Raw genomic sequence first — 144,179 nt, 5'->3', positions numbered from 1 at the left:
ACCGGGCTGAGAGATCATCACACTGGGCTGAGAGATCACCACACCGAACTGAGAGATCATCACACTGGACTGAGAGATCACCACACCGGGCTGAGAGATCATCACACTGGGCTGAGAGATCACCACACCGAGCTGAGAGATCACCACACCGGGCCGAGAGATCACCACACCGGGCCGTGCGTTCACCACACCGTGCTGAGAGATTATCACACTGGGCTGAGAGATCACCACACCGAGCTGAGAGATCATCACACCGGGCCAAGAGATTACCACACTGGGCTGAGAGATCACCACACTGGGCTGAGAGATCACCACACGAGGCTGAGAGATCACCACACCAGGCTGAGAGAGCAGTACACCAGGCTGAGAGATCACCACACCGGGCAGAGAGATTACCACACCGGACTGAGAGATCACCACACCAGACCGAGAGATCACCACACCAGGCCGAGAGATCACCACACAGCACCGAGAGATCACCACACCGGACTGACAGATCACTCACCGGGCTGAGAGATCTCCACACCATGCCGAGATATCACCATACCGGGCCGAGAGATCACCACACCGGGCTGAGAGATCATCACACTGGGCTGAGAGATCACTACACTGAACTGAGAGATCACCACACCGGGCCAAGATATTACCACACTGGGCTGCGAGATCACCACACTGGGCTGAGAGATCACCACACAGGACTGAGAGATCACAGCAACGGGCTGAGATATCACCACACCGGGCTGAGAGATCACAGCACCAGGCTGAGAGATCACCACACCATACCAAGAGATCACCACACCAGGCCGAGTGATCACCACACCGCATTGAGAGATCACCGCACCGGGCTGAGATATCACCACACCAGACCGAGAGATCACCACGCCGGGATGAGTGATTCCCGCACCGGGCTGAGATATCACCACACCGGGCTGAGAGATCACCACACCAGACCGAGAGATCACCACACCGGGCCGAGAGATCACCACACAGCACCGAGAGATCAGCACACCGGACTGAGAGATCACTCACCGGGCTGAGAGATCTCCACACCATGCCGACAGATCACCACACCGGGCTGAGAGATCACAACACCGGGCTGAGAGATCATCACACTGGGCTGAGAGATCACCACACCGAACTGAGAGATCATCACACTGGACTGAGAGATCACCACACTGAACTGAGAGATCACCACACCAGGCCAAGAGATTACCACACTGGGCTGAGAGATCACCACACTGGGCTGAAAGATCATCACACCAGGCTGAGGGATCACCACACCGGACCAAGAGATTACCACACCGGACTGAGAGATCACCGCACTGGGCTGAGATGTCACCACACCGGGCTGAGAGATCACCACACCGGACTGAGAGATCACAAGACCGGGCCGGGAGATCATTACACAGGACAGAGAGATCACCACACCGGGCTGAGAGATCACAACACCGGGCTGAGAGATTACCACACCGGACTGAGAGATCACCGCACTGGGCTGAGATATCACCACACCGGGCTGAGAGATCACCACACAGGACAGAGAGAACACCACACCGGACTGAGAGATCTCCGCACTGAGCTGAGATATCACCACACCAGGCTGAGAGATACCACACTGGGCTGAGAGATCACCACAACCGGCTGAGAGATTACCACATCGGACTGAGAGATCACCACACCGGGCTGAGAGATCCCCACACCGGGCTGCGAGATCACCACACCAGGCTGGGAGATCACCATACCGGGCCGAGAGATCACCACACCGGGCCGAGAGATCACCACACCGGATTGTGAGATCACAGCACCGGGCTGAGAGATCACCACACAGGACAGAGAGATCACCACACCGGACTGAGAGATCTCCGCACCGGGCTGAGAGATCACCACACCAGGCTGGGAGATACCACACTGGGCTGAGAGATCACCACAACGGGCTGAGAGATTACCACACCGGACTGAGAGATCACCACACTGGGCCGAGAGATCACCACACCGGATTGTGAGATCACAGCACCGGGCTGAGAGATCACAACACAGGACAGAGAGATCACCACACCGGACTGAGAGATCTCTGCACTGGGCTGAGATATCACCACACCAGGCTGAGAGATACCACACTGGGCTGAGAGATCACCACAACGGGCTGAGAGATTACCACACCGGACTGAGAGATCACCACACCGGGCTGAGAGATCACCGCACCCGGGCAGAGGGATCACCACACCAGACCGAGAGATCACCACACCAGGCCGACAGATCACCACACCGGACTGAGAGATCACTCACCGGGCTGAGAGATCTCCACACCATGCCGAGAGATCACCATACCGGGCCGAGAGATCACCACACCGGGCTGAGAGATCATCACACTGGGCTGAGAGATCACCACACCGAACTGAGAGATCATCACACTGGACTGAGAGATCACCACACCGGGCTGAGAGATCATCACACTGGGCTGAGAGATCACCACACCGAGCTGAGAGATCACCACACCGGGCCGAGAGATCACCACACCGGGCCGTGCGTTCACCACACCGTGCTGAGAGATTATCACACTGGGCTGAGAGATCACCACACCGAGCTGAGAGATCATCACACCGGGCCAAGAGATTACCACACTGGGCTGAGAGATCACCACACTGGGCTGAGAGATCACCACACGAGGCTGAGAGATCACCACACCAGGCTGAGAGAGCAGTACACCAGGCTGAGAGATCACCACACCGGGCAGAGAGATTACCACACCGGACTGAGAGATCACCACACCAGACCGAGAGATCACCACACCAGGCCGAGAGATCACCACACAGCACCGAGAGATCACCACACCGGACTGACAGATCACTCACCGGGCTGAGAGATCTCCACACCATGCCGAGATATCACCATACCGGGCCGAGAGATCACCACACCGGGCTGAGAGATCATCACACTGGGCTGAGAGATCACTACACTGAACTGAGAGATCACCACACCGGGCCAAGATATTACCACACTGGGCTGCGAGATCACCACACTGGGCTGAGAGATCACCACACAGGACTGAGAGATCACAGCAACGGGCTGAGATATCACCACACCGGGCTGAGAGATCACAGCACCAGGCTGAGAGATCACCACACCATACCAAGAGATCACCACACCAGGCCGAGTGATCACCACACCGCATTGAGAGATCACCGCACCGGGCTGAGATATCACCACACCAGACCGAGAGATCACCACGCCGGGATGAGTGATTCCCGCACCGGGCTGAGATATCACCACACCGGGCTGAGAGATCACCACACCAGACCGAGAGATCACCACACCGGGCCGAGAGATCACCACACAGCACCGAGAGATCAGCACACCGGACTGAGAGATCACTCACCGGGCTGAGAGATCTCCACACCATGCCGACAGATCACCACACCGGGCTGAGAGATCACAACACCGGGCTGAGAGATCATCACACTGGGCTGAGAGATCACCACACCGAACTGAGAGATCATCACACTGGACTGAGAGATCACCACACTGAACTGAGAGATCACCACACCAGGCCAAGAGATTACCACACTGGGCTGAGAGATCACCACACTGGGCTGAAAGATCATCACACCAGGCTGAGGGATCACCACACCGGACCAAGAGATTACCACACCGGACTGAGAGATCACCGCACTGGGCTGAGATGTCACCACACCGGGCTGAGAGATCACCACACCGGACTGAGAGATCACAAGACCGGGCCGGGAGATCATTACACAGGACAGAGAGATCACCACACCGGGCTGAGAGATCACAACACCGGGCTGAGAGATTACCACACCGGACTGAGAGATCACCGCACTGGGCTGAGATATCACCACACCGGGCTGAGAGATCACCACACAGGACAGAGAGAACACCACACCGGACTGAGAGATCTCCGCACTGAGCTGAGATATCACCACACCAGGCTGAGAGATACCACACTGGGCTGAGAGATCACCACAACCGGCTGAGAGATTACCACATCGGACTGAGAGATCACCACACCGGGCTGAGAGATCCCCACACCGGGCTGCGAGATCACCACACCAGGCTGGGAGATCACCATACCGGGCCGAGAGATCACCACACCGGGCCGAGAGATCACCACACCGGATTGTGAGATCACAGCACCGGGCTGAGAGATCACCACACAGGACAGAGAGATCACCACACCGGACTGAGAGATCTCCGCACCGGGCTGAGAGATCACCACACCAGGCTGGGAGATACCACACTGGGCTGAGAGATCACCACAACGGGCTGAGAGATTACCACACCGGACTGAGAGATCACCACACTGGGCCGAGAGATCACCACACCGGATTGTGAGATCACAGCACCGGGCTGAGAGATCACAACACAGGACAGAGAGATCACCACACCGGACTGAGAGATCTCTGCACTGGGCTGAGATATCACCACACCAGGCTGAGAGATACCACACTGGGCTGAGAGATCACCACAACGGGCTGAGAGATTACCACACCGGACTGAGAGATCACCACACCGGGCTGAGAGATCACCGCACCCGGGCTGAGGGATCACCACACCAGACCGAGAGATCACCACACCAGGCCGACAGATCACCACACCGGACTGAGAGATCACTCACCGGGCTGAGAGATCTCCACACCATGCCGAGAGATCACCATACCGGGCCGAGAGATCACCACACCGGGCTGAGAGATCATCACACTGGGCTGAGAGATCACCACACCGAACTGAGAGATCATCACACTGGACTGAGAGATCACCACACCGGGCTGAGAGATCATCACACTGGGCTGAGAGATCACCACACCGAGCTGAGAGATCACCACACCGGGCCGAGAGATCACCACACCGGGCCGTGCGTTCACCACACCGTGCTGAGAGATTATCACACTGGGCTGAGAGATCACCACACCGAGCTGAGAGATCATCACACCGGGCCAAGAGATTACCACACTGGGCTGAGAGATCACCACACTGGGCTGAGAGATCACCACACGAGGCTGAGAGATCACCACACCAGGCTGAGAGAGCAGTACACCAGGCTGAGAGATCACCACACCGGGCAGAGAGATTACCACACCGGACTGAGAGATCTCCACACTGGGCTGAGATATCACCACACCGGGCTGTGAGATCACCACACCGGGCCGAGAGATCACCACACTGGGCTGGGAGATCACCACACCGGGCCGAGAGATCACCACACCGGGCTGAGAGATCATCACACTGGGCTGAGAGATCACCGCACTGAACTGAGAGATCACCACACCGGGCCAAGAGATTACCACACTGGGCTAAAAGATGACCACACTGGGCTGAGAGATCACCACACAGGACTGAGAGATCACCGCAACGGGCTGAGATATCACCACACCGGGCTGAGAGATCACCGCACCAGGCTGAGAGATCACCACACCAGACCGAGAGATCACCACACCAGGCCGAGAGATCACCACACCGGATTGAGAGATCACCGCACCGGGCTGAGATATCACCACACCAGACCGAGAGATCACCACACCGGGATGAGTGATCCCCGCACCGGGCTGAGATATCACCACACCGGGCTGAGAGATCACCGCACTGAACTGAGAGATCACCGCACCGGGCTGAGAGATCACCAAACCAGACCGAGAGATCACCACACCAGGCCGAGAGATCACCACACAGCACCGAGAGATCAGCACACCGGACTGAGAGATCACTCACCGGGCTGAGAGATCTCCACACCATGCCGAGAGATCACCACACCGGGCTGAGAGATCACCACACCGGGCCGAGAGATCACCACACCGGGTTGAGAGATCACCACACCGGGCCGAGAGATCACCACACCGGGCTGAGAGATCATCACACTGGGCTAGGAGATCACCACACTGAACTTAGAGACCAACACACCGGGCCAAGAGATTACCACACTGGGCTGAGAGATCACCTTACCGGGCCGAGAGATCACCACACCGGGCTGAGAGATCATCACACTGGGCTGTGAGATCACCACACCGGGCCGAGAGATCACCACACTGGGCTGGGAGATCACCACACCGGGCCGAGAGATCACCACACCGGGCTGAGAGATCATCACACTGGGCTGAGAGATCACCGCACTGAACTGAGAGATCACCACACCGGGCCAAGAGATTACCACACTGGGCTAAAAGATGACCACACTGGGCTGAGAGATCACCACACAGGACTGAGAGATCACCGCAACGGGCTGAGATAACACCACACCGGGCTGAGAGATCACCGCACCAGGCTGAGAGATCACCACACCAGACTGAGAGATCACCACACCAGGCCGAGAGATCACCACACCGGATTGAGAGATCACCGCACCGGGCTGAGATATCACCACACCATGCCGAGAGATCACCATAACGGGCCGAGAGATCACCACACTGGGCTGGGAGATCACCATACCGGGCCGAGAGATCACCACACCGGGCTGAGAGATCATCACACTGGGCTGAGAGATCACCGCACTGAACTGAGAGATCACCACACCGGGCCAAGAGATTACCACACTGGGCTAAAAGATGACCACACTGGGCTGAGAGATCACCACACAGGACTGAGAGATCACCGCAACGGGCTGTGATATCACCACACCGGGCTGAGAGATCACCGCACCAGGCTGAGAGATCACCACACCAGACCGAGAGATCACCACACCAGGCCGAGAGACCACCACACCGGATTGAGAGATCACCGCACCGGGCTGAGATATCACCACACCAGACCGAGAAATCACCACACCGGGATGAGTGATCCCCGCACCGGGCTGAGATATCACCACACCGGGCTGAGAGATCACCGCACCGGGCTGAGAGATCACCGCACCGGGCTAAGTGATCACCAAACCAGACCGAGAGATCACCACACCAGGCCGAGAGATCACCACACAGCACCGAGAGATCAGCACACCGGACTGAGAGATCACTCACCGGGCTGAGAGATCTCCACACCATGCCGTGAGATCACCACACCGGGCTGAGAGATCACCACACCGGGCCGAGAGATCACCACACCGGGTTGAGAGATCACCACACCGGGCCGAGAGATCACCACACCGGGCTGAGAGATCATCACACTGGGCTGAGAGATCACCACACTGAACTGAGAGACCACCACACTGGGCCAAGAGATTACCACACTGGGCTGAGAGATCACCATACCGGGCCGAGAGATCACCACACCGGGCTGAGAGATCATCACACTGGGCTGAGAGATCACCACACCGAACTGAGAGATCATCACACTGGGCTGAGAGAACACCACACCGGGCCGAGAGATCACCACACCGGGCTCAGAGATCATCACACTGGACTGAGAGATCACCACACCGGACTGAGTGATCCTCACACCGGGCCGAGAGACATCACCTCACCGGGCTGAGAGATCACCACACTGGGCTGAAAGATCATCACACCAGGCTGAGAGATCACCACACCGGGCCAAGAGATTACCACACCGGACTGAGAGATCACCGCACTGGGCTGAGATGTCACCACACCGGGCTGAGAGATCACCACACCGGACTGAGAGATCACAAGACCGGGCCGGGAGATCATCACACAGGACAGAGATATCACCACACCGGGCTGAGAGATCACAACACCGGGCTGAGAGATTACCACACCGGACTGAGAGATCACCGCACTGGGCTGTGATATCACTACACCGGGCTGAGAGATCACCACACAGGACAGAGAGATCACCACACCGGACTGAGAGATCTCCGCACTGGGCTGAGATATCACCACACCAGGCTGAGAGATACCACACTGGGCTGAGAGATCACCACAACGGGCTGAGAGATTACCACACCGGACTGAGAGATCACCACACCGGGCTGAGAGATCACAAGACCGGGCCGGGAGATCATCACACAGGACAGAGATATCACCACACCGGGCTGAGAGATCACAACACCGGGCTGAGAGATTACCACACCGGACTGAGAGATCACCGCACTGGGCTGTGATATCACTACACCGGGCTGAGAGATCACCACACAGGACAGAGAGATCACCACACCGGACTGAGAGATCTCCGCACTGGGCTGAGATATCACCACACCAGGCTGAGAGATACCACACTGGGCTGAGAGATCACCACAACGGGCTGAGAGATTACCACACCGGACTGAGAGATCACCACACCGGGCTGAGAGATCCCCACACCGGGCTGAGAGATCACCACACCAGGCTGAGAGATACAACACTGGGCTGAGAGATCACCACAACGGGCTGAGAGATTACCACACCGGACTGAGAGATCACCACACCAGGCTGAGTGATCACCATACCGGGCCAAGAGATCACCACACCGGGCCGAGAGTTCACCACACTGGATTGTGAGATCACAGCACCGGGATGAGAGATCACCACACCGGACAGAGAGATCACCACACCGGACTGAGAGATCTCCGCACCGGGCGGAGAGATCATCACACCAGGCTGGGGGATCACCACACCGGGCCGAGAGATCACCACACTGGGCCGAGAGATCACCACACCGGATTGTGAGATCACAGCACCGGGCTGAGAGATCACCACACAGGACAGAGAGATCACCACACCGGACTGAGTGATCTCCACACTGGGCTGAAATATCACCACACCAGGCTGAGAGATACCACACTGGGCTGAGAGATCACCACACAGCACCGAGAGATCACCACACCGGACTGAGAGATCTCCACACTGGGCTGAGATATCACCACACCAGGCTGAGAGATACAACACTGGGCTGAGAGATCACCACAACGGACTGAGAGATTACCACACCGGACTGAGAGATCACCACACCGGGCTGAGAGATCACCACACCGGGCTGAGGGATCACCACACCAGACCGAGAGATCACCACACCAGGCCGAGAGAGCACCACACAGCACCGAGAGATCACCACACCAGACCGAGAGATCACCACACCAGGCCGAGAGATCACCACACCGGACTGAGAGATCACTCACCGGGCTGAGAGATCTCCACACCATGCCGAGAGATCACCATACCGGGCCGAGAGATCACCACACCGGGCTGAGAGATCATCACACTGGGCTGAGAGATCACCACACCGAACTGAGAGATCATCACACTGGGCTGAGAGAACACCACACCGGGCCGAGAGATCACCACACCGGGCTCAGAGATCATCACACTGGACTGAGAGATCACCACACCGGGCTGAGAGATCATCACACTGGGCTGAGAGATCACAACACCGAGCTGAGAGATCACCACACCGGGCCGAGAGATCACCACACCGGGCCAAGCGTTCACCACACCGTGCTGAGAGATTATCACACTGGGCTGAGAGATCACCACACCGAGCTGAGAGGTCATCACACCGGGCCAAGAGATCACCACACCGAGCTGAGAGATCATCACACCGGGCCAAGAGATTACCACACTGTGCTGAGAGATCACCACACCAGGCTGAGAGATCACCACACCGGACTGAGAGATCATCACACTGGGCTGAGAGATCACCACACCAGGCTGAGAGATTACCACACCGGACTGAGAGATCTCCACACTGGGCTGAGATATCACCACACCGGGCTGTGGGATCACCACAATGGACTGAGAGATCACCACACTGGACTGAGAGATCACCACACCAGACCGAGAGATCACCACCCCGGAATGAGAGATCACCACACTGGGCCAAGAGATCACCTCACCGGGCTGAGAGATCACCACACTGGACCGAGAGATCACTACACTGGACTGAGATATCACCACACCGGGCTGAGAGATCACCGCACCGAGCTGAGAGATCACCACACTGGGCCGAAGATCACCACACCAGGACAGAGAGATCACCACACCGGACTGAGAGATCTCTGCACTGGGCTGAGATATCACCACACCAGGCTGAGAGATACCACACTGGGCTGAGAGATCACCACAACGGGCTGAGAGATTACCACACCGGACTGAGAGATCACCACACCGGGCTGAGAGATCACCGCACCCGGGCTGAGGGATCACCACACCAGACCGAGAGATCACCACACCAGGCCGACAGATCACCACACCGGACTGAGAGATCACTCACCGGGCTGAGAGATCTCCACACCATGCCGAGAGATCACCATACCGGGCCGAGAGATCACCACACCGGGCTGAGAGATCATCACACTGGGCTGAGAGATCACCACACCGAACTGAGAGATCATCACACTGGACTGAGAGATCACCACACCGGGCTGAGAGATCATCACACTGGGCTGAGAGATCACCACACCGAGCTGAGAGATCACCACACCGGGCCGAGAGATCACCACACCGGGCCGTGCGTTCACCACACCGTGCTGAGAGATTATCACACTGGGCTGAGAGATCACCACACCGAGCTGAGAGATCATCACACCGGGCCAAGAGATTACCACACTGGGCTGAGAGATCACCACACTGGGCTGAGAGATCACCACACGAGGCTGAGAGATCACCACACCAGGCTGAGAGAGCAGTACACCAGGCTGAGAGATCACCACACCGGGCAGAGAGATTACCACACCGGACTGAGAGATCTCCACACTGGGCTGAGATATCACCACACCGGGCTGTGAGATCACCACACCGGGCCGAGAGATCACCACACTGGGCTGGGAGATCACCACACCGGGCCGAGAGATCACCACACCGGGCTGAGAGATCATCACACTGGGCTGAGAGATCACCGCACTGAACTGAGAGATCACCACACCGGGCCAAGAGATTACCACACTGGGCTAAAAGATGACCACACTGGGCTGAGAGATCACCACACAGGACTGAGAGATCACCGCAACGGGCTGAGATATCACCACACCGGGCTGAGAGATCACCGCACCAGGCTGAGAGATCACCACACCAGACCGAGAGATCACCACACCAGGCCGAGAGATCACCACACCGGATTGAGAGATCACCGCACCGGGCTGAGATATCACCACACCAGACCGAGAGATCACCACACCGGGATGAGTGATCCCCGCACCGGGCTGAGATATCACCACACCGGGCTGAGAGATCACCGCACTGAACTGAGAGATCACCGCACCGGGCTGAGAGATCACCAAACCAGACCGAGAGATCACCACACCAGGCCGAGAGATCACCACACAGCACCGAGAGATCAGCACACCGGACTGAGAGATCACTCACCGGGCTGAGAGATCTCCACACCATGCCGAGAGATCACCACACCGGGCTGAGAGATCACCACACCGGGCCGAGAGATCACCACACCGGGTTGAGAGATCACCACACCGGGCCGAGAGATCACCACACCGGGCTGAGAGATCATCACACTGGGCTAGGAGATCACCACACTGAACTTAGAGACCAACACACCGGGCCAAGAGATTACCACACTGGGCTGAGAGATCACCTTACCGGGCCGAGAGATCACCACACCGGGCTGAGAGATCATCACACTGGGCTGTGAGATCACCACACCGGGCCGAGAGATCACCACACTGGGCTGGGAGATCACCACACCGGGCCGAGAGATCACCACACCGGGCTGAGAGATCATCACACTGGGCTGAGAGATCACCGCACTGAACTGAGAGATCACCACACCGGGCCAAGAGATTACCACACTGGGCTAAAAGATGACCACACTGGGCTGAGAGATCACCACACAGGACTGAGAGATCACCGCAACGGGCTGAGATAACACCACACCGGGCTGAGAGATCACCGCACCAGGCTGAGAGATCACCACACCAGACTGAGAGATCACCACACCAGGCCGAGAGATCACCACACCGGATTGAGAGATCACCGCACCGGGCTGAGATATCACCACACCATGCCGAGAGATCACCATAACGGGCCGAGAGATCACCACACTGGGCTGGGAGATCACCATACCGGGCCGAGAGATCACCACACCGGGCTGAGAGATCATCACACTGGGCTGAGAGATCACCGCACTGAACTGAGAGATCACCACACCGGGCCAAGAGATTACCACACTGGGCTAAAAGATGACCACACTGGGCTGAGAGATCACCACACAGGACTGAGAGATCACCGCAACGGGCTGTGATATCACCACACCGGGCTGAGAGATCACCGCACCAGGCTGAGAGATCACCACACCAGACCGAGAGATCACCACACCAGGCCGAGAGACCACCACACCGGATTGAGAGATCACCGCACCGGGCTGAGATATCACCACACCAGACCGAGAAATCACCACACCGGGATGAGTGATCCCCGCACCGGGCTGAGATATCACCACACCGGGCTGAGAGATCACCGCACCGGGCTGAGAGATCACCGCACCGGGCTAAGTGATCACCAAACCAGACCGAGAGATCACCACACCAGGCCGAGAGATCACCACACAGCACCGAGAGATCAGCACACCGGACTGAGAGATCACTCACCGGGCTGAGAGATCTCCACACCATGCCGTGAGATCACCACACCGGGCTGAGAGATCACCACACCGGGCCGAGAGATCACCACACCGGGTTGAGAGATCACCACACCGGGCCGAGAGATCACCACACCGGGCTGAGAGATCATCACACTGGGCTGAGAGATCACCACACTGAACTGAGAGACCACCACACTGGGCCAAGAGATTACCACACTGGGCTGAGAGATCACCATACCGGGCCGAGAGATCACCACACCGGGCTGAGAGATCATCACACTGGGCTGAGAGATCACCACACCGAACTGAGAGATCATCACACTGGGCTGAGAGAACACCACACCGGGCCGAGAGATCACCACACCGGGCTCAGAGATCATCACACTGGACTGAGAGATCACCACACCGGACTGAGTGATCCTCACACCGGGCCGAGAGACATCACCTCACCGGGCTGAGAGATCACCACACTGGGCTGAAAGATCATCACACCAGGCTGAGAGATCACCACACCGGGCCAAGAGATTACCACACCGGACTGAGAGATCACCGCACTGGGCTGAGATGTCACCACACCGGGCTGAGAGATCACCACACCGGACTGAGAGATCACAAGACCGGGCCGGGAGATCATCACACAGGACAGAGATATCACCACACCGGGCTGAGAGATCACAACACCGGGCTGAGAGATTACCACACCGGACTGAGAGATCACCGCACTGGGCTGTGATATCACTACACCGGGCTGAGAGATCACCACACAGGACAGAGAGATCACCACACCGGACTGAGAGATCTCCGCACTGGGCTGAGATATCACCACACCAGGCTGAGAGATACCACACTGGGCTGAGAGATCACCACAACGGGCTGAGAGATTACCACACCGGACTGAGAGATCACCACACCGGGCTGAGAGATCACAAGACCGGGCCGGGAGATCATCACACAGGACAGAGATATCACCACACCGGGCTGAGAGATCACAACACCGGGCTGAGAGATTACCACACCGGACTGAGAGATCACCGCACTGGGCTGTGATATCACTACACCGGGCTGAGAGATCACCACACAGGACAGAGAGATCACCACACCGGACTGAGAGATCTCCGCACTGGGCTGAGATATCACCACACCAGGCTGAGAGATACCACACTGGGCTGAGAGATCACCACAACGGGCTGAGAGATTACCACACCGGACTGAGAGATCACCACACCGGGCTGAGAGATCCCCACACCGGGCTGAGAGATCACCACACCAGGCTGAGAGATACAACACTGGGCTGAGAGATCACCACAACGGGCTGAGAGATTACCACACCGGACTGAGAGATCACCACACCAGGCTGAGTGATCACCATACCGGGCCAAGAGATCACCACACCGGGCCGAGAGTTCACCACACTGGATTGTGAGATCACAGCACCGGGATGAGAGATCACCACACCGGACAGAGAGATCACCACACCGGACTGAGAGATCTCCGCACCGGGCGGAGAGATCATCACACCAGGCTGGGGGATCACCACACCGGGCCGAGAGATCACCACACTGGGCCGAGAGATCACCACACCGGATTGTGAGATCACAGCACCGGGCTGAGAGATCACCACACAGGACAGAGAGATCACCACACCGGACTGAGTGATCTCCACACTGGGCTGAAATATCACCACACCAGGCTGAGAGATACCACACTGGGCTGAGAGATCACCACACAGCACCGAGAGATCACCACACCGGACTGAGAGATCTCCACACTGGGCTGAGATATCACCACACCAGGCTGAGAGATACAACACTGGGCTGAGAGATCACCACAACGGACTGAGAGATTACCACACCGGACTGAGAGATCACCACACCGGGCTGAGAGATCACCACACCGGGCTGAGGGATCACCACACCAGACCGAGAGATCACCACACCAGGCCGAGAGAGCACCACACAGCACCGAGAGATCACCACACCAGACCGAGAGATCACCACACCAGGCCGAGAGATCACCACACCGGACTGAGAGATCACTCACCGGGCTGAGAGATCTCCACACCATGCCGAGAGATCACCATACCGGGCCGAGAGATCACCACACCGGGCTGAGAGATCATCACACTGGGCTGAGAGATCACCACACCGAACTGAGAGATCATCACACTGGGCTGAGAGAACACCACACCGGGCCGAGAGATCACCACACCGGGCTCAGAGATCATCACACTGGACTGAGAGATCACCACACCGGGCTGAGAGATCATCACACTGGGCTGAGAGATCACAACACCGAGCTGAGAGATCACCACACCGGGCCGAGAGATCACCACACCGGGCCAAGCGTTCACCACACCGTGCTGAGAGATTATCACACTGGGCTGAGAGATCACCACACCGAGCTGAGAGGTCATCACACCGGGCCAAGAGATCACCACACCGAGCTGAGAGATCATCACACCGGGCCAAGAGATTACCACACTGTGCTGAGAGATCACCACACCAGGCTGAGAGATCACCACACCGGACTGAGAGATCATCACACTGGGCTGAGAGATCACCACACCAGGCTGAGAGATTACCACACCGGACTGAGAGATCTCCACACTGGGCTGAGATATCACCACACCGGGCTGTGGGATCACCACAATGGACTGAGAGATCACCACACTGGACTGAGAGATCACCACACCAGACCGAGAGATCACCACCCCGGAATGAGAGATCACCACACTGGGCCAAGAGATCACCTCACCGGGCTGAGAGATCACCACACTGGACCGAGAGATCACTACACTGGACTGAGATATCACCACACCGGGCTGAGAGATCACCGCACCGAGCTGAGAGATCACCACACTGGGCCGAAGATCACCACACCAGGACGAGAGATCACCACACCGGAATGAGAGATCACCACAAAGCACCGACAGATCACCACACCGGACTGAGAGATCACTCACCGGGCTGAGAGATCTCCACACCATGCCGAGAGATCACCACACTGGGCTGAGAGAGCATCACACCGGGCCAAGAGATTACCACACTGGGCTGAGAGATCATCACACTGGGCCGAGAGATCACCACACTGGCCTGAGAGATCACCACACCGGACAGAGAGATCACCACACCGGCCCAAGAGATCACCACACTGGGCTGAGAGATCATCACACTGAGCCGAGAGATCACCACACCGGGCTGAGAGATCACCACACCGTGCCAAGAGATCACCACACCGTGCCAAGAGATCACCACACTGGGCCAAGAGATCACCTCACCGGGCTGAGAGATCACCACACTGGACCGAGAGATCACTACACTGGACTGAGATATCACCACACCGGGCTGAGAGATCACCGCACCGAGCTGAGAGATCACCACACTGGGCCGAAGATCACCACACCAGGACGAGAGATCACCACACCGGAATGAGAGATCACCACAAAGCACCGACAGATCACCACACCGGACTGAGAGATCACTCACCGGGCTGAGAGATCTCCACACCATGCCGAGAGATCACCACACTGGGCTGAGAGAGCATCACACCGGGCCAAGAGATTACCACACTGGGCTGAGAGATCATCACACTGAGCCGAGAGATCACCACACTGGCCTGAGAGATCACCACACCGGACAGAGAGATCACCACACCGGCCCAAGAGATCACCACACTGGGCTGAGAGATCATCACACTGAGCCGAGAGATCACCACACCGAGCTGAGAGATCACCACACCGTGCCAAGAGATCACCACACTGGGCTGAGAGATCATCACACTGGGCCGAGATATCACCACACCGGGCTGAGAGATCACCACACCGGGCCAAGAGATCACCACATTGGGCTGAGAGATCACCACACTGGGCCGAGAGATCACTACACTGGACTGAGAGATCACTACACCGGGCTGAGAGAGCATCACACTGGGCCAAGAGATCACCACACCAGGCTGAGAGATCACCACACCGGGCAGAGAGATTACCACACCGGACTGAGAGATCTCCACACTGGGCTGAGATATCACCACACCGGGCTGTGGGATCACCACAATGGACTGAGAGATCACCACACTGGACTGAGAGATCACCACACCAGACCGAGAGATCACCACCCCGGAATGAGAGATCACCACACTGGGCCAAGAGATCACCTCACCGGGCTTGGAGATCACCACACCGGGCCAAGAGATCACCACATTGGGCTGAGAGATCACCACACTGGGCCGAGAGATCACTACACTGGACTGAGGGATCACTACACCGGGCCAAGAGATCACCACACCGGACCAAGAGATCACCACACTGGGCCGAGAGATCATCACACTGGGCCGAGAGATCACTACACTGGACTGAGGGATCACTACACCGGGCTGAGAGAGCATCACACTGGGCCAAGAGATTACCACACAGGGCTGAGAGATCACCACACCGGGCCGGGAGATCACCACACTCGGCTGAGATATCAACACACCGAGCTGAGAGATCACTACACCGGGCCAAGAGATCACCACACCAGGCTGAGAGATCACCACACCGGGCCAAGAGATCACCACATCAGGCTGAGAGATCACTACACCGGGCTGAGAGATCACCACACCGGGCCGAGAGATCATCACACCGGGCTGAGAGATCATCACACCAGACCAAGAGATGACCACACCGGGCCGAGAGATCACCACACCGGGCTGAGAGATCACCGCACCGGGCTGAGATATCACCACACCAGGCCAAGAGATCACCACACCGGGCTGAGAGATCATCACACTTGTCCGAGTTATCACCACACCGAGCTGAGAGATCACCACACCGGGCCGAGAGATCATCACACTGGGCCGAGAGATCACCACACCGGGCTGAGAGATCACCACACTGGGCTGAGAGATCATCACACTGGGCCGAGCGATCATCACACCGGGCCAAGAGATCACCACACCAGGCCAAGAGATCACCACACCGAGCTGAGAGATCACCACACCGGGCCAAGAGATCACCACACTCGGCTGAGAGATCATCACACTGGACCGAGAAATCACCACACCGGGCTAAGAGATTACCACACTGGGCTGAGAGATCATCACACTGGGCTTAGAGATCACAACACCGGGCTGAGAGAGCATCACACTGGGCCAAGAGATTATCACACTGGGCTGAGAGATCACCACACCGGGCCGAGAGATCACCACACCGGGCTGAGATATCACCACACCAGGCTGAGAGATCACCATACCGGGCCAAGAGATCACCACACTGGGCCGAGCGATCATCACACTCGGCTGAGAGATCATCACACTGGGCCGAGAGATCACCACACTGGGCCGAGAGATCATCACACTGGGCCGAGAGATCCCTACACTGGACTGAGAGATCACCACACTGGGCCAAGAGATTATCACACTGGGCTGAGAGATCACCACACCGGGCCGAGAGATCACCACACTCGGCTGAGATATCACCACACCAGGCTGAGAGATCACCACACCGGGCCAAGCGAACACTACACCAGGCCAAGAGATCACCACACCAGGCTGAGAGATCACTACACCGGGCTGAGAGATCACCACACCGGGCCGAGAGATCATCACACCGGGCTGAGAGATCATCACACCGGACCAAGAGATCACCACACCGGGCCGAGAGATCACCACACAGAGCTGAGAGATCACCTCACCGGACCAAGAGATCACCACACCGGGCCGAGAGATCATCACACCGGGCTGAGAGATCATCACACCGGACCAAGAGATCACCACACCGGGCCGAGAGATCACCACACCGAGCTGAGAGATCACCACACCGGGTCGAGAGATCATCACACCGGGCTGTGAGATCATCACACTGGGCCGAGAGATCACCACACCGAGCTGAGAGATCACCACACCGGGCCGAGAGATCATCACACTGGGCCGAGAGATCATAACACCGGGCTTAGAGATCACCACACTGGGCTGAGAGATCATCACAGTGGGCCGATAGATCATCACACTGGGCCAAGAGATCTTAACACCGGGCTGAGAGGTCATCACACCGGGCCAAGAAATCACCACACCAGGCCAAGAGATCACCACACCGGACCGAGAGATCACCACACCGAGCTTGTATTAGATTAGATTAGATTACCTACAGTGTGGAAACAGGCCCTTCGGCCCAACAAGTCCACACCGGCCCGCCGAAGCGTAACCCACCCATACCCCTACATCTACATCGAGATCTACATCTACCCCTTACCTAACACTACGGGCAATTTAGCATTGCCAATTCACCTGACCTGCACATCTTTGGACTGTGGGAGGAAACCGGAGCACCCGGAGGAAACCCACGCAGACACAGGGAGAACGTGCAAACTCCACACAGTCAGTCGCCTGAGGCGGGAATTGAACCCAGGTCTCTGGCGCTGTGAGGCAGCAGTGCTAACCACTGTGCCACCGTGCCAAGAGATCACCACGCCAGGCTGAGAGATCACCACACTGGGCCAAGAGATCACCACACCAGGCTGAGAGATCACCACACCGGACCGATAGATCACTACACCAGACCGAGAGATCACCGGGCTGAGAGATCATCTCACCAGACCGAGAAATCATCACACCGGGCCGAGAGATCACCATACCGGGCCGAGAGATCACCACACTGGGCTGAGAGATCATCACACTGGTCCAGAGAGATCATCGTGTTAGGCTGAGGGTCCATCATGCCAGACTGAGAGATCACCACTCTGGGCTGAGATATCGTCCCGCCAGGCCGAGAGATCCGTAGGTCGGGTTGAGAGATCACCACACCACAGAGAGATAGGTGTGCCAGGCTGTGATAACAGCATGCTGGGCTAAGAGATCCTCAGGCTGGATTGAGAGATCAGTTCACTGTGCCGACAGATCAGGACACTGGGATGAGAGATCACTGCAGTGCTGAGAGATCACCACGCCAGGCTGAGAGATCACCACACCAGGCTGAGAGTTGGCTATGCCAGACTGAGAGATCACTGTGCCGATCTAAGTGATCCCCAGGCTGGGCTAACACATCACCACACCAGGCTGAGAGATCACTGCACTGGACTAAGAGATTTCCACGCCAGCCTGTCTGAGCACCTTGCAGAGAGATCGCGATGCCAGGCCAAGTGATGCCACGCCAGGAAGAGAGATCACCATGTCAGGCTGAGAGGTCACCACACCAGGATGAGAGATCCCCATGTCAGCCCGAGAGATTGGCGCACCAGGACAAGAGATCGCCGTGCCAGACTGAGAGATCCCTATGCTGGGCTGACAGATTACCACACCAGGCTGAGAGATCACCGTTCTGTGCTGAGAGATCAACATGCCAGTCTGAGAGATGTCCATGCTGGGTTGAGAGATTACCACGCCGGGTTGTGAGATCACTGTGCTGGTTTGAGAGATAGGTGGGCGACCCGGTGGCACAGTGGTTAGCCCTGCTGCCTCACAGTGCCAGAGACCCGGGTTCAAATCCCATCTCAGGTGATTGTCTGTGTGGAGTTTGCACATTCTCCCCGTGTCTGCTTGGGTTTCCTCTGGGTGCTCCAGTTTCCTCCCATAGTCCAAAAATGTGCAGGTTCGGTGACTTGGCCAAGCTAAATTGCCCGTAGTGTTAGGTTGCACTTCGACAAGTCGGTGTGGACTTGTTGGGCCGAACGGCCTGTTTCAACACTGTAAGTCATCTAAAAAAAATGCTGGGTTGAGAGGTCGCCACACTTGAATACTTAAAAAAATGCAGCATGTCGCTGTGCATAGGGACCTGGGTGTCCTTGTGCATGAATCACAGAAGATTGGTCTGCAGGTGGAACATGTTATTAATAAGGCAAATGGAATTTTGTCCTTCATTGCGAAAGGGATTGAGTTTAAAAGCAGTGAGAATCTGTTGCAGCTGTATAGGATTCTGGTGAGGGCACAGTTGGAGTACTGTCTGTAGTTTGGTCTCCTTGTGAAAGGATGGACTGGCACTGGAGGGGGTGCAGAGGAGGTTCACTCGGTTGATTTCAGAGTTGAGGGGTTTGGCTTCTGAGGAGAGACTGAGTAGACTGGAATTATATTCACTGGCCCTATAACGTCTTCTCTTGCAGTGCTCTTGGGTATATTGGTCAGGACCAGATTTATCCACCTTCAGACATTCTAACAACAAACACCCCCTCTACTGTGAAACAGACTATCCCCAAGATATCACACTAACGTCCCCAAGTTCCCAATCTTCATGTCTTTCTCCACGGTAAACACAGATGAGAAATATTCATTGACAACCTCACCCATCTCCTGTCGTTCTGCACATACATGTCTCCAGTTATTGAGCATCGTATCCCGTTCTTATGAGGGCATCCTTGAGTTCAGGTTTGAACAAGACTTCTCTACACAGGACCTCCAACCAACACTATACAGCAGGTATATTGCCGACATTTCCTTCCACTGCCCCCATGGTGAGGAGTTACTGAAACAACTACACAGTGATATCAATGATTTCGTCCCATCATCAAACTCAAAACAGACTACTCTTTAGTATCTGTCTCATTCTTGGACACAAGAATCTCCATCAAGGATGGACATCTCAGCACCTCACTGTACTGCAAACCTATGGATAACCTCCAAATGCTACATTTCTCTAGCTTCCACCCGAAACACATTAAAACAGCCATCCCCTCTGGACAAGCCCTACATGCACACACAGGATCTGTTCAGATGAGGAGGAAGGTGACAGACACTTGGGAGTACTCCAGGATGCCCTAATAAAAGGGTATACTGCTCAACCCATCGCCTGCCAGTTCCGACCTGCCATAATGAGAAACCGTAATGATCTCCTCAGGAGAAAGACACAGGCTACAACTGACAGGGTACACTTCACTGTCCAGTACTTCCCGGGAACTGAAAGACTACACCAAGTTCTTCGCAGCCTGCAACACATCATCACTGAGGGTGAGCACCTCATCAAGATATTCCCTTCACCTCTACTTCTCGCCTTTAAACAACCATCAAACCTCAAACATATTAATGTTCGCAGCAAACTGCCCGACTTTCAGGTCAACACCATACAATCTTGTCACAGTGAACACTGCAAGATGTATCAGAGTGTTGAAACGGATACCACGATTACCTGTGGGACACCACCCACCAGGTACATGGCAGGTAATCATGTGACTCGGCCAATGTGGTCTATCTCCTCCGCTGCAGGCAAAGATGCCCCGAGGCATGGTACATTGGCAAGACTGAGCAGAGGCTATGGCAATGGATGAATAGACACCACACAACAATCAACAGACAGGAGTGTTCCTTCCCAGTCGGAGAACACTTCAGTGGTCCAGGACATTCGACCCTCAGCCCTTTGGGTGACCATCCTCCAAGTTGGACTTCGGGACAGGCTACTACACAAAGTGGGCGAGCTGAGGATGGTAGCCAAGTTTAGTATTCATGGGAGTGGCCTCAACTGAGACTTTGGGGTCATGTCACACTCGAGGTGACCCCAATGCACTACACACACGCTCTCTCACACACACACACTCATATAGACCCATTCACTCATGCAGAGCTTCTTTCACACACAAGCTCTCTCTCATACGTTCATACATACACACCCATGCTCACACATACACACACCCTATCATGGACTTATACAGCTTTAACACACACACTCACACACATGCACACACCCTCTCACAGACACTCAAACATCCCCTCCCTCCCACCACACACACACACACACACACACACACACACACACACACACACACACACACACACGCACAAGTTTGTGGGGGCAATTTGTACTTGCAGGATTATATTTTATTTTGCTCAAACCAATGTGAGATTCTGAAAATCTTTTTTTTCATAAATAGAATCGGTCTGAACATCTGGGCACAGACAGCCTCCCACAGGGTACCTCACACTTTCAATGCATGACCTGAGCTGACATGGCATCTACTGGTAAAGTTCACCTGAGAATGTAACTTTAAAAAAAAGTTCTGGGATTTTCATATGAAACAACTGAAAACAACATGGTCATTCTAAAAGATGAGAGACATAACAAACAATCCAGGTCTTTTCAATATATAACTTCAGTTGTATCACACTGTAAACTTTTGCAATAAATTCTGTGTCTTATGATCTTATATTCCACAACCACCTGATGAAGGAGCAGCGCTCCCAAAAGCTAGTTCTTCCAAATAAACCTGTTGGACTATCACCTGGTGCTGTGTGACTATTAGCTTTGTTCACCCCAGTCAAACACCGGCACCTCCAAATCAGGATTGATGAAGGCAGTGTGGTGAAAGTGATCGATATGTACTTCAGTAAGGCATTCAACAAAGTTCTACATGATAGATTGGTGAGCAAGATGAGGTCACATGAAACACAAGGAGAACGAGCCATTTGAAGTTAGAAGGAAGGAGGCAGAGGTTGGTGATGGAGGTTGCTTTCCAGACTGGAGACCTGTAACCAACGGTGGGACACAGTGATCGATGCTGGGTCATCGTTTATTGTCATTTATATAAATGATTTGAATGTGAACATTGGAGGTAGAGTCAGTAATTTTGCAGATGACACCAAAACTGGATATCTCGTGGACAGCAATAATTCCCACAGTGTACCATGGGACCTTGATCAGATGGGTTACTGGGCTGAGGAGTGGCCAATGGAGTATAATTTAGATAAACGTGAGGTGCTGCATTTTGGAAAGGCTACTCAGGGTGGGACATATGCAACAAATGGTAAGGTCCTGGGGAGTGTTACTAAACAAAGAGACCTTGGAGTACTGGTTCATAGATGTTTGAAAGTGGAGTTGCAGGTAGACAAGGGAGTGAAGAAGGTGTTTGGTATTTAGATTCAGATGTAAACTTTATTGTTACGTGCTCTCAAGTACAATGGTACAGTGATATGTGTACAATGTCATCAAACACTGTACACGTAGTAGCTCAAAATCTAAGTTAGAGGGAAAGCATGACTGTGTTTCTTATTATAAAGAGAGAAATCAAGAAATAAAGTTCAATGTTAATATTACAGTTCTTCGTCATGTTAAGTGGAACAATAAAGTAATAACGGTAAAAGTTTCACAGTGTTTCTGAAGTGCTCTCCTTGTGAAGGCTCGATGCCCTTTACTTGGGCCCGCTGTTTGGGAAACCTCCATCCCCCTGCTCGCGATGCTGCAGATGCTGGGGGTAGGGGTGGGGAGTATCTCCCTCATTGACACTTCCCGCTTGCTCTGACCATGTTAGGCTCGGACCCACAGCCACAGCCCAGATGGTCATCCGACAGCACTCAGGATGCACGGCCGCTGGCATACTTCCCACAGTGCATCGCCACTGCTGCCTCTCGACAGAACTCCAGAAGGGAAGGAAAATATATATGAGAAGGAGAGAGAGGGACAGGAATATGGCCAGCCTGGAGCAGATGGGCCGAATGTGCCTGTTCCACAATCTTGGAAAACCTGCTCACTCTCTCCCTTACACTGCCGGCCCCCACTCTCTCTCTCCCTCACACTTCCCGCTGCAATTCTCTCTCTCCCTCACACTGCCCGCTCCTACTCTCTCTCTCTTCCTCACTCTGCCGAACCACTCTCTCTCTCTCACATTGCCCGCTCCCACTCTCTATCTCCCTCTTACTGCTCGCTCCCACTCTCTCTCTCCCTTATACTGCCCGCTCCCACTCTCTCTCTCTCCCTCACTCTGCCAGTCCCACTCACTCCCTCACACTGCCTGCTCCTACTCTCTCTCCCTCACACTGCCCGCTCACACTCTGTCTCCCTCACATTGCCGGTCCCACTCTCTCTCCCTCACACTGCTGGCTCCCACTCTCTCCCTCACATTACTGGGTCCCACTCTCTCTGTCCCTGACGCTCCCACTTCCTTTCTCTCTCTTCTCTGCACAACTGGATCTAACTCTCTTGCTTTTCTTTGTCAGTGCATTGAGTATAGGAGTTGGGAAGCCATGTTGTTTCTGAGAAGGACATTGGTTAGCCCACTATTGGAAGAGTGCATTCACTTCTTGTCTCCCCCCTATCGGAAGGATGTTGTGAAACTTGAAAGGGTTCAGAAAAGGTTTTCAAGAATGTTGCCAGGATTGAAGGAATTGAGCTATCGAGAGAGGTTGAATAGGCTGGGCCTATTTTCCCTGGAGTGGCGGAGGTTGAGGGGTGACCGGATAGAGATTTATAATATTATGAGGGGCAGGGATAAGGTAAGTAGCCAATGTGTATTCGCCGGCGAGAGGAGTCCAAAAGTAGAGGTCAGAGGTAAAATTTGGATAGGAAAGATTTAAAAATGACCGAAAGGGCAGTTTTCTTCTTGCAGAGGGTGATATGTGTATGGGATGAGCTGCAAGAGGAAGTTGTAAAAGAGGGCACAATTATAACATGGAAAAGGCATCTGGATGGGCATATTAATAGGAAGGGTTGAGAGGGATGTGGGCGAAGTGCTGGCGAATGGGACTAGATTAATTGCGGATATCTGGTCGTATGGATGGGTTGATCCGAAGGGTCTGTTTCCATGCTGTACGTCTCCATGACACTGTGGAAAGCTAGGACGTGCATGGAGCAGGTGAACTAAGCATTGGCCCAGGACTGATCGAAACACTGTTCAACATTTAGACCAATGATCTGCCAAAACCATGTCTCCCGGTTTTCTCTGTGCTGATGACATAGGGTTAAATTGTCATAGACTTGTACAGCACAGACACTGACCCTTCCATTCAACCCATTCACTGTGAACAGATTTAGTCCTATTTGCCAGCATTTGGCCCATATCCCTCTAAACCCTTCCTATTCCTATAACCATCCAGTTACCTTTGCAAATGCTGTCATTGTACCAGCCTCCACCACTTCCTCTGGCAGCTCATTCCATGCATGCACCAACTTCTGTACAAGAAAAGTTGCCACTTACATTCTCTTAATTTTCCCATCTCAACTGAAACCTGTGCGCTCTCGGTTTGAATTCCTCTTCCCTGGAGAAAAGACCTTGCTAATCACCCTCTCCATGCCCTTGATTATTTTACAAACCTGTATGAGGTCACCCCTCAGCCTCCGATACCTCAAACCCTTGAGCCCCAGTAACATCCTTATAAATCTTTTCTGCAACATTTCAACTTTAACAACATCTTTCGTATAGCAGGGAGACCAGAACTGAATGTAATATTTCAGAAGTGGCCTAACCAATGCCATGAAGAAGGGCTGAAGCCAATTCCTGAAGGAGGCTGATGCCCAAAACATCGATTCTCCTGTTCCTTGGATGCTGCCTGACCTGCTGCGCTTTTCCACTAACACATTTTCAGCTCTGATCTCCAGCATCTGCAGTCTTCACTTTCTCCCCTAACCAATGCCATGTACAACCACATTCCTATACTCAATGCACTGGCCAAGAAATGCTCTGTAATTCTGATCCCTGGACCAGATCTTTCATTTGAGTGTTCGTACGTTAGGTTTACCTTACATGAGGATCAATGGTCGGCACAACATCGTGGGCTGAAGGACCTGTTCTGTCCTGTAATGTTCTATGTTCTATGTTCTATGAAGGTGTTACAAAGGTGATGGAATACTGCAGCACATGGGTCTCACACTGTATCCCTCATCAACCATATCGAGCACATGTCAGCAGATGTTTAAAATCAGAAACAAAAGCAAACCTTGCTGGAAAAGCTCAGCAGCATCTGTGAAGAGAAATCAGAGATAACCTTTCGTGTCCAGTGATTATTCTTCAATACTAACCATGTCCACTTAATTGTCCAATACAGATAGGTCCACCCATTTGTTTGGTTTAATTTTCAGACTGAAATCTGTTGAAGACAAAGTGCACAAATGTGCCTGGTTATCAGACCCAGATCAAATTATTATAAAGTGCAAGCACTTTGAAAATATCTCATTCAGATACTAACTTGTTGACCAAATTATTTTCATGACAATATTTTTAATTGTTTCCAAACATTCTTCAGTCCGGCTACTAATACATTTTAAATTGATTCCACCTCTCTCCCGTGTGAGTAATCAGGTATATGAAGGTCAGTGTCTGTGTGATGCTATGTATGTAGGCCATGCCTCTGAAAGACTGACAGATTGTTCCAGACAGCATTTCTCTTCAGGTCTTCACAACAAAAAGTTACTGCCTGGACCCAACCAGGCAGTAGCACTCACAAAACCTAAAACCCATTGGTTGTGATTGGGTGACATTTTAAATGAATTCTAATCCATTCCTGGGCATCACTGGTTGGGCCGGCAATTATTGCTCATCCCTAGTGGTTGTTGAGAATGTGCTGTGGGTTTGGAAAGTGCTGTTTAAGGAGCTTCTGTGAATTTCTGCAGGGCACCTTGTCACTGGTGCACATTGCTGCTCCTGAGGGTCAGTGGGGAAAATAACATGGATGTTTGTGGATGTCGTGGTAATCAAGTGGACTCTTTCATTCCGGCTGGTGCCAAGCTTCTAAAATACTGTTGGAGCTGCACTCATCCAGGCCTGTGGGGAGTATTCCATCACAATCCTGACTGGTGTATTGTAGATGGTGGACGATCTGTGAGGGATCATTAGGTGAGTTATTCACTGCAGTATTCCGAGCCTCTGACCTGCTCCGTTGTCACTGTATTTATATCACTAGTACAATTCAGTTTCTGATCAATGGTAACCCCAAGATGTTGACAGGAGAGGATTCAGCAACGGTAACCCCATTGAATATCAAAGGATGATGGATTGATTCTCTGTTGTTGGAGATGATCTGGGATAAGGTGGAGGAGGTGAAATGAGGAAACTGGTGAAATCTACATTGATCCGATGTGTTGGAGGGTCCTAAGGTGGAAGATGAGGTGTTCTTCCTCCAGCTATCAGGTGGCTTGAGTTTCACAGTGGAGGAGGCCCAGGACTTGCATATCCTTGGCAGAGTGGGAGGGGGAGTTAAAGTGTTCAGCCACAGAGTGGGGGGGGGGGGGCTGTTTAGTGCATGTATTCCACAGATATTCTCTGCAATATTCCACAACTAGGCACCCTGTCTCCCTAATATAGAGGAAACCACACCGAGAGCAATGGACAGAATGGATGATGTATGTGGAAGTACAGGTCAATCTCGGCTCGATTTAGAAGGATCCTTTGGGGCCGAGGACAGAGGTGAGGGGGGAGGTGTGAGTGCAGGTTTTGCACTTCTTGCAGTGGCCAGGGAAAGTGCCAGGAGGGGAAGGTGTGTTAGTGGGGGGTGTGGATCTGACAAGAGAGGCACAGAGGTAATGGTCCCTGCGGAGCGAAGATAGTGGTGGGAGGGAAGTATATCCCTGGTAGTGGGGTCTGTTTGTAGGTGGCAGGAATGGCAGAGGATGATGAGTTGTATCTGGAGGATGGTGGAGTAGAAGGTGAGGACTTGGGGGTTCTGTCCTTGGGGTAATTAGAGAGATGGGGTTCAAGGGCAGAGGTGCGGGAAGTGGAGGAGTTGCATTGGAGGGCATTGTCAACCACGTGGGAGGGGAAACTGTGGTCATTAAAGAAGGAGGCTGTCTGGGATGTTCAATGGTAGAATTGGTCCACCTGGGACCAAAAGCAGCAGAGGCGGAGGAATTGGGGAGCAGGGAAGTGGGGGTGGGAGGAGGTGTAATCCAGGTAGCTGTGGGAGACTGTGGGTTTGAGGTAGATGTCCGTGTTGAGTCTGTTGTCGGAAATGGAGATAGAGAGGCCCAGGAATGAGAAAGGGGAAAGATCTCTTCCGAACATTGCGCCATTATTTAAGAAGGTGGAAAGAACATCCAGGGAACTATAGACTGATGAGCCTGCTGTTAGTGATAGGTGAGTTTTGAGAAAAAAAATAATCGAGTTAAAAAAGTAGATGAAGAAGGACAGATTGTTTATACACAGAGCTTGTGGAGAGGCCTGTAAAGGGACGACTCGGGAGAGGGTTTTGTATCCAGGCAGTGAAAGCTGAATGTTGGATTAGTTGAGGAGGAGCTTGTTTTCTCATTTTTTTCAATTAAGTGTTTGATTTCTTTTTAATATTTATATTGTTAATTTTTCTGTTCATGCTTCATATTAAATCTGTGAGTAAGGAAAGATAGTTTAACTTAACATTTAATGTGCTATTGAGAGTTCTTTTTTGTTGGATTAATGTTACTGATAGCCTGTAAGAAATATTGAGTGTGATGACAAATAGACTTAGCGAAGTGATTACACAGCAAGATCATTCAGATAGATAACTGTGCGTCAGGAAGGGATTGAAGGTGGTTTCGAAGTCTCCTGTGGCTATTCCTCTCTCAGACAGATATTCCATTTTCAATATTGTTGAATGAGAAAAATAGAAATGGTCATCAGATCTTGGGCACCATATTCAACTTTTTTGTCAAGATTTAAAAGAATACATGTTTTCGGGAGCTCTCCTGCGAGAGGCACAGTCAGGAGATTCTGTGGGAATGAGTGTGAATCGAGGATAGTACACTGCTTTCCCAGTGCCAGGGTGAAGGATGTCTCAAAATATTTGAAGCAGATTGTCAAGTGGATGAGTGAGAAACTCGAAGTTGTTGTACGCATTGATAGGAATGACATAGTTAGAGAAAGGGTTAAGGGGTTACAGAGTGGCATGGGGGCAGCACGGTGGGTCAGTGGTTCGCACTGCTGCCTCACAGCACCAGGGTACCAGGTTTGATTACAGCCTCGGCTGACTGTCTGTGTGGAGAATGCACGTTGTTCTTGTGTCTGCGTGGGTTTCATCCGGGTGCTCCGGTTTCCTCCCACAGTCCAAAGATATGCGGGTCAGGTGGATTGGCCATACTAAATTGCCCACAGTGTTAGGTGCATTAGTCAGAGGGAAATGGGTCTGGGTTGTTTAGTCTTTGGAGGGTTGGTATGGACTTGTTGGGCTGAAGAGCCTGTATCCACTCTGGAGTGAATCTTATCGAAACAGTGAGTACAACTGGTTAAGTAGAAGGTTAAAATGCAGAATATAAAAAGTAGTAATCTCTGGTTTACTTCTGGTGCCAAGCTCTAATGAGGGCAGGAATAAAAGGACAGGGCAGATAAATCAATGGTTGACGAGGTGCTGCAATGTGCAGGGTGTCACTTTCTTGGAACATTGGGATCTCTTCTGGGACAGAAAAGACCTGTTTAAAAGGATGGGTTACACCTGAACTAGACCAATATCCTCGTGGGGAGATTTGCTCGCTCTATTTCAGGAGATTGTAAGTTTTGAGAGGGGTGGGGCGGGGCTTTCTGAACAACAGTGAAAATAGAAAGAAAGATGACAATGGTTCTGAATCAGAAAACAGCACGTTCTTTAGAAAAGACAGTCAAGAACAAGTCAGAGAACAAAGGGACACTGAACCACTTAAACTGCATTTATTTCAATACACGAGGTCTTATGGAAAAGGCCGATGAACGCGAGCATGGAAGGGAACATGGGTCTGGGATTTCATTGCTATGACAGATAATATATTCTCTTGGGAAATAAGGCAGGGCTAGTGACTGAAGTGTGAGTGAGGGAACACTTTTGGACCAATGATCGTAATGCCAGTAACTTTAAAATAGTTGTGTAAAAGGATAAAAGTTAAAGTTCTGAATTGGAGTGAGGCAAATGGATATGAAACCAAAGCTTCCAAAAGTTGATTGGAGCAGAATGATCGCAGGTAAAAGGATGACTGACAAGTGGAAGGCCTTCCAAAGTGTGACAACAAGAGTTCAGAAGCATTCTGTTCCTGTTAGAGTGAAAGGCAAGGCTGGTAAGGTTAGGGAACAATGGATGAATAAAGATGTTGAAGTTCAAGTCAAGAATAAAATAATAACCATCTATTAGAGAGACAATTGGAATCAACTGAATGTCTTGAAGAGTGTAAAGAGTGTAGGGACATTCTTCAGAGGGAAATAAGGAAGGGAAAGATGGGACAGTAGAAAGCCTTGGCAGATAGGGTAAAAATTATCCAAAGAGGTTCCATAAATACATTGAGTGAGGGAGCAACTGGAGAGAGAGTAGGACCCCTTAAAGACCAATTAGGTTGTCTTTGGGTTGAACCTCAAGAGATGGGAGGGATATAAAAAATATTTTGCATCCATTTTTATTGTTGGGAAAGAAATGAAGGCTGGAGAAATCAGGGATACAAATATTGATGTTTTGGAAACAGTTCACAGTACAGAAGAGGAAGTGCTGGAGATCTTAAAAAAATAAAGATAGATATATCTGGTCAAGTGTGTCCCAGGACATTTTGGGAAGTTAGAGAGAAAAGTATACGGCCCTAAACCGAATATTTGTATCATCTATAAACCATGGGGAAAGAACTGGAGGACTGGGCTGTGGCTAATATGTCATTGTTTAAAAAGGGATGCGAGGAGAAGCCTGGGAACTATTGACCTGTGAGTAGGTTTTTAGAGATCATCTTGAAAGATAGGATTTACAGAGGTTGGAGAGGAAAGGATTGATTAGAGATGGTCAGTCTGATTTAGTGTGAGCAAAATCATATCTCACCTTTGACTGGGTTTGTTTTTGGAAGTAACCAAAATGATTGATGAGGACAGAGAGTTAGATATTGTTTGGTTGGCCTTTAGTAAAGCCTTTGATGAGGCTTTGCATGATCGACTAATTGGTAAAGTTAGATCACATAGGATTCAGGGTGGACTTGCCAACTGAATACATAATTGGCTTTATGGCAGAAGATGGTGGATCATTGTTTTTCAGACTGGAGGCCTGTGACCAGAGTTGTCCAACCGGGATAGGTACTGGCTCCACTTCTGTTTGTCATTTATACAAAGGATTTGGATGACAATGTAGGAGTAATGGTTAGGAAGTTTGTGGATGTCACCAAAATGGTAAATAGACAGTGAAGAATGTGACCCAAAATTACAAAGAGATCTTGGGCTGAATTGGGCTGAGGAGTAGCAGATGGAGTTTAATTTGGATAAATGTGAGGTATTGTGTTGTGGTAATACAAACAAGGACTTAATGGTAGTGCTCTGGGTAGTGTGGGAGATCAGAGAGAGAACTCAGGGTTCAGGGACATGCTTCCTTGAAATTTGCATCCCAGTTAGACAGGGTAGTTAAGAAGTTGGTTAGCACACACACCTTCATTGCCCAGACCTTTGAGTATAGGAGTTCTGACATTATATTGAACTTGTACAGGACAGTGATGAGGCCTCTTCTGGATTATAGAACATAGAACTTAGAACATAGAACAATACAGCACAGAACAGGCCCTTCGGCCCACGATGTTGTGCCAACCTTCTATCCTAGATTAAGCACCCATCCATGTACCTATCCAAATGCCGCTTAAAGGTCGCCAATGAATCTGACTCTACCACTCCCTCGGGCAGCGCATTCCATGCCCCCACCACTCTCTGGGTAAAGAACGCACCCCTGACATCTCCCCTATACCTTTCACCCTTCACCTTAAATTTATGTCCCCTTGTAACACTCTGTTGTACCCGGGGAAAAAGTTTCTGACTGTCTACTCTATCTATTCCTCTGATCATCTTATAAACCTCGATCAAGTCACCCCTCATCCTTCGCCGTTCCAACGAGAAAAGGCCGAGAACTCTCAACCTATCCTTGTACGACCTACTCTCCATTCCAGGCGACATCCTGGTAAATCTTCTCTGCACCCTCTCCAAAGCTTCCACATCTTTCCTAAAGTGAGGCGAACACAACTGCACACAGTACTCCAAATGTGGCCTAACCAAAGTCCAGTACAGCTGCAACATCACCTCACGACTCTTGAATTCAATCCCTCTGCTAATGAACGATAATACTCCATCGGCCTTCTTACAAACTCTATCCACCTGAGTGGCAACCTTCAAAGATCTATGTACATAGACCCCAAGATCCCTCTGTTCCTCCACCTGACCAAGAACCCTACCATTAACCCTGTATTCCGCATTCTTATTTGTTCTTCCAAAATGGACAACCTCACACTTGGCAGGGTTGAACTCCATCTGCCACTCCTCAGCCCAGCTCTGCATCATATCTAAGTCCCTCTGCAGCCGACAACAGCCCTCCTCACTGTCCACAACTCCACCTATCTTTGTATCATCTGCAAATTTACTGACCCACCCTTCGACTCCCTCCTCTAAGTCATTAATAAAAATTACAAACAGCAGAGGACCCAGAACTGATCCCTGCGGAACTCCACTTGTAACTGGACTCCATGCTGAATATTTACCATCTACCACCACTCTCTGACTTCGACCGGTTAGCCAGTTTTCTATCCAATTGGCCAAATTTCCTTCTATCCCATGCCTCCTGACTTTCTGCATAAGCCTACCATGGAGAACCTTATCAAATGCCTTACTAAAATCCATGTACACTACATCCACTGCTCTACCCTCATCCACATGCTTGGTCACCTCCTCGAAAAATTCAATAAGACTTATAAGGCAAGACCTACCCTTCACAAATCCGTGCTGGCTGTCCCTAATCAAGCAGTGTCTTTCCAGATACTCGTAAATCCTATCCCTCAGTACCCTTTCCATTACTCTGCCGACCACAGAAGTAAGACTAACTGGCCTGTAATTCCCGGGGTTATCCCTATTCCCTTTTTTGAACAGGGGCACAACATTCGCTACTCTCCAGTCCCCTGGTACCACCCCAGTTGCCAGTGAAGACGAGAAGATCATTGCCAACGGTACTGCAATTTCCTATCTTGCTTCCCACATAATCCTAGGATATATCCCGTCAGGCCCGGGGGACTTGTCTATCCTCAAGTTGTTCAAAATGTCCAACACATCTTCCTTCCTAACAGGTATCTCTTCTAGCTTATCAGTCCGTTTCACATTCTCCTCTTCAACAATACGGTCCCTCTCGTTCGTAAATACTGAAGAGAAGTACTTGTTCAAGACCTCTCCTATCTCTTCCGACTCAATACACAGTCTCCCACCACTGTCCTTGATCGGACCTACCCTCGTTCTCGTCATTCTCAGGTTTCTCACATATGCATAGAATGCCTTGGGGTTATCCTTGATCCTTTCCGCCAGGGATTTTTCATGCCCTCTCTTAGCTCTCCTAATCCCTTTCTTCAGGTCCCTTCTGGCTATCCTGTATCCCTCCACTGCTCTGTCTGAACCTTGTTTCTCAACCTTATGTAAGCCTCCTTCTTCCTCTTTACTAGACATTCAACCTCCCTCGTCAACCAAGGCTCCCTCACACGACCATTTCTTTCCTGCCTGATCGGATCATACATATCAAGGACACGTCGTATCTGCTCCTTGAAAAAGTCCCACATTTCCACCACATCCTTCCCTGACAGCCTATACTCCCAACGTATGCTCCTCAAATCCTGTCTTACAGCATCGTAATTTCCCTTCCCCCAATTGTAAAAACTTCCTTGTTGTGCGCACCTATCTCTCTCCATAACCAAGGTGAAAGTCACAGAATTGTGGTCGCCATCACCAAAATGTTCACCCACTAACAAGCCCACCACTTGTCCCGGTTCGTTACCGAGTACCAAATCCAATATGGCCTCCCCTCTGGTTGGACAATCTACATACTGCGTTCGAAAAGCTTCCTGGACACACTGCACAAACACCACCCCATCCAATCTACTTGATCTAAAGAGCTTCCAATCAATATTTGGGAAGTTGAAGTCGCCCATGACTACGACCCTGTGGCTTCTGCACCTTTCCAAAATCTGTTTCCCAAATGTTTCTCCACATCTCTGCTGCTATTGGGGGGCCTATAATAAACACCCAACAAGGTGACTGCACCTTTCCTATTTCTGACTTCAACCCATACTACCTCCAGAGGCAGATCCCCCTCAAACTTCCTTTCTGTAGCCGTTATACCATTTCTAATTAGCAATGCCACCCCCCCTCCTTTTTTACCACCCTCCCTAATCTTAGTGAAACATATGTAACCAGGAACCTCCAACAGCCATTCCTGTCCCTCATCTATCCATGTTTCCGTGATGGCCACATCATCGTAGTCCCAGGTACCGATCCACGCCTTAAGTTCACCCACCTGATTTCTGATATTCCTTGCATTGTAGTATACGCACTTGAGCCCATCTCTGTGTCCGCAAGTAGTCCCTGTCAGTGCTACCTTCTCCACAGCCTCCCTACAGTCTTGGACATCCTGACACACAGCTAGCTTACTTGCTGGACTACAAGTCCGGATCCCATCCCCCTGCCAAATTAGTTTAAACCCCCCCGAAGAGTGCTAGCAAACCTACCCCCCAGGATATTGGTGCCCTTCTGGTTCAGGTGCAACCCGTCCTGTTTATACAGGTCCCACCTTCCCCAGAATGCAGTCCAATTGTCCAAATATCTGAAGCCCTCCCTCCTACACCATCCTTGCAGCCACGTGTTCAACTGCACTCTCTCCCTATTCTTTGCCTCTCTGTCACGTGGCACCGGCAACAACCCAGAGATGACGACTCTGTCTGTCCTAGCTTTTAGCTTCCAGCCTAACTCCTTGAGCTCTTGAATGACCTCCCCACCCCTCTTCCTACCTATGTCGTTGGTGCCAATGTGTACCACGACTTCTGGCTGCACACCCTCCCCCTTAAGGAATCTGAAGACACGGTCCGAGACGTCTCGGACCCTAGCACCTGGGAGGCAACAAACCATCCGAGAGTCTCGCCCATGTCCACAGAACCGCCTGTCCGTCCCTCTAACCAGAGAGTCCCCTATAACTAGTGCTCTCCTCTTCTCCCCCTTTCCCTTCTGAATCTCAGAGCCACAGACCCCTTCACTGCAGCTTACACCTGCAAGGCTGTCCCCGCCAACAGTTTCCAAAGCTGCATACTTATTTTTTAGGGGAACGACCACAGGGGAACCCTGCACTGCCTGTTTCTTCCCCTTCCCACCTCTAACTGTTACCCAGCTACCTCTGTTCTCTGGCGTAACTATGTCCCTGTAGCTTCTATCGATCACCCTCTCAGCCTCTCGAATAATCCTCAGCTCATCCAGCTCCAGTTCCAGTTCCATAACTCGTTCGGTGAGGATCAGGATCTGACTGCATTTCCTGCACATGAAGTCGGCAGGAGTATCGGTGGTCACCCCTACCTCAAACATCCTGTGTACAATTCTCATCGCCCTGTTATCGGAAGGATACTATTAAACTGGAGAGGGTTCAGTAAAAATTTACCAAGATGTTGTCAAGAATGGAGGGTTTGAGATATAGACATGGGCTGTTGCATTGGAGTGTGAGGGGTGACCTTATTGATGTTTAAACTAGCATGTGGGTCACAGATAAGATGACCGATGAGGGAGTTCAAACCTGGGGGGTATATTTTTAAGGTGAGAGGAGAAAGATTGAAAAAGGACATGAGGGGCAATGTTTTGCGAATTTTGGATGTTGAATGAACTATCAGAGGAAATGGTGGCTGTAGGTACAGTAACAATGTTTAAAATACATTTGGACAAGTTCATGAATAGGAAGGTTTGGAGGGATAGGGGCCCAGTGCAGGCAGGTGGGAGAAGTTTAGTTTTGGAACATGGTCGGTGTGCCCTGGTTGGTCCAAAGGGTCTGTCCCCGTGCTGTATGACTCGTTGACTCCATGACATTACAGTACGCAGGCAAAACACACTTTTGTCTCTGCACACGCTCACTTTGCCCTCCAGCTCATGGTCTGGCATACAGTACGGGGAAGGGTAATGTTGATGGATGGAGATACTGAGGCGCTTTTATATACAGTGGGCATATAATGGAGGAACTGCAGAGGGACAGATCAGGATTGATGAAGCTGCACAAGGGAGGGAAATTAGACAGGGGTCATGGAGGGGGACAGGGGCTAAATGTGCGGTGGTGGGGGGGGGGCGGGATTGTCCAATATTGAATGGGGTGGTGCAGATTCCATCTCAGGATTAAACAACAGAACCAGGGAAGGAAACAAGGAAAGAGAGAGAAAAATGAGAGAAGAAGAAAGAACAAGAGAATGGTAACAAACACAGATAAAGGTGGGAAGAAGAGACAGGAGAGAAAATACAAAAGAAGAGGCTGTCAGTAAGCGAGAGAGAGAGAGAGAAATGTTGAGAGGGAGAGAGAGATGTAGTGTGATACAGACAGAGGGTGAGAGACAGAGGCAACGAGATGGACAGAGAGAGAAAAGAGTAAAAAGCAGACAGATATAAGCACGTGCTAAGGAAAGATATGGTGAGATTTAACAATTGATATTCACCATTCCTGTTGGTCTAAGCTCTCGCGATTGTCTCTCACACTCTTTCTCCCATTCAGGACAGACTCTGCTCCAGTGGCTTGCTTTTGAGATTCAACCATTTGCCACACTCTCACACAGAGAGACAGACAGAAACCCTGCTCACTGAAACTCACCCCCTGCTCAGTGCACACAGTGAAAGCTGAGTAGGTTGGGATAGTTTTCATTAGAAAAAAGGAGATTGAGAGGAGATCAATGACATCTACAAAATTATGAAGGGTATAGACAGGGTAGACAAAGATAAGTTTTTTTTTTCCCAGAGTCAAGGATTCAATAATGAGAAGTTACACTTTCAAGGTGAGAGGTGAAAAGTTAAACGGGGATACATGCGGCAACGACTTCACACAGAGAATGTTGGGTGTCTGGAACACGTTGCCAGCAGAGGTTGTTTAGGCAGGCACGGTAGTTTCATTGAAGATGCGCCTGGACAGATGCATGAGTAGGTGGGGAGCAGAGGGAGACAGATGCTTAGGAAATGTGCGACAGGTTTAGACAGAGGCTTTGGATTGGCTCAGGCTTGGAGGGCCGAAGGGCCTGTTCCTGGGCTGTAAATGTTTTTGTTCTTTGTTCTTTGAAGGGGAAATGGCTGCCAGAACCTGTTTGAAATATCCCCAAGTCTCTCACTGAAAGCACCCTCTCTGCCCAAGTCCTAGCTCATCCACTCAGCTCCCAGCTCCCTCGACCCAGGGCGCACCTCCCTCAGGGATGGAGCATAGCCAGAGTCATCTCAGTGGGATTAGAGGTGGGAGGGAGTGAGGGAACAAGGAGATGTGAGAGAATGCAGCAGGTAAACAGCTTCATCCAGTCTGCCTTTGTCTACTCCTGCTTTGCATTTTATTGTCTTGGAATAAAAAACAAATGTATTTTCAAACTGATCAAATTCCTTTTGTCTTTGTGGTTTCCTATTTATCAATGTGACAAATCTCAACTTGCAATTGTCAGGAATCTAACCCAGGTCACCTGTTTGGAAGACAGCCACACTAACCACGATAGCACCATCACCGTGAACTTTACCACAATACAATCGCCAAACATAGTTAAAAAGACCGTTGTCATGACAAATCAAACCGAGTTCATGTTGGTTCACTGAAGGTGATATTGGATCAGGTGACAATAACTATATGGAGAGGTAGATTTGACGGAGCATCTGAAATCGGAGAGGGAGCTGGGTCATTGGGTGGGTGCAGAGTGACGGAGTCCAGAAATCCGTCTGGTTGGGCTTGGATTCCCCCGGCAACGCATCAGCTGGTTCATGGAAAGGAGCAAACAAAGAAACGGGATGACGTCAGAGAACTGTTTTAGTCCAGACTGCCTTCGCCTTCTCCTGCTTTGTATTTTATTGTCTTAGAATTTAAGCAACATGTATTCACAAACTGATCAAATTCCTTTGCCCTTTGGGTTTACTGTTGATCAATGAGAAAATGTAAAAGTGCAATTGCCAGGAACCAACACGAGGAATTCAATGGAAACCAAGTAAATTATTGTTCATAATAAAGATGCATATAAAGACACAGAATCGTAACAACATTTTATTTCCTTTTTCAACAGGAAACTTCTCGTTTTTTAAAAAAAATGGTCCAGATGTGTAACTCAGAGAATTCAGTGAGGAAGAGAGGACAGGAGCCTGACGTTGCATTTCTCTCTCTGGCCTGCAGTGAACAATTACACCTTCCTCCACATCATTTATTTTTCTACCCACTTCACTCACTGTGAACGGATTACTTGGGATAAATGTAGCTTTTGTGCATATTTGGGTTTGCTTTTGTTGTCCCACTTCCTACTAATTGTTGCTGATTACTGACAGCACTTTACACTGGCTTTAGACCTCCAGTCTCTGTCATTTTGCTCCTCAGATGGAGTCATTCCTTGCCCATGAGGAAAGGAGTATTATCATGTTGCTACTCCTCCTTCTCCTTTCGATCCATTCCTCACGTGGACTCCTCGTTCCATTCTCTGTTGCACCTAATGTTGGCTCCTAGTTACTTGGATTGATTCACCAATTGAATTATTGTTCTAACTGGATATGTCATGGCATACTTTAACTGGTCTCTGAAATGTTTCTGTGTCACCACATAAATAAGGGCATTTGTGCAGCAACTTAAGTTCCTCAGCATATATCCAATCTGAACAAAGAGACGATAAGAAACAGAATCCAAGGAATAACCAGCCTTAAAGAAATCTAAAATATACAACAACCAGAGAAGTATGAAGCTGGCAGACATGGCAAAGAGTAAAATCACAGAATGCTTCCTGCTCTGTACCTCTGGATCATTCTCTGTTTTTCTCTGACCTCTCAGTTCTTTCCGCACCTTAATGGCCTCAAAGATATGTCTGGCAGTCAGAATGTTGATAAAGAGAATAAAGGTGAATGGGAACATTGGTGTTAAAAAAGTCTGAAAATATTTAAAACCTATCCACCCAGGGCTATAATGATAACCAGACCTGATATAACAGTACCATGCAACATTGTTGATAATCTTTCCAGGGTAATACACAAAGGAGTTGGGAATGTTCTTTAAACAAAAGAAGATGCAAATTGTTGCTAGAACCCTGGTTGCAGTTTTCCCTGTGCAATACTTAGTTTTCATCTCATGTAAACAAATGGCAACAAATCGATCAAAGGAAAAAGCAACCGTGAACCACACAGAACAATCAATGTTCAAGCGGTTGAGGACAAAGATAGCACCACAAACAGGAGTGATTTGCAGGAAACACTGTGGATAATAATAACGTTGAAATCGGCGAAGAATGATATAAAAAACAATAAACAGTAGATCTGACACTGTCATGGCCACCAGATAGCGAGTGCTGCATGTAGAAAGGCCACATTTTCCCCGAGCTAAGATTACAATTACCACAAGACTAACTGTAAGAGAACGGAAAAAGAGACTTGAGGTCATTGATCAAACATTCTCTGTGGCTGAGCCCAGACTGTAAGTAATGACACAAAGATAATTGTTGTTCCATGTTATATAAAGTTAAAGAATCTGAACCACAGCAGCAAACTCTCTCTAAAAGGAACATTTGCATTTTTAACATGAGCAGCAGATTACTCACAGTAACATGTTCATATACTCAAGGGGTTTTTTGGTTCAGCAGCAGTCGATTTCACCTGCTTTCCAGGTTACTCTGACTGGCTGGAATTTCGTTTAAGCCCACAGCATTCACACAAAGACACCTGGGATCAGTGAAACAAAGAATAGGAGACACCGAACATGGACATTGATCACAAAATTACTGTATTCGGTTTTGGAGTCTCCACAGTTCAGTTTGCATCCAGAATTCTATATCCTCACTGTATGATCTACAGTACAGGGCATTGTATCACCCCACAGTGTCCCAGAATGGATGGCCTTCACAATGATAGGATGAACAAATGATAGGGCATTGAGTCCCTCCCTCATGCACAGGATTCAACATCCTGATGATCTGAACCATGCAGGTATTCAGCAGTGAATCCAATCACATTGTGGTGAGTATCCAACTTGGTACAATCAGAAAAGCTTCAACATTTGACCTAACTCCCCACCCCCTCCCCCACCTCCCACCTGTCAAGTTTGTACAGCACAGCCTTCAGCATATAAAACCTGAATTCATGCAACATTGGTCACTGTAACTGTCCTGAAGAAGGGTCCTGTCTGAAACCTTGACTCTCGTCCTTCTGAGATGCTGCCTGACCTGCTGTGCCTTTTCCACTACCACGCTCTATCTGCAGCCCCCATTGCTCCTCACTCCTAATGATCTGCTGAACCCACGCATTACCCTGCTGTATCTGGGGTCCCATTTGGAGCGAGCTGCCTGAACAAGATCCACCAACACAATTCCTTTCCATCAAGGAATGGGAAACACCAGGTGTTACAAAATCCATCTGACCGATAGCAGGCTGCGAACGACCACAGAGAGAGGGTGGTCTTCCGAAACCCTTTCTAGACCAGCCAGGGGCGGTGCTCAGTCAAACTCCATCAATGTGGCCTCATTGTAAACCCATCTGAACTGTATCGGGAAACACAGAATGCTGCACATTACTGACGAGCCTCCGAACTGACAAACTATTCACTTTAAATTCAGTCAGTGAGGACACTAATATATGACATCAGGATTTGCCTTGCTCAGTGGAAATATATTATTATCAGTTGTTGTCAAAATAAGGATGATTCAATGCAGAGGTTTATATGAGCTTAGTTGTTACAAGACTTACCAGGAACACCAACGACAGCGAGGATGGTGTCAAACACCTGATCCACCCTTTTCCTGAGAAGATACATTTCACTGTTTGTGACACAACCTTTCCCTTCCTGATGCTGGGAGAATTCTCTCGGAGATGGAGCTGACCCAGTTCCAGAGACTTTGTTTTATACTGTGTGCTATCTCCACTGGGAAACTTTGATTACATCATTTTATATCATTTTCAACAAACAATTAATGACAACAGGTTTATTTTAATGATGTGATTGCATTGAGATTTAAGTCTGTATTTGAATACCCTAAAGACTGGATTAATCTGATCCTGTTAGTCTCAACTGTTCATTCCAATTTGTCTTCAATAATAATGCTTGCAATATTTCACTCACTATAAGTCCCATCAGCATCTAAATATGTTTCGATATTCTTTTCAGTGGTGACCTTCATTCTGCTGAGGTTATTCAGATATTCAATATCTCATGTTGTCGAGCTCCTTGAGAGCTGTTCTACTGCATACTGTTATACCACTGCTTTCCGTGTTAATCCAGTTACACGACTGATTTGGGAAATTCTCTCTGTGAATGAGCACTCTAACACAGAACCTGAAGCTGATACCGACCACATCAACAGCTGGAACTTCCACTTGGTCACATTCTCTCGAAACAAAGACAAAACAAAAATCAGAACCTTACATTCAAATTAATAGATTTGATGGCATCATACAGGATAAATGTCCCCTTTGGTCCATCGAGTTTGTACCTCCAACATTACTCTAAATGCAACCCAAGTCTCAGTCCCCAGCACGTCGTCCATGGTCTTGAATGTTATGACCTTTCAGTGGTTGTCCAAGTACTTTGTGAAGGTTTTGAGGATTTCTCCCACAATTCCCTCCTGGACAATGCAGCACAGGCCCTTACCATCCTCTGGCTGGCCTGTCCCCTCTAAACCCTTCGCTTTTCAGCTTACAATTACACCACCTTGATATGTGCCCTCTGATTAATGGGGAAAACTGTTTAACATTCACCCTGACCACATCCCCCTTGGTCTTATATACTCCTCGAACTCTGCTCTAAAGAAAGCAGCCCGAGCTTATCCAGCCTCCCCCTTCACAGCGAAACTGCTGCTGCCCAAGCCATGTTCTGGTGCATATCCTTTACCCTCCCTCCAGTGCAATCACATCCATCCCATGGTCCAGTGACCAGAACTGCACACTGTACTCCAACTGTGGCCTATCCAAATGGCTGTAGAGCTCCAACAGGACCCCCCCCCCCCCTGCTCTGAGAATCTCTGCCTCAAAGGTAAAGGCATGTTTCCTACCTGCCTTCATAACTGCCCACTTAACTCACTTGCCTCTGCACTGCGACTCGACTCCACTCACTAGCCTCCGCACTGGAACTCGATTCCCCTCGCTTGCCTCTGCACCGGGACTCGATTCCCCTCAGTGGCCTCTGCACCGAGACTCGATTCCCCTCACTGGCCTCTGTACTGGGGCTCGATTCCCCTCAGTGGCCTCTGCACTGGGACTCAATTCTCCTCACTGGCCTCTGCACTGGGGCTCAATTCTCCTCACTGGCCTCTGCACTGGGACTCGATTCCCCTCACTGGCCTCTGCACTGGGGCTTGATTCTCCTCAGTGGCCTCTGTACTGGGACTCGATTCTCCTCACTGGCCTCTGCACTGGGGATCGATTCTCCTCACTGGCCTCTGCACTGGGATTCAATTCCCCTCACTGTCCTCCACACTGGGACTCAATTCCCCTCACTGTCCTCTGCACTGGGACTCAATTCCCCTCACTGTCCTCCGCACTTGGGCTCGATTCTCCTCACTGGCCTCTGCACTGTGACTCGATGCCTGTCCTTCTGCTTTCAGGTATCTGTTAACAATCGCCTCAAGATCTTTCTGTTCTTATGAGTTTCCTTGTATCCTCCCCTTCACTGAGTCCTGCATTGTCATGTAACTTCTGCCAGAGCCCATCACCTCTCGTTTATCAGAGTTACATTTCATCCATCATCGATCTGCCCATCAGACCAATCTCTCCATTTCTACCAATAACCTGAGACTTTCTTACTCACTGTCAACGACTTGATCAGTATTTGTGATGGCTGTACAATTATCATCCCTAAGTGTCTCCTGCTGTACCCCTCCCCACAACACACACACACACACAGATAGATAGACACACTGACACAGACAGATAGACACAAACACACACATACACTCACAGGCGTTCACACACATAGACACACAGACACACACACGCAGACACATATAGACACACCCACACAGGCACACATATTATCACAACCACACCGACTCACACACACAGACACACATACATAAACACACACACACTCACACAGACAGACAGACACACACAGACATTGACACATACAGACACACCCATGGACATACTCACACACTCAGACACACATGCACACACACATACCCACACAGACACACAGACATATTCACACACATACCCTTACACACAGGCAGTCACACACACACACACACACACACACACACACACACCCTGACTCTCTGACTTCTCGTTTCCCTTCCTTGACATCTCTGTTTCTATTGCATGGGATAGGCTGGACACCAATGTACACCATAAACAGACCAAGTCTATACATCCACATCCTGTATCCTGCAAAGACTCCATTCCATTCTCGAACTTCCTCTATTTCCATCACATGTGTTCCGATGATGCCAGCTTTGCCACGTTCCTCCTTAACAAAGAAATCCCAGCTCCATTGTTGACAGGGCCCTCAGGGGGTCCAACCTATCTCCTGTACTTCGGTCCTCACCTCTTCTCGGCCCTCTCCAACAGAGATAGGGTTCCCATTGTCCTTACCTACGATCCCACAAGCAACAACATCCAGAGGATCATTAGCCACCATCTCCAGCGAGATGCCACCACCAGACATACTCCAGGTAAGTTGAAGTCATCATTTGAAAAAAAAATCAGGAAAAAGGGAAAAAGGAGAGAAAAAAAGAAGAAAGAAATGGAAAAAAGAACAGGTGGAGCAGAGGAGTTCTGGCTGGAGCATCTTACTCAGCCACCATTTTGGATCTGCACAAAAAGCTGACATGTTCCCAACTACCATCAGGTCAGAGGAAGGGCCAGTTAATCCCAAACATTAACTTTGATTTCTCTCCACAGATGCTGCAGACCTGCTGAGCTTTTCCAGCAATTTCTGTTTTTATTGCTAATTTACAGCATCTGCAGATCTTTCAGTTTATATTTCATGACCAACCCTTGCCTCTCAGAATGGAGATTTATTCTTTGTTTCAGAATTTTCTCTCATAGTTGCCCTGACACTGATGAACACTCACTGCCCTGTTATTCCTGGTCAATCCCTTCCATTGTTCTGAAAGGTGGAAACACATCAAATGCCCTCAAATCCCCTGGCACCTTCCCTGTGGCCGGAGAGGAATTAAAGATTTGCGTCAGAGTCCCTGTAAATTCCTCCCCCGTCTCCTTGGATAAAACTCCTCTAGACCTTGGGGTCTGTCTACTTTAAAGCTCCCCAAATTGAGGATATCTGCTCACATCATTTATAAATCTGCTGAAGAGAAGCTGAGAGTGATGTTTATTTTAGAGTTTTCCTTCCCAATGCCATGCCCATCCTAGATGGGGGCAAAACGTGTTCAAAAAGTAATAGAGTCATTGAGATGTACAGCATGGAAACAGACCCTTCGGTCCAAATCGTCCGTGCCAACCAGATATCTCAACCAAATCTTGCCTCACCTGTCAGCATCTGGCCCATATCCCTCCAAACCCTTCATAATCATAAAATCATCCAGATGCCTTTTAAATTGTACAATCATACTAGCCTCCACCACTTCCTGTGGCAGCTCATTCCATATAGGTACCGCCCTCTGAGTGAAAACGTTGCTCCTTGGGTCTCTTTTACATCTTTCCCCTCTCATCCTAATCCTATGCCGTCATATTTCTGGACTCCCCGACCCCAGGGAAGAGACTTCGTCTATTTACAAGGTAAAAACAATGACTGCAGATGCTGGAAACCAGATTCTGGATTAGTGTTGCTGGAAGAGCACAGCAGTTCAGGCAGCATCCAAGGAGCAGCGAAGTCGACGTTGAGGGCAAATGCCCTTCATCAGGAATAAAGGCAGTGAGCCTGAAGCGTGGAGAGATAAGCTAGAGGAGGGTGGGGGTAGGGAGAAAGTATCCACTCTGCCGAGGGCATGGAGGTCCTGGGTCTCCTTCACTGCCGCTCCCTCACCACCAGACGCCTGGAGGAAGAACGCCTCATCTTCCACCTCGGGAATACTTCAACCCCAGGGCATCAATGTGGACTTCAACAGTTTCCTCATTTCCCCCTTCCCCCACCTCACCCTAGTTCCAAACTTCAAGCTCAGCACTGCCCCCATGACTTTTCCGGACATTTCCTACCTGCCTATCTCCTTTCCCACCTATCCACTCCACCCTCTCCTCCCTGACCTATCACCTTCATCCCCTTCCCCCACTCACCCATTGTACTCTATGCTACTTTCTCCCCACCCTTACCTTCCTCTAACTTATCTCTCCACGCTTCAGGCTCTCTGCCTTTATTCCTGATTAAGTGCTTTTGCCGAAACGTTGATTTCGCTGCTCCCTGGATGCTGAATGAACTACAGTGCTCTTCCAGCACCACTAATCCAGGAACTTTGTCTATTTATCCTATCCATACCCCTCGTGATTTTATAAACCTCTATAAGGTCACCCCACAGCCTCCGACGCTCCAGGGGAAACAACCCCAGCCTGTTCAACCTCTCCATTTAGCTCAAATCCTCCAACCATAGCAACATTCTTATAAATTTTTTCTGAACACTTTCAAGTTTCACAAAATCCGTCCGATAGGAAGGAGACCAAAATTGCATGCAATATTCCAAAAGTGGCCGAAACAATGTCCTTTACAACCTCAATATGACCTCCCCAATCCTGTTCTCAATACGCTGACCAATAAATGAAAGCATACCAAACGCCTTCTTCACTATCCTATCCACCTGCTACACCACGTTCACGGAGCTATGAACCTGCACTCCAAGGTCTCTTTGTTCAGCAACACTTACTGGAACCTTACCATTAAGTGTATAAGTCCTGCTAAGATTTGCTTTCCTAAAATGCAGCATCTTGCATTTATCTCAATTAAAGTCCATCTGCCACTTCTCAGACCATTGGCCCATCTGATCAAGATCCCGTGTTAATCTGAGGTAACCCTCTTCGTGGTCCACTACATCTCCAATTTCGGTGTCATGTGTAAACGTACAAACTGTACCTCACATCCAAATCAGTTATATAAATAATGAAAAGTAGTGGACCTAGCTGAGGCACTCCACTGCTCACAGGCCTCTGCAAAATAATCCTTCACCATCACTCTCTGCCTTGGTTTTGAATTCCAGTTCTTCAAATAAACACATTCCAAAATTGTTTCAGACTAAGTGAAAGATAGTGTTGTTAATAAAATAACATAATGCAGAAGAATGTCAGGTATTTTAAACACATTATGGTCTCCATCCTACAGAAAGGATACTGTGAAACTTGAAACGGTTCAGAAAGGATTTACAAGAATTTTGCCAGAGTTGGAGGTTTTGAGCTGTAGAGACAGGCTGAATAGGCTGGGCTGTTTTCCCTGGAGTGTTGGAGGCTGAGGGGTGACCTGACAGAGATTTATAAAAACATGAAGGGCATGGATATGATAAACACACAAGGTCTTTTCCCTGGGTTGGCGGAATAAAGAGCGAGGGGGCACAGATGTAGGATGAGAGGGGAAAGATTTAAAAAGGACTTAAGGGGCAACGTTTTCAAGCAAAGGTTTTTTGGGTATGGAATGAGCTGCCACAGAAAATGATGAAGGCTAGTACTATTGCAACATTTAAAAGCCATCTGGATGGGTGTGTGAATGTCCAGATTACAGAGGAGGAAGTGCTGGAAGTCTTGAAATGGTTAAAGGTAGATACATCCTCAGGACTTGATCAGGTGTACCCGAGAACTCTGTGGGAATCTAGAGAAGTGATTGCTGAGCCTCTTGCTGAGATATTTGTATGATCGATAGTCACAGGTGAGGTGCTGGAAGACTGGAGGTTGGCAAATGTGGTGCCAATGTTTAAGAAGGATGATAAAGACAAGTCAGTGAACTATAGACCAGTGAGCCTGACCTCAGTGGTGGGCAAGTTGTTGGAGGGAATCCTGAGGGACAGGATGTACATGTATTTGGAAAGGCAAGGACTGATTCAGGATAGTCAACATGGCTTTGTGCGTGGGAAATCATGTCTAACAAACTTGATTGAGTTTTTTGAAGAAGTAACTAAGAAGATTGATGAGGGCAGAGCAGTAGATGCGATCTATATGGACTTCAGTAAGGCGTTCGACAAGGTTCCCCATGGGAGACTGATTAGCAAGCTTAGATCTCATGGAAGACAGGGAGAGCTAGCCATTTGGATACAGAACTGGCTCAAAGGTAGAAGACAGAGAGTTGTGGTGGAGGGTTGTTTTTCAGACTGGAGGCCTGTGACCAGTGGAGTGCCACAAGGATCGGTGCTGGGTCCTTCACTTTTTGTTATTTACATAAATGATTTGGATGTGAGCATAAGTAGCTAGTAAGTTTTAAGTTAGCAGATGACACCAAAATTGGAGGTGTAGTGGACAGCGAAGAGGGTTACCTCAGATTACAACCAGATGGGCCAAAGGGCTGAGAAGTGGCAGATGGAGTTTAATTCAGATAACTGTGAGGTGCTGCATTTTGGGAAAGCAAATCTTAGCAGGACTTATACACTTAATGGTAAGGTCCTAAGGTGTGTTGCTGAACAAAGAGACCTTGGAGTGCAGGTACATAGTTCCTTGAAAGTGATGTCGCAGGTAGATAGGAAAGTGAAGAAGGCATTTTGTATGCTTTCCTTATTTGGTCAGTGTTTTGAATATAGGCATTGAGAGGTCATGTTGCGGCTGTACAGGACATTGGTTAGGCCACTGTTGGAACGTTGCATGCAATTCTGATCTCCTTCCTATTGGAAAGATGTTGTGAAACTTGAAAGGGTTCAGAAAAGATTTACAAGGATGTTGTCAGGGTTGGAAGATCTGAGCTACAGGGAGAGACTGTACAGGCTGGGGCAGTTTTCCCTGGAGCGTTGTAGGCTGTGGGGTGGCCTTATAGAGATTTACAAAATTATGAGGAGCGTGGATAGGATAAATAGACAAAGTCTTTTCCCTGGGGTCGGGGAGTCAAGAACTAGAGAGCAGAGGTTTAGGGTGAGAGGGGAAAGATATAAAAGACACCTAAGGGGTAACATTTTCACACAGAGGATGTAACGGGTAAGGAATGAGCTGCCAGAGGAAGTGGTGGAGGCTGGTACAATTGCAACATTTAAGAGGCATTTGGATGGGTATATGAATAGGAAGGGTTTGTAGGGATATGGGCCGGGTGCTGTCAGGTGGGACGAGATTGGGTTGGGATATCTGGTCGGCATGGACAGGTTGGACCGAAGGGTCTGTTTCCATGCTGTACATCTCTATGACGCTATGATTCTGTGAATATGAAGGGCTTAGAGAGATATAGGACAAGTGCTGGCCAATGAGACTAGATTAGTTTGTGATATGTAGTCATCCTGGATGATTTGGACACACACATACACACACACACACACACACACACACACACACACACACACACACACACACACACACACGAAAATAATGTTCGTGCCTTTCTACATAACACCTTCCTTTCCATGGGAAAACCATTCACTCTGCTCATCTCCAGTTCCTTCAAACTTCAAACTGAGTGAATGTGCGAAGCTATCTCAATCAGAGTCAGATTGGGTGATCTCACACTTGTTCAGATAGGATTCAGATTAATGGAGTTGGCAGCCCTCACTAAGTCTGTCTGCATTTCTGTGTTCTAGGAACGAAATAATGATAAATTAATATGACACTCAATGAGAAGTAATAAAATTAAACCTTTATTTTGTAATTGGGATATAAATGTCAAGTTGGATTCTAAATGAGCTAGGAGGCCAGCCATCGAACTGACTCATATTCAGATACTTCCCAACTCTTATCATGGACCCGGGTCAAATCCTATCAATGACAGATGGCAGAACTCCAATTGAAACACATGGAATTATGACTCTAATCTGACTATGAAACCCTTGTCAATTGTTGTTAAAACCCATCTGGTTCTCTAATGTCCTTTAGGGATTAGGGCTGTCCTTGTCTTGTCTTGGCTACCACCAGCGTTCAGTAGCAGCATTGAGTGTCATTGACAATAAGCACTGCAGACACTCACGAATGCTCCGTAGACAGCACCTTCAACATCTATGGCCACTACCTTCCGAAAGACAAAGGCAGTAGATGCATGAGAATACCATGACCTGAATGTTCCCTTCTAAGCCACTCACCATCCTGACTTGGGTATCTATTCCTTCAGTAAAGTTGCTTTTGTCCCAGTGGACCGTAGGGTTGCTCTCTCAGAGACACAGTTGGTCGTGATTGAGAAGGTGGGAATTTCATGGTGATCTCAGCCAGTGTAGGGATTGAATCTGTGCTGTTAACATAGAACCTAGAACAGTACAGCACAGTACAGGCCCTTCACCCCTACATGTAGTGCCGACCTTTTTTCCATCCTAAATTCAAACTAAGTGACATACTTTCATTGTTCTATCTCTATGTGTCTCTACAAGAGTCGCTATAATGTCCCTAATGTATCTGACTCTATTACTACCGCTGGCAGTGCATTCCACACATCCACCACACTCTGTGTAAAGAATCAACCTCTAACATCTCCCCTAATTCTTCCTCTAATTACCTTAAAACGATTCGTCCTTGTAATAGCCATTTCCACCTTGGGAAAAAATCTCTGGCTATCCACTCTATCATTGCCTCTCATTATCTTGCACAACTCTATCATCCTTCTTTGCTCAAATAAGAAAAGCCCTACCTCCCTCAACATTTCTTCATAAGACAAGCCCTTCAGTTCAGGCATGCATCCTGATAAATCTTCACTGCATCCTTTCCGGAAGCTTCCATATCCTTCTTATCATGAGGGATCTATGGACATGGACCCCAAGATCCTTCTGTTCCTCCAAACTGCCAAGAATCCTGCCTTTAACCCTGTATTCTATATTCAAATTTGACTTCCATAAGGAATCATTTCACACTTTTCCAGGTTGAACTCCATCTGCCACTTATCAGCCCAACTCTGCATCCTGGTAATGCCCCATTGCAACCAACCACAGCCCTCCATACTGTTCACCACTCCACCAACCTTCATGTCATCAGCAAACTTGCTAATCCACCCTTCCACTTCCTCATCCAGATCATTTATAAAAGTCACAAAGAGTAAAGGTCTCAGAACGGTGGCACAGTGGTTAGCACTGCTGCCTCACAGCGCCAGAGACCCAGGTTCAATTCCCGCCTCAGGCGACTGATTGTGTGGAGTTTGCACGTTCTCCCCGTGTCTGCGTGGGTTTCCTCCGGGTGCTCCGGTTGCCTCCCACAGTCCAAAGATGTGCAGGTCAGGTGAATTGGCTATGCTAAGTTGCCCGTAGTGTTAGGTAAGAAGTAGATGTAGGGGTATGGGTGGGTTGCGCTTCGGCGGGGCGGTGTTGACTTGTTGGGCCGAAGGGCCTGTTTCTACACTGTAAGTAATCTAATCTAAAAAAACCGGATCCCTATGGAACACCATTGTTCACCAAGCTCCAGGCTGAATACTTCCCATTTACCACCAGCCTCCATCTTCCATGGGCCAGCCAATTCTGTATCCAGATCGCCAAGGGGATTTCAGCAGCTTTGAGACACGTCTTTGAAACTAGTTCTGTGCCTGTCCATGGAACGCCTGTGTTAGTAACTCTCTGCTGATCATGTGTTTAGTAACATGAGGATTCCCCTCGACTGTTATTGACTTAGACCAGGCTTCTAACTTTGAGTTGAGAGGTATTTGATTTAACTGTACTTTCCTCAAGGTTGTGTTCTCAAATCATAAAATCCCTTCAGTGTGGAAGCAGGACATTCAGTCCATCAAGTCCACACTGACCCTCTGAAGAATAGGCCACCACCCCCAAACCTGTAACCCTGCATGTCCCATGGCAAACCCACTGAGTCTGCACATCCCTGGACACAATAAGCAATATAGTATTGTCAATCCACTTAACTTGCACATCTTTGGACTGTTTTAGGAAATCCACCCAGACAGTCCCCAAGGGTGGACTGGAAGCTGGGTGCTGGGTGCTGGGTGCTGGGTGCTGGGTGCTGGGTGCTGGGTGCTGGGTGCTGGGTGCTGGGTGCTGGGTGCTGTGAAGCAGCAGCACTACCACTAAGCCACCATGCCACTCCAAAGCTGCAGTAGACCTTCAGGAAGACCAGAGAATTTAGTGACCCTCTCCAGATAAGTCATGGTGACTGTAGTTACAGCATCTGGATCTGTAACCTAACCAACAAAGCAGAAGCTGTAGGGAGAGGAAACTCTGTAAACTCGAATGATGAGCCACAATCAGATCAGCCATGATTTTATTGATTGGCCCACTCCTGCAACTCATTCATATATTTCTGTTTGGAAGAAGCCAATTATCTTTCTCTGCCAGGGTAACATGCAGATCAGGAGTGAGTCACCTCCTTCCGTGCCTGGGGAACAGGATCTTGTGGGCTCACGAGCCTCCAGATTTCCCTGTGTACCAGTCTTGGTAAGGTATAGAATATACATAGACCCCTCCAAAGTGCAAACAGCAAAAGGAAAAGGTGACTCACGATGGTTAACAAAGGCAGTTAAAGGACGATATCCCTGAGACTGCTCAGATAGTGGGGCACCTCGGTGCAAGGGAGGGTCCATGGAATGGGCCCAATCTAGAATTCTGGATGGACAGGAAGTTAGAAGTTCTTCAGGAAGTCCACAACATACCTAAGTCACCTCGAGTGTGTATGAGGTGTCACGGCCGGGTGCCTTGTCTGGAGGTTAAGGAAAGCTCCGACTGTGAACTGGAGATGGACTGATGCCTTTGCAGTCAACTGTGTCGGCATTAACAGGCTTGCTCCTCTACCATCCAACCCTGCATCCCAAGTTCTTTCCTTCCTCAGCCAGCACAATCCATGTTCAAGGAGGAACCTGTTCCCGAGCAGCGGTTCCCTGATGAGAGCCAATACTTCCAAAGAGGGAGAGCTCCAGTGTGAGCCAACTGTATCCCAGACTGTGATCAGGTCCAGGTAGAAGACAGGCAATTCCTGGAACAAGAGCCGAGTCTGGGACCACTGCTCAGAAAGGAACTACATGTCCTAACAGAGGCCGCACAACTGACAGAAGAAATACATGATCATGGCCCACCACCTTGAAGGAGGCTCGACGGGAAGGTATCGGTGCAGGGTATGAAGGTGGAAAGTTATGGGTGCAAAGTCACACCAGCGCTTGACCACCCTCCTCAAGCAGGAGACTCAGAACTGCAGCAGTGACCCGGTGTTACCCTCTAGGCCCAGAAAAACGCCAATGAGTTTTATCTGGATGGGGGGGTGACAAAGCTAGGGGGAGGGACCAATGATTCCTCAGCTGGCCAAAGATAGACTCCCAGGTCGAGGAGGTGAGTGGTATTCCCCGTGAAGCACCGGAGCTCATCTGGCAGGGCGTCCACTTGCCTCAGTCCGACCAAATTGTCCATGTACCTTGTTCCAGGTGATCCTTGCAGAGGACATTGCTGAGTGGACCTCGCACTTTCCCATTCTTCGCAGCTCTGTGAACATGAGGAGTGAGTCATCAGTGTACACTGAGAAAACCCAGCTCGAGCCCCATCCCGTGCAGAGCCATAAAAGAAAGCAGCTTAATGCAAAATATACAGGAGTGGAACCATGCAGAGAGAGGAAAACCGGCCCATACAGGGGACAGGCCTGACCCACTGCTCTCCCAAAGCACAAGGCTGCCTTCGAGGACCTGTGAACCTTTACTGGACACTCTGCAGCAGTGTACAGAGTCAGGTCTGAGTGACCTGCACATTCCAAACACAAAAGCTCACAGTGTCCTGAGCAGATACTCTCGATCCACTCTGTTATACATCTTTCCCTGATCAAAGGAAAGAAAGGCACGTAACTGGCCAATCCTTTGGGAATAGTCGATCACATTCTCTCCCAAGTGGATGTTATTATGGATAATCCAGATAATTAACAAACAGAGATCCCCTTCTTAGATAACAGACTGGTGATGACCCTTCACCAAGAAAGGACCATACCTCCAGGACTCACACATAGTCACCTCCACCCCACCCCACAGGACGTCGCAGAATGCCCTGAGGAACTTCACAGGCAGCTCCTGGGTCCTGCTGCTGGAAAAGTGGTGGAGGGCACCAGTTAGTTTACTTAGATTACTTAGATTACTTACAGTGTGGAAACAGGCTCTTCGGCCAACAAGTCAGTTCCTCCAAGCTCTGAGGGGCATTGAGCTTCTCAGCACAGTTACAGCTGACCTGCAGCAGGTCGTCCCACAGAACCTTGTCAGCTTACTTACTGGACAGATCCGGAGACAACAGAGCAGAAATTAACCCTGACTTGGGCCCTGGTACCACCTCAATCTGACACAAGGGATCGTCGTCAGTTAGCAGAACAACGAGCTGCTGGTGGAGTCCGTGGCTTTGTTCCACTGAGTAGAAGAAATCGGAGCCGCTGTCAAGATCCCAATGGAACTGGACTCACGATCACATGTACACAGTCCAGGACCCAAAGGGATCCAGACTCTGGGGCACAGCCTTCTGCTCTTCATGTACCGTCCCATAGGGCCAGGTCCACGTCAGGCTGACCGCAACATAACTCTGGATCAAGCACCTCCTTCTCCAACTCCATGATCCTGGATTTCCACCTTTTCATCGACACCCATATGTACCCCTGACAGAAGACATGGATGTGTGAGTCTTGCTGACATCCCTCACGGAGGGGAAGCTCCCCCTGCTTCCCTCTCCAGACAGTCCTGAAGTAGTGAAGCAAGTCCCAGAACAGCTTGTCCTCCAACAGCAGGGTATTGAAGTATTAATACCTGGCCTCACCCTGGCACAAAACGGAACGAGCTCCACTCACACCAGGTTGGCATCGGACATCAGCTCCTGACACCTCGAGGCCTTCAGAACATAGAAGGTCTACGCCCTGAAAATATAGAGACGGCAAGTCCTGGACAGTCCAACCCCAGACCTCACAAAGTTGATAGCAATGGAATCAGGGTGGACATTTCGCCAGGCATCTACCAAGTCTCTCAACTTTCCCACCGCTGCTGAGCTCTTCTGGGTATCTCCACGGCCCCTCCTGCTGAGATGGCAATTTAAATGTCCCCTGAAAAGGATGAGCTCCCCCTCACCGATGGAGGGAAGAAAACTAGATGCTTCCTTGTCCCAGATGCTCATGCACCATCTAAGGTGCAGATACCTTCATGAAGTGAATCATTGAGCCTCTGAAATGAACCGTGAGTTGGAGCAGATGGTTTTTCTGACTGACCCTCAAGCTCTCCAGCTGGGAAAAGAGGCCAACAAGATAGCCCGCCCTCCAGAATTGGAGGCCAGTGACTCAGGAAGACACTTCCCTGCCACTCCAGGAGCCATGGAGATTTGTCTCCAGATACAGTCAGGGTTTCTCGTAGGAGGCTCACTGTGTAGATTCATTCGCAGAGAAGCGAAGGATATGATATCTGTACTCGGCCTTCCTGCTGCCTTTGACGTTGAGGCTAGCTATGAATATGTCATCTGCAACAACCAAAAGACTGAGTCGGGGAGGGACTCTTTTCTCCCTCCACACACAGAGGGCACTGCAAACGGAGGCACCATCTGCTCACTCAAAGCTTCATCATTGGTCGCTTGGGTGTTGGCAGCGTTCTTCAAGGCAAACCAGTTCCTCCAAAGTAGTCCTAATTCCTTGCAGGCATGACACCGCACAGCCTTCACTGACCAGAATGCCTGGTAAGCAAATACGAGGTAAAAACAAGGACTGCAGATGCTGGAAACCAGATTCTAGATTAGAGTGGTGCTGGAAAAGCACAGCAGTTCAGGCAGCAACTGAGGATCAGGAAAATCAATGTTTCGGGCAAAAGCCCTTCATTAGGAATACAGGCACGGTGCCTGCAGAGTGGAGAGGTAAATGAGAGGAGGCTGAGGGTGGGGAGAACGTAGCGTAGTGTACAATAGGTGGGTGGGGGTGGGGATGGAAGTGATAGGTGAAAGAGAAGGGTGGGGGAGGGTAGCAAAGAGTACAATGGGTGAAGGAGTGGTGATGGAGGTTATAGGTCAGAGAAGAGGGTGGAGTGGATAGGTGGAAAGGGAGATTGGCAGGTAGGACAGGTCATGGGGACAGTGCTGAGGTGGAAGGCTGGAGCTGGGGTAAGGTCGGGGGAGGGGAAATGAAGAAACTGGTTGATTGGTGCGCGCGTCCCAGAGATGTTCCCTAAAGCGCTCTGCTAGGATGCGTCCAGTCTCACCCATGTAGAGGAGACTGCATCAGGAGCAATGGATACAATAAATGATATTGGTGGATGTGCAGGTAAACTTTGATGGATGTGGAAGGATCCTTTGGGGCCTTAGATGGAAGTGAGGGAGGAGGTGTGGGCGCAGATTTTTGAATTCCTACGGTGGCAGGGGAACGTGCCAGGATGGGAGAGTGGGTAGTTGGGGGCATGGGCCTGACCAGGTAGTCACGGATGGAGTGGCTTTGCGGAAGGTGGAAAGGGGTGGGAAGGGAAATATATCCCTGGTGGTGGGACTGTTTGGAGGTGGCAGAAATGTCGTCGGATGATTTGGTTTATGCGAAGGTTGGTAGGGTGGAAAGTGAGCACCGGGGTGGGGTGGGGAGGGGGGGTTGTTGTGTCCTTGTTATGGTTGGAGGGATGGGGTCTGAGGGAGGAGGTGCGGGATGTGGATGAGATGCGTTGCAGGGCATCTTTAACCTCGTGGGAAGGGAAACTATGGTCTCTAAAGAAGGAGGCCATCTGGTGCGTTCTCTGGTGGAACTGCTACTCCTGGGAGCAGATACAGTGGAGGCGCAGGAATTAGGATTATTGGATGGCATTTTTACAGGAGGTAGGGTGGGAAGAGGTGTAATCCAGGTAGATGTGGGAGTCAGTGGGTTTGTAAAAAATGTCAGTGTCAAGTCGGTCGTCATTAATGGAGATGGAGAGGTCCAGGATGGGGATGGAGGTGTCAGAGATGGTCCAGAGGGGTGATCCAAGAAGGCTGCGACCCAACAAGTGTGAGTCTACAGTGCTCCTCCCAAGACTTGGGCAAAGTGCGTCACCTACCCCCACCACACTCACCAAATCATTTAAAATAGCTGTTTAATTTACTTACTTGTTTAGTATTTAACCAATTTAATCTTCAGTAAAAATGACTAAAGGGAAGGGAGCTCGCAGCTCTCAGCAAGCACGAACCACTCCCCCACCCTCTCCAGCTGCAGCAGAGGCATCCGCAGCCACCCGGGGGGACTTACCCACGGTGGCGAGCCTTGTGGAAATCATCTCTGAACTGGATGCGAAGATCGACGATTTTATTGAAGAATCCCGAAGTCGATGGGACTCACCCTCGGCCGCGCTGCAGAGGCACAACCGAGACATTAAGGAAATCGAGCGCGAGTCGGAGGGGCGGAGCTAAAGGCCTCAAACTCCGAAACTCCAGCGCAATCAGCCGTGGATTGGGTCCGGACTCTCGAACCACATTGACGACCTCGAGAATCGAGGTTGTCGAAAAATTATTCGTTTGCTGGGCCATCCCGAACGGGAAGAAGGCGGCCAGTTTACAAGGTTCCTTGAACAGTGGCTTCAACAGCTGTTAAATCTGGAGGCTGGATCAGGCCAGGTAAGGGTGGAATGGGCCTACCGGGTTGCAATACACAGGCCTGGATTGAACCAGTGCCCCCGCCCGGTCCTGATCCGGCTGCAGAGCTGTAAGGAGAGGCAGATACTCCTCGAAGCCTCCAGAAATCTTGGAAAAGATCCCCAAGCCATGATTTATAAAAGATCCAAGATCATGTTATTCCAGGACTTTGCCCCAGCTCTGGTCCAAAAGAGGAAGGCATTCGATGAGGCGAAGATGTGTTTAAGGGACTTAAAAATTCAGCACTCCGTTCGCTACCCTGCGACGCTATGCTTTAACCATGAAGGATCCATTTATAACTTCAGATCACCGGAAAAGGCTAGAGAATTTTTGGACTCTCTTAGATAAATTGTAAGAGATAATTGATGTTGGTTTGCCTTCCCCCCACTCCGGTTTAGATCCCATTTTTTAACTAACTGTTCAATATTATCTTGTGGGGAGAGGGATTTATTTACTTGTTCTCTACTTAACGATTTTCTCTCCCCCCCCCCTTGGATTTTTTAAATTATTCTATATAAATATAGGCCGGGGGGTCTAGTTAATGTTGGCGGGGGGAGGTGGTTACCTTATTCTATTTTACCTCTGTCTCTAGGAGCGGGGTTGTTTTCCCTTGTTATTTTGTATTAAAGAGTTATTTCTATACCATGGGGCGATATGCAGATATTAACTTGGAAGTACTAACCTAATTGTGCATAATGTAGTTATAGGAAATGCTGTTATGGTAAAGCAACTTCCCTACAGGCATAATCCTCTATAGTTAGCGTAGGTTCAGAAGATGGTTGAATGCATACTCTAAGGTGACATAATCAGCATGTGTTAGGGTGACTGGAACTCACCCATAGTCATGGTGCCAAAGCCAAATGGCACCCAACGATTATGTGTGGACTATTGTAACGTCAATGCATTTAAAAAGTTTAATGTATACACAGTTCCACGGTTGGAAGACTGTGTTCAAAATGTGGGAGAAGCAACGTACATTTGGTATGAAAAACGTGCCGGCCACATTTCAAAGACGAATCAATAAGTTTTCAGATTCTCCAAACTTGTGGTGTACATTGATGACCTGGTGATATTTAGTCACTCATGGAAGGAACACTTACAGCATTTATCAGACTTGTTCGACTGACTTCGGAAGGAAGGCTTGTTGGTAAACATAGAGAAAAGTGAATTTGCCAAAGCAAAAATCACCATCCTGGGCCATGCTATTAGATATAGATAAATGAGATGTAAGTGTTTAGGTAATTGGGGAATTTCCCGTACTGTCGACAAAAGGATCAGTTCCTGGGACTGAGTGGATTTTATCGAATGTTTGTGCCTCATTTTCGCAGTGTGACTGCTCCAGTCACGGAATTGTTAAAGAAAGGGAAGATGTTTCAGTGGACAGAGGACTATCAAATGGCATTTCACGGCAGGAAATATGTGTTAGCCACTGCCCAACGTTCAGACACACCTGATTATGTAAAAGCATTCAAGGTGGATTTAAATACGAGTGATGTGGGTATCGGTGCTGGGCTCTTGCTGGAAGATAACGACAAGACAGAGAGACCTATTTGGTAATTCGCCAAGAATTTCAGCGTTCATTGGCAGAAATATTCAACAGTTGAGAAAGAGACTGTGAGCTTTGTGCTGGCACTACCATGTTATATTACCAGCAACGTATCTGAGCCAACCAGAAACACTGAGCATAACCGATTGAGGTTTTTGGAGAAATTTACTGGCAAAAATGCTGGACTGTTAAGCTGGAGCTTGTTGTTACTGTCATTCAATTAGAAAACTGTGCACGGGGCAGGTCTTGAAAATATGATTACCAATGCATTGTTGAGACTTGAGTGGCAAACGGAGGCACTCAATGATGGAAGTACCAGACACTGAATCCAGATGTAGTTGTGCACATTTGCATGTTTATAGTAAATGAATATGCATGCGCATTTTAATGTACGAACCACTATTTTGGGGAGTTTTGAAAACCGAAGCCATCATTGGATTTGACGAGTCAACAAAATATCAGGGGGAGCTGTCACCCAGGTGGTCTCTTTACAAGGTTATGGTGTCCTTGAATTGTTTCCATCGAGGTTCAAAACGACCCAAGGTTCCAACATGTCTCAATATTAAATGCTTCTTTGGAGTCCATTGGATTTATCTAACAGATAATGCCTCGGGAAAAGGTTTTCAAGTCATTTTTAAAAAAAACTTGTGTAATCAAGGGGATGTGTCCAGCTGTCCACCTGCACAGGACAGTTCAATTCAAGGGTTAGTTGAGTCAGGTGTCATTGTTGAATCTGGATGCTCTCCCCCTCCTTCAGAGACTGAAGAGTCAAGTTTAGACATAAAACACACAGACGATGTCATAATTAATAAACTATTCCTATTTTTACTTCAGGTGTAGCTGTCTCTAAAAGGTCTTTTAAATCAAAATCACTTTTATGAGATCCGCGCATTTATTTTCAGAATTTAAAGAAGAAATAGACTACAGTGTAATACATGTGTCACTGGCACAAGTAATGGGAACAGTAATGGAGCATATTGTCCAAGTATAACCGGGTCCAACATCCAGACCAATTAAGATAAAGCAAAATATGAGCGATCGTGGAAATCTGAAATACAGATGCAAAATGATGAGAAATGCAACAGGAGATGCAGGATCTGGGCAGAGAAACAGAGTTAACATATCGAGTCTTATATGAATCTGTTCTGAACAAGTTATGTTGGACTCAGAAAGACTTATTTCCATTTTTCTCTGTTCTGATACTGCTGGAATTGCTGGTTTTCTCTCCAGCATTTTAAATTTTTGCAATGTCAGGAAACAGAGAGTAAGAGTGGGCAGTTGCTTTTTTTGGCTGGATGCTTATGCCCAGCAGTGTTCCACAGAGGTTGGTTCGGGGTTTCCATTGTTTGTCATTTATGTAAATGATTTGCGTGAGAATGTCGAAGGCATGGTTCAAGTTTGCAGATGACACCAAAACTGGTGGCATAGTGGACAGTGAAGAAGGTTTTCTAAGAATACAAAAGGATTTTGACCAAATGGGTCAATAGACTGATAAATAGCAGATAGAGTTCAAGCTGGATGAATGTGAGGGGCAGACGATAATGTGTGTTTGCTGTTGTCTGATGCACCAGGAATGGAATGATTTTATTCCCCATCCCCTGGATTCAAAACATCGATATCTTTCATAATCTTTGAGAGGCTTTATCCTCTCTGTGGTTACCCTCTTGCTGTTAATATATTTGCACAATATCTTTGGATTATCCTTCAACTTATCTGCCCAAACTTCTCATATCTCCTTACTGCTTTCCTGATTTCTCACAAAATGATGCCCTATACTCTTTATATTGACTAAGAGATTAAATTGAATAATGTTGCCGATATCTAAAGTAAGATTTTCGTTGATTCTAGAATAATAGCTCAATAATTGTAGCTGTCCATTGTTCCTTAACATTACCAGCATTACCCTTCACTCTGACAGAAACAATATGGCTCACAACTTCCGGCGTCACACTGTTGAACGCCACACACTTGTCAGACATCGTTTTACCTGCTAACAGTCTACTTCAATTAAACTTGGTAAGTCCGTGTCCATTTCCATTAAAATTTATGGTACTCCAATTGATAAAAAAATGAAAAGCTTATTCTTTTCCATAACCATTATGAAATACCCAACATACCCAAAATACCCAAAATATTCCCTCACGTTGACTTCAATCACTTGCCCTGCCTATTGCATAGAACAAGGACTAGTTTAGCTCCTTCTGTGTTGGAATCATCCGCATATTGATGAAGAAAGATTTCTTGAACACATTTGACAAATTCTTCACCATCCAACCCGTTAACACGGTGGTAGTCCCAAACAATTTTTAGAAAATTAAAATCCACCATTATAACAACCTTATTAAGCTTATATATATCCTCGATCTCTCTACATGTTTGTTTCTCAATTTATTTCTTACTGTTGGAGAGCATATGTTACAATACAATCAACGTGTTCTTTCCTTTCTTATTTTTAATTTCGACCAATATATTTTCACTGGGCGATGTCATAAATGAACATTTCGTGCAATCTGTTCAAAGTGGACTTTATTTTCTTATTTTTAATACTACATGCATATTTTAACTGGATAAGTTTTCAGAAATATTTCCTCCAGTTACAGCAATAATTTATTCCTTAATCAGAAATGGCAGACCTCCCCATCCCTGCCCTCCGCATGTCTGTCTCTATCTTTTCTATGACCCTTAAAACCTGGAACATGGAATTGGCAGGCTTGAACATCTTCCAGGCGAAAGTGAGGACTGCAGATGCTGGAGATGAGAGTCGAGAGTGTGATGGTCGAAAAGCATAGCAGGTCAGGCAATATCCGAGGAGCAGGAAAATCGATGTTTCAAGCACAAGCCCTTCATCAGCCCATTCCTGATGAGGGGCCTTTGCCCAAAACGTTGACTTTCCTGCTCCTCACATGCTGCCTGACCTGCTGTGCTTTCCCGAAACTACACTCTCGACTTGAACATCTGTCAACCAATTTTCTGTAATACATATGATGTCCCAATCCCATGTTCTTAAACATGCCTTGAGTTCATCAGCCTTCCCTGTAAGACCCCTACATTGAAATACATGCAATTTAGTGCTTCCGAATTACTATAAACTCTTGACTCTCTCGTTTTCTTTTTTAATTGACTTTCTCTCCTTACATTCTCTAACCATCCTGCCATTTGTGCTGCGACTTGGAATATAAAGTTTCCCAACATAGAATGAGCAAATCTCCCTTCTAAGAGATGCTTTCCAGTTTAGATTAGACCAGTCTTTTCTGAACAGGTCATTTCTATTCTGAAATAGATTCCAATTTCCCAAAAATCTAAATCCCTCAATAACACAATAGCTCTTCTCCCTTTTTAATCCTTTAGTAAACAAGAACGTATTGCTCTAACGGTTTTATTTTTAATACTGTACCTCACCTCTTAAGTTCACTCTATATTGTTTTAATCTTTCCCTAAAAAATGTCATTCCTGCCAATAACTACAATAATGTTTGGCTCTTCAATCTCACCTTTAACAACGTTCTTGAAATGTTTCGAATCGCTCTTAATCCTCGTACAGGGAAAGCAACAAACCATCCTCAATTACCACTCACTGCCCCAGAATCTCCTGTTGATGCCACTGATAGAAACGTCCACTAAAACAATAATTCTACAACTCTTCTCAAACGCTGCTGGAAATAAGAATCATTCCAATTGTCCAATAACTGATTGCTCTTCCATTTTCCTCAGAGAGACAATCCCCTTCAGCTATCCTAAAAGCTGAAAAGCATTTTGAGAGAGGAATAGCCACGGGAGACATTTGATCTACCTTCTTATCTTTCCTGACAGTCACACAACTATCTAGCTGATTTGCTGGATAATGTTTTTTTTTCTAAATCTTCAAGCCATCTCTCTCTGTACCTTATATATGTCCTTAATAATATTATGCCTAAAAGCAGGATTGTTTTGGACAACTTATATATATGCTACCTTTCATTACCTACAGACAATAACGTTTAAAAGATGGAAAAATATAAACATATGCGTAGCAAACATATAAAAATTAAACAAAATCAACCATTTAGCTGACACCACCATCTGCAGACTGCCAGGAGAATAGCTCTCCGAAATGTACCTGTATTCCTCATTGACCTGTGAAACAGAAACTCTAAGGAGAAGAAACAAAGACAGAGGAAGATACAAAGAGAAGATTCGACAGCTGGCTGGTTCTGAAATTTGGATGCTTTGGTATATCTTAATTGGGGGGATGGTGTGTGTGTGTTTGTGTGTGTGTGGGGGGGGGGGTGGTTGGTGGTAATTGGACCAGTATTGTAGAAGAGAAAGGAAAAGACAGGTCAGAGAAAGGAGTTGCAAATACTTGTTAGTTAAGTATTCTCTGTTAGACATTTTTAATAAAGTTGTTAACTTTTACTTTAAATAGTGACCTTTAGGATGGTTTCTGGCCTTCCGAATTTTTACAGATTACAGCACGGGTTAAATCTTTTCTGTCTTGCAAGTTTAAATTAGCACGGGATGGTGGTGGTGGTGGTGGGGTGTGTTCCCTGTGTTGTAACACATTAACTCGGATTCCTCTGCACAGATGCTGCCAGACATGCAGAGTATTTCAAGCGCATTTCTGTCTTAGTTTCTGGTTTACGAAATCTGCAGTTTTCTTGACTTTCTTATGTGTATCATTGACAGCCAGGGTTGAGGTCCTGCAGGACAGGAAGACAGCTAATGTTGTTACATTATTTGTAATTTGGCTGCAAAGAAAACGCAGGGAACAACAGGCCAGTGAGTTTCATGTCAAGAGTGGAGAAGTGTTTGTAGGAAATTCTGAGAGGCAGGATTTGCATGCATTTGGAAAAGGCAAGGACTGATTAGGGATATTCAGCACAGCTTTATGTCTAGGAATCCATATCTCACAAACTAGATTGCAGTTTTTGAAGAGTTGCTCGGGAAGATAGATGAAGGTAAAGCAGCATACGTTGTCTACGTGGACCTTCGTGAGGCCCAACAAGGTTCCACATGGTAGCCTGGTTAATAAGGTTAGATCACATGAGATCAGGGAGAGCTATCAAATTAGATGCAAAACTGGCTTGACTGTAGGAGACAGACGGTGCTGGGAAAGATTTGCTGTTTCAATTGGAGGCCTGTGCCCAGCGTTGTGCCACGAAGACCAGGCTGTTGTTCATTGTTTTTGTAAATGGTTTGGATGAGAATATTGGAACCGTGGATAGTAATTTGGAGATGAAACCCCCAAAATTGGAGTTATGGTGGACAATGAAGACGGCTATCTTAGAGCACAAAGATATGTTGATCTACTTGATAAGTGGGCTGAGGATTGGCTGATGGATCTTCATGCAGATACATATGAGATGTTGCGTTTTGTTAGACAAACGAGTGTAGGATTTATTCAGAAAATGGTACCGCTGGGGAGTGTTGTTAAACAGAGAGATCCAGGGTCCCAGTACGTAGTTCCATGAAAGTAGAGTCGCAGATTGACAGGGCAGAGAATAAGGCATAAGGCAATCTGTCTTCCATCGACCAGAGCATTGACTATAGGAATTGGTACATCATGTTGTGGCTCTACAAGAGAGTGGCAAGGCCACGTTTGAATCACTGAGTGCATTTCTTGTCGCCCCGGTATTGGAAGGATGTTATAAACTGGGAAGGAAACAAAAGTATTTAAAATATGTGACAGAGATGGGAGATTTTGAGATATAAGGGTAGGCTGGGATTTTGTTGCTTTTGTGTTGGAGGCTGAGAAGTGACATTCATTACATCATGAGAGGCATGGATAGGTTTGTCCAGAACCAGAGAGGATACGTTTAAGGTGAAAAGAAAGGCATTTAAAAAAGATCTTAGGGACAGTTGTTTCTCACAGAGGGTGGTGTGTATATGTAGCGAGCTCTCAGTGGAAGTGGCACTGGGGAGTACAATTACAACACTTGAAAGACAATTGGATGTGGACATGAATATGACAGGTTTGGAGGGGTCTGTGACAAAAGAAGAAAGATAGTAATCATTCAGTCTAGGAAACCAGATGATCATGGACGAATTGGGCCAAAAAGTCTGTTTGCATGTTGAATGATTGTAAGAGTCGATAAATCTTTCACTCCTCCTTCATCACTTGTCCTTCATTGCACTCAATTCATTTCCAAATCAAAACTCATCTGCAAGTACTTTAAATGAATTAACTCTCCAAACTTTCTTAAATAGAGAATTCCTGACATTGATGTGGTTCTGTAGACGACAGCAGCAGCAGAAGCAGAATTAAATTCAAGCACAATCTGTAACGTTTTTCCTGGGATAATCCCTCAGTCTACCATTACAACCAAGTTAATCTATGGTTCCGTGATGTATAGGTGAATGTGCAAGTGTCCCAATCGTTTATACCTAAACCTGATGACAACCTGTTAAAGCTATCATAATTGATTGCTTGTATTCCAAACAGCAGAACTAACATCTGACAGAGAGGGAGTAATGATCCCACAACTAACAAACAGTACTGTCACATCCAGCCATAAACAATTTCATGGAGGAGAGCGCTCCACTATTATCCCAATAATAAATAATGGAACAGTCTGGTACATCAGTGTAAAAGATAAGGATGTAGTTTTGGCAAGATACTCCGCCAGACGTGTTGAGTGGATGATCCACCTCACCCTCGCCATGATGCCCACAGATTCACAGCTGCCCGTCTTCAGTCAATTTGATTCGCTGCACGTGACATGAGGAAAAACAGCTGAACACACTAGATACGACAAAGGCAATGGGCCCTGACCCCATTCCTGCAATAGGTCTGAAGACCTGTGCTGCACAACAACCCGTGTCCCTGCGGAAGCTGTTTCATCCCAGCCCCAACTCTGACATCTCCCTGGCAAAGTGGAAAATTACTCAAATATGACCCATCCCCTAAGAGCAGAATAATCACAATCTGACCACTTACCACCCCCTCAGTCACATCACGATTTTTAAACTGAGAGAAGTTCTTTTTAACAGCCCAAAAATAACCAGCTCAATGTGGTTTCCAATAGGTCCCTACGTGGAGTTGGTGCTGTTGTGGAAATGTCACTGGATTACTAATCCAGACCAGGCTAGTGCTCTGGCAGCTGATGGAAATTATTAACAATTAATATAATATCGAGTTCTAAAATCTGGTATCAGTAACGGTGATGCTGAAATCAATGTCGATTGCAAACTCCAATTTACTTCACCAATGTACTTTCAGGAAGTGAATTCTGGCCTGGTGAATTCCTTGCATTCCTGATCTGGCCTAAAAGATACTCTAGACACACACAGACGTGATAAACTTTTATTTAGTCTCTAAAACGGTAAAGCAAGACACGAAATTGTATCAAACTGCTTCGAAGTTTGGAAGGATAAAACTGACAGAACTTCCAACACCAGCCTCGGTATCGGAAAAGGGAACGGGAAACACTGTCCTGTTGGCCCTGCAGAGGTGTCATCCTAACATCGGAGAGCTTGTGACAGCAATACTCCAGATGTCTCTCGATCTCTTTCCTGTCGAGAAATCCTTATTTATATTCAGTGCTTTGTGTTCCACAGCTTATGTAGGAGAGAAATCCCCAGAGTCACGAGTCTCTGAGTGCAGACATTTATTCTCATCACAATGCAGAGTGGACTGTCTGTACCTAATACAGTGTACCCTTGTTTTAGAAGTCCGAGCCAGGGGAATTATCATCCCAGTTTCTAATCTGTCTCACTCTGTCAGAGTTTTTTATATTTCACTGTGATCTCCACTCATTTTCCTAAACACCATGGAATACAGGCCCAGTCGCCCCAAACTATACTCCCACAGCAAGACTGTCATCCCAGAGATCAGTCTGATCATCCTTCACTGGACTCACTCAATGTCAGGTTTGTCCCTTATAAGGTAAGGACACCAAAACTGGACACAATACTGCACAATTTTCAAGATGGGCTCTCACCAAGGCCCTGTACAGCTGCAGTAAGACATCCCTTAGTCCTGTCAGTCAATTCCCTAGAAATAAGATCAACACACCATTTATCTTCCTGTCTACTTTCTACTCTTTCAATATTGCTTTCAGTGACTGGTGTACAAGGAGATACAGATGCTTTTCAATGTTGCAGTTCCCATTTGGTGGGTCTATGTACACTAGTCAGCGTGCCAATGCCATTTCCAGTATTGGCTTTTGGTTTCAGAACTCACTGCCCTGCATGGACTCGGACGGCTGCCCAGCAGGAAAAAAAAGAAAGAACATAAATCTCTTTAAAGATTAACATGCTTCATCCAATCCGCTTTCAAATAATAGGTTGCTGTATTATAGTCCCCATCAAAGTGCACACCGTCACATCCACCCCCATTGATCATCATCTGCCACGTATTTGCCCATTCACTTCACTTGTCTTCATCACTTTGGAGATTTTTTCTAAAATCCTCCCCACCCACTAACAATACGACATTGTTTAGTGCTTTCAAAGACTGAGAAATATCGCATTTGATTCCCTCAATTAAATGTTTGACATGCATTGAGAATTGCTGGGGCCCAATCACTGATCCCTGCGACACACCATGATCCTTCCACTTTAAAACATATTGCTTTATGCCTGCTCACTGTTTCCTGTAAGTTCTCCTATTCTAAAATCATGTTCATAATTTAGTCCCAATCCCGTAACATTTGACTTTGCACATTGGGCCACAGCCTTTATCAAGATCTTTCTGAAAATCTAAATACATTGCATCTATTTCTTCTCTGTATGTATCGACCAGTCAGTTTCTCAAATATGATTCCCATTTCATTTTGACTAATTTCATAAGAACGTACAAACGAGGAGCAGGAGTAGGCCATCTGGCCCTTCAAGCCTGCGCTACCATTCAATAAGATAATGGCCAATCATTTCATAGCCTCAGCTCCACTTACCAACCCCCGCCCGCCCCGACTCACCATAATCCTTAACTTTTTTACTGTTCAACCATTATCTATCTGAGTTCAAACACATTCAATGACAAAGCTAAACTATTTTAATGGGCGAAGAATTCTACAGATTTACAGCCTTCTTGGTCAAGACGTTCCTTCTCAATTCAGTCCTACATCTGCTCCATCTAATTGTGAAGCTTTGCCCTCTTGTCCTAGTTTCATGTACTACTGGATACGTCCTTTATATTTCTATCTTATCTATTCCCTTCACAATTATATATGTTTCTAACAGATCATCCCTGATTCTTTCAACTTCCAATCAATATATAATTCCAGACTACTCAGGCTCTCCTCATAACCATCCACCTCACCTAATGAGCCTTTTCTGCACCCATCGGAGTGCCAGAATTTCGTTTCTAAAATAGGGAGACCAAAGTTGTACGTACTACAGGTCTGGTCTCCCCAGCATCCTGTAGAGCTGCAACATAACCTCCCTGCTTTTACACTCAATCCCTTTCACAATGGAAGACAAAATTCCATTTGCCTCGTTACTTACCTGTTGCCTTTGCAGACCAACTTCTGTGATTCATGCACAAGGACACCCAGGTCCCTCTGCACAAGAGCATGCTGCATTGTTTTGACAATTCAAATAAGCGTCCTCTTTACTATTTTTCCTACCAAAATGGATGATTTCACATTTATTACAATTGTATTCCATCTGCCAGACCTTGGCCCACTCACTCCGACTCTTTATGTCCCTTTGTAAATTATAACAGTCTTCTGCACACTTATCTCTGCCACTCATTTTGGTATCATCTGCAATCTTTGAGACACTACACGTGGTCACCTACTCCAAATCATCTATGTAAGCTGGGAATAACTGTGGTCCCAGCACCGATCCATGTGGCACACTATTTGTCACTGAGCAGCAACCAGAAAAACAACCATATATTCCCACACGTTGCTTCATGTGAGTTAACCCATCCTCTATCCACGCTAATATATTACCTGTAATGCCACACATTACACAGCAACCTTTTTGGATTCACTGTATTTTTTAATAGATTACTTACAGTGTGGAAACAGGCCCTTCGGCCCAACAAGTCCACACCAACCCGCAGAAGCACAACCCAACCAGACACATTCCCCTACACCTAACATTAAGGGCAATTTAGCATGGCCATTTCACCTAAACTGCATGTTTTTGGAATGTGGGAGGAAGCCAGAGCACCCAGAGGAAATCCACGCAGACCCGAGGCGAATGTGCAAACTCCACACTGACAGTCGCCCCACGCTGGAATTGAACCTGGAATCCTGGTGCTGTGAGGGAGCAGTGCTTACCACTGAGCCACTGTGCTGCCAAAGTAGGCGATAGATATTCAGGTAACTGAGAATAATCTAGTTTGGTGTTTCCTGGCTAGCGTTGTTGTACTGGCCTGAAAGGCCTGTTTGCATGTTGTATGACTCTATCACTTTATTTTTGGAAACAGAGAACGTAGTCTCACTATTTCCACAGCTTGTGAGTATTAAATAATGAGGACTACAATCTCCAAGGGCACATAGGATTTGCAGCTATATCGTTCTCCCTTCACTATCAAATTGTTTAGAACCCCATTTCTCTCTTTGTAACATATCTGTTAGTGTTCCTGCATCACAAGAATCCCTGGAGTTTATCACCATATTCTGAATAGAAATCAAACACAGGCAACAGAATGCTGGCCTTGGTAATGAAACACACCTCAAAGGAACAACTGAAAGGAATCTACAGTATTAATGTTATCCATCCGACCCAATTTGATTTCTAAAGCAGTTTGAAGGCAGGCGTGCCCTTTGTCCTATGATTCTGACCTCTCTACAACAACATGAACCTTTCGTGAGTGCTTTTCCCGTGCTGTTTAAAAGTCACATTTGAAAAGCTGTGCCCAATAATCTGAAAGGAGAGTTTTCAAGTTCATAAGAATTGTGTCAGATTTTATTTTAGTATTTAAAGACAACAGAAATGCAGAAACTAGAATCAGGAGTAAGGAATCAAAACAGCTCCATCATGTGATAAGATCATGGATGATCTGACCTCAATCAAGCATTCTTTCTTTTACTCTTACAACGTTAGTGCGTCATTCTTAGTCAAGACTCTGCCTGCCTCTGTCCTAGGAATATTCAATGTCTTATCCTCTATCGCTCTCTGGGAAGAGAGTTCCACAAAGGCACAACACTTTGAGACACTTACACCAAATCACCATCCTCTTCACTGAGATATTCTTTAGCTTTACTGCACATCTACTTATGGTAATCTCACACAAGCTGAAACATAGTTTCAAAATTCAACTTGAAAAGACTACTTGGAATATTCTGGGGTTAAACAAGATCCCATGTTATTTGCCCAAACTCCAGCAGATCCAGGGCCAGTCAGTTCAAGATTTTCTCCAGAAATAAACGTTCCTCCCAGGAGGCAGTTGAGAGAATCTTCTCTGGATTGCATTTCATATCATTGCGCCTTCGCTCTCTTCATGTTGTTACACCACTACATTGGAAAACTATACAAAATCGTCCCAACTTTTAAATGTATTGCGTTTCAGAAAATTTCAACGTTTATTTTATCTCCTTAAAAATTTGATGTACATGTAATTTTTTTTTTATTTTGTAATCGAAATGCCGGTTCCTCCATGCCGAAAGCCAATCTCTACATTGAAATAATACACTACGTTTGCATTCAACCCGCCAATATCTTTGAGCACAGACACATTTTTCCTACTATGTTCCATACACCAATACTTGCCTGTTCACTTGGCCCACCTTAATCTCTTTATAGACACATGTCCTCATCATAGCTTCCTTCTCGAACAGTTTCAACAGTTTGTATTCTTCCCTAATACAGTCAGAATATTTGGCCAAAGAAATAAACTGTGGTGACATTTCAAAGTAATTTAAAATGAAATATTTTTACTCCATGTCTAAACTATAAATTTGAGACAAAACTAAAGTATTTTGCAGTCCTATCACTCAGTTCCCATTACTCAAAGTAGGATTAGATGGTGTGGAATGTGTGTGGGTAGAATTGCGGAATCGCAAAGGTGATAAAACACAGTTGGCGTTATGTACAGGGCTTTGGATCATAGTCAGGAGCTGGGGCGCATGATAGTCGAGAAGACAGAAAAGAAATGTAGAAAAGGCAAAGTTACAGTGAGTGGGGGATTTCAATATGCAGGTGGACTGGAAAAATCTGACTGGTAGTGGTTTGCAAGGAAAGAAACTTGTGTAATGTCAACGAGCAGCTTAAGATGCAGGCAACAAGGGAACGGGTAATACTGGATTTAGAGCTGTGCAGTGAGGCAGACTTGAAAAGGAAACTTAAGGTGAAGGAACCCTTCGGAGGCAGTGATCCTGATATAATTGAACCTAAACTTCAATTTGAGAGGGAGAAAGTAGAATTGGAGTTAATTTTACAGCTGGCGGAAGGCACCTACAAAGACATGAGGGAGGAGCTGGGTAGAATTGTCAGGGAGACGGGCCGAGTAGGAAAGACACTGGAAGTTTCTCGGAGCAGTTTAGGAGTCACAGCAGAGATTCATCTCGAGGTAAAAGATACATTGTACAGGGAGGATGAGGCATCCATGGATCACTGGGGAATGGATGACGAGGGTAAAAGCAAAAGAGAAAGCAGATAACATGGCAAATGGCAGTGGGAAACCAGAGGATTGGGAATCTTACAATGAGGAACAAAGGGCAACAAAATAAGAAATAAGGAGGGGGAAGATGAAGTATGAGGGTAAGCTATCCAGTGATATAAAGGACGACTGTAAGAGTCTCTTTAGATATATAAGGGGCAAAAAAGAGAAGCTGAAGTGGAAATTGGGGCACTGGAAAATGACGTTGGAGGGATAGTAGTGTTGAACAAATAATGGATGAAGAACTGAATAATTATTTCATGTCAGATTTCATGGCGGAAGACATGAATAATACCCCAAAACTTCAAGAGAGTGAGGAGGCAGAGGTGATTCGGAGAAGCTGCTCGAAAAACTAAATGGGTAAATAACCTGGATGGAGACATTAATGATGATATTCCAGAAATCTTTGAAATCAGGGAGGGTCCCAGAAGACGAGAAAATTGCAAAAGTGACACCCTGCTTTTTTCATAGATATTTTTATTGAAAAAAGAAGATTTTTGATTTTTTTTTACAATATTACAATAATAGTACAAACTAGTGTATTCTGCTTTATAATATAATAACAACACAAAATATAGAATTTGAAAACAAACTACTAGTCTATGATCCAAACTACCTAAACATAAAATAGGATATCCTACATTACTAACAATAAACAAAAGGAGGAAAGAAAATAAATAAGTGTTAAGTTATAACAGACCCCATATTGATATTTCCTCATCAATCTATTATTTATGGATAAGATTATACAGGATTCCTCCTCCGGGCCCCCGAACTAACCAGAACCATCCCCACGGCTAAGCAAAGGCTCTGAACAATGTGGCTGATATATCTGTGTCAATTTAGTTCAAGAAGAGCTGCCATGTTCGATAAAATAATTCGTATTGGTGCACCATATTCATAAGGAAGTTAAGGGGGATATATTCCATGAATATCCTGTGAGAATTTGAATGTCCTAGGGGAACTTCGGATATCCAATTCGTTAAAATGTTTTTCACCAGACAAAAGGAAAGGGTAATGAATAATATTGTCCCGTGTACATTCAAAGAAGGGAAATTTGAGAAGCCCACAAGTAGAGGTACTGGGTTCAACTCAATTTCTGTACCCAGAATCTTTGCCAAGGGATTCCCTACTCTATCTGAATACATGCGGGTCTTACGGTATGTCCACAGACAATGCGTGAGAGCATTAACTTCTATTTTGCTTATAGGACACATTGAAGATGCTCCTGCCTTGAACTTTGCAAGTCACTCAGTTGCTATGTGCGCCCTGTGAAGTATCTTCAATTGGATAGCCTGAGTTCTGTTACAGATAGAGATCTCCCTGGCGTTTTCCCAGACGTCCTCCCACATCTCTAAGGAGTATTCCATCTCCAATTTTTGACTCTAGGTTTATATATTTCTTTTATAGTATGTCTGACACTCCTGTTTATTTTTGTTTTCCTTCAGAACACTCCTGTTTATTTTTTTTTCCTTTTTTCTCGAGTGGCCAGTCACAACTCCAGGGTGTTGGTGGACACCGCGTGCTCCTTCTCCAAGGACACCCGGAACTCTAGGTTTATATAACCGTTTCATGTCCTTTGTTACCTCATTAAATAATTTGTGATAGAGAGTACTGACCGCGAGTGGACCCATCAACTGAGCACTCTCCTTTCGCTGTCTGATTTATATGGATCAATTATCCATGTGGTCTTCTTTTGTATAAAGTCTCGTATTTGAAAATATTGCAAATGATCTTTACTAGACAGCCCAAATTTCTTACGCAGTTGTTTGAAGGACATTATGACCTCCCAATTGAACAGGTCTCCCAAACAGGAGATACCTCTGGACTCCAAGGTTCTGAATACAGCATCAGTCAACCCTGGCTGGAATCCCAACGTTCCCACTTTAATGGTATAAGGGAGGCTTTTTGCAGGTTACCCTCATCCTGTCGCATTATCCTCCAGGCTTTGGTTGAATTTAATACAATAGAATTTTTACAATGATCCGAAATAACTCATCTTATCCATAAATAATAGATTGATGAGGAAATATTTTGCTTGGGAGGCTTCAATAAGTAACCAGATTGATTGTGGTTTACTTGAGATCCAATCAGCTACTTAGGATAATACAGAGCTTAATTCGTATCCCCTGTGATCCGGAAAATCCAGCCCATCCGTTACATGTGGAAGCTGTAGCTTCTCTAATTTAATAAGGGTCTGTCTATGACTCCAAATAAAGGAGCCGAGCCAACCATAAAGCTTACGCAGCGCCTGTCTCGGCAGCATCAAGGGGAGCATTCTCATAGCGTATAAAAGGCGAGGTAGGATGTTTATGTTGACCAAAGCTTTTCAACCCAGCAAGGATATTGGGAGATCTTCCCAGTATTGAAAGTCCTATCTTATTTTCTCAAATAAATGTGTATAATTGGCTTTATATAGCTGACCAAATGCCGTAGTATTAAAAATACATAAGTAAAGAAAACCTCTCAGTGAACACCGAAAGGGGAATCGGGATTCATCTGGAAAATTGTATATACTGGCAAGACCTCCAAGCAGCATGGCCTGCGATTCCATTAAATTGATTTTATAACCTGAGAACATGCCAAATAAGTTAACCATTTAAATTTAGCAGGGCTAAGATGTCAATGGATCATTTAAGAAAAGAAGGACATCTTCTGCATAGAGAGCAATTTTGTGCTTACCCGATTTAACCTCTGGAACCATTGTATTAGGTTCGGCTCATATACCTTCCACCAACAGCTCAATCACTCACGTAAGTAATAATGGTGAGAGAGGGCAACCCTTTCGACAACCTCTCTCACCATTAGTTGATCTGCGACCCTTTATAAACCCCATCTGGTACTCTTTTATAACGCTATCTGAACTTACTCAGCTGCTTTGGGATCATTAATTAATACTGTAACCCATTTACTCAAGAGCTCTGCAACACAAAACCATTCCAGTGTATAACAGAGATATGGCCATTCTACCCAATCAAATGCCTTCTCTGCCTCTAGGGAGATAACTAATCCCAGTATCGCTCCCTCCTGGCAGGCCTATACCGTATTTAAGACTTTTCTAATATTATTAGTTGATCTGCGAACCTTTATAAACCCCATCTGGTCCTCTTTTATAACGAATGGTAAAACCCTCGCCAGTCTTAATGCCAACATTTTTGTGGGAATTTTAAAATCCTCATTCAACAAGGATATAGGTCTATTTGACCAGCAGTCATCTGGGGTCTTTCTCTTCTTAAGAATGAGAGAAATTTTTGCTACTCTCAGAGAAGGTGAGAGGCAGCCCTGACTATGTGAATCATTATTCATATTTATAAGTGGCCCGGCCAATCACCCAAACAATTCTTTATAGAACTCAGCTTGTAATCCAACTGGTCCAGGAGTTTTGCCACCCTGGAGCTGCCTTACCGCCTCCTGTATTTCCTGGGTTTCCAGGGGAGCATTCAAGAACAACACCTCTTCCGAGGTTAGGCCTGGGAGGGTCAGATGTTTTTTTTTAAAAAAGACTCTATCTTCCTCATTCTATCCTTACAGCCTTGTGACCTATACAATTCGACACAGAACTTTCTTAAGGCAGCATTGCTCATTTCACGATCACAAGTCAGGGTACCAGCAGTCTTTCTAATAGACGTAATGGCTTGGGGAGCCTTTTTCTTTCTGGCAATGAATGCTCGATACCTGCCAGGCTTGTCAACGTATTCAAAGAATCTCTGCTTTGCAAGTAATATGCTGTTTGAGTAAGTGTGGTATTCGAAGTTGCCCTATGGGCTGTGGTCAGCTGTAGTTTAGTAATGGAGGGTCTACCAACATACGCTGTCTCACCCGCCTTCAGGCGAGCCTCGAGTAGACGCTTTTATTCTCCCTTTTGTCTTAATGAGATAACCAAGCCTTGCACGTATGCCTTAGCAGTCTCCCACATCATCGAAGGGTTACTGGCTGTGTTTGAGTTGATATCCCAGAAGGATTTAAATTCCTGCAAGAAATATTTTGTGAACTTACTATCCTTCAATAGGCAAGGGTCCATACGCCAATGTCGGGAAGCTATCTCATCAGCACTATTCCTAGCCTCCATACATACTGCGGCATGGTCGGAAATAGATATATTATCTACTTTACAAAACAATATTGAGTTCAACAGTGTCGAGGTGACAGAAACATATTGATTCAGGTATGGTACTTGTGTGAGTTAGAATAAAAAGTAAAATCTCTGCACTCAGGGTGAAGGCACCTCCACACATCTACCAACCCCAACTCCTTGTTCAGATCCGCCAACTGCCTAGATCTTAAAGATGGCTGAGGGGTGACCTTATAGAGGTTTACAAAATTATGAGTGGCATGGATAGGATAAATAGACAAAATCTTTTCCCTGAGGTCTGGGAGTCCAGAACGAGAGGGCATAGGTTTTGGTTGAAAGGGGAAAGATATAAAAGAGACTTAAGGGGCAACATTTCACACAGAGGTGGTAGAGGTATGGAATGAGCTGCCAGAGGATGTGGTGGAGGCTGGTACAATTACAACATTTAAGAGGCATTTGGATGGATATATGAATAGGAAGGGTTTGGAGGGATATGGGCTGGGTGCTGGCAGGTGGGACTACATTGGATTGGGATTTGTGGTCGGCGTGGATACTTCCATGCTGTACATCTGTCTGACTCTATGACTCTATATGCCCGCAGAGCTCTTAGGTATTCTGTCCACCACTGGATTTTTGATACAATTAAACATCCCCCTATAATTGTGTGGTGCACCCCGAGAACCATCAACTCGGAGAACGCTTCCATTACAATTTTAAAAGGGTGTGCAGGGGGGTGGGGGGAAATAAAGATTCAAAATCACATATTCCTCTCCATATATTAGTGCATTAATTAATATATACCGTCCAGAGTAATCTTTTATCTGGCTTAGCATTTGGAAGAGAAGATTCTTCCGAATAAGAATGGCTATTGTCCTACTTTTTGAGCTGAAAGACGAAAAGAACACCTGGCCAAATCCACCCTGTTGCAGCTTCGAATGCTCCTTAGCAAGTCGCTGTGTCTCCTGTAGAAGAGCTCCATCCGCCCTGTCTTTTTTAAAGACTTGATAATATCATTTACCTTTTGATTAATGAGTGCCCCCCCCCCCTTTACATTCCAGGTGCACCACCTAAACGAATGACTAGCCATGATAATCCAAGCAAACCCGAGACCCCCCAGGAGGGAGAACCCCACTCAAAAGCCATTGAATAAAAACCAAAAATGATTCACACATAAAACACTCTTTAAAACAGCAAAATCAAAACAACTAAGTACCACTCCTAAAAACAAATAACGTAAAACATATTTAAAAGGAGACTTTCCCCCTTGATCAGAAGGGGCACGACGACTACCTTCCAATACTCCGGCCATTACATTTCCCAGTCAGAGCCATACCCTCCTTCCAGGCATTACAAAGAAGAGTAAATAATTTTTAATATATTAGAAGGCAGAACTTAAAAGTGGGTCACCCACCCACATCCCGCACACCATCACCTAGATACACTTCGCAAAACATCATCAGATGAAAATATATAAAATTACAAAATTACAATCCCAGCAAGTAATAAGCAACCAAATAAAAAAAGAACACCCAGAAACGTCCCCTAATTATCAAATAAACCACATGCGCTATAGATAAGAGTGCATAGACAAGATAAGCAAGTGTCCCCCACCCCACACCCCCTCACCAAGGGAACATGGAGATGAGGAAGAGGAAGAGAGAAGGAGAAAAACAAAAGCGCGGTCAAAATAATGTCATTTTCCATACAGTTCAAGTCCCGCAGTCTATGTGAGAGCATCCAGGAATTATCTTATTTTTTCCGAAGATCCGAAGATTCGGTGATCCGAAGATCCTCCATGACTGCAGCGCATAAAATAATGAGTATAAAAATCCCTCAGATGCTTCTTCGCCTAATCAAATGCCTTGCTCTTGCAGACAACAGCCGGAGAGAAGTCCTGGAAGAACATTATCCAGGAACCCTTGGATATCATGGCATGAGAATTCTTCCCCAAACCTCGAGAGACCTCCAGCAGCATTTGTTTTTCCCTGTAATGTTGAAGTTGAACTAGGACTGGGTGGGGGCGCTGGTCCGACCCGGGCCGACGCACAGAAACCCGTTGATCCCATTCAACCCGCACCCGGCCCAGCTCCAACTCCAGTTTCAGCAGCTGTGGGAGCCATTGCTTCAGGAAAGAAAAAAATACTGGGCTTCCTCCCACCGTTCGGGAAGGCCCAGCAACCGAATATTTTTCCGATGACCTCGATTTTCGAGGTCGTCAATATGTGCCTCTAAGGTCGGGACTCGATGTTCCAGAGCCCAGAACTGACCCATGGATTACTCAGCAGTGGTCTCGGAGGCCGCGGCCCGTTGCACCGCCACACCTCTGCCCCAGTTTCTCGATTTCTCCATCGTGCTTCCGCAGCATGACTGAGATTGACTCCCACCTGGACTGGTTATCTTCAATGGATGCATCAGTCTTCTCTCGGAGCGTAACAAGCTCCGAGATCAGGTTCGCCTCAGCAGGGGAGTCCCCTGCGGCGGCTGCAGACGTCTTTCTTGCTGCGAGGTGGTGTTGGGGTGGGGTGTGAGGGGTCCCTGCCTGTTGTGAACTGCGAGAGCCTTTGGCTTTGTTCATTTTAAAAAGCGTCAAATTCTAAAGTTTGATGTAGAATGGCCAAGGCTGCAGGGCAAAAAAAACCTATTTAAAATAATTTAACAGGTGAGGTGAGGGTGGGTATCCCACTTTGCCTGAGTCTTGGGCAGAGCTATGCAGTCTCAGACCGACTGGGTCGCCGCCATCTTGGATCTCGCTGACGCCCTGTTTTAAAGGGGAATAAGGCCAAAGGCAGAAAAATTTAAACTGATCAACCTAACCCCGGTCGTGGGTGAGTTCCTGGAATCCATTGTGAAAGACGAGATTTCTGAATAATTGCCAGAGCACGGTAACGTAGGGTGAAGTATTGTTTCGTCAAGGGGAGTTCATGCTAATGAATCTGTTAGAATTGTTTGAGGATGCAACAAGCAGGTTAGACCAAGGAGAGCTAATGGATGTTATCTATCTGCACTTCAAAAAGAACGATGACAAGGTGCCTCACAGGAGGGTGCTGCGTGAGATAAGGGCCCACAGTGTCAGGGACAAGGTACTAGCGTGTACAGAAGCTTGACTGTCTGGCAGAAGGTAGAGACTGGGAATAAAAGGTCCTTCTCTTGAGAGCAGCCAATGACAACTGGTGTTCCGCAAGGGAACCAAAACATTTTACTTTGTACATTAACAATCTAGATGAAGGAACTGAGGGCACTCCGGCCAGACTTTTAGATGATGCAAACGTAGGTAGTGGGACAGGTATCATTGAGGAGGCAGGGAGGCTTCAGAAAGATTTAAACAGGGTAGGAGAGTGGGCAAAGAAGTGGCAGATGAAGTACAACCTGAGAAACTGCGCGGTGATGCACTTTAGTAGGAAGAAGAGAGGCAGAGACTATTTTATACCTCGGGAGAAAATTCAGAAGTCTGAAGTACAAAGAGTGTTGCGAGTTCCAGTCCAAGATTGTCTCAAGGTAATCGTGCAAGTTGAGTGAGTCGTTAGAAAGGTGGTGTATCGGCCGCACAATGTGTTTGAAATCTTACATTCATCAAAAAAACTGAGTCAACTCTTATGAACAATAATATTTGTTTATTGAACACAATTAATATTTGAACAATAAAACGTATTATAACGTAATGTAAAACACTCCAAATTATCTTATGGTTTAACTTAACTTTGGACGATCACATACCGCCCCAATAGAAGTTGACCGGATTCCACGTGGTGAAGTCTTCTTGTTCTTCTGATAGTCTTGGAGGTGTCTTCTCTTTCAGTGGTTATTCTCGTGTTACTTCTCTCTGAGGGGTTTTACGGTGATTCTTCTCCTTCCAAGTCTTCACGCCTTTTGGGAGGGTGTGGAGGATCTGCCAATGAAATGATCAGGTTCATCTACCCTGATCAATCAGATCTAACCTGGGGTTGTCACATTGATGGCCCAAGGGCGACATTCCATTATCCCATTCAGGTCCAATTTCAGGTGTGTATTACATGCTCTGTTGCTTCGGGTTTCTTTGCAACCATCTGTGAGTAGCTGCAGCCTGTCTGGAGTCTGCAGCATGTGGATGAGCACAGGGAATTTGGTCAAGGCAGGGTTCTACTTCCCAGTATGCTTTAATCCTTGGCCATTTTTGTAACACCATGGTAAATTTATTATTGTCCATCGTAAGATTATTATTTCAGATGGTCAATCTGGTCTGAAAGGCAAATACAGTGATGGCATTTATTTTGAGAAGACTTGAATATTACAGCAACAATGGATTTCTGATGCTCTATAAGACTCTGGTCAGACCACATTTGATGTATTGTGTACCGTTTTCAGCCCCATAACTCAGGAGGGATGTACCGCCCCTGAGCGTGTTCAGAGGGGCTTCATAAGAGTGGCCATCGGAATGAAAAGCTTAACATATGAGATCTCTGGGACTATAATCGGGAGAGTTTATAAGGATGAAGGTGAATCTAGTTGACGCATACAGAATACTGGTTCCTGGTCAGAGTAGATGTTGGGAAGATGCTTCCACCGTTAGGAGAGAAAGAAGTCAAGAACATAGTCTGAGAGTCATGAGAAAATCTTTCGAATGGGGATAAGGAGAAACATCTTCAGTCTGAGAGTTGTGAATCAATGGAAGAATGGCAGTTTCTTTCCCTAAAGGACATTAGTGAACCAGCTGAGTTTTTCTAGGCAATTGATTCATAACAACAATCAGTCTCTAAATTCCAGATTTGAATTCAAGCTCTGCTACTTGCTGTGGCAGGATTTGAACCCAGGTCACTCGAACATTATCTGGGTTTATCACATAAGAATTCAATGATAACATCACGAGGCCACTGACGTGCCCAATCCTCGACAGTGTGACTAACTTGTGCAATATGACATGCAGTGAGATTTGCCTTCGTGTTATCATTGACTTCCTTATCAAGATATGGATGACTTTTCTCCGCAATGCAATTCCTCTTCGGTCTTTAGTATGTCCCTAATTATTTGCCAAATTTCTTCAGCTGTACTGCCTTTGACTGTTCTATTCTCCCCCAGACCACCACAGTCAAATCTTTCCTTAGGTCAGTATAATTATCATTGCTTAACACTAAAACTCTCATGTATGACTCAGTCTTCACTCTTTCAATCTGAATGTGAAACTCCAGCATTTTGTGGTTGCTCCTTCCAAGGCAAAGCTCACCCACCAATCCTTCCTTGTTACATAATATCAAATCTAAATTAGATTAGATTCCCTACAGTATGGAAACAGGCCCTTTGGCCCAACAATTCCATACAGAACCTCCGAAGAGTAACCCATTTCCCTCTGAGTAATGTACCTCTATCGGCAATTTAACATGGCCAATTCACCTGACCTGCACATCTTTGTACTGTGGGAGGAATCCGAAGCAGATAGGGGGAGAACGTGCAAACGACATGCAGACAGTCCCCCGAGGATGGAATCGAATCTGGGACCCTGGTGCTGTGCTAACCACTGAGCCACCGTGCCTCCCCATTGTCTGGTTGTTTCCATGACGTCCTGCTCTCAGAAATAATCTCTCATAAACTCTATGAATCTTTATTCAAGGATATCATTGATAAGTTGATTAATTGAGCCAATTTGCATATTCAAATCACCCGTAGTTACTGTTGTGCCCTTGTTACAAACCCCAATCCCTCACTCTTTTCTACCTCAGATGTCCTCGGTGGGGGGGGGGGGGGGGGGGGGGGTGGTGGGGAGGGGGACGACGACAGTTGCTGAAAGTTATTCTTCCCAAGCGGTTTCTTCTCTTGCTTTTTATTTGCACTGAGATGGCTTTCAATTTTTTTTTGGCACAAAACACTTGGAAAGGTCTGACTTCCCGTTCGCACGTACAATTGTTTATTTTCTTTTCACTAACCAAATTTCACCGTAAATATCGAGGATTTAAGAGAGCGAAAAGTAGTCATGAGATATTGTTAGCAAACAGGGTTGAGGAAAATCCCAAAGACTTCTTTTCATACATAAGGAGCAAGAGGGTAACTAGAGAAATGCTTGGCCCACACAAGGACAAAGGAAAAAAATTATGCATGGAGTCAGAGAAAATGGGTGAGATTCTTAGCGAGTACTTTGCATGTGTATTCATCAAGGAGAGGGATGTGACGGATGTTGAGGTTAGGGCTAGATCTCTGAGTACTCTGAGTCAAGTAGACATTAAGAGGGAGGAAGTTTTGGAGGGTCGAAAAGGTATTAATTTCGACAAGCCCCCAAGTCTGGATGGGATCAACCACAGGTTACTCAGAGATATTAGTGTGGAAATAACTGGGACATTAACATATATCTTTGCAGGGTGATTGAACATGGGTGAGGTCCCGGAGGACTGGAGAATTGCAAATATTGTCCCCTTGTTTAAGAAGGATAGCGGGGATAATCTAGGTAATTGTACACCAGTGAGCCTGAATAGGGAAGCTGCTGGGGAAGATACTGAGGGACTTGAGTAAGGCGTTTTATTAGGTTCCCCATGGTGGCTGATGGAGAAGTTGAAGTCGCATGGGGTCCAGAGTGTTCTATCTAGATGGATAGAGAACTGGCTGGGCAACAGGAGACAGAGAGCAATAATGAAAGGGGATTTCTCAAAATCGAAACCTATGACCAGTGGTGTGCAACAGCGATCCGTGCTGGGAACACTGTTGTTTGAGACATATATCAATGATTTGGAAGAAGGTATCTTTTGCCTGATTAGCAAGTTTGCAGATGACATTAAGATTGTTGGAGTAGCAGATAGTGTGGAAGATAGTGTCATAGAATACAGCAGAATATAGATAGATCGATAGATGGGCACAGAAGTGGCAGTCGGAGTTCAATCTTTGCAAATGTGAGGTCATGCATTTTGAAAGATCCAGTTCCAGAGTGAACTATACAGTATACGAAAAAGTCCTATGGAAAATTGACGTACAGCGAGATCTGGGGGTTCGGGTCCATTGTTTTCTGAAGATGCCAACACAGGGCAGTAAAGTGGTATAGGTGGCACATGGGATGCTGTCCTCATTGGATCAGGTGTTGAGTACAGTTGCATAGGACTTTGGTTTGGCCGCAATTGGAATACTGCATATCGTACTGGTCACCACATGAAAAGAAAAGATGTGGATGCTTTGAATAGGGTACAGAGTAGGTTCACTAGTATGTTGCCTGGGATGCACGATGCGGGTTATGAAGAAAAATTGAGTACATTATGGCTATTTTCATTCAAAGACGAAGGTTGAGGTCTGCAAAATCAACGAGGAGAAAGTGACGACTGCAGATGCTGGAGATCAGAGCTGAAAATGTGTTGCTGGAAAAGCGCAGCAGGTCAGGCAGCATCCAAGGAACAGGAGAATCGGCGTTTCAACATAAGCCCTTCCTAAAGAATGAGGAAAGTGTGTTCACCAGGCTAAGATAAAAGGTATGGAGGAGGGACTTGGGGGAGGGGCGTTGGGAATGCGATAGGTACAGTGAGGTCAAGGTGAGGATGCTAGGCCGGAGTGGGGTGGGAGCGGAGAGGTCTGGAAGAAGATTGCAGGTTAGGAAGGCGGTGCTGAGGTCGAGGGATTTGACTGAGAAAAGGTGGGGGGAGGGGAAATGAGGAAACTGGAGAAATCTGAGTTCATCCCTTGTGGTTGGAGGGATCCCAGGTAGAAGATGAGGCGCTCTTCCTCCAACCGTCGAGTTGCCATGGTCTGGCGATGTAGGAGTCCAAGGACCTGAATGTCCTTGGTGGAATGGGAGGGGGAGTTTAAGTTTTGGGCTACGGGGTGGTTGGGTTGTTTGGTCCGGGTATCCCAGAGGTGTTCTCTGAATCATTCCGCAAGTAGGCAGCCTGTCTCCATAATATGGAGGAGGACACATCGGGTGCAGAGGATGCAATAGATGATGTGTTGGAGGTGCAGGTGAATTTGTGGCGGATATGGAAGTGTCCCTTGGGGCCTTGGAGGGAAGTAAAGGGGGAGGTGTGGGCGCAAGTTTTGCATTTCTTGCGGTTGCAGGGGAAGGTGCTGGGAGTGGAGGTTGGGTTTGTGGGGGTTGTGGACCTGACGAGGGTGTCACAGAGGTAGTGGTCTTTTCAGAATGATGATAGGGGAGAGGAGGGAAATATATCCCTGATGGTGGGGTCCGTTTGGAGGTGGCGGAAATGACGGCGGATGAGACGCTGGACATGGATAGGTGAGGACCAGTGTGGTTCTGTCCTGGTGTCGGTTGGAGGGGCGGAGCTCAAGGGCGGAGGAGCGGGAAGTGGAAGAGATGCGGTGGAGGACATCGTCGACTACGTCTGGGGGAAATTGCGGTCCTTGAAGAAGGAGGCCATCTGGGTGGTACGGTTTTGGAACTGGTCCTCCTGGCAGCAGATGCGGGGGAGACGAAGGAATTGCGAATATGGCGTGGCGTTTTTACAGGGGGCGGGGTGGGAGGAGGTGTAGTCTAGGTATCTGTGGGAGTCAGTCGATTTATAGTAAATGTCTGTGTCGATTCGGTCACCCGAGATAGAAATGGAAAGGTCTCCGAATGGGATGGAGGAGTCTGAAGACGGTCCAGGTGAATTTGAGTTCGGGGTGGAAAGTGTTGGTAAAGTGGATGAACTGTTCAACCTCCTCGTGGGAGCACGAGGCAGCGCCAATGCAGTCATTGATGTAGCGGAGGAAAAGGTGGGGGGTGGTGCCAGTGTAGCTGTGGAAGATGTACAGTTCCACATATCCTACGAAGAGGCAGGCATAGCTGGGGCCCATGCGGATGCCCATTCCTCCTTTGGTTTGGAGGAAGTGAGAGGATTGGAAAGAGAAGTTGTTCAGGGTGAGGACCAGTTCAGTCAGTCGAAGGAGGGTGTCGGTGGAAGGGTACTGGTTGGTAAGGTGGGAAAGGAAGAAGCGGAGGGCTTTAAGTCCTTCATGACAGGGCATGGAGGTATACAGAGACTGGCCGTCCATGGTGAAGATAAGGCGTTGGGGACCGGGGAAGTGAAAATCATGGAGGAGGTGGAGGGCATGGTTGGTGTTCCAAACAATTCTTCGGCCGCCTTCGCCTCCGTGCCTACTTATCCAACCAAGATTCGCGCCCACCCTCTGACGACCCTTTCTCCCGCCTCCAACACAATCCATTCACCTGGACACCCCGTGCTGGACTATTACCCGCCCTCGATCTCTTCATAGCCAACTGCCGCTATGACATTAACTGCCTCAACTTCTCCAGCCCTCTCATCCACTCCATTGTCTCAGCCTGCTCCTGCCCCACCGAACCCATCTCTGCATACTTCGAGACGGTCCTGTCCCCCTTAGTCCACGAACTCCCCACCTACGTTCAGGACACCACCCACGCCCTCCACCTTCTCATTGATTTTTGCTTCCCAGTCCCCAATGCCTTATCTTCACCATGGGCATCCAGTCCCTGTACACCTCCATCCCCCATCACGGAGGACTTAAAGCCCTCCGCTTCTTCCTTTCCCGCCGTACCAACCAGTACCCTTCCACCGACACCATCATTCGACTGACTGAACTGGTCCTCACCCTGAACAACTTCTCTTTCCAATCATCCCACTTCCTCCAAACCAAAGGAGTAGCCATTGGCACCCGCATGGGCCCCAGCGATGTCTGCCTCTTCATAGGATATGTGGAACTGTCCATCTTCCGCAGCTACACTGGCACCACCCCCCACCTTTACCGCCGCTAAATCGATGACTGTATTGGCGGTGACTCGTGCTCCCACGAGGAGGTTGAACAGTTCATCCACTTTACCAACACTTCCTACCCTGACCTCATATTCACCTGGACCGTCTTCAGACTCCTCCCTCCCCTTCCTAGACCTTTCTATTTCTATCTCGGGTGACTGAATCGACACGGACATTTACTATACACCGATCGACTCCCACAGCTGCCAAGACTATACCTCCTCCAACCCTGCCGTCTGTACAAACGCCATTCCACATTCGCAAATCCTTCGTCTACCCCGCATTTGCTCCCAGGAGGACCAGTTCCAAAACCGTACCACACAGATGGCCTACTTCTTCAAGGTCCGCAATTTCCCCTCAGAAGTAGTCAATGATGCCCTCCACCCCATCTCTTCCACTTCCCGCTCCTCCACCCTTGATCCCCGCCCCTCCAACCGACACCTGGACAGAACCCCACCGGTCCTCACCTACCACCCCACCAACCTCCATGTCCAGCGTATCATCCGCCGTCATTTCCGCCACCTCCAAACGGACCCTACCACCAGGGATATATTTCCCTCCTCTCCCCTATCATCATTCCGAAAAGACCACTCCCTCCGTGACTCCCTCGTCAGGTCCACACCCCCCACCAACCCAACCTCCACTCTCAGCACCTTCCCCTACAACCGCAAGAAATGCGCCCACACCTCCCCCCACTACCCTCCAAGGCCCCAGGGGACACTTCCATATCCGCCACAAATTAACCTGCACCTCCACACACATCATCTGTTGCATCCACTGCACACGATGTGACCTCCTCTACATTGGGGAGACAGGACACTCCTTGCGGAACGTTTCAGAGAACACCTCTGGGACACCCAGACAAACCAACCCAACCACCCCGTAGCCCAACACTGCAACTCCCTCTCCCACTCCACCAAGGACATGCAGGTCCTTCGTCTCCTCCATCGCCAGACCATGGCAACACGACTGTTGGAGGAAGAGCGCCTCATCTTCCGCGTGGGAACCCTCCAACCACAAGGGATGAACTCAGATTTCTCCAGTTTCCTCAATTCCCCTCCCCCAGCTTGTCTCAGTCAAATCCCTCGAACTCAGCACCGCCTTCCTAACCTGCAATCTTCTTCCAGACCTCTCCGCCCCCACCCCACTCCAGCCTATCACCCTCACCTTGACCTCTCTCCAACTATCGCATTCCCAACGCCCCTCCCCCAAGTCCCTCCTCCATACCTTTTATCTTAGCCTGCTGGACACACTTTCCTCATTCCTGAGCAAGGGCTTATGCCCGGAACGTCGATTCTCCTGTTCCTTGGATGCTGCCTAACCTGCTGCGCTTTTCCAGCAACACATTTTCAGTCTACAATATCAAGACAGATATACACAGGGTGGATAGCAAGAAGCTTTACCCCAGGTTGTGGATCTTAATTACTCGGGGTCATGAGTTTAAAGTGAGAGGGGAAAGGTTTAGGGCAGATGTATGTGGGAAGTTCTTTTCACATAGGGCGTTGCAGCCTGGAACATTTGGCCAGCGAAGGTGGTAGAAGCAGGAACGATAGCGTTATCTAAGATGTATTTAGACAGAAACATGAATGGGTAGGGAGCAGAGGAATACAGAACCTTAGAAAATAGGTGGCATTTTTAGAAAATTGGAGGATCTGGATCAGCACAGGCTAGGAGGGCCGAAGGGTCTGTTCCTGTGTTGGAATGTTCTTTGTTCTTTTTCATTCATTCTAAGAATAGCAAGTTTTTAACTTATTACATGCTACAATTTAATAATATACATGGTTTATTTATTTGATAGTGCATGTTAAATTATTGTCATTTCTAAATTAGAGTCACAGGGTCAAAGAGATGCACAGCATGGAAACAGACCCTTCGGTCCAACTTGTCCATGCTGAACAGATATTCCAATCCAATCTAGTCCCACCTGCCAGCTCTCAGCCCACATCCCTCTCACCCCTTTCTATTCTGATACCCATCCAGACGCCATCTAAATGTTGCAATTGTACTAACCGCCACCACTTCCTCTGGCAGCTCATTCCACACACGTATAACCCTCTGAGAGAAAACGTTGCCCCTTACATCTCTTTCATATTTTTTCCCTTCCCAACCGAAACCTATGCCCTCTAGTTCGGGACTTCACCACGCCAGGAAAAAGATCTTGTCTATTTACCCTATCTATGCCCCTCACGATTTTATAAACCTCCATAAGGTCATCCCTCAGTTTCCAAGGCTCCAGGAGAAAACAGCCCCAGCTTTTTCAACCTCAAGCTATAGCTCTCACCCTCCAACCTTGGCAACATCCTTGTAAATCTTTTCTGAACCCTTTCAAGATTCACCTGATCTATCAGGTCCTGGGGATTTTTCCACCTTTATGCATTTCAAGACATGCAGCAGTTTTTCCTCTGTAATATGGACATTTTTCAAGATGTCACCATCTATTTCTCCGTATATCTACATCTCTCATATCCTTTTCCTGAGTTAACACTGATACAAAATACTCGTTTAGTAACTCTCCCGTCTCCTGCGGCTCCAGACAAAGACACCTTGATGATCTTTGAGGTCTCTTTTCTCTTCCTATTTACCCTATTGTTCTCAATGTATTTGTAAAATCCTTCTTGATTCTCGTTAACTCTCTTTGCCAAAACTATCTCATGTCCCCGTTTTGCCTTCCTGATTTCCCTCTTTAGTATACTCCTCTTGCCTTTATACTCTTCTAAGGATTCACTCGATCCATCCTGCCTGTACCTGTCATATCCTTCCTTCTTATTCTTAACCAGACCCTCAATTTCTTTAGTTATTCAGCACTCTCTATACCTACCAGCCTTTCCTTTTACCATAACAATAATATTCTGTCTCTGGACTCCGGCTATCTAATTTCTGAAGGCTTCCCATTTTCTAGCCGTCGGCTTACCTGCGAACATTTGCCGCCACCAGCTTTTGAAAGATATTGCCTAATACCGCCAAAATTGGCCTTTCTCCAATTTAGAACTTCAACTTTTAGATCTGGTGTATCCTTTTCCGTCATTATTTTTAAAACTAATATAATAGTTGGCAAATAACTGAAGCTCACACATTTCAGGCGATAAATTAAATCGATTGATTATATTTAAATTTGTAAGAGTAAAAATTCTATTTGATTGTTCAATCATTTGTTCACTCTGAATATTCAATCAGCCAGAGGTCAACCATTTTACAAATGATAGAGCAACAATGTATGCATTTCAATACTGAGATTCAATGTGTAATTGTGATCACCAGCACAGTCAGACAACATGTTCTTTTTCGATACAAAACAAAATGTGCATTCTTTACTTATATTTTAGTTCAGTTATTGTTCAGTTGAATAATTATAGCTCATACCTTATTATTGCCCAATTCACAGACATGGCAAAATCCTGATTATTGTTCAGGTCAGCAAACGCATCACTTTGCATCATGAACGACATTAAAATTGGATTCCAAAAGGGTGAATTCAGATACAGTGCTACTGGACCTCACAACTGCATGTAGTACTCAGAGATACACTGGCCTGGTCCTGAATCTGTGAAGAGAGTTTCCAACCTGGGTCAGGGCAGTCATACAAACATTTCTTCACAGAGAATCAGTTGGAATCCACCTTGTGCGGGAGGAAACTAGCCAATAGGCTATCACTGCTCTCAGTGTAGGTACAAATGCTGTCTAAATTAGATACCAAAGACTGACCAGGAACCAAGCCTGATAAATTCATCCTCAGTCAGAGCCTGGCCCAGGGAGCACATGTATGGACATGGAGTGTCAGTATCACATCGCACAAGTTACTTATGGTGATGACAACTGGCACGTCCCCCAGACTCCATACATCTGGACCAGACACCGGGTGAAAACGTTCACAATTGACAGTCTATTGCAGCATTTTGTGTCTCAAAGTGAACCCTCTGAAACTATATTCAATAAGTGTACCTTCACATTCAAGAGTATCAAAATAAAATTATACATTTCTGTGGATGGTCAGATACTAATTCATATGTCACCCAGCAGAATGTATCTGAAGAAACCAGGGGCAAACGGCAAGGACAAAACCGTTTTAATAACTGAACTCGGTGGATTTTGTCTGGTCTAGATAACCACACATATTGTGCTGACACTCAGGTGAAAGTAACAATGACATCAAAACTGGACGTCTTGGTCGAAAGCCCCTCTCCACCTCCCTGACCTCACGCACCTCACTCCCTCACACACTCCATTCCCTCACACCCTCACACCCTTACACACCTCACTCCTCACATATTCACCAACTGATCAGAATCTACAAATTGAGAGAATCTTGGAACATTGAACGGTACAGCACAGTGCACTTCAAAACTCAATATTTTTGCCAGCCTTTTATGCTACTCTAAGATCAGACTAACCTACATAACCTTCAATGCACTAACTTGCGTGTGCCTATCCAAGAGTCTTCTTAAATGTCCCTCATGTATCTGACTCTACTACTACCGCTGGAGGCAAGCCTTAGCCGCTCAACGTTTCTTTGTAACACATGCCCCCCAGTCCAGGCAGCAACCTGGTAAGTCTCCTCTGCACAATCTCTGAGGCTTTCACTTGTTTCCTATAATGAGGCAACCAGAACTGAACACAATATTCCAAGTGTGGTTGAACCACAGCTTTATTGAGCGAAGAAATAACCTCACAGCTCTTAGATTCAATCCCCCTGATAATGAAAGACAACACACCGTATTCCTTCTGAACAACCCTATCAACTTGGGTGGCAACTTTGAGAGATCTATGGACAATGACCTCAAAATCCCTCTGTCACTCCACACTGCCAAGAATTCTGCCTTTAATCCTGTATTCGTTATGCAAATGCAACCTTCCAAAATAAATTGCATCACACTTTTTAAGTTTGGACTCTATCTGCCAAGCTCTGCATCCTGTCAATATCCTGTTGCACCTACGATGGCCCTTCACACTATCCACAACCCCACCAGACTTCGTGTCATCGGCAAACGTACTAACCTACTTGTCCACTTCCTCATCAAAGTCATTGATAACAATCACAAACAGCACAGGTCCCAGAGCCGATCCCTGTGGAACACCACTGGTCACTGAGCTCCAGGTTTAATACTTTCCATCAACTACCATCTTCTGTCTTCTATTGGCCAGACACGCCCGTATCCAGCCAGCCAAATTTCATTGTGCCCCATGCTTCCGTACCTTCTGAATGAGCATACAATGGGGAACGCCTTTTGCTAAAATTCTTGTCAACCGCATCTACTAGTCTACCTTCATCAACGTGTTTTTTTACATCTTCAAAGAATTCAATAAGGTTTCTGAGGAATGACCTCCTCACAAATCCATGCTAACTATCTCTAATCAAACTATCGTTTTCTAAGTAATTGTAAAAACGGTCTGTCAGAAACGTTTGCAATTATTGCCCACCACTGATCTAAGACTGACTGTTCAGTCATTCCCAGAGTTAGCCCTATTCCCTTTCTTGAACAAGGGAATAATATTTGTCACCCTCCAATCATCTGGCTGGCACTGCTCCAGTGGACAGTGAGGATGCAAAGATCATCGCCAAATGCACTCCAATCTCTCCCGTCACTTTCTGGTGTAACCTAGGGTAACCCCATCTGGCCCAGGGGGTTTACCTATCCTTATGTTTGTAATTCATTCAATCAGTGTATACCTCCCTTCAACTTTTCTACACCCTGTCCAACCAACTGATTGACTGCTTTCCATTTCAGTGCAGTATACAGTGCTGCCTTCCTGAGTAAGTACAGTTCACAACATTCTGTGAATCATGGAATGAAGAAATAAAGGAATGCACAAATGCCTTCCTGATGAAGAGTTTATGACTGAAACATTGACTCTCCTGTCCCTCGATGCTGCCTGACCTGCTGTGCTTTTCAAGCACCACACTTTTTGACTCTTATCTCCATGAACTGCAGTCCTCACTTTCTCCATTACTGAGGGCTGTCCCCTCTGTACACTGAGCAGGGAATTAACCATCAGAAACTCATTGCATGTGGAGCTGACTGCTCTGTTATGGAAAGTTGCACTTGATGAATACATTTTTTTAAAAAAAGAAATTACAATTCCACAGATATTCATTCAGGGCCAAAGTTAGAAATGTGGTTCACGGTTTGAGCAGCTAGATAACAAACAGGAAATGACTGAAGAACTCCGAAGTACAGGGTATTCCAGGTAAGTTATTCCAGCTTACGTTAATGCTGGAAGTATTATCAGACAGGCTGACAGATGTGATCAGGGAATTAGTTGACATGTGGAAGTGTGACATTTTTACCATCACAGAGACGCATTTGAGGGAGGTCAGGGCGAACAACTCAATACTCTGTTGTACTAGAACTGTCAGCAGGACAGGGCAGGGTGTTAAAGATGAGGTAGGGTTATATTATTAATTAACAAGTCAGTTACTGCTGAAAGGATGGACAATATCTTAGAAAAATGCGGCTTTGTCGGTCGTGGTTTGAATCATAATGATGACAGACACACTGCTTTTTAAAGCACATTTTAGCTTACAGTGTGGGAACAACCCTTCAACCCAACAAGTCCACACAGACCCTCCAAAGAGCAACATTAAGATTGACAAGTCATCAGGCCCGGATCAGATTTGTCCTCGGCTGCTTTGGGAAATTAGAAATGTGATTGCTTCACCGCTTGCGAAGATTTTTGCATCCTCGCTCTCAAGTGAAGTCGTACCTGACGACTGGAGAGAGGCAAATGTAATTCCTATCTTCAAGAAAGGAATTAGGGAAATCCCCGGCAATTACAGACCAGTAAGTCTCACGTCTGCCGTCTGCAAGGTGTTAGAAAGGATCCTGAGGAATAGGATCTATGATCATCTGAAAGAGCATGGCTTGATTAAATGTAGTCAACATGGCTTTGTGAGGGGCAGGTCATGATGAGGGTCGAGCTGTGGATATGGTGTATATGGACTTCAGCAAGGCATTTGATAAGGTTCCCCATGGTAGGCTCATTCACAAGATCAGGAGGAGTGGGACACCGGGGAACTTAGCTGTCTGGATATAGAATTGGCTTGCCTACAGAAAGACAGCGAGTGAAGGTAGAAGGAAAATATTCTGCCTGGAAGTCAGTGGAGAGTGGTGTTCCACAGGGCTCTGTCCTTGGGCCTCTATTGTTTGTAATTTTTATGAATGACTTGGATGAGGGGTTTGACGGTTTGGTCAGCACGTTTGCAGATGACAGAAAGGTTGGATTGTCGTTGACAGTATAGTGTTCTGTTTTAGGCTGCAGCGGGACATTGACATAATGCAGAGATGGGCTGAGAGGTGGCAGATAGAGGTCAATCTGGATAAATACGAGGTGATGCATTCTGGAATGTCGAATTTGAAAGCTGAGTGCAGGATTAAGGATAGGATTCTTGGCAGTGTGGAGGAACAGACGGATCTTGGGTTGCAGGTACATCGATCCCTTAAAATGGCCACCCATGTGGACAGGGTTGTTTAGAAAGTGTACCGTGTTTTGGCTTTCATTAACAGGGGGATTGAGTTTAACAGTCGTGAGATCTTGTTGCAGCTCTATAAAACTTTGATTAGACTGCACTTGGAATACTGCGCCCAGTTCTGGTCGCCTTATTATATGAAAGAGGTGACTGCTTTGGAGAGGGTTCAGATGAGGATTACCAGGATGCTGCCTGGACTGGAGGGCTTATCTTATGAAGTGAGGTTGATTGAGCTCGGACTTTTTTCATTTGAGAAAAGGAGGAGGAGAGGGGACCTAACTGAGGTATACAAGATAATGACAGGTATAGATAGAGTCGAAAGCCATAGACTATTTCCCAGGGAAGAAATGGCTAACACGAGGCGGCAGAGTTTTAAGCTGACTGGAGGAAAGTATAGAGGGGATGTCAGAGGCGGGTTATTTATGCCGAGAGTTGTGAAAGCATGGAATGCGTTGCCTGCAGCAGATGTGGAAGCAAGGTCATTGGGGACATTTAAGAGCCTGCTGGACATGCATATGGTCACAGAAATGTGAGGGTGCATACATGAGGATCAATGGTTGGCACAACATCGTGAGCTGAAGGGCCTGTTCTGTGCTGTACTGATTTATGTTCTATATTCTATTTTCTATTTTCAAAGTCCTTGCACTTAATAATAACTTGGTCTTGGGTGTGGAAATAAGACCCATCATTTCAATGCTCTATAATGTGAGTTGTGCACTGTTTTCATCACATTGATATAAAAATGAACTGAATAAAGGGTGGGTGGGGTAGTGTTTATTGGACAATTTAAAAGTTGGTATTATGAAAGGATTTCGGACCTTCAGTAAAGAGACTTTGCTGTTAATGGTTAGAAAAATGCTGCAAACATTTATTCAGAGATTTCCAGCTCAAGTCACACGCAAGGTCTTTGTGCTGGCATCATACTGACCATCAATGGGGCTGTGGAATTCTGTTTGGATAGAGACATTGTGGGGCTAACATTCACTTGATATTGTTTATGAGGGATTCAATGTAAGATGCCATGTGCTGCAGGAACCCTTCACCTTTATAACGCATTCATTCAGGATTGGGTCCAAGGTACAGAATTACAGAGTTTAGGTAGCACACCAGAAGGAATATACTTTCAAGACATGGTTGTTTACAAGTCATTGTTAAAAATTTTGAACTACGTCTGGACCAGCGCCATGTGCTAGTTCATTGACCAGTCTGCCCCACACACATCTCCCCGTTGTTCAGGTGTGTCTCTAACCAGTCCCTTGTGAAAGATTGTGTGAGTAACTGTCCAGCTCAAGTTAGGAAGCTCTCTGGACAGATTTTGGAGATGGCCAATGTTTTGGAAGTCATGCTGAGGGCCAGTAAAACTGTCTGAAAGTAGGTTTTTTCTCAATGTCATTTGCAACAGCGTTGCTGCCTGCAAGATGGTGTGTTCACTGATCTGAACATGAATTGGCTGTTTACTACAGTCACTGAACAGTATTAAGTTAGGTGTGCGCTCTGGTATTTCAATTATTGTTAACTTCAATTGTTTTCAACTGAAAAACAATGATGTTCGGTTTATTTTAAAATATGTAAGAAATAAAGTGATATTAACTCTTCATTATACAGAATGTAAAAGTGACCTGCTGTATATTTACCACAAACTAATCAAGCAACAATCAGATATTGTCCTGAAAGCAAGATTCTGTGAACAGGATAATATCCCAGGCAACATCACCATCCTCTCTGGTAAGTTCTGTCCCACTGACAGGACACAGCCAGGTAGAGGGGGACAACTCCTTGACATGTACTCAAAAAAGGGTGGCATGATGGCTCAATGGTTAGCACTGCTGCCTCATCGCACCAGGGACCCAGGTTTGAATCCAGCCTTGGGCCACTGCCTGTGTGGAGTTTGCACATTCTCCCCGTGTCTGCGTGGGTTTCCTCCCACAGTCCAAAGAAATGCAGGTCAGGTGAATTGGCCATGGTAGTGGGTTGCTCTTCGAAGCGTTGGCGTGGATTGTTGGGCAGAAGGGTCTGTTTCCACACTGTAGGAAATCTAATATAATCATCGTGCTCAGCATTGATGCTGGATCCTGTGGCGTCTAGACTGCTCTGCAGGAGGTTATGGGGACCCAATAAAAGGTAAATCTATAATTGACCACAGCGTAACCGATCTGCCTACTGCAGATACGCTCCTCCATTTCATATATCGGTAAGAATGGTCACCGCACAGTCCTTATGGGGAACAGGGGCTAACTTCACATTTTGCAGACCCTCCTCACCATAATATGAACTGAATGTTACAGACTTTAAACAGATGTGGGCGGCACGGTGGCAGTGGGCCGCCATAAACAATTCAGCCATAAACAAATAGTGGAATAGATCTGATGGACCGAATGGCCTAATTCTACGTCTATAAATGATGGTCTTATGGACTGCACTTTTTCCATAGGTTTCTAACTGTGCAGTTATAATTTCTGGCATATTGTTTACCAAACATTCCAACACTTTCCTGATTATTGCTGTCATTTCTTTTTTTTCAGATCAACTGCAGAAAGCTACACCACGGAGTAACGTTGGAATCCTTGTGTATAAATCTCAGAAAGGTGGCATACAGGGCATGCAGAACATAAAGGAGGCAAATGGAATGCTGGCATTGATTCCAAAGGGAATTGAGAATAAAAATGGGGAAGGCTTGTAATAAATATAGAGGACTCCTGTCAGCCCGCACTGAAAATACTGTGAACAGGTTTGGTCCGCTATCTGGAGGGAAAATGTCCTTGCATTGGAGGCAGCCCAGAGAAAGTTCACCAGGCTGGTCTTCAAAATGGAGGGATATTGATGAAAAGTTTTGGAGAAGGTTGAACTTTCAGTCGTTAGCATTTAGAAAATGAGGCAAATTTATTTATACATCGAAGAGTCTTGTGTTCTCACAGATTCTGTGTTGTCATGAGCAAGGATCTGTAACTGGAGATAAAGGGGAATAGAGGCAGCAGAGAAGCTAACAGAGAAAAGCTGGGTTGTAGAGACTGGAGAATGTTATAGATTTCGGGTGGTTGGAGATCACTATTGGTGGTTGGAGATCAGATAGGTTGTCGGGCTGAAAGATGACAAGGAGAGTTACAGGGTTATCAGTCCTGAAAGAGGTACAGATTTTAAGAGGAATATCGGGACTAGAGATTACTCAGGTAAGGGTGGTCGTTGGAGCTTCAGGAGATACAGACTGGGAGGGTTGGCAGGACTGGAGGTTACACAGATATTGGTGTTAGTTGTAACTAGATAAGCTTTTAGAGAAAGGGAAGTTTGTAGGTAATGGAGATTACACAGATTGGGCAGTATTTGGATCTACAGGAGTTTATGGAGAAAGGAAGGTTTGGATGGACTAGAGATTACACAGATTGGGGTGGTAGTTGGAGCTGCAGGAGTTTATAGAGACCGGGAGGATGATTGGTGCCGGGAATTACACTAACATGAACAATAGTTGGAGCTGCAAGAGTGAGTGAGATAGGGAGGGTTAAAAGGGCTAGATCAGTTCACACAGCCAGGGAGAATTGTAGTGATTGGAGGAGCCAGAGATGCTGAGGGTTATAAAACTGCAGGAATTCAGAGATTTAGTGAGGACTGTGAAGGCAGGTTTGCAGCATTCCCATCAGTTACACAGAGATGTGGGGTACTGTTCTGGAGGAGGTTACAGAAATCAACAGGGTTGCAGATAATGGAAGATATTACAGATCGTGGCTGTAGTATTTGAGGAGGTGAGAGCAACAGGATGTATTGAAGAGTTGGAGGCTGCTGCAGGTGTTAAACATGCTACAAGCGATTAATAACCTTACATTGATCAAGAGGATTGGAAGCTCTGGAGATAAAGAATGAGATTTGCAGTTACTGAAGAACCACAGTGATGTGGAGTAACATATGAGTACGAGGAGTTATAACATGAGATGAGCTGTATTCAATGGAGTCAGGAAAGATACAGGGTGATCTGAAGGGGCAAGAGGTGATCAAAAGGACAGTGAGGCTTCACTGTAGAATTGGGACAGTTTACACAGGCGGAGTATATTTTATGAAATGGTACCATTCCCTGAGAGGGACAGATCACCCACACATTGGGAAGGACGCGAGTGTCTCTGAGAGTGCACAGATCACCCACACAATGGGAAGGATAGCAGGATCTCTGAGAGGGGGCAGATCAACCACACAATGGGAAGGATGGCCTGATCCCTAAGAGTGGGCAAATCGCCAACACATTGGGAAGGATGGCAGTGTCCCTGAGAGGAGGCAGATCATCCACACATTGCAGATGGATAGCAGAGTCCCTGAGAGGGGGCAGATCACCCACACAAAAGAGGAAGTGGAGGAGGTTATTACACTCAGAAGATTTCAAAGGTAACCGGATGAGTGTCTGGATAGGAAGGGTTTAGTGTAACAGGGGACAAAATCTGCTAAATGGGAGTTTGTAAAAGTGTATTTCCAATGATTTCGAAGCATGAATGCTGTTCTGGGGTCAGTCCGAGGGCAATCAGCCATAAACCGCTCCCAGATCCTTCAGCAGAACAATTCCAAACTGCACTCTCAACATATATTGGAAACTTAGTGCACCGCCACCTCCCGAAAAACTCTGAACTGAGGGAAAACAAAGAACTGAACATGAATGAGCCATGAACAGTGAAGATTCCCAAACACAGTCTCGATTAGATTAGTTTGCTCATTGGATCAACAATGCGGCAGTGCCTGCAGCCCACGTCTAAAGACAGAAGTGAAGGAAATGAGAGAAATTTAAGACCATATGGGATTGCAATTAACTGGAATTATTTTTCCATTCACTAGAACACCAAATAATGAGAAGTAAAGTCACTGCAGGATTTTGTTTCACACCAGTGATGAAATATCAATCTCCGTTCGGTTTCAGTGAAACAGTGAACAACACAACTTGGCCGGAACATGATGCAGCACTGTAGCCACTTGATACCCGGGCTTTTCGTGTGGGAAGCGAATGTGATCACGACAGCATGGACACTGGCACATTGGAGAAGATGCACTCTCCCAAATCAGAGATGCATTTCCAATGAGCAAAGTAAGTTGGTTGTGTATGAATTGAAACACTGAACATTAACACGCTGCAGTAAAACGTGCAATGCACACAAATAGTGGGATTCGAACACAGCCCTCATTAGAGATATAAACATAACACAGCGCCTTCGACCACTCGGCCAGGCACAGCAAACGCGCATTTTCTTACACTTTCAATAGTGCACCTGCAAAACAACAGAATCAAAGTCAGAGGCAAAGAGTTCCCACATTCCTGTCCTGCTCGAACTGCTGCTGGGATCTGCCCAGCTACAATATCAATTTCGCAGCAGATAACGATAACCCTTCAATCCAGACAAAAATCAATGGAAAGCTGATCCTACCGTCTGTGACTTGTTTAAGCCACAAATGTAATGTCTGTATGAGAGAATGGAAATTCGATTCTGATTCAACAAAGAAACCAAGAGCTGCGTGACATTACTGCAATTTCGATTCTGGCTTTGTTAAATGATTTCACCCATTGCTCTAAACAGGACAACTTTCACGTTTAAATGGAACACGAAACACACCGGACTACAGGTAAAATGCACAAAGCTGAGGAGCCCGTGTTCCACATCATACCGTGCAGCATAGTTTCAGTCACTGTGTCTGATTTGCAGAATATGCGTCCTAAACAATGTTCCACCCTAAAACCGGAGGTCGCATTACAATCCGAGAACGACACATCACATTGTGAGGATGCTCTGACCTCGGGGCCGGTTCGAGATGCCACTTTCCGTGCCTTTTACTTTAACCGTGCAATTTGCTGCAGAGATGTTCACACCTGGACATGAGCCACGTGGATACCAACTGAGTTGGAAACCTGTGTGGGAATCGACGAGAAGCGACTCAATAAATTTTGGTAAATTCCATGGTGCTTTTTAGAAATGCAGTTTCTGTTCACCACAATCTAAAAGGCAGTTTCTTAACATAGTAACATAAGTCAAAAGGTAATAACGTCACCCCACCCCCCTCTCTGGAAGAGTTGCAAACTGCACTTGAGTGCTTTTTGTTCTCGATGTGTAGAGCTCTCACCCCTGAAGACACCTTCACATCTCTGGTTGCTGAGTGAGTCACAAAGAAGTAATTTCACCAGAGCTGCAACTGCCTCACTTCCCCACTCGCCCTCCCCGTTTACATTTTCCTGCTCCTCAGTGATTTAAAGAAAACCAAATGGATGCGATGTCATTCTGTAGCCTCTCTGTCGATCCCTCCGTTTCAGTTTCAACATGGCTTAGATCTCGGGGCGCACCATAATATTATCGACGCCATGAAAGCACAGGTCCAGACATTCCTCTGAGAGTGTAATTTCTTTCATGGCTGTTGCTGATTGAAAGAGCCACTAACGTGCCAACTGCTCCAAAACATGATTCAGGAACTCTGGTGCCAATTCTCGCTCGTTCAACAACGACAGACACCTTCCAAATGAGGCCTTTCAGAGACGACTTTGGAGTACATTTAACAGAAAGACAAATTCAGGAATTCGTGGTGCATTGTGACACCAGCGCATCCGCTTCTTCCCTGCCTTTGAACCGAGCTGGCTGCGCAAGGAATGCAAATGCGGTACTGCTTTTCGTAGAAGGATCAGAACGGGGTAACTAAACTCTCAAACGGAATGGCACATGATCAGAACCAGTTTGGATAAAAACTTTACAATTCTTTGCACAGTCATTAAATGGAATTGCATTGCATTTCACTATGAGAGCAGATTTGTTCAAGCAACTTCGAAGGCAGGTTTGCAGATGGGAAAGCAAGCAAGAAAGCTCCGTTCTTGTCCATGTAAAAGGCTACAGTTGAAGAACAAATCAGTTTCAGCCCAGTTTTGAACTGGGGACCTTTCGCGTGTGAAGCAAACGGGACGACCACTACACTATGGAAACAAGCCCCAGCCGCCACTGCTGCAGCTCAGTGGCATCCAGCACTGAAAGTTGAAACCATTCTTCATTCACCTTTCTGTTTCCAATAGCTCGTTGTTGTCCAGCGTAATTGACATCTTGAAAATGTAAAAAAAAGACACGTAAAATTGATGACAAAATATAGACAAGGATGTCGTCAATGCGTCGACCATAGGCGAGGTGGAATAGGCTGAGACGACTTTCCCTGCAGCGTAACGGCTGCGACATGATCTCATGGAAGGGTTTTAAACTGAGTATTTACGTGTTTTACCCACGTTGGAGTGAGTTGAAAACTCGAGAGCATCGGTTTAAGGTGAGTGGGCTGAAATTGACAAAGGACCTGAGGCACATTTCCCACACAGAAGGTTGTGCGTGTTTGGAATGAGCTCCCAGAGGAAGTGGAGGAGGCTCAGAACATTGCAAAGGTAATCGGATGAGTTTCTGGATAGGATGGGTTTAGTAGGTTTGGGGCCAAACACTGGGGAACCGGGCTTGTTTAAATTTGGCTATGTGGTGAGTATGGACGAGATACACCGAAATATCTGTTTCCACGCGGTGTACCCCAGTAATGTGGTGTTGCTTACACCGGTATTAAAGGATTACTTTTTAGCGGAGCTTGCCGTCACAGTCTGTGGCACAATCCTTTAGTGTATTCGACTGCTCACGGGAAAGGTTGTATTGCGAAACACTGCAGAAAGGAACGATTTCCTTACTTTTGTTCCGACTGGCCATACTCTGTGAAATTTTCCCAGATCCTCAGTTTAGGATTTTTCCAGCTGGAAGTTACCTCAGAAAACCTGTTAACTCGTAATGTATTGAGCGAATCGCAAAACAGAAAGCATTTAACACGGAACACAAACAAAACTGGCAAACCAAATGCATTTTCAGACACAGAGATGCATGAATGCTAAATTTGAGACAGTCCGGGGGCATGAGTTATAAAGTTATCTCACAACTAACAACAGGACAATTCCAAACTACTCTTTCAAACATACTGCAGCCTTAGGGAACCACCACTTCCCAGACAAAGCTGAAAATAGAGAAAGAAAGAACCTAATGAGAATGGGCCATAAAAAGTGAATTTCACCAATCACAGTCTCGATTAGATTACCTTTTCCTTTTGATGTCTCCAGGACCGAAATGAAGGAAATGGGAGAAATTGAATAACATATCACATCGAAATTTGTTGAAACGATTTTCCCATTGGCCAGAAAACCAATTAACGACGGGTCGAGTCACCGCAGGACTTTGTTTCACAACAGCGATGAAATAACGGTCTCCATTCGGTTCCAGTAAAAGCTCAACTTGCCTGGAACAGCACAGCTGCTTGCGATTTTCTGCACGGGAGGCGAACACGATCATGACAGACAGAGTTACTTTGAAACATTCGGCACTATCCCACACCACAGTTAATTCCCCGGGAAGCAAACCCATTTTTCTTTTGTTTTCAACATCAATACACTGGGGACCGAAACAGCATCTTAACAAGCTGCAGCGTTGGAGTTGATCGGCAGAAACGCTGCTTCGTTGGGATTCTAACTCACGCCCCTTTCGAGACTAGAACCTAGATCCAGCGCCTTACACCACTCGGCCACACTACCAGCCGAATGCGTGCCCCATTTTCTTGCATTTCCACTTGTGCTCCTGCATAACAACACATGCCAAGTCACATGAAAAGGGTTCCATGATCCCTTTCTGACTCGCACAGCTGCTGGGATGTGCCCGTCTACAATATCAATTTCGCAGCAGATAATGATAGCCCATCAATCCAGACAAAAATCAATGGTAAGCTGAGTCTATCTTCTCAGACTCTTTTCAGCTCCACATGTATCTGTGAGAATATATGTTCGGTTATGATTGGGTCAAATAACCATGAGCTGCTTGACATTACTGCAATTTCGATTCTTGCTTTGCTAAATGATTTCACCCTTTGCTCGAAACAGGACAACTTTCACGTTTACATGGAACATGAAACACACCGGACTACAGGGAAAATGCACAAAGCTGAGGAGCCCGTGTTCCACATCATATCGTGCAGCATAGTTTCACGCACTGTGTCCGTTTTGCTGAATAAGAGTCCCAAAGAATGTACTCCACCCTAAAACCGGAGGTCGCATTACAATCCGAGAACGACAGATCACATTGTGACGATGCTCTGACCTCGGAGCCAGTTCGAGATGACACTTTCCGTGCCTTTTACCCTAACCGTGCAATTTGCTGCAGAGATGTTCACTCCTGGACATCAGGCACATAGATACCAACTGAGTTGGAAACCTGTGTGGGAATCGACGAGAAACGACTCAATAAAGTTTGCAAAATTCCATGGAGCTTATTAGAAATGCAGTTTCTGTTCACCTCAATCTAAAAGGCAGTTTCTGAACATAATAACAGAAGGCACCCCACCCCCCACTCTGGAAGAGGTGCTAACTGCACTTGACTGCTTTTTGTTCTCGATGTGAAGAGCTCTCACGCCTGAGTCACCTTCACGTCTCTGGTTGCTGAGTGAATCACAAAGAAGGAGTTTCACCAGAGCTGCAACTGCCTCACTTCCCCACTCGCCCTCCCCGTTTACATTTTCCTGCTCCTCGGTGATTTAAAGAAAACCAAATGGATGCGATGTCATTCTGTAGCCTCTCTGTCGATTCCTCCGTTTCAGTTTCAACATGGCTTAGGTCTCGGGGCGTACCTTAATACTAGCGACGTTATGAAAGCACAGGTACTGAGGTTCCTCTGAGAGTGTAATTTCTTTCATTGCTGTTGCTGATTGACAGAGCCACGAACGTGCGAATTGCTCCAAAACATGATTCAGGACCTCTGGTGCCAATTCTCGCACGTTCAACAACGACAGACAGCTTCCAATGGAGGCCTTTCAGAGACGACTTTGGAGTACATTTGACAGACAGACAAGTTCAGGAATCCGTGGTGCGCTGTGACACCAGCACATCAGCTTCTTCCCTGTCTTTGAACCGAGCCGCCTGCGCACGGAATTCAAATGCGGTACTGCTTTTCGTAGAAGGATCAGAATGCGGTAACTAAACTCTCAAACAGAATGGCACATGATCAGAACCAGTTTGGATAAAAACTTTACAATTCTTTGCACAGTCATTAAATGGAATTGCATTACATTTCACTACGAGAGCAGATTCTTTCAAGCAAATTCGAAGGCAGGTTTGCAGATGGGAAAGCAAGCAAGAAAGCTCCATTCTTGTCCATGTAAAAGGCTGCAGTGGAAGAACAAAGCAGCTTCTGCCTAGTTTTGAACTGGGAACCTGTCGCGAGTGAGGCGAATGTGATGAGCACTACACTACAGAAACAAGCCTCAGCCGCCCCTGCTGCGGATCAGTAGCATCCAGCATTGAAAGTTGAGGCCATTCTTCGTTTCACCTTTCTGTTTCGTTGTTGTCCAGCGGAATTGACATCTTGAAAATGTAAAAAAAAAGACAGGTGAAATTGATGACAAAATATAGACAAGGATGTCGTCAATGCGTCGACCGTAGGGCGAGGTGGAATAAGCTGGCACGACTTTCCCTGCAGCGTAATGGCTGCGATATGATCTTATGGAAGGGTTGGAAACTGAGTATTTACGTGTTTTCCCCAAGTTGGAGTGAGTTGAAAACTCGAGAGCATAGGTTTAAGGTGAGTGGGCTGAAATTGACAAAGGACCTGAGGCACATTTCCCACACAGAAGGTTGTGTGTGTTTGGGATGAGCTCCCAGAGGAAGTGGAGGAGGCTCAGAACATTGCAAAGGTAATCGGATGAGTTTCTGGATAGGATGGGTTTAGCGGGTTTGGGGCCAAATACTGGGGAACCGGACTTGTTTAAATTTGGCTATGTGGTGAGTATGGACGAGATACACCGAAGTATCTGTTTCCACGCGATGTACCCCAGTAACGTGGTGTTGCTTACACCGGCATTAAAGGATTACTTCTTAGTGGAGCTTGCCGTCGCAGCCTTTGGAACAATCATTTAGTCTGTTCGACTGCTCACGGGAAAGGTAGTATTGTGAAACACTGCAGAAACGAACGACTTCCTTAATTTTGCTCCGACTGACCATACTCCGTGAAATTTTCCCAGACCCTCAGATAAGGATTTTTACTGCTGGAAGTTACCTCAGAAACCCTGTTAACTCGTAATGTATTGAGCGACTCGCAAAACAGAAAGCATTTAACACGGAACACAAGCAAAACTGGCAAACCTAATGCATTTTCAGACACAGAGATGCATGAATGCTAAATGTGAGACAGTCCGGGGGAATGAGTCATAAAGTAATCTCACAACTAACAACAGGGCAATTCCAAACTACTCTTTCAAACATACTGGAGCCTGAGTGCACCACCACTTCCCAGACAATGCTGAAAAGAGAGAAAGAAAGAACATCATAAGAACGGGCCATAAAAAGTGAATTTCACCAATCACAGTCTCGATTAGATTACCTTTCCCTTCCGATGTCTCCAGGACGGAAATGAAGGAAGTGGGAGAAATTCAATAAAATATGACATCGAAATTCATTGCAATGATTTTCCCATTGGCCAGAAAAACAAATAACGACGAGTCGAGTCACCGCAGGACTTTGTTTCACAACAGCGATGAAATAACAGTCTCCATACGGTTCCATTAAAGGCACAACTTGCCTGGAACAGCAGAACTGCTTGCGATTTACTGCGCGGGAGGCGAACGCCATCATGACAGTAGAGACACTTTGAAATGTTGGCACGATCCCACACCACGGATAATAAACCCATTTTTCTTTTGTTGTCAAATTCAACACAACATTTTAACACAGTTGATCAGCAGTAATTACATTGGCGGGCCCACGCTCCTTTCATGGCTGGGATCTGGATCCGGGATTCAGCGACTTAGACCGCTCGGTCACAACACCAGCCGGCCATGATGCACAATTTCTTGCATTTGCAATTGTGCTCTTGCATAACAACAGATGCAAAGTCACATGAAAAGGGTTCCATGATCCCTCTCCGATTCGCACAGCGATGTGATCTGCCCTGCTACAATGTCAATTTCGCAGCAGATAATGATAGCCCATCAATCCAGACAAAAATCAATGGTAAGTTGAATCTATCTTCTCAGACTCATTTCAGCTACAAATGTATCTGTGAGTGCGGGAGAATATATGTTCGCTTATGATTCGGTCAAATAATCATGAGCTGCTTGACATTACTGCAATTTCGATTCCTGCTTTGCTAAATCATTTCACCCTTTGCTCGAAACAGGACGACTTTCACGTTTACATGGAACATGAAACACACCGGACTACAGGGGAAATGCACAAAGCTGAGCAGCCCGTGTTCCACATCATACCGTGCAGCATAGTTTCACGCACTGTGTCTGCTTTGCAGAATAAGAGTCCCAAAGAATGTTCTCCACCCTAAAACCGGAGGTCGCATTACAATCCGAGAACGACACATCACATTGTGAGCATGCTCTGACCTCGGGGCCGGTTCGAGATGCCACTTTCCGTGCCTTTTACTTTAACCGTGCAATTTGCTGCAGAGATGTTCACACCTGGACATGAGCCACGTGGTTAACAACTGAGTTGGAAACCTGTGTGGGAATCGATGAGAAGCGATTTTAATAAGTTCCATGTGCTTTTTAGAAATGCAGTTTCTGTTCACCTCAATCTAAAAGGCAGTTTCTGAACATAGTAACATAAGTCAAAAGGTAATAACCTCACCCCACCCCCACTCCGGAAGAGGTGCTAACTGCCCTTGAGTGCTTTTTGTTCTTGATGTGAAGAGCTCTCACGCCTCTGAGTCACCTTCACGTGTCTGGTTTTTTTTTAGATTAGATTACTTACAGTGTGGAAACAGGCCCTTCGGCCCAACAAGTCCACACCACCCCGTCGCATGGCCAATTCACCTGACCTGCACATCTTTGGACTGTGGGAGGAAACCGGAGCACCCGGAGGAAACCCACGCAGACACGGGGAGAACGTGCAAACTCCACACCTGAGGCGGGAATTAAACCCGGATCTCTAGCGCTGTGAGGCAGCAGTGCTAACCACTGTGCCACCGTGCCGTGCTGAGTGAGTTACACAGAAGGACTTTCTCCAGACCTGCAACTGCCTCACTTCCCCACTGGCCCACCCCGTTTGCATTTTACTGCTCGCCAGTGATTTAAAGAAAACCAAATGGATGCGATGTCATTCTGTAGCCTCTCTGTCGATTCCTCCGTTTCAGTTCCAACGTGGCGTAGATCTCGGGGCGCATATTAATACTTTATACACCTGTCTCCTGCCTTTAAGCAGGTATATATATACACACACACACACACACACACACACAAACACGTCCCTCGAACACCACCCCGTTTCCTGCCGATTATCAGATATATGCAGAAACATACACGGACAACCCTCCACCACCACACTCTCTCCAGCTCTTAAAACAGATATGTACAGAAACACGGACACATCCCTCCATCATCACCCTGTCTCCTGCCCTTAATCAGATATTCACAGAAACACACATACTTTCAGAACGCTCCACCGCCACACTGTTTCCTGCAATTAATCAGATATACACAGAAACACACACACACAACCCTCCAACACCACCAGTCTGTCTCCTGTCATTAAGCAGATACTTAAAGAAAAACGTACACATCCCTGCACCACCACCCTAACACCAATATTAAACAGACAGGCACAGAAAAGAACACACAGAGACAACCCTCCACCAACTCTCCGTCTCCTGGCTTTAAACAGAAATACACAGAAACACACACACACACCCTTCCACCACCCTGTCTCCTGCCATTTTACAGATATGCACAGAAACACACACACACACACAAACCTCCACCACTAACGTGTCTCCGATCAATAAGCACTTAGACACAGAAACACAGACATCTACAATTCAACACCACCCTGTCTCCTGCCATTAAAAGGATATACGCAGAAACACCCACATGCACAACACTCCATCAACACCCTGCCTCCTGCCATTGGGCAGATATACACAATAACATACACACACCAAACTGTCCCGTGCCATTAAGCACATATGCACAGAAACACACACACCTCCTTGACCACCCTGTCTCCTCTCATCAAACAGTTATACACGGAAATAAACACACACAATCTTCCACGAACACCCTGCCTACTGCCCTTAAACAGATATACACAAAAACGCACATGCATACACCATCCTCCACCACCACCCTATCTCCTGCAATTAAATAGATACACGCAGAATCACACACACACAAGTACAACATGCCATGACCAACGTGCCTCCTGCCATTGAGCAGGTCTATGCAGGAACACACACACAACCCTCCATGACCACCTTGTCTCCTGCCACGGAACAGATATACACAGAAATACACACCACCACCCTGTCTCCAGCCCTTAAATAGACATGCACAGAATCACACGCACACCCCTCCAAGACAGCCCTATCTTCTGCCATTAAACAGATATACACAGAAACACACACACAACCCTCCACCACCACCTTGTTATCCTTCCATTGAGCAGATATACACAGAAATACACACACACAACCTTCGACCACCGCCAGTCTGTCTCCTGTCATTAAGCAGATAGATACAGAAAAAACACACACAACCCTGCACCACCCCCCAATAACCGACCGTTAATCAGACATAAACAGACAACCCTCCATCAACACTCTGTTTCCAGGCATTAAACAGATATACACAGAATTGGCTTGCTGACAGAAGGCAGAGAGTGTCTGTAGATGGAAAGTATTCTGCCTAGACGACAGTGTTGAGTAGGGTTTCCCAGGGCTCTGTACTTGGGCCTCTGCTCTTTGTAGTTTTTATAAATGACTTGGATGAGGAGGTTTGGGGGAGGGTTGGTAAATTTGCAGATGACACAAAGTTTGGAGGTGTCGGCAATAGTATAAAGGGCTACTGCAGGCTGCAACGTGACAGAGACAGACTGCAGAGCCTGGCTGAGAAATGGCAGATTGAGTTCAACCTGGATAAATGCGAAGTGATGCATGTTGGAAGGTGGAACTCGAATGCTGAATATAGGATTAAAGACAGGATTCTTGGCAGTGTGGAGGAAAAGTGGGATTTGGATGTGCAAGTACATAGAGCCTCAAAGTTGCCATAAAAGTGGATAAGGTTGTTTCGAAAGCATATGGTGTTTTGGCTTGCATTAACAGGGGGATAGAGTTCAAGAGCCGTGAGGTTTGCTGCACAAGTCCCTGGTGAGGCAATACCTGAAATATTGTGTCCAGTTCTGGTCGCCCTACTATAGGAAAGATACAGAGGCTTGGGAGAGGGTGCAAAGAAGGAATGCTACTTGGACAGGAGGGCGTGCCTTATGAAAGAAAATGTTGAATAGACTTGGACATCTCTCTGGAGAGAAGGAGGAAGAGAGGAGACCTGAATGATGTGTACAAAATAATGAGAGGAATAGATAGAGTCAATAGCTAGAGTATTTCCCCCAAGGCAAGATTGACTGGTATGAGAACTCATAGTTTGAAGATATTAGGAGGAAGGTATAAAGGAGATGTCAGAAGTAGTTTTTTTTTTACACAGAGAGCTGTGAATGCATGGAATGCGTTACCAGTGGTAGTAGTGGAAGCAGAGTTATTGGGGACATTTAAGTGACTTATAGACTTGCATATGGAGAGCAGTTAATTGAGGGGTGTGTAGGTTGTTACTATATTTTAAATTAGGATTAAACATCGTGGGTGAAAGGGCCTGTTCTGTGCTGTCCTTTCTCTGTTATATGTTCTCTGACAAGGGTGAGTCGACCTCTGACCACCTAATTAACTAACTAAGCAGAGATGGCTGGGCAGGTGATGTGCTGTTGCTGTATGATGTGGGAGCTGGCTGATCCCATTGTGAACGGCAGTGACCACATCTGCAGCAAGTGTTGGTTGCTGGAAGAACTCCGGATCAGAGTTGATGATCTGGAATCTGAGCTTCAAACACTGCGGCATATCCGGGAGGGGGAGAGTTACCTGGACGCTTTGTTTCAGGAGGCAGTCACACCTGGGAGATTAATTAATTCCCACTCAGCTAGTGATCAGGCACAAAAGAGTGTGACTGTAAGTGAGGCAGGTAGGGGGACCCAGAGTTCAGGAGTGGAGGAGCCTCAGCCCTTGACCTTGTCCAACAGGTACGAGATTCTTGCTCCCTGTTCGGATGAGGAAAAGGGCTCTGGACAGGATGAGCCAACTGACCAAGGCACCATGGTGCAGAAGGCCATTCAAGAGGGGGGAGCTAATAGACAGGTAGTGGTTATAGGGGATTCTATAATTAGGGGGACAGATAGTATCCTTTGCAAGCCGGATCGGGAGTCTCGCATGGTGTGTTGCCTGCACGGTGCCAGGGTGCGAGACATCTCTGACCGGCTTGAAAGGATATTGGAGCGGGAGGGGGAGGATCCAGTTGTTGTGGTCCACGTTGGTACCAACAACATAGGCAAGACTAGGGTGGAGGACCTGTTTGGGCATTACGAAGCACTAGGCAGGAAATTGAAGCACAGGTCCTCAAGGGTCATAATCTCCGGATTACTGCCCGAGCCACGTGCCAATTGGCATAGGGACAAGAAAATTAGGCAAGTAAACACGTGGCTAAGGGATTGGTGTGGGAAAGAGGGATTCCACTTCATGGGGCACTGGCATCAGTTTTGGAACAGGGGGGATCTGTACCGTTGGGACGGTCTCCACCTGAACCGATCAGGTACCAATGTTCTGGCGAAGAGGATAAATAGGGTGGTCAGTCGGACTTTAAACTTCTGAGTTGGGGGGAAGGGAAAGTGAAAGCGACAGGGAGTATGGAGGTAAATGGAAAGATAAGCAGCAGGATAGCATGTTTCCAGGCGGATTTAAAATTGAGGCAGACTGAGAATGCAGAAAAACGCAAGGATAACTTAGGACATATGACTTACAACATCTCTAATAAGGAAGTTAGCATTAAGGCACTTTACCTGAATGCTCGTAGCATTCATAACAAAGCCGATGAATTAATGGCACAGATAATAGTGAATGATTATGATGTAGTAGGCATCACAGAGACTTGGTTACAGGGGGGTCAGGACTGGCAGTTAAACCTCCATGGTTTTTCGACTTATCGAAAAGACAGAGAGGTGGGCAGAGGGGGTGGGGTTGCCTTGTTAGTTAAGAACAAAATTAAATCTATGGTATTGAATGACATAGCGTCGGATGATGTGGAGTCTGTGTGGGTGGAATTGAGGAACCACAAAGGCAAAAAAACCATAATTGGAGTTGTGTACAGACCTCCTAACAGTGGTCAGGACCAGGGACGCAACATGTACCGGGAAATAGAGAAGGCATGTCAGAAAGGCAAGGTTACATTGATCATGGGTGACTTCAATATGCAGGTGGACTGGGTAAATAATGTTGCTAGTGGATCTAAAGAAAGGGAATTCATGGAATGCTTACAGGATGGCTTTTTGGAACAGCTAGTCATGGAGCCCACAAGAGAGCAGGCTATTCTGGACCTAGTGCTTTGCAATGAACCAGACTCTATAAAAGATCTTAAAGTAAGTGAACCCTTAGGAAGTAGCGACCATAATATGGTAGAGTTCAGTCTGGAGTTTGAAAGGGAGAAGGCGAAATCTGATGTAATGGTGTTACAGTTGAATAAAGGTAATTATGAGGGCATGAGAGAGGAACTGACTAAAATAGACTGGAAGCAGAGGCTAACCGGGAAGACACTAGAGCAAAAATGGCAGGGGTTTGTAGGTATAATTGAGGACACTGTACAGAGGTTCATTCCCAAGAAAAGAAAGATTAACCGGGGAGGGATTAGACAACCTTGGCTGACAAAAGAAGTCAGGAAATGTATTAAAGAAAAAGAGAGATCCTATAAAGTGGCTAAGAACAGTGGGAAATCAGAAGATTGGGAAGGATACAAAAGCAAACAGAGGATAACAAAGAGTGTAATAAGAAATGAGAGGATCAAATATGAAGGTAGGCTAGCCAGTAATATTAGAAATAATAGTAAAAGTTTCTTTCAGTACATAAGAAACAAACGACAGGCAAACGTAGACATTGGGCCACTTCAAACTGATGCAGGGAGCCTAGTGATGGGAGATAAGGAAATAGCAGGAGAACTTAACAAGTACTTTGCGTCAGTTTTCACAGTGGAAGACAGGAGTAATATCCCAAAAATTAAAGGGTGTCACGGGGCTGAGTTGAGTATGGTTGCCATTACGAAAGAGATAGTGCTAGAAAAGTTAAAAAGTCTTAAAATTGATAAATCTCCTGGCCCCGATGGGATACACCCTAGAGTTCTGAGAGAGGTTGCTGAGGAAATAGCAGAGGCATTGGTTGAGATCTTTCAAGAGTCACTGGAGTCAGGAAAGGTCCCGGACGATTGGAAGATAGCTGTAGTAACCCCCTTGTTCAAGAAAGGATCAACGCAAAAGATGGAAAATTATAGGCCAATCAGCTTAACCTCGGTTGTTGGTAAAATTCTAGAATCCATCATTAAGGATGAGGTTTCTAAATTCTTGGAAGAGCAGAGTCTGAATAGAACAAGTCAACATGGATTTAGTAAAGGGAGGTCATGCCTGACAAACCTGTTGGAATTTTTTGAAGAGGTAACAAGTAGGTTAGACCAGGGGAACCCAGTGGATGTGGTCTATCTGGACTTTCAAAAGGCCTTTGATAAGGTGCCACACGGGAGACTGCTGAGCAAGGTGAGGGCCCATGGTGTTCGAGGTGAGCTGCTGGGATGGATTGAGGATTGGCTATCTAACAGAAGGCAGAGAGTTGGGATAAAAGGTTCTTTTTCAGAATGGCAGCCGGTGACGAGCGGTGTCCCGCAGGGTTCGGTGCTGGGGCCACAGCTGTTCGCATTATATATTAATGATTTGGATGAGGGAACCGGGGGCATTCTAGCGAAGTTTGCCGATGATACAAAGTTAGGTAGACAGGCAGGTAGTACTGAGGAAGTGGGGAGGCTACAGAAGGATCTAGACAGGTTGGGAGAGTGGTCCAGGAAATGGCTGATGGAATTTAACGTGAGCAAGTGCGAGGTCTTGCACTTTGGCAAAAAGAATATAGGAATGGACTACTTTCTAAATGGTGAGAAACTTAATAAAGCCAAAGCACAAAGGGATCTGGGAGTGCTAGTCGAGGATTCTCTAAAGGTAAACATGCAGGTTGAGTCTGTGATTAAGAAAGCGAATGCAATGTTGTCTCTTATCTCAAGAGGGTTGGAATATAAAAGCAGAGATGTACTACTAAGACTTTATAAAGCTCTGGTTAGGCCCCATTTGGAGTACTGTGTCCAGTTTTGGTCCCCACACCTCAGGAAGGACATACTGGCACTGGAACGTGTCCAGCGGAGATTCACACGGATGATCCCTGGAATGACAGGTCTAGCATATGAGGAACGGCTGAGGATACTGGGATTGTATTCGTTGGAGTTTAGAAGATTAAGGGGAGATCTAATAGAGACGTACAAAATAATACATGGCTTTGAAAAGGTGGATGCTAGAAAATTGTTTCTGTTAGGCGAGGAGACTAGGACCCGTGGACACAGCCTTAGAATTAGAGGGGGTCATTTCAGAACGGAAGTGCGGAGACATTTCTTCAGCCAGAGAGTGGTGGGCCTGTGGAATTCATTGCCACGGAGTGCAGTGGAAGCCGGGACGCTAAATGTCTTCAAGGCCGAGATTGATAGGTTCTTGTTGTCTAGAGGAATTAAGGGCTACGGGGAGAACGCTGGCAAGTGGAGCTGAAATGCGCATCAGCCATGATTGAATGGCGGAGTGGACTCGATGGGCCGAATGGCCTTACTTCCACTCCTATGTCTTATGGTCTTATGGTCTTATGGACCACCTAATGCCAACTGCAAAAGATGTTTAAAAACTTCATCGAGTTGCAAAGGTGTCAGCACTATAAGTATGTTTTGGTCATTGTTGATTTTCTTTTCCTTGATGGGTTGAAGTTTACCCCATTTCCAACGCTACTGATAAAACTGTTGTAAATATTTTACTCAAGGAGATTATACCCTGCTTTGGTATTTCATTTTGTCTACCTTCTGACAATGCCGCCCCCCATCCCCATCCCCATTTTATTGGAGATATAAATAAGGAATGATACTTTCATTTTGGGATCCACCACCAACTTCATTGTGTTAAATGCCCACAAGCTGCAGGGCTCGTGGAGCATGGTGACCAGAGTCTGAAAAGTAAACTTGCCAAATTGACTTCTGAGAAGGTTCTTTCCTCGTTTAGGGTGGTGCCGCTGGTATTGTTCCACCTACAATAAATTCCTGTGGGGAAAACTCGCTTGACCTTTTCGAGAGCTCTCATTCTGTATGATCTGAATGATAAAGTGCAGTGTATCTGATTCGCAGGACACACGACAGAAATTATCCCATCCTAGCAGACGGAGCTGCCTCCATTGGTAGAGTATCATACAGTAACAGCGAATATCTTTTGATGACATCCTGGAAGGTACTTGCTACAAAAAAGCTGAAGACTGTGATCAGCACTCACACAGAGGCCCAGCGGGAGCCTAGTTAACCCATAAACCAGAAATCAATGGATAAAAAGATTCTTCTTTTTAGAAGAGTCCAATTCAGACCATCATCTTAACACTTCCTGTGGAGAAAATGAATATGGGAGAGCGGACAGTATCAACTGGCTCCAGCATTTACAACCTTGTCCGTGTGACAACAGAAGCAGAAACCTGGAACTGTTTACCTTGCTTCTGAAAAACAGTTGAGTAAATTTTGAAGAGCGTAGATTTTTCTGCCTGGTGTTCATGAAATGATCAAGAGCAGAGTATGGTTCCCTGAGAATGGTCTGACTTCTGGGTTATGGACTGTGATATTCTGCTCACATGATCTGAACACATCCAAAGAAATGACTCAGTGACAGGATCTGCTGAATCAGATTCCGTGAAGAACAGAAGCCAATGTAATGAAAAGAGCATTAAGATTGGGAATGTAGCAAATTATTTTCCAGACTCGAGGAGAGTGCATAGTGCTGTTTCCAGGAGTCAATATCTGTCCAAGTAGACTGAAACAGAGTTATTGTACTGCATCTTTTGTATAATGGTGCAAAACCATAGAACGTTTGTATAGAGGGGATAACTTCAAAATCCTCCATGAGGCAAAACACACAAATGAGGTAAACAACAAAGTAACCACACAATTTGGTGTTACGTCACGAGGGAAACTTCCCTGCTTAAATTTTGCTCAAAATCGCTCTCTGTCTAATTCCTAAGACGGAGATTCGAACATTGAATGGTCTATGTCAATAAAAACTGCTGATCTCACAACTTCAGCATTTCATTCGCCCCCTTACGTATGTCTGGCAATAGTAATTGATCCCTAACTGTGTTACTTCAGCACACGTAGAGAACAAATAACTATAAGAACAACAGTCATGGATGCGACTGGGATTTGTCTCGATTCTGTTGCAACCAATCGATTCACAGTAATCGAAATTGCTTCCACCTTTCCTGTGTCGCTAATAAGATTTCATAGCTTAGTGGTGAGTTTTCATGCATTGAATTTGACCCAGCATCCTTTCTCTCGTTGAAATATACAGCGATATAAAGACATGATGAAAGACACGGGCAGTGTTTACTGGACTATAAAGACGTTAGGAATGACACGGCCATGATACCCTGTCGTTAGAAATGATGGAAATGAGGTTTACTTGGAGATAAAGCCACTAGAAACGAAAAGAGGTGATTTAATGGGATGGTGGCATAGATAAGGAATAAAGCGGAGAAATCAGGAAAGAGTTAGTTGTGCCAAAAAGAGGTTATCCAGCTGATGTGAAGTTGTTAAGAGTAAATACGAGGGAAATTTCGTCGTTTAGGTGAGTGGAAACAATAGGTTAGAACTTCAAACCCATCGGGCACATTCAAGAAATTTAGAGTAGGCATTTCTTATTCTGAGAGTTATTGAATTCGGAGATGAATTTTCAGAAATAGAATCATTTTAGGAGCTGATTCAAGAATATTTGAAAAGCGCGTGCAGGCAGACAAGGAGTGAATTAGTTTAGATTAGATTAGATTAATTATAGTTTGGAAACAGGCCCTTCGGCCCAACAAGTCCATACTGACTCACCGAAGAGCAATCCACCCAGACCCAGTCCGCTTCATGTACCCCTGCTCCTAACACTACGGGCAATTTAACGCAACTAAATCACCTAACCAGCACATTTTTGTACGGTGGGAGGAAACCGGAGCAACCAGAGGAAACCAACGCAGACACGTGGAGAATTAAACAGTGGCAGTGATTCTGGGCTGCCTGGATGGGGATGAAAAATGGAAACATTATCGAATCGGTTAACATTCATAGGAAAGAAATTGCATAACATCTGGAACTGAAAATGTTAAGGATAAGAAGACATGGTGGAGTTGGAAGGTGCAGCAACTCATTCAACATGAAATATTATATACTGTAAATGCAATGAGCTGTTTGCTTTAGCTCTACATTAAATGGAGGTCGGTTAGCTCAGTCCGCTGACTAACTGGTTTATGAAAAAAGTGAGATCAACAGCGTGGGATTAATTTTCTCACTGTCTCAGGTTTCCACAAGGATCATCATCTCCCCCATTCACCTGATCTGTAATACTGTGGTGCCTCGAGTGAGCAAGATTTGGCCTGTCGATGCGAAACATCATTATCATTGCCATCTGTTGTCTTGAACATTTGGTCACAATCACCCAAAGGGGAGTGAGTCCATTTAATACACTTTTATCTCTGCTTGAGAAATCCTGCGTCAAGACTCAACCTTATTCCAGTTTGACCCTTTGTTCCTCCCAACAGCAAAATTACTTGCCCAGATCCTTTACCAGGTTAACTGACAACAGTCAAACTCCACAAAGAGATAAATCTAATACTTTCGATTGGTTTAATGAGCTGTGCAGCTTGCAGGAAATGGAATGATATGAAACGTGTTAAACAGACTTTCCCAGGATGTAATCCAGTGCTGGGTCAGCTATTTGCGGAAGGTCATTAAGCTAAAACTTCACCTCTATTTCTCTATCCACAATTGTATATTCACCTGGGGAATATTTGCAGATTTTCTGTTAATAATTGGTATGTTTAACAAAGGCAAAACATTTCCCCACGTCAGAAACTGGAGTTTTCAAATAAGTGCTAGTTTACTCAGCATTGTTTTCAACTGCGCTTCAGTCTGATGCTTCAATAATCCCTAGTCAATGTCAGTAACAGCATCTTTAGACAAACATTGAACTTACAACCTTGGCATTTTACACACCTTTAAGTATTCAGCACTGACCAATTGCGCGACTGGAGCCGCAGACAGCGAACCTGTCACGTGACCTACACGTACCTTTGGAACTTTAACTCAACTGCTCTACTTTTGTTGTGATTATTAGATTCCCTACAATATGGAAACAGACCCTTCGGGCCCCATAAATTCTCACCAACCCTCCGAAGAGTAACCCAACCAGAACCATTTCCCCTCTGACAAATGCAATATGGGCAATTTAGAATGACCAACTCACCTGACCTGCACAATCTTTGGACTGTGGAAGGAAACTTGAACAACCGTAGAAAACCCACGCAGATATGGGGAGAATGTGCAAACTCTAGACAGACAGTCCACCGAGGCTGGAATCGAACTTTGGATCCTGTAGAGGCTGCAGCACTAACCACTGAACCACAACACTGTGGGATCTTTGGTGGTGATGTCCTGCCCTGCTTCATTTCCCTGAACCGTCTTGTTCTGAAATTAAACCTAACGCAGACAAGGTGAAACTGACATGAATCTGTGATTATTGAAGCATCAGGTTCACGAAAAGGATACAAAAGGAACAAAAAAAATGTGAAAAATAGACTACATCGAAAAATGGGTTTCCGTTGGTTCCTGCGTTGTTTACAGACAATGTTACCTTGCCGCTGTCACAGGGCTTTTCATTCGATCAGCTTCAATCAGCACAGAATTCGAATCAATGAAACTTCACCAACTTCCTTCTGAAAGTTCATACAAGTAACATGAAACAATATTGCATTCATTAATAATCTTCAACATTCCTACATCCAAGAACACGTTGCACAGTTTGCATGAATATTGAAGATGTAAGAATGTTATACAATAACAAAAATTCAATTACAGTTTAAATCGTAAAGTAGGAAGAATACAGAAAGACTCAGCATGTTAGAAATTCATGTGACCAGACCAGAACTGCAGCCTAGCAGAGTGGAAATCTGTCCCTGAAAGCCAATGTCCACACGTTTGCTTGCTCCATTTGCCCAGTTGGAAACCTATGTGAAGGAGCATGCAGTCTGACCGAGCGCCTGAGAGAATCCTTCACTGTCTGATCTAAAGCTGCAATAGCAGCTGTCTGTTCTGGCTGTGAGAGCGGTGGGGTAAAGGGGAGCACCTTGATATTCCGTAGTGTCCATTCACATTGCCCTCATCAGGTTAATTTTGAAAACCCTCTGTAAGAAACAGCACAAAAAGAGAGGAACAGGAGGACGCTTGCCAAACACGTGTCCTACACACCGTTTGATATCATCATGGCTGACCAAACACGTCAATGTCTTTCCCCAGCTCATCCACAACAACCTGTCACACAACGGGATAAAGACATTTAAGCAATCGACAGTTTCTGCGCAACTTTGGGAGGGAAATGTGTTTACTTACAGTGGGTTTCTGAACGAAGTTTGCAGGTTTTGCGGGCGAGCATCTGATTTCGGTCTGATCATGACTCCGTAAAAACTCACAACCAAGAAGGGAAGGAATTTCCTCTGGTCAGTGGCATGGACGAGAACTCCAGGCGACAGGAATTGGCGATGAATCAGCACAACAATCAATGATTCAGCTGAAAACTGAACTAATCTCCAATTCTGGTGAAGTTCAACCCACAAACTTTGAATAGCAAAGTTACCAAATTTGTAGCAATCTAACACGCTTTTCATTGCGCCACAGAGCTGCAATCGCCACAATTTTACTGCACCCAAAGTTGCGGTTGTCGGAGAAAATGTCAACAATCACCAGCAGATGCGAGGTGTTTTTCAAGGAGTAAATCATTTATTTGCAAACAAAAGCAGTGACATTCAGAAAACAAATCGCCCCGAACCTCAGGATCCATGGCATAGAATCATACAGTCATTGATATATGCAGCATGGAAACAGAACCTGCTGTCTAACTTGTCCATGCCGAGCAGATATCCCAACCCAATCTAGTCCCACCTACCAGCAACTAGCCCATTTTCCTCCAAACCTTTCCTATTCACATGCCTCTTAAATGTTGCAATTGTACCAGCCTCCACCACGTCATCATTCCATTCACGTACCACCCTCTGTGTGAAAAAGTTGTCCCTTGGGTCTCTTTTTTTAATCATTCCCCTCTCAAACTAAAACTATGCCCTCTAGTCCTGAACTCCCCGACCCAGGGAAAAGACTTTGTCTATTTATAATGTCCATGCTCCTCACAATTTTGTAAACCGCTATAAGGTCACCCCTCAGCCTTTGATGCTCAAGGGATAACAGCCTCAGCCTGTTCAGCCTCTTCCTATACCTCAAAGTCCAACCCTGGAAACATTCTTGTAAATCTTTCTGAACCCTTCCAAGTTTCACAACATCTTTCCGATAGGAAGGAGAACAGAATTGCTCGCAATATTCCAACAGTAGTCTAACCAATGTTCTGTACAGCCGCAACATGACCTCCCAACTCCTGTACTCAACACACTGACCAAAAAAGGAATGGATCCAAAACGCCTTCTTCACTATCTTATCTACCTGCGACTCCACTTTCAATGAGCTATGAACCTGCACTCCAAGGTCTCTTTGCTCAGCAACACTCCCTCGGACCTTACCATTACGTGTATAAGTCCCGCTTTCCCAAAGTGCGGCACCTCGCATGTATGTGATTTTAGATGAGATTACTTACAGTGTGGAAACAGGCCCTTCGGGCCAACAAGTCCACACCGCCCCACCAAAGCAGAACCCACCCATACCCATAACCTATTGACAATTTAGCATGGCCAATTCACCTGACCTGCACATCTTTGTACTGTGGGAGGAAACCAGAGCAGACACGGGGAGAGCATGCAAACTCCACACAGTCAGTCGCCTGAGGCAGGAATTGAACCCAGGACTCTTGCACTGTGAGGTAGCAGTGCTGACCACTGTGCCACCGTGCCGTGCACTAATTAAACTCCATCACTTCTTACCTTTTCTTTCATCATGTTTTTTAGCTTATCAGACTCCCCAACTGTGTTAGTCAGAATTACCTCACTCCAGCTGTACAATAAACAATAGTGTTAGTTCCCATTATCGTTCTACTTCTGTCACTATGGTTTTTTTTATAATTCTACTTCATATTATTCGACTTCACTATTAGGTATTCTACAGCCACCTGTGCTACAATGAACTTCCATCCCAGACTAACCTGTCATGATTAGATACTTACCTACCCCATCTATCACAATGTTTCCCTGTTCCAAGTTGACTCTACTAACTACTGTTTAGATATTTAATGTCATATCTTTCCATCTACAAGCGTGTCAAGCAGGCTGACTTAACTATCAATTAATTATTTCAAGTCATGTCCTTAGTATGCATTGTAACGACTTGTCCCAAACTGCCATGATGATATTGAGTAGGTGAGTCTGACTTTACTGTTTGTTATTATCTCAGCCTGCCATTTTAACCTTTCAGCCCAGTCTGACTCTGCTTATTGGTCTAAGAACATTCCACTATTCTTATCCCATCCTGTCACACTGGCTCCATCCTGCCCCAGTATCCTTTTGACGAGTGTAACTTTCCGCAGACCCCTTGTAACAGATCGCCAGTAGTTTTCGTGCCTTTACCCTTCCCATGCTTTCATGCTCTGTATTTTCTATACAGTGTTCGGTTCTTTCATCAGACATCTGTTTAGCTTCACCCCACTTTCCAGTACCTGATCCTTATCCATGTGTGCTCTAGCTTCTCAGGTATTCAGTTTAATACTCCTGAAATGTTTTGCTGACGCATACCTTTACCACACGTTCAAACAGTGAATTCCAAATAAACAACACTCTAAGAGTGAAAACGTTCTTCCGAAATCTCGTCTGAGCACCCTCTCCCTTGTGTTTAACGGAGATCCCTGGTTGTTAACTCTTCCCAGAAGAAGTTTGTTCCTATCACACATACCGATCCCCTTAATGTGCACCTTAATCACTTCCTCACTCAGCCTTCTCCGCTCCCAGACAAAGAGCCTGAGCAGAGCTCATCTATCTTCGCCATGGCGATAGTGTCGTACTGGAAATGTATAGCAGGTCAGGCAGTATCCGAGGAGCGGGAGAACAAACGGTTCTGGCATAAGTCTTTGATCAGGAATGAGACTTGTGTGTGGGGGCTGGGAGATAAATGGGAGGGGGCTGGAGTTGGGTGCAAGGTAGCTGGGAAAGTGAATGGTGGTTTGAGATAGGGGAAGAGGTGATATGTCAGACGGGGAGAGATGTATGGATCCGGAGGGTGGTGCTGAGTTTGATGCTTCAGACTGTAATAACGTGTGGCGAGGGGAAATGAGGAAGCCATTGAAATCCACATTTTTCCCATGTGGTTGCAGGGTCCTAAGGCAGAATATGAGGCGTTCATCTTCCAGGCGTCAGGTGGTAATGGTTTGTTGGTGGCTTATGCCCAAAACGTCGATTGTCCTGTTCTGCAATTCACATGACAGGATAGATGTGAATAACAAAGACTAAAAAAAGGACAAAGACTTACAGATACAGAGTTAATGGAATTAGACACAGTGCATACAGAAACCATTTGGCCAGTCGAGTCTGCACTGTGCCATGGAAGATATTCACACTCCGCCACTCTATCTTTCTAAATCCGCATTTATGATCCACCTACAAAAATGGAAATTGTTCCAAAAGCTCAGCGAGTCAGGGAGCTCAGTGGAGAGAAGTTAGAGTTAACATTGTGAATTAAAAACAGTTCCGAGGAAGGGTCTGTTGACCTGAAACGGTCATTCTGTTTTCCTCCAGCTGCAATTATGACTTTTGACTCTGATTTACAACACTTACAGTCCATTTAGATTTCGATTGCCATTGACCTGAATTGCACACCTTTGCATTGTGGGAAGGAATCGGAGCAGCCAGAGGAAACTCACAAGGGAGAGAGAGAGCATGAGAGTTCAAATTCCACACACTCAGTCAAACAATTCTGGAATCGAATGCCGGTTCCTGGCGTGGAAATGTGCAGTTCTACCCACTGATCCCTCCCAATATGCAAACATTCATCCTGGAAGCGAATTGAACCGGATCTCATGCAGCAACATACGGTGGTACTATCCAGGAATTTTATGCAAAAAGAAGCCTATTTTGTATTACTGGATATTAACATTCGCTTATCTATCCGAACACTTTGTAAAATCACTTGGCCTATAGCCTCGTCTGTCTTGGCATCTTAAAATTCACATCTGAATACTTCTGAAAGTTATGAGGATTTCTGCATCTCCAACCTTTGTATGCACTGAGTTCCATATTTCAACCAATTGCTGTTTCAAAACATTTGTCTGTTCATTCACTCAAATCTTTCCTCTTCTCTCCTTAAGTCTATGCCACCTTCCTTTCCCCCCGTGATCGATCTCATCATCAAAGAGAAACGATTATTTCAGTCTACACCATCTATTCCTGATTATTTTGTACATCTCAATCATGTCTCCTCTCAATTTCTTCTGCTTTCAGAAAAACATCTCCAGACTATCCAATTTCTCTTTATAATTGAAACTCTTCTACCCAGACAATATCCTGGTAAATCTCTCCAGCATCATTTCCAGTGCTATCATATCCGTGGTATCAAGCGAATTGCAGAACTGCACACAAGAGACTCGATAGAGCCAAATGAGCAAGTGAAATAAATGATGTAGAAGTCCACATAGAGAGGTACTTCCAAATAAATTTTCTTTTCCTCACTGCTACCCTGTGTCCTTTTGCTGAGCCGGATGTTTCAATAATCTATGGTTCATGTTGTAAAAGCTGCGACATTAGAAATGATCGCATAACCACGGTATTGAAATGGAATGACTGCTTTGAAATTGAGGACATGGTTCTTATATGATGGTACAGAGGCGCATGAAATGCCAAAGCTGGGAGTGTTCCTGGTCAAACGCGGGGAGGAAGGGCATATTTGTCTCCAGTTATTAGATTATTAAGATACAACAGCAGCATTAACCTCCACTGCAGATTGGCTCAGCTGAAGCGTGCTGGAGTCTTAAGCGAGAGGTCGATTAATTGAAAGCATTCTCTGAAATTTTCCTTAACAATGCGCTGTTTTGTTACTTTGACAAGAAGAGCTGTTTCTGATCACATCGTCTCCAAATCAGCCTTTTGCTCCGAGTAAACATTCCAATCCAGCATACATCACTTTGATTCCGACACAGCCGCTTGTCATATTCGAATTCCCTCTGTGATAATTGGAATTGACAATGTCATTCTCTGAGATGTAGCAATGTAGCATGCAGTTGGTAGTGTAGTGAACACAGAGGAACAGAGAACACAGAAAATTTACAGGCCAAAAACAGACCCTTTGGACGTCAAAGCCTGAGCTGATCCACTGTCTAAACCTATCACTAAATTGCACTCCATCTACTCATGCATCTGTCCAGACGCACCTGAAATGAATCTACCGTGCTTGCCTTTAATACTATCCAAGTACTTACCATCCTCTTAAACTTTTCAACTCTCATCTTGAACGTGTGATATCTCATTATTGAATCCCTCACCTTGGTAAGAAGCTTAACTCTATCGACCCTGGCTATACCTTTCATGATTTTGTAGACGTCAATCAGTTCCCCCTCAATCTCATTTTCTTTAGTAAAAACAAACATTACTTACTCAACCTCTCTTCAGAGCTACCATCTTCCATACCAGGCAATATCCTCAAAAACCTTCTCTGCACTCTTTCATAAACGTGCAAACCATTTTGGTAAGTTGGCGACCAGAACAGTACACAGCATTCTAAATGCGGTTGAACCAAAATCTTGTACAATTTTCACATGCCAGCTCTTATGCTCAATGCCCCGTCCGGTGAAGGCATAGCACGTCATATGCCTTCTTGTCCACTCAATCCACCTGTGCAGCTATATTCAGGATGCAAAGTATCTGAACTCCCAATCGCTCTGCTCATCAACTTTACCAAAGGCTCTTCCGTTTACAGTATACTTCGTTCGAGAATTAGACTTCCCAAAATGCATTACCTCACATTTGCCTGGATTCAACGCCATCTGCCAATTCTCCGCTCAACTCTCCTGTCATTCTATATTCTCCTTCAGTCTTTGACACTCCCCTATGATTTTTGCTACTCCACCAATCTTCGTGTCATCAGCAAATGTAATGCCTATTTTTGGGACAGCAACCCTTGGAGAATGGAGCATGGCAGCTGGTAGTAATTAGATTTGATGAATAAAACTGGAATATAAACCCGCTCAGAGGAATAGTGACAAAAGGTGTTAATTTGCTGAAAACCCATTCATTCATTTCCCTTCAAAAGGGAAATCTGCCATCCTTAACGAGACCTGCCAATATATGACTCCAGTCGCACAATAGTACGGTTCACCCATAAATTTCCTCTGACTCAGGTCAAGCAGTGTTAAGGGTGAAAAACAAGTGCTGTTCAGATTATGATGGTCACACTCCGTGGGAGAATAAGGAAGCATACAAAAGACACATGGATGACGGGGATAATTGGGAGCCATCTCAGCGTGGACTCAAATAAAGCTGCTTATCCAAACTAAACAGACACAAGGATACACACGCCGTAATGAAGTCAGGTCCATGCAGGCGGGGTCTGCAGGAAAGGATTCAATTACCAGCTGAAGTATAAACTCACTTGCTCAGTCACAACTTGGACAGGTTATTCACCACTCGCATATGTGAGAAGGAATCAGTCAGGAGACCAACCTGCAGAGTCACCATCAGGTTTACAAATGACAGCAAGGGTCCGATTCTGCTGTTATTTTAGGTATTCATACCATTCAAAAATGAACCATGTATGGATGCCTGTTTCCAGTGGAGTACCACTGTTTCCTCATTAGATCGATAATTCAAAGTTAGTTGTAGGAGTCATGGTTTAGAAGTTGACAGAAGATACAACAATTGTTTGTATAGTTGATTATGATGAATAATTTCAGGGACCGCAGGGATGTAACAATCAGGTAGAAAGGAAAAATGGCGAATGTAACTGAATCCAGACCAATAAGTGGTAATGAATTTGGGGAGTTGAAACAATAACAGTGGAGATTCTGAGTGGTGTACAGGAACAAAGAGATCTTGGAGTGGACATTCACAGATCTCTGAAGATTGTTGGACAGGGAGATCAGTTGATCGAGAAGGTTTTTGGATATTTTCTATTGTTGACCACAGGCTGAGGATGATATTCGATCTTTAGCAAGGGCCAGTTTAGGAAACAACCAAAGGAATGAGCACAAGTCTGGTCCATGCAATAGTCAATTTTTAAAAAATTGTATGATAAAAGGTGGAGGGCTGAAGTATAACTCTTTGACCATCAAGACCGCTTCATCACTCAATGAGTTTACCACTGACTCCTCTCCAAGTCATGTTGATGTGTTCCTTGGATGGTAATTTGCAAACGGTGACATTTCAGTGCATCTTCAACCTTGTATTATAGTCGGTAAAGTTTTTGAACATTGAAGGTTCTGTCAACAAAACCTGAATGACGTACTCCAGTGAATCTTCTAGTTGGTGCACTCTGCTGCAATTGTGCCTTAGCAATTAAGGGAATAAATATTCAGGTATTGAAGAATGTGCAGTTAAGTGACTGCATTGTCGTGGAGGGTGTCCAGTTCCTTCAGTGGTATTGAAGCTGCACCCACCTCGGCAAATGAGAGAGTTCTGTTAAAAATGTAATTCGTGCGTTGCGGACAACGTAGGCTTCACGGAGACGAGAATTGAGTTAATAATCAAACAAAGTCGACCAACGGACATGTTATTGTAGTCAACTTTTTCATATGGGCGGTCAGGTTCCATTTCTCCTAAATACTCCCTCCCAGGACGATTACACGGAGGAATTCAGTTACAATGAAGCCATTGAATTTCAATAGAATATGATTAGATTCTCATTTGTCAGAGTTATCATTGCTGCATTTGGTCCTTCTGTGGATCAATCCGATTTCAATCGCTTTCTGATTTCAAGTTCCAATTCCCATCTGCGCCTGAACTTTCAACCTGTTTCCTCACCGAAATTTCTCCACTTGTCTTTTAACTTCGTATGGACGCTGTAAGGGCCAGCAGAGATTTACAAACATGTTGCTAACTCTATATAAAATGGAGCTTCGTGGAATGATTGGTTAGGCTGGGATTATTCTACTTGAAACAAAGGAGGCGGAGGGGAGCTCTATAATCACATAAGAACAATTATAAACGTTCAATATTTACTGGATCTTGGCAGGGTAGATACAGGCAGGTGGCTTGCCCTATGGTGTGAGGAGAACACCAATTGAAATAAACAGAGAATTAGGTATTGCCTACTTATTTCAGAAATGATGAAAAATTTCTTTGATCAGGGGCCAGAAAGTCAGTAGCAATTTGTGGCACCTACTGTTGAGGTTGAGTTGTTGGGTATTTTCAAACTGTGCCCGATAGTTAATCAGCAAGATGATGAAACTTTGTCGAGGGAAGTGAACAGAATCGAGTTGAAGATTATCAGATCAACCATGAGTTCATTGAATGTTGGGGCAGACTCGATGGGCTGAGTGGCATACTTCCACTTTTTTAATACTTGGTCTAATGCCTTATTTTATTCATAAGCTCAGAATTGTGAGCGAATGAGCTGAAGTGATAGGAAACATTTATTAAACAGATCAGACAGATCAGGAACAAGGCTCAGAAACTCAGGAAGAGGAAATGTGCTGTGGCCTGGGTGCAAGAAATGACACTGGGCATAACACAGGTGGCTGTGTCCAGAAGCTGGGATTGCTGAAGAAAGTTGGTAGACCTTACACAATTGGCAAGTCAGTGATCACGCTGGATGATGGATCGTTGTATGGTTCACACACAGCAGAAATTTGTGGAAGAATGAATGGTTCATTTCACTGGAGATGTTTTCTGCGATTCCGATTCCGAATGACTGTTTGAAATACTGATCAAATCATTTTGTGAAGTGTTAGGTTAAAATACTCATGTACAACCCCATTGGATAAAGTCGTGTTCCTGATCTCTTGTTATCTGTTTCTCTTTCTTTCGATGTAACTTCACAGAAAGACAAGATGGAATGTAGGGCAGAAAGAAAAATGCTTTCATTCTTACTACAACAATTTAATGCACAATTGAATAGAATGACTGCTCTCTTTCTTCATTTCGACTTTAATGTGGTGTCGATTGCTCGTCAATCTCCCGTGCAGTGAAGGGCAAGAACAAGATTCTCGACCCAATCTGACGTGCAAAGGAAAACTGCTGGAGCGGTTTGTGAAGTTAGCAACCAGAGTGTGACTCGAATCCGTGAATGTGGAGAACAACAGTATAATAACCCACCACCATAATCGCTCGGTCTCCTCAGCACATTTTGTAAAGCAGTGACATGTGACCTCATCAGGTTACATGCAGTGAAAGTCATGGATGAGAAATTTCCAGAGTGGAATCGAATCCACGCCAATGTATTTCTGCTTTCACCAGAATTATAATGACAGCAAATTCCAATAAATAGCCATGCTGCTCAGAATGAATAGCTGTCATTGATACATTCTGAGTCTGAACTGTGTCAGAATCAAACAGAGAACAAGACTTTTACGTCATATTCTCACCTTCATTTGATTCATAATTACTTCAGTGACTTTTTCTCTCACGTGAAGAAGCAGCCATGGAGATGGAGATAAAGGCGATGTTGTGGCTCAATGGCCTTTCTGATATGGCTGAACCTGAATTGGATTAAACCGCAAGAAACGGTTTGGTCGTTTCATTTTAATTTTGCTGCAGCCTGACAATGTTCATTGTAATATCGGAAGTGAATTAGATTTATCTCATTGGAACGTTTAATGTTGTATTCAAATTTGCTCCAACTTTATTTCAGCTTAAGGAGAGTACTTCTTAGAAAAGCTAAGGGTTAAAGTGCAGTTTTGTTGCTCGTTACTTTGGCAGATTTCACCGAGTATTAAATGGACCAAACATCCTGGTGTTTGTCCTCACATCTTTAACACATGTGATTAAAGCACGAAGTCGATCTCCCAGCAACTGGTCACTTCCTATTCATTATGTAATATCTTCCCATCGCAATAAAAAAAAAATCCGCTCAGTTCCATTTACAATGCTTGAAGTGGAATATCATGCCAAATCTTTCTAAACTTAGAGTTTTGGAATCGAATCTTATTCAGATGCACATCTTCACGAAATGTCTTTGCATTTAAAGTCAACCAAATTAGACATTGTTTCCCCGCAACTTCCGACCGACTACACCACACCCCTACTCCTTTACCTCGCCATATGCTGTCGCTCTCCTTGTGAAATTTATTCCTTGTATGTCACCAAATGTGCCCTTTCAAATATTTTGAAAAACTGATTCTCGGGGTGACAACGATTCTGTTATAATTTTTTTGTCCTTCAAAGGTTTTATTCAAATGATTTGAATGCCTGACATCTGGAAGTTTACTTACTTGAAAGAGGGAATTTTCCACCCATTTACTCTGTCCAAACATTTCATAACCGGAAAAAAAAACCCACTAAGTCTTCCTTGGTTCAGCGATAACTGTTCTCAATTTTCCAAGAAGACAAGTGAATAAAATTTCATCCTCACTACACCCCGTCAGCATCTTCTCTTATGGCTTTGCACCCCAGTAAACACCAACATTATCCTCTCCGATAGAATCACAGAATCCGACAGTGCAGAAAGGGCATTTCACTCAATCGAGCCGGTGTCGACTCTCTGAAGGTTATCTCACCCAGACCTCGCTCCCCTCCCTATTCTCGTATATTTCACCTGAGGAAGAGGGAGCCCTCCCCCTTATGGTTTCAAATAAACCTAATGGACTATAACATGTCGTCCTGTGACTTCTGAACTTGTTACCGCGTTACCCATGGCTAATTCACCTAACTTACTTAATTCAGTCCCTGGACACGAGAGGGCAATTTAACTTTGTCAATCAACCTAACCCTCACATCGAACAGCTGTGCAAAGTACTGAGACAATGTTCCATCATAGTGAACAACTGCTGTATCATTTTTTAATGGCTTTATACCCTGGTAACTCAGCCTCATCAAAGCAAATCAACCCAAATTCAATGTATCGAAACGCTACTCTGTCCTTTACAATTTCATTCGTCCTACGGGAAATGTTTCTGCACTCATATTTGAATGTGTTTATGTTATTTATTCCTCAGGTTCCTGCTTCTCGTAAACACTTCAATCCTGAACAAGTCTGTCAAATGCTTTTCATTCCAACACAGTCACAAGTTGTTGTTTGCACAGGTCACGTGTTTGCACTTTCACTGACACTCTGCCTCCCTGAGAGCTGCAGTCCTTCCCCACCTTGATTCAGGCAGCACTGTCCTTCCTCAGACATGCCCCATCAAGGTTGGAAGGACAGGTATCAATACCCGCACTTGGGAATGGAGCGACAGTTTTAAAGCATTTACACTGTCCCCAGCGGAGAATTGAGCCCTGTGACAGACGGGGACGCAAACCATTATACTACCGAGGACAAGAGTGTCAAAGGAGACCCTTCAACCAAATGTGTCCACACTTGTCAAAAACAACTGCCTAATGAACTGAATCCCATTTTAGAATGCTTACCCCACAGCCTTATATGTCTTGGCATCAAACGTTCACATCTGAATATTTATTCAGGTTATAAGGGTTTCTGCCGCACTGAAAAATGCAGACAGTGTATTCCAAATTCCAACCCCCCCGCTGGCTGATAAAGCTTTTCCGCACATCTTCTCAAACCTTTCTGTCTTTCTCCTGAAGTCTCTGGCTCCTGCTGATTGATCCCTCCATCAATGGGAAACTCATTCAGTCAACCCTGTCCATACCCTAACTCATTCATGTCTTGTCCACATCTCCTTTACACTGCGACAAACACTCCACTCTGTCCTGTCATTCTTCACAATGGAAACTCTTCAGCCCAAACAGTATCCCAGGAAATATCTCCTGCAATTTTCTCAGTGTGATCACATCCCTGCTATAATGTTACTTACAAAACTGCACACAACACACTTGCTGGAGCCTAATGAGCATTTGTTTTAAAATTTCTGGATTAGTATGAGGGCGATTCTGGCAAAGCAGAATTTATTACCCATTTCGAATTGTCCAGAGGGCAGTTGAGACTCAACAAAATTGATATGAGTCTGAAATCACATGCAGCCCAGACCAAGTAAGGATAGCAAATTCCATCCTGAAATGACATCTGTGAAACAGATTTACTTTCAACAATTGTCAATGGATCTATAGTAGTCATTAGATTCTTCCTTGCAGATATTTTTTGAGTCCACATTTGACAATTATGGCATGGTGCTATTCAAGCCCGAGTACCCAGACTATTACCTCGGTCTCTAGATTATCAATCCTATGAAATTATCACAAGACCAACACAGAAAGTCACAAAAGCTGATCTTTTCCAATAAAATGTCTTTTCAGCCAAACTGCCCTGGGTCTTTTCCATGAGCCAGACGCTCCAATTGTCTCTGGCCTATGTCAGTAAAAGCTGCTACATGGGGATTGATTTCCCAACCACGGTATCCAAATGGATCGACTTGTTTGAAGGTCCCGATGGTGGAATTGGGGCAGGTTCACCCAACAACAGTGACCGCAGCAGCATCATAAACAAAACAGTATGAATGTGAAAGAGAGTGATATATTGTGCATTGCCTCAGAAAAATGGGAGGAGGAACGGAAAGGAGGTTTAATGATCATGGGTAGAAGGGAAATCTCCGACAATGGGTGTGTTTGAATCCTGATATATGAAACGCAGAGATGTAAGAGAGCGGAATTTGAAGGTAAAACAATTAATTTCTGAGCATGTGTCACAAAACGGACAACGGAGAGAACACTTAGTGCTATGATTTGGTTTCAAATCGAGGTTGCTGTGGTCACATTGCAAAATACCGACAACCACGATCACAGTAACCACAGAACAGGATGCTTGCAAACAGTAATAAGTATACTAGCAAAGGAAATGTTCGGAAGAACAGCAAATGTACAATATCAGTACTCAGCGAACAGTGACAGACATGTGGGAACTGAGAATGAGCTGAATCTTTCAGTTAGATGTCTTCAGAGGCTATGGAGATCCCTTGAATGAGAATGTTGAAAAATGAGATTGATCGAATTCCACAAAACATCAAAGACTCGGGGACAGTCCAGGATATTTTTGAAATGTATGCTTCAGTAGCATTTTAGCTTAACAACGGCACAGCTGCCCAGATCCAACTGGAAATGGGGATGGGAATGTGTGTGCAAATTTACTCACTGGCTCCAGTGATGCAATAGGTGAGCGTCCTCTCCTTCTGTGATGGTATAGAGGCGCACGAAATTCCGCAGTTGATTGTGCTCCTGCTCAAGGGAATGGTTGTCCCCTTTTATACGATCATAGCCATTTCCGCCGCATCTTTCTATGGCAGCTGAGTGGCACAAGTGGAGCGTGTTGAGCCCTTAACTTTGCAGTGGTGGGTTTAAAAGATGATTTTGCTGTTTGGATCTGTGTTTCCGACACTGGTGGTGGCAGCGACATTTGCTCGCATCAGCTCAGTATCAGTTTCTTCCACACAGTCAAGACTTCAACCTGGAGAAGGTGGTGTTGGTGTGATATTTTAAACTAGTCATCCTTGGGGTTTGGGACACGGAAACGGTGATGTTTACCATCGACGAATAAAACCTGAAATGCAAGCCTGATCTCAGGAACAGAGATCATTACTTTAATTTCCTGCAATCCCATTCATTCATGCCCCTTATGCAGGGGATTCAATCATCTTCACCCAGTCCTGCCTACGAGAGACTCCAGGACCAGAAAAACATGCGCTGACCCTTAATTGAAGAATCTCCACCGTGTGGGGAAGCCGTCTAATCGGCCCTTCCAGTCCACACGGTACTTCCGAAGCGCATCCCACCAGACCCCCTGGTATTCCCTGTCCTATAAGCCTGCATTTCCCATTGTTGATCCATGTAACTGGCACATCTTTGGTCTGAGGGAGAAATAAAAACGCAAACACACAGAGAATGTGTAGACTGCCCACAGACAGACACCCGAGTCTGGGATCACACCCGGGTTTGTGGTGTAGCCAGACAGCAACGAACGAGGGGTGAATAATAAATGTTGTCCTGAACAGTGATACTCATACCCTGTGGGTGAATGAGGAAGAATGAAAGCACATTAACAACATGGAAAACAGGATTCGTATCTGTGTGGACACAATTTGAAAGGATCTTTTACCCTGTGTAGAAAAAAGGACATTGATACCACAGAGAAAGCAGAGCAATGTGGGAACTGCTGGATGGATTCAATTAACCACAGAAATGGAATATCATTTAATCAGTAACACTGTGGAGAGACCGTTCACCAGTCCCGTGTGTGGGAAGGGTTCACTGAGCAAAACAACCTCCGGAGATTCCAGCAGGATTACATATCCCATCAGGAGTTCGGTCATGATGTCAATGCGCCTTTAATCCCAAACAGCTGCCTGCTCCATAGCGTCAGTCAGAGTCATACAACATGAAAACAGGCCCGTCAGTCCAACCGATCCATGCTGAACATACTGCCAAACTAACCCATTCCCGTCTGCCTCCTCCTGTATCCGCTGAGTGGTGATCATGCCCTTGTAGTTTTATTCCTGTGTTGTTAATCCAAAACCCAGGTAATATTTTGGGGACAAAGAGTTCAGGTCTGGCATGACAGATGGTGGAGTTTGAATTCAATAAGAACCTGGAATTGAAGAGTCTCATGATGACCTGAATCAGTTGTGTGGAAAATCCCATCTGATTCACTCATGACAGTTCGGGAAGCAAACTGCCATATTCATCTACTCTGTCCTACATGAGACTCCAGATGGATAATACCGTGGTTGACTCTTAAATTCCCTCTGGGATATAACTGATGTACTCGGCATGAATAAATTTATTTTAAAAATCCCACTTTCCCATTCATTCTTTGGAATCAATTGTCCATTAAATGTTGCAAACATACCCTCATCCATCACTTCCTCAGCAAGTTAATTACACACGTAAAACACCGTCCCTAAAAAAATGCCGCACATGTCTTTTTTTTAAAAGAACTCTCTTTTCATCTTAAACACATGCCCTCTCGTCTTGAAATCCCCCTCCTGGGAAAAGGCCGCTATCGTTAACTCTAAACTTGTCTCTCAATAATTCATAAACTTCTGTCAGGTCGCCGCTCAAACCACTAACCTAGAGTGAAAACAGTCTCAACTAGGAGAAAGTGAGAACTGCAGATGAAAGATCAGAGTCGAGAGTATTGTGCTGGGAAAGCACAGCAGATCAGGCTGCATTTGAGGAGAAGGAGCATCGACGTTTCGGGGAAGAGCCTGATGAACGACACTTGCGCGAAAAAAGAATTATTCTCCTGCTCCTCGGGTTCTGTCTTACCTGATATGGTTTTCCAGCACCCAAATCTCGAATCTGAAAATAGTCTCAGCCTATCCAGCCTTTCATTATAACTCAAACCTTCCACTGGCAACAAGTGCGTATACCTTTTGTGAACCTATTCCAGCTGAATAATATCATTCCCACAACTGGGCGACCAGAACTGGACATAAAATTCCAGAAGAGACCTCATCAATGTCCTGCAAAACTTTAACATAACGTCCCAACTACTATACACAAAGGACTGAGCAATGAAGGGAAGTAGGTTAAATGCCTTTGAACCATCCCGTCTGTATGTGATGCAAATTACAAGGAATTATGTACCTGCACCCCTAGCTTCCGTGTTCTCCAACATACGTAAAGCCATACTCTTTTTGCTGGACCAAAATGCAGTACCTTCCATTTATCCAGATTGAACTCCATGTTACATTTTTCAGTACAACGACTCATTGGATTAAGATCCTTTTGAAACTTAGATAATCTTCCTCACTGTCTACAATTCTGGCGTCGCCTGCAAACCTACGAAGCACGCCTGCCGTGAGTTCCACTGTTTTCTAATATAGATCAATGATTCATATTTACTTGTAGTGGCCGTGATTTAGCAGTGTGCAGATCACACAACAGTTAGTCATGAAATTAACCATGTGGAAGAAAGCCGCAGACTGCAGGGAGATATTAAACAATTGGAAATAAAAATGGTGAAAGCAATTCATTCCAGGGAAGTGGGTGATAATGAAGCAAAATTAAACTTCAAACCAGCTGCCCCCGCTCCAGTTGTGTCACTCAGCTGTCTCAGCAAGATGCACTGTAGATTGCTATGTTATTATAAACGGGAACATATTTTCCCTTCTGCCCCGCCTTTGACCAGAAGCACTCCCAACCTCGGAATTGCTTGCGCCTCTAAACCATCATAGAAACACCGTTGAGTCACTTGAGCCATCGAGTATCTCTGCAACCTCATTCCCATCTGGATTTCAAGTTGGTTATTTGCGACTGCACTACTCAGTTCCTCTAATTCTGGGGCAGGGAACTGGGACTATGTGTCAGCAGTGGTTACTGCCTTGTGTGGGGAAACTCGTGAAGTAACCGATGTTAAACTGCATTACTATTGAAATATACATTTCAACAAAAGCTTGGTAAAAACAATGAGTGCAGATGCTGGAAACCAGATTCTGGAATAGTGGTGCTGGAAGAGCACAGCAGTTCAGGCAGCATCCGAGGAGCAGTAAAATCGACGTTTCGGGCAAAAGCTCGTCATCAAGAATACAGGAAGAGAGTCTGAAGGGTGGAGAGATAAGTGAGAGGAGGGTGGGGGTGGGGAGAAAGTAGCATAGTGTACAATAGTAAAATGGGGGAGGGGATGAAGGTGATTGGTCGGGGTGGGGAGGGTGGAGTGGATATTTGGAATAGATGATAGGCAGGTAGGACAAGTCAGGACAAGTCATGGGGACAGTGCTGAGCTGGAAGTTTAGAACTGGGGTGAGGTGGGGAAGGGGAAATGAGGAAACTGTTGAAGTCCACATTGATGCCCTGGGGTTGAAGTGTTCCGAGGCGGAAGATGAGGCGTTCTTCCTCCAGGTGTCTGGTGGTGAGGGAGCGGCGGTGAAGGAGGCCCAGGACCTCCATGTCTTCGGCAGAGTGGGAGGGAGAGTTGAAATGTTGGGCCATAGGGCTGTGTGGTTGATTGGTGCGGGTGTCCCAGAGATGTTCCCGAAAGCACTCTGCTAGGAGGCGCCCAGTCTCCCCAATGTACAGGAGACTGCACCGGGAGCAACGGATACAATAAATGATATTGGTGGATATGGAGGTAACAAAAGCTGCACTGTCCCCGTAGTCTTTGATGTTTTGGAGAAATCTATATATCTCAGCTCTCAACACATTAATGATGGAATCAACACAGCCACTGGGGGAATCGATATTATCTGCGACTGTTCGCTGAGCACTGACATTGTGCATTTGGTGCTCTGCCTAACATTCCTTATGATACTGTACTTACTGCGCGAGTTTAGTGCGTTTGTCTGTGCGTTGCCGTGATCATACAGTGAATAGTACTCTGCGTTGTGGCCACAGCAACCTCGGCTCGAATCCGAGTCACAGCTGTAATTGCTCTATGTGTCCCAGTCTTTTGTAAAACACAAAGGAATCAGTTGTTTTAAAGTTTTGATTTTCTCCAAGGTGATCTTTTTTTCCTTCAAGCTCTGCTCGCTCACATCTCTGTGTTTCATATGTTAGAATTCAAATCCACCCGTTTTCAGAGATTTCTTCCCTCCTACGATCACTAACCGAACTTTACATCCCATACCCGCATTTCATTACTTTGGAGATGCCAGTGTTGTACAATGGAGTACAAAGTTAAATATCACCCAACACCAAGTTATGGTCTTACAGGTTTAATTGAAGAACTAGCGTTCAGAGCGCTGCTCTTTCATCATGTGTTTGCGGAGTCATTTCCTACTTCACTAAGGCATTGCAGAATCTCATACAGACTCTACCATTGATACAGATCAGTCTGTGTGGCTGGGGTCACTGTTGGTGGGTGAACGTGCCCCAACCCCACCATCGGGACCTGCAGACCATTTGATCCATTTGGTTACCACTGTTGTGAGATCAATACTCATGTAGAAGCTTTTACCGACATGGACCAGAGATTTTGGGGGGTGGGGGGGGGGGTCAAGCTCAGGAAAATGGCACAGGACAGAATCGGGGAAAAGCGACTTATTTGGATAAGATCAGTTTCACTGCTTTTCTGCAATGGCCGAGCGCTATTACCACTGAACACTGAACTGTTAATTCAGACACCAGGGACCTGGGTTTGACTCCGACCATGCTAGGTGGAAAAATTGGGATTCAATAAATATCTGGAATTAAGAATCTAATAACTCCTACATATCCATGTTCAATTGTTGAAAAAAAAATCTGACGTCATTTAAGGAATGAAACTGCCATTCTTACCTGCTCGGGCCTCCATGTGACTCCAGTCTCACTCCAATATGGTTGAGTCTCAACTGCCCGCTGTGCAATTAGGGATACCAATCAATACTGCCGAGCCAGCGACGCCCTCATACTGTAACAGAATAGAAAAAAAGTTCATTTGGCCCTCGCTGGATTACTGTGTGCAGTTCTGCAATTCAGAGTACTGCATGGATGTGATCGCACTGGGAACGTTGCAGTAGAGATTCACTGGGATATTGTCTGGGCTGAAGAGTTTCAGTTGTGAGGAGACATTGGACAGACGGGTTGTTTGTAACCGAACAGAGGAGATTGGAGAAGACATGACTGAGATGTACTAAATACTCAGGGATATTGATAGGATAGACTGAAAGAAGCGTTTCTTATTGATGGAGAGATCGAACACTGGGGCCAAGAGATTTCGGGAAAAGGCAGAAAAGTTTGAGTAGATTTGTGGAAAGGGTCAGAGAGGCGGAAATCATTCTAACCTTAAAAAAAATTGAGATGTTAATTTGTGATGCCAAAACATGTAAGATTATGGGCTAAGGCACAATTGCAGCGGAGTGCACCAACTATAAGATGCACTGGAGTAAGTCATTCGGGCATTTTTGACAACCTTCAAAGCTCAACAGCTGTACTGACTATAAGGACAAGGCTGGAAGATGCAACGAAGCGCCACCATTTTCAAGTTCCCCTCCAAGGCCCATAGCACCCTGACTTGGAAAGGAATCAGTGAGAAACTCATTGGTGAAACGGTCTTGATGGGCAAAGTTGCACACTTCAGCCTTCCATCTTTTATCTTACAATTTGAAGAAAAACATTGATTTATGCGGTGACCAGACTTGTGCTCAGTCCTTTAGCTGTTCCCTAAACTGGTGGTTGCTAAAGTTCTGCTATCATCCACAGCCTCTGGTCAACAATAGAAAATATCCGAAAACCCTCCCAATCAACTGACTCCCCTCAAGATTAGGGTGGTGTTGGAGAAGCACAGCAGGTCCGGCAGCATTTGAGGAGCAGGAGAAATGGACGTTTCAGGCAAAAGCCCTTCATCAGGAATGAGACTGGGAGCACATGTGATGGAGAGATAAATGGGAAGGGGGTGGGGCTGGGGAGAAGGTAGCTGAGAGTGCTGTAAGTGGATGCAGGCGGGGGGTGAACATGATATGTTAGAGAAGTAGGTGGAGTGAATAGGTGGGAATGAAGATGCACAGGTGGGACAAGTCAGGCGGACTGTGTTGAGCTGGAAGGTGGGAAATGGGGTAAGGTAGGGGGAGGAGAAATGAGGCAACGGGTGAAGTCCAAATTGATTCCATGGGGTTGAAGGGTCCCGTGGCAGATGATGAGGCTTTCTTTCTCCAGGCATCGGGTCATGAGGCAGTGGCGATACAGGAGGCCGAAGACCATCATGTCCTCGGGAGAGTGGGAGGAGGAGTTGAAATGTTTGGCTTTGGGGCACTGGGGTTGATTCTTGCGGGTATCCTGGAGATATTCTCTGAAGTGTTGTGTGAGAACACATCTCCTCACTACAACTTCGAGGAGACCTCATCGGGCGGAATGTATTCAAGAAATGGCATGTGCGGAAGTGCACGAGAAACTTTGATGGATGTGGAAGCCTCCATTGGAGCCTTGGACAGAGGTGAGGAGGTAGATGTGGGTGCAGGTTTTGCAATTCGTGCAGTGACAGGGAAATTTATATTTCCCTCCCCACCCCTATCCACTTTTCACAAAGTCTCTTTCCTCCACGACTACCTAGTCAAGACCACGCCCTCCAAAAACCCACCCTCCCCTCATGGCACCTTCCCCTGCCACTACAGGAATTGCAAAACCTGCACCCACATCTTCCCTCTCACATCCTTCCAAGGCTCCAATGAGCCTTCCACATCCATTAAATGTCCGTGTGCACTTCCACACATGTCATTTATTGCATCTGTTGCTCGCCATGCGGTCTCCTCTACATTGGGGCCAACAGACACATTCTCGGAGAGCGCTTCAGAGAACATTTCCAGGGAACCCGCAACAATCAACTCCAACGCCCCATGACCAAAAACAACAATTACCACGTCCCCCGACTCTCCCAAGGACATGCCGTTCCTGGGTCTCCTCCACCGCCATTCCCTCACCACCAGACGCCAGATCTTCCACCTCGGGACCCTCAAAAACAGGGCATCAACGTGGTCTTCACCAGTTTCCTCATCTCCCCACGGTCACCTTTTCTGAGTTACAAATTTCTAACTTGGCACCATCCTACTGAACTGTCCCACTTGTCTATCTTTCTTTCCACCTATCCGCTCCACCCTCTTCTCCGACCTATCACCTTTAACCCCATCTCTATCCACCTCTTGCACTCTCAGCTAAATTCTTCCCAGACCCAGTCCTCCCGTTTATCACTCCACCCTCGAGGCTCCCAGCTTTATTTCTGATGAAGAGCGTTTGCCCGAAACGTTATTTTTTTCTGCAACTCGGATGCTGCCTGACCTGCTGTGCTTCTTCAGCACCACTCTAATCTTGATTCTGATTTCCAGCACCTGCAGTATGCACTTCCGTCCATCTGATTAACCTGTCCATTGATCTTGAATAGGCCTTTGCTAAAGTTCCAGCATCATTTCCCTGCTCTTATATTCCCACCTGCGGTCAAGAACAGAAAGTATCTCCAACCCCTCGAGACCACTTAATCCCTTGTCCAATCACAGTCAAACATTCGTGAATGTCTACTCCAATTTCTCTTTTATTACTTTAAATCACTCAGTATTCACACTTTTCTCATTGTGCGTCCTCAAATTCATTATCACCCACTTCACTGGATTGAATTCCTTTCAGCACATTTTCTTGCCAATTGTTTCCAATCTCCCTGCAGTCTATGGCTTTCTTCCTCATGGTTAACTACATGACTAATTGTTACCTGATTTGCAAACAGCTAAATGATGGCCACGACAAATAATTAAAAATCGTTGACCTGTATGAGAAAACAATGGAACTCATAGAAACCATGGTTCATAAGCTTGCAGAGGACAGCAGAATTGGAGACTGTAAAGAAGGTGATGTAAGGTTCCAGAAGGATCTTAATCCATTGCGTCTTTGGGCTGAAAAATATCACATGAAGTTCAATCTGAATAAATGGAAGGTATTGCATTTTGCTACATCAAATATTAGTAGGGCTTATACAATTAATGATCAGGCATTGCATCGTGTTGTGCAACATGGAGGCCAGGAATTCAAGTACGTAATTCATTTTAATTTGCTTCATATATAGACAGAATGGTTAAAAAAATGCCATTTTGCCTTCGTTGCTCAGTCCTTTGAGCGTAGGAGTTGGTACGTTATGTTGATGTTGAATAGGACATTGGGTGAGGCCTCTTCTGGAAAACTGTGTCCAGTTCTTGTCGCCCAGTAATAGCAAGGAAATTATTCAGCTGGAGTAGGTTTAGAACAGGTATACCAGCGTATGGCTAGTGGGGAAGGTTTGTGTTATAACGAAAGGTTGGATAGGCTGAGAATATTTTCACTCGAGCACTGAAGTTTGAAAGGCGATCTGATAGATATTTATTAATGTTTGAGAGTTCGGCTGGAGTTAACTGTAACTGTCTTTTCTCCAAGGAGCGGGAACTTCAAGACGAGAGAGCAAATGTTTAAAGTGAAAAGAGGGATTTAAAATAAGACATGAGAGGCTTTTTTTAACAGAGGATGGTTTATGTGTGCAATTCACCTCCTGAGGCAGTGAGGAATGAAAGTACATTTACAATATTTACAGGATATTTGGATCGATAAATGAATTGGAAAGTATCAGTGGGATTAACAAAAGCTATTCATTCATGCCTAGTACATAATTTATTGCACAGAGGGAAGTTCAGAATCAACCACGATATTATGGATCTGGAATCACATACCAGCCAGACCAGATAGGTATGGCAGTTTCCTTCCCTATCAGGAATTAGTGAATCAGATCTCCTGATTCAGCATCATCATTAGACTCGAGGTATTTGTTTAAATAAAATTCCAGCATCTGCCATGCCAGCGTTTGAACCCGTGTCCACAGAATTATATCTGGACATTCATATTAACAATACAGTAATAATATCACAAGGGCATTATTAACCCTCAGCATTTACAAGAGCCATCAGATGCGACTCGTTTAGTTTGGCATTATGTTCAGAATGAGCTGGTAGGAGTGAAAGGCCTGTTTTCATGCTGTGTGAGTCTATGACTTTGACGCTATGAAACCGGCAGCTGGTTGGGATGAACAGCAGCGTTGACAGTTGAATTGATCTCCTTCTGGGATATGTGATCTTGCTGGTAAATCTGGAGGTTCCTCTGCTCATTGAGCCCTTCCTATCCACGGGACTGTTGAATATTCTGTCCCCAGTTTGACTGAGTAGATGAGTTTCCACTCCACCAGGTAGTTGAATCCTGCATTGCGCTGGTTTCTCTGTGATATCGGTGTCCTTGTATCTACCCAGGATAAACAATTGGTTGAAATCATGTCCAAGCAGACGTAAGTCCCGTTGTCCATGTTGTGAATGCGTTTTTATTCATCCTGATACACCCACAGGGTGTGGATGTCGCTGGTCAGGACAGCATTTGTTGTTCATCCTGATTCGCTGCTGCCTCGCTGCTCGAGAGACATGGATTCGATCCCAGTCTCGTGTGACTGTGTGCAGTTTGCACATTCTCTCTTGGTTTGTGTGAGTTTCCTCCCACAGTCTGTAGATGTGAAGGTGACTGGGATCAGCCATGGGAAATGAAGGGGAATGGAATAGGTATGGAGTGTGGGTCTGATAGGATGTGCTTCAGAGGGATAGTGTCAACTGCAAGGGCTGAATGGCCTGCTTTCCCGCGCGGTTTTCATTCTGGGATTAAGGGTCAGCTATTTTGTTCAGGTCCTGGAGGCACAAGTAGGCAGGATTCGGTAAAGATGTTAGCATCCCCTGTATAAGCGACATGCATGAATGGGATTGCAGGAAATTAAAGACATGTTCTCTGTTCCTGAGGTCAGGCTTCCATTCCAGGTTTTATTCCTCGAACTTTAACATTACCAGTTCCGTATGTGAGTCCCCAAGGATGACTAATTTATTATATAAACACAACACCACCTTCTCCAGGTTGCAGAATTTATTGGGAACAAGAAGCTGATTCTGAGCTGATGCGAACAAAAGCAGATGCCAATGTCAAAACCAATGATCCAAACAGGAAAATGAAATTTCAAATCTTGCCACTCCAAAGTTAAAGTCTCCACACGCTTTGGATGCGCCAATCAGCTGTCTCAGCAACATGTACTGTTTATGGTCATAATATTATAAATGGGGGCAAGTATTCCCTTCCGTCCCGCTTTTGACCAGGAGCTGTCCCAACCTCGGAAATACATGCGCCTCTCTCCTGTCATTCCATCCCAGTTTCCAATTGGATCTTCGTGGATGCTTCATACAGTTGCTCTGATTCCGGGTCTGGAACTGGGATTATGTGTGATTTCATGCAGCAATTGGTCCAGCCTTGTGTGGGCAAAGTCATGAAGTAGCCGATGTTCAAATATAATGCTATTGAAGCATATGTTTCAACAATATTCTGCACTCTGCCAAGAGTTTGGAGAGTTTCATTAATCCCATTCTCCTGTACTCTCATTCATGGAATCTCCACAGTCTCTGGGGACCCTAAAGTTAAAGATTCGGTTCATTCTGCGTTCCCACATGCCTGTCGCTAAATCCTGATATTGTACATTCTTCCTGACATTTCCTCTGCTACCATACTGGTTGCAGTTTACGAGCGTGGTCTGTCGAATGCTCTAACCGTTTAGTAGTTCGCATTCTGCATTGTGATTGCAGCGACCTCACTTTGAATCCACATCATGGCGGTCAGCTTTCTCAAAGTTTTACTTTTGGTGTAACACGGTCAGAAATTAATCGTTTTTACAAGATAATATCCTCCGAGGTGATGATCTGTTTTCCATCGAATTTTATTCTCTGATATTTCTGCGTCTCATGTATCAGGATTTAAACCCAAAAGTTCTCGAAGATGTCTCTCCCTCGCACTCTCCCTAACTCTCTTTTCCGTCCCTCATCCCATTTGACTGAGGCATTGCACAATCTAACATACACTTTCACGTTGATACCATCCAGTCTGTGCCGTTGCACTCACTGTTGCCCCAATCTCTTCATTGGCACCTTCAAATCATTCGATCCATTTGGATACCTTGGCTGTGAGATCAATTCTCTTTTAGTAGCTTTTACTGACATGGACCAGAGATTATTGGAGTGTGAGGCTCAATAAAAGGGCATAAGGAATCATTGGGGAAAAGAGATTCTATTGGAAAAGATCCCCCATGAGGGCTTTCTGCGATAGCCTAGTGGTAGTATTGCTGGATTGTTAACACATCAAAAGCCAGGTAATATTCTGGGGAGAAGGGTTGGATTCTCACCACACCACGACGATGATAGTATGTGAATGCAATAAATGCCGAGAATTAAGAATACGTTGTCTGAAAAGCCCATGTGTTTCACTGACGTCGTTGAGGGAAGGAAACTACCGTCCTTATCTGGTCTGGCGTCCACGTGACTCCAAACCGGAAGGCAATAAATGCTGCAGAGCCACCCCCGATGCTGTTACAGAATAGAAATATGTTCATCAGCTCAGTGCTAGAATTGTCCAGGGATGAGATCGCACTGGGAAAGTTGCAGGAGAGATTCACTCGGATAGTGTCGTAACTGAAATTGTACATTGAAAAATACCTTGATTGTTTGCTAAGTCTCTGATCTGTTAGAATGACAATGTGAGCTTCACTTCTTTCATATGTAAAGTGCATTTTTTTTTTATTTTAAAGTTTCATTCTCAGGTGAAGTTTAACAACTGGTGTCTGCCCCCCTCTGCTGCTGTCTGTTCCATAATGTTTAGACTGATTCTAATTTATAAAAATGAGTTACCAGTGACTTACATGGATTCATGCAGTTATTGTGCAAAGTACAATGTAAATCTGCAAGTACAAATTCACCCCACAGACGTATATGTGTGTGTGTGTGTGTGTATGTGTGTGTGCACGCGCGCGTGCGCACGCGCGTGTGCACTCGTGTGTAGGAGGGTCTCTGTTTGTAGATAGGGCAATGGGATCACCTGTACTGTGACATGAACTCAATGATCATGGGTACCGAATTTAGCTATCAGTCTCTGTGGGGGCACTTTTAGCTGCTGCCTGTTCCGAAGACTGCCTTGGAGGATTGTCACCCGAAGATCCGAGTTCGAATGTCCTGGATCACTGAAGTGCTCTCCAGCAGGGAAGGGGCATACCTGTCTGTTGATTGATGTGCAGTGCCCATTCCGTTGTTGTAGTCTTTGCTCAGCTTTACCAATGTACCATGTTTTAAGGCATCGTTGCCTGCAGCGTGTTGTTTTTTTTCAGATGAGCGTCAGTCTAAACATTATGGCATGGGCGCAGCACACAGGGACTAACACTGTCAACATGTTATCTGTGCTGACACTAACTGGTTAAGTCCACCTGAGAATGTAACTGTTAAAAGAAAGTCTTTCGATTTCCATAAGAAAGAAATGAACCTAACAGTCATTTCAACAGATGGAAGACTTAACAAGCAATCAAGATATTTTTCCAATGTATAATTTCAGTGACATTACACTGTAACCTTTCGCTATAAATTCTGTACCTTACCACTGTGTACTCCACAGCCACCTGATGAAGGAGCAGCTCTCCAAATTTTATTGCTGCCATTAAACCTGTTGGACTATGACCTGGTGTTGTGCGATTTTTAACTTTGTATTAGAATGCGGATCTCACAATTAAAACAGAGACGAAGAAACATTTATTCTCTCAGACAGTTCTGTATCAGTGGACTTTCTTGGAGCAGAAGGCTGTTGAGGAACTGTCATTAGGTGTAATGAGGCTGAGATCGGTAGATCTTCAAACAGCAAAGACATCAAGCATTATGGCGAAAGGCATGAAAGTGCAGGTCAAGGTTATCAGATCAGATATGAAACCATTCAATAGCGGAACAGACTTAATGGTCTGAATGGTGATTATTTGTTCCTAAAATTGTTGGCCTTAATATGAAGCTGCAAAACCGACCTGAGTAAAACGTTCCAAATTTAAAATAGCGTGGTCCCCCGGAGCACTGAACCGAGGTGAAATGTACAAAGAACAACACACAAAGGGCAGACAATATTGGGTCATTGATCTGTAGTGATCAGTATACCAAGGTAAACAGGAAAACTGATATTCAGTGTCTACATTGAACCTGGCTCCACGAGGCATGTAGTTAACTCTCACAAACCACTATTCCCCTTCCGTTTTCCTGACGCTCCCTCCGTTCTTGTTTTAAACTGATTGAACGGGCGCCTCCTAGCAGAGCGCTTTAGGGAACATCTCCGAGACACCCACACCAATCAACCAAACCGCCCCGTGGCGCAACATTTCAACTCCCCCTCCAACTCTGCCGAGGACATGGAGGTCCTGGGCCTCCTTCACCGCCGCTCCCTCACCACCAGACGCCTGGAGGAAGAACGCCTCATCTTCCACCTCGAACCACTTCAACCCCAGGGCATCAATGTGGACTTCAACAGTTTCCTCATTTCCCCTTCCCCCACCTCATCCTAGTTTCAAACTTCCAGCTCAGTTACTGTCTCCTTGACTTGTCCGACCTGCCTATCTTCTTTTCCACCTATCCACTCCACCCTCTCCTCCTTGACCTATCACCTTCATCTCCTCCCCCACTCACCCATTGTACTCTATGCTACTCTCTCCCCACCCCCACTCTCCTCTAGCTTATCTCTCCATGCTTCCGTCTCACTGCTTTTATTGCTGATGAAGGGCTTTTGCCCGAAACGTCGATTTCGCTGCTCGTTGGATGCTGCCTGAACTGCTGTGCTCTTCCAGCACCACTAATCCAGTATTTGTTTTTCAGCATCTGCAGTCATTGTTTTTACCTGATTGAACGTCAGGCAATTGCCGATGAAATTGCTGATGTGGAATTGTAGCATATAGAACATAGAACACTACAGCACAGTACAGACCCTTCGGCCCTCGATGTTGCGCCGCCCTGTCATACTAATCTGAAGCCCATCCCATCTACACAATTCCATGTACGTCCATATGCCTCTCCAATGACGACTTAAATGCATTTAATCTTGGCGAATCTACCACTGTTACAGGCAAAGCATTCCATGCCCTAACTACTCTCTGAGTAAAGAAACTACCCCTGACACCTGTCTTATACCTTTCTCCCCTCACTTTAAAGTTGTGACCCTCGTGTTTGCCATCCCCATATTTGGAAAAAAACTCTCCCTGTCCACCCTATCTAAACCTCTGATTATCTTGTATATCTCTATTAAGTCACCTCTCAGTCTTCTCTCCAACGAGGACAGCCTCAAGGCCCTCAGTCTTTCCTCGTAATACATTCGTTCCATACCAGGCAACATGCTAGAAAATCCCCTCTGCACCCTTTCCAAAGCGTCAACATTCTTCTTATAATGCGGTGACCAGAGCTGTTGATAATACTGCAAATGTGGCCGTACCAGATCTTTGTACAGCTGCAGCATAACCTTCTGATTCCAGAACTCAATCCCTCTATTAATAAAGGCCAAAACACTGTTTTCCATCTTGACAACCCTGTCAATCTGGGTGGCAACTTTCAGGGATCTGTGTACATGGACACCGAGATCTATCTGCTCATCTGCACTCCCAAGAATCTTACCATTAGCCCAGTACTTTACATTCCGATTACTCCGTCCAAAGTGTATCACTGCACACTTGTCCACCTTAAACTCAATTTGCCACCTCTCAGCCCAGCTCTGCATCCTATCTATGTCTCTCTGCAACCTACTACATCCTTCGTCAATATCCACAACTCTACCGACCATAGTGTTGTCCGCAAATTTACTCACAAACTCTTGTAAGCCAGGTTATTTATAAAAATTACGAATAGCAGTGGACCCAACATCGAACCTTGCGGAACGCCGCTCGTAACTGGACACCAAGATGAACATGTTGCATCAACTACAACACTCTGTTTTCTTTGAGAGAGCCAATTACTGATT

This window comes from Chiloscyllium punctatum, chromosome 30 (assembly GCF_047496795.1).
Source record: "Chiloscyllium punctatum isolate Juve2018m chromosome 30, sChiPun1.3, whole genome shotgun sequence".
Lineage (NCBI taxonomy): Eukaryota > Metazoa > Chordata > Chondrichthyes > Orectolobiformes > Hemiscylliidae > Chiloscyllium > Chiloscyllium punctatum.
Note: the sequence above shows the minus strand (reverse complement) of the source record.